The sequence below is a fragment of the Harmonia axyridis genome, chromosome 1 (genome assembly GCF_914767665.1).
Source record: "Harmonia axyridis chromosome 1, icHarAxyr1.1, whole genome shotgun sequence".
NCBI classification, from domain to species: domain Eukaryota; kingdom Metazoa; phylum Arthropoda; class Insecta; order Coleoptera; family Coccinellidae; genus Harmonia; species Harmonia axyridis.
Window position 1 is genome coordinate 57,015,261 of NC_059501.1, and position 141,992 is coordinate 57,157,252.

The 141,992-nt window shown below is 33.3% G+C and overlaps 6 protein-coding genes and 1 non-coding gene across 8 annotated transcripts; 3 read left to right on the forward strand and 4 right to left on the reverse strand.

Annotated features, from left to right (window-relative positions):
• Nucleotides 1–2,624: 2,624 nt before the first annotated feature.
• Nucleotides 2,625–40,225, forward strand: LOC123686676 (nose resistant to fluoxetine protein 6-like). Its single transcript, XM_045626893.1, has 12 exons — nt 2,625–2,844; nt 13,725–13,876; nt 14,767–14,942; nt 17,084–17,154; nt 22,297–22,493; nt 24,856–25,028; nt 32,329–32,503; nt 33,079–33,272; nt 34,556–34,703; nt 37,995–38,166; nt 39,523–39,665; nt 39,972–40,225. Exons 1-12 carry the CDS (start codon nt 2,769–2,771, stop codon nt 40,119–40,121), a joined length of 1,827 nt encoding a protein of 608 aa, XP_045482849.1. The 5' UTR covers nt 2,625–2,768; the 3' UTR covers nt 40,122–40,225.
• Nucleotides 3,105–3,176, reverse strand: Trnaq-cug. The gene has a single exon. It is a non-coding gene; the product is annotated as a tRNA-Gln (tRNA).
• A 3,394-nt stretch (nt 40,226–43,619) lies between the features above and the next one.
• On the forward strand, nt 43,620–71,861 carry LOC123682693 (tetratricopeptide repeat protein 37). Its single transcript, XM_045621460.1, has 19 exons — nt 43,620–43,829; nt 43,887–44,119; nt 44,178–44,376; nt 44,438–44,795; nt 48,075–48,313; nt 49,426–49,719; nt 49,846–50,022; nt 50,285–50,445; nt 54,009–54,144; nt 54,223–54,407; nt 54,663–54,845; nt 55,953–56,167; nt 56,912–57,099; nt 58,452–58,662; nt 65,150–65,407; nt 65,776–65,926; nt 67,345–67,519; nt 69,599–69,808; nt 71,558–71,861. The coding sequence occupies exons 1-19, from the start codon at nt 43,749–43,751 to the stop codon at nt 71,786–71,788; spliced, it is 3,885 nt and encodes a 1,294-aa protein (XP_045477416.1). The 5' UTR covers nt 43,620–43,748; the 3' UTR covers nt 71,789–71,861.
• Nucleotides 59,501–62,509, reverse strand: LOC123682703. The gene is made up of 5 exons (XM_045621464.1): nt 62,356–62,509; nt 61,336–61,470; nt 60,081–60,309; nt 59,895–60,026; nt 59,501–59,838 (listed from the first exon to the last, which is right to left on the reverse strand). Exons 1-5 carry the CDS (start codon nt 62,468–62,470, stop codon nt 59,748–59,750), a joined length of 702 nt encoding a protein of 233 aa, XP_045477420.1. The 5' UTR covers nt 62,471–62,509; the 3' UTR covers nt 59,501–59,747.
• A 1,118-nt stretch (nt 71,862–72,979) lies between the features above and the next one.
• LOC123679245 (pregnancy zone protein-like) lies at nt 72,980–117,106 on the reverse strand. 2 transcript variants are annotated; one of them, XM_045616732.1, is made up of 25 exons: nt 116,809–117,098; nt 111,680–111,861; nt 110,448–110,695; nt 107,122–107,238; nt 100,817–101,050; nt 98,395–98,823; nt 97,183–97,374; nt 96,853–97,125; nt 90,381–90,615; nt 87,656–87,765; nt 87,546–87,603; nt 87,454–87,480; nt 87,266–87,368; nt 84,399–84,621; nt 84,131–84,336; nt 83,712–83,794; nt 83,510–83,625; nt 82,318–82,468; nt 80,376–80,608; nt 79,873–80,140; nt 78,593–78,747; nt 77,624–77,836; nt 77,331–77,568; nt 75,534–75,773; nt 72,980–73,251 (listed from the first exon to the last, which is right to left on the reverse strand). In XM_045616732.1, exons 1-25 carry the CDS (start codon nt 116,883–116,885, stop codon nt 73,115–73,117), a joined length of 4,548 nt encoding a protein of 1,515 aa, XP_045472688.1. In that variant the 5' UTR covers nt 116,886–117,098; the 3' UTR covers nt 72,980–73,114. The 2 variants fall into 2 exon arrangements, with proteins under 2 accessions (XP_045472688.1, XP_045472697.1); XM_045616741.1 differs by lacking the exons at nt 72,980–73,251; nt 75,534–75,773; nt 77,331–77,568; nt 77,624–77,836 and adding an exon at nt 78,015–78,247 and having other exon boundaries at nt 116,809–117,106.
• Nucleotides 117,107–122,778: 5,672 nt separating this feature from the next.
• LOC123680680 (GPI ethanolamine phosphate transferase 3) lies at nt 122,779–138,071 on the forward strand. The gene is made up of 6 exons (XM_045618700.1): nt 122,779–123,500; nt 123,557–123,837; nt 130,938–131,008; nt 133,605–135,281; nt 136,029–136,426; nt 136,759–138,071. The coding sequence occupies exons 1-6, from the start codon at nt 122,943–122,945 to the stop codon at nt 136,954–136,956; spliced, it is 3,183 nt and encodes a 1,060-aa protein (XP_045474656.1). The 5' UTR covers nt 122,779–122,942; the 3' UTR covers nt 136,957–138,071.
• Nucleotides 124,545–127,681, reverse strand: LOC123680683. The gene is made up of 2 exons (XM_045618715.1): nt 126,378–127,681; nt 124,545–125,677 (listed from the first exon to the last, which is right to left on the reverse strand). Exons 1-2 carry the CDS (start codon nt 127,567–127,569, stop codon nt 125,100–125,102), a joined length of 1,770 nt encoding a protein of 589 aa, XP_045474671.1. The 5' UTR covers nt 127,570–127,681; the 3' UTR covers nt 124,545–125,099.
• Nucleotides 138,072–141,992: the final 3,921 nt, after the last annotated feature.

The following is a 141,992-nucleotide window of genomic DNA, read 5'->3' on the forward strand; positions in this document are numbered from 1 at the left end:
GAAATACGTGTTTATGTTTTTATTTTCAATTTTATCAATTTCAAAACGGAGACATATTTCATTGAAAAGAGAAAAAAATTAATTAATACTAGTAGAAGAAAGCCTAAGCCGCACATCCCACTAATGCACTGGCGCGAAAAATTTTTTAAAAGTGTTCACAGTTGTTGTCTCGATGTCAACACTCGGCAATCCGTTCCACTCATCGAAGACTCTGTTGCCTAAATAGTAATGTCTTTGCACCGTTCTGAATTTATCCTTGTACAGCTTCTAGAAATCGCTACCCAGATTATGAATTATGATAATGGCTTAGTGCGGAAAGTTTAGACACATCGCATCCCAACAGGTTATTTTTGCACCTGAAGGTGAAGATCATGTCAACTCTATCCTGGAAGGAAATCAAATTCATTAGTTTCATAGCAGAATCGTATTTGACCATAAAATACTAAAGCCGGCTCCAAGCAGAACTTGCAAACTCCATATGGAGTCGGATATAAGTTTTCTCTATTTCAGTATCGTAATGAGTTCATTAATGTACTAAAAATAATGCTTTAATGAGATCATTACAGCATTGTTTTCAGTTATATTCTTCGTTTTGTGGTTGTCTACACTGACTTCCGATCCTATCAAATTTCAACACACGTCAACTGTCAGTATAATATAATTTGGACATATAGTGAAATGATTTGCAACATTATTCGCAATTTCTCTTAATTCTGGTGGTATTAAATCGATTTCGTCAGACATAATTCACGAATTTAATGCGTAATTATAATTTATTTCAAAATTCGAAACATACGATTCAAATTCAAATTCCATAATCTGTCAATTTTCGTAACAGTCACACCAATTGCCAAGATACAATACAAAAGTCACTAGAATGTAAAATCTGAATTTTTCATTGAATTTCGACAATATTTCACAAATCTTGTTTGAAATAGAGAAAATATCGTCTAATACTCGTTGCAGAAGGCAATTCCAACACTCATGCGTTTGAAAAATCGCTCCTTCGTCTCTCGTATTCGAATTTCGCATTTGTGTTGGAATAGGAGCCACTCTGCAACTTGTTTTAGAATATACCATTATATAGAAGCAAACAAGTGTCAGTTCAGTACTGCAATCCTTGATTGATTTCTGGAACAGATAAATGAGCGGAGGGAACTTCGAACCAATATTCCGATTATGATCACTGATCAGACCATATTAAGTCGTGCGTGACATTAACATATCACTCCTGTTCTTTTTTCGTGCTATCAATTGAGGGTCCTATCAGGGAGTATCACATGAAGCAATGCACATTTCTTAATATTGAGGGGAATTAGCCAGAAGAAAACCAGTTCTCCAAATTTTTCAATTTACATCCAAAATTTGCATTTTAGAGAGAAACTGCATTAATGGCATAAAGAAGAAAACAAAATTTCGAACGGCCATATTTACCGAACCCTTTGCCGGATTTGTACATTAACGAACTTCATGTTATTATTTTTTGACAAGATAGCTTTGCTCATTGTGCTATAGGTAATGTCAGTTCGATAGCTGACACCTCAGCTGCTGGTCTACAAGCTTTAGAACTTGGAACCAAACTGCTTCAATTTTCAATGAACTGTCCACGAACGTTAGGTTAGACTTCTTTTGTAAGTAGAGCGATGAACATCAAGTATTCTTGCAACATATTCATAAAAACGTCCAATTTCAATAAAAACAATAGCTTTCGCGTTTTTTTTTGCATTTAAATCCATGGTTGGGGTTCTTCTAGGTGTTTCACTATCAAACTGACATTTAGGCAACAACAAGCAAAGCCACCTCTTCAAAAAATTACATTTCTCTCTTGAAAATGAACTTGATGTGCACTTCAAAACATGAACGAAAAAAATGTTGGAGTAGAATGATAATTTGAATGAATTTGACTATGATTTCATTCCACAGTAAATTTTAAAATTAAGGTTCAACAACAAAATTATAATTAACCCTAAGACTAGAAGACTAGAATATACAAGTTCAAATTAATAATTTTATCCATAGTTTACTGGAAAATTTTCGAAAATTGAACTAAAAACCTCAAACTTTACCAAATATCAAGTTGTTCCATTCTTTTTGGATGTTAGTGTAGATTTGGCAGCAGGCTACTCAAATTTTGAACAAAGAATAGGGTAAGTTCGGTTAATAAAACAAATAAGGAATTTTAGGGTAAGTCAAGAAACTAAAATAACATGGAACTAATGAATTCATCTTTTGAAATGTATTTTGTTGGTTGATGAATATCGAAACATCGAAAATTCTTATGTAAAATAAAGGGTTGATTTTGCCACCACTCTGTGATAACATTTCGAAATTTCAGAAAAAGTCACATTTGATTTGCTGTAGAGATTTCATACTTGTTTTCTTTTTTCGAATTATTCCGTAAAAGACGTACCTTTTCAATAATTTCAACTACTGCAGTAGTTGAATGAAAAATGCATGCACTTTGAATACATTAATGTTTGAATAAGTTTTAAGTTTGGTAATGCATCTAATTAAATATAGTGGAAATAAATCAAACGATATCTCAAAATATTTCAGATAACTGTATTCAGATGATTATTCTAATATTCAATAAGGGAATGTCTAGAGAACTATATTTCTTTCAGCCTTAGTCTGACCCTGAATGAAATGAGCAACCGTACGTTTTGTTGATATCACATTGTAATAATATTTATTGGATACCTACCTAGTTATAACGAAAAGAATCCACCTCTTGCCGATACAACTCAATTAACTATCAAAAACACAAGATGCGATTCACGTGCTGTATTCTGGTGATTTGTTTTGATGTTTGTTATTTTTTTCTCGGAGCAACTGCTTCAACAAGTGAGTACTTATTTATGTTTGTTGAATTTGGTATAAAAATCTAGAAATGAAAGCTTAGGAATCCAGAATAATTTAATTTCTTCTTCAATTCTTTTGAATGAAAAATTAAACGCAAAACTGCTTCAACAAGTGAGTACTTATTTATGTTTGTTGAATTTGGTATAAAAATCTAGAAATGAAAGCTTAGGAATCCAGAATAATTTAATTTCTTCTTCAATTCTTTTGAATGAAAAATTAAACGCAAAAATGATCTTCGTTAAAGGTCCCACCGAGATTTGAACTCGGATCGCTGGATTCAGAGTCCAGAGTGCTAACCATTACACCATGGGACCTTAACAGTAATAGTAGAATTTTTACAGTATCAGAAATTCCAACATGCATATCGCCCAAATACAAATAATTTTTCTGTAACTTTTAGTGCTTTCGATATTTCCTGCGGAATAATTTATAATTAAGATTAAAAATCATTCATTTGAATATAATATAAAATATAATCATAGCATCAAATTCGTTGACTAGTGAGCGGATCTCTCTCTGAATCTCTTTGAGATAGAAAAATTAGTAAATAACACATTTTCGGGTTGATTTTTGGGAGAATTAATTTGGTGAAATCGCCAACCTCTCAAATTCAACTGTTTTCAAGCTATGAAAGAAAAATGGAAAAAAGCATGAAATGAAAATTTCTTTATTCCTGGTGCTATAAACATGAAACACGAACATTCTTCTCGTCTACAAGCATTTTTCCAGTAGAATCCATGGTGTAGTAATTTGTTTTTTGTTACAATTAGTTTTGCAGTTATAATACAAATTTGTGTTTTTTCAAATGTATATTTCTGTGACCAAAAAAATCGCTCAGTTCTTCTAATTTTCGAAAATATCTATATACGAAACATGATATATAAATTTCTTATCAAATTACAAAAATCATCAAAAGTTTCAGTTTCACAGTGCATTTCACACTGCCTATCTATGATAATCTGTGAAGTAAATTAAATATTTAGTGTCCACGAAGGTCTCCGGATCCAACATCGTTAGATTTCTTCTTTTGGTCACATTAAAAGAACAACATTTATCAATTTGAAAATGTTGAAAAAATCTGACGTTGTTGAATTCGGAGAGCTTGGTTTCCACCATATATTTTAATCATCTAAAGTTCACGGATTATTATCATTAGCAGACACTTAGTTTATCTGCTGAGTGAAAGTGAAACTTTTAATGATTTTTCTATTTTGATAAGAAATTTATCATGTGATTTATTTTTCAATGCGGAGAAAAATTAAACGATTTTATGGTTTACCTACAATAAAAAAAACATAAGTTCGTATCATAACTTCAAAACTGATTCCAATAAAAAAAAATAATGATTCTACTGAAAAAACTGCCCGTAGATTGTTCTTGTTTCATGTTTATAGGATCAGTAATATCAATGAAGAAGTTATAAGAACTTTTTACTTCACGCCAGTTTCCAATTTTCTCTTATAGATTGAAAACAGTTGAATTTGTGAGGTTGCGGTTTCAACTAAATGCATTCTCTCAAAAATTGAGCCCGAAAATGTGCCATTCATGTTTTTTTAGCTCAAGGGAATTTGCGACACCTGATACATTTTTCTATCTGTGGGATTCTTCTTAAGCATGGTGTAGGAAATGAATTGGTGCTTCACATTGAAAAAGTGTATGCTGGTCATATACAGAATGTTTCCTACTTGAATTTAAATATTTGAGAGGGTGTTTAGAAAAAAAACTTCATATGAACGTATGTCCTAAACAGCTTAACTTTTGAAATAGAGTGTGATGAATTTTTAAAACAATAAAAATTTCCAAATTACGAAGTACATAAACTGTGGAGTATATTTTTGAAATCTTCAATTGTTTCTAATTTCAGGAATAATTTTAATTTTGAGAGAAAACAGTGGCATGCCATGTTCTGGCACCTTAATGAAATTCACATAAAGTAACTGCCTTCGATATCATCAGATCAATACAAATTAATTGTTGGTCATAGCGTCAATTCATCAAGATATGGATGATTTTGGTTTGTGGTAATTTTATACTATTCTATAAAACAATAGGTATACCTACCTATTTAGAATTAACATTGTTTCTTTTTTGATCGCATAATTCAATTTTCGCAGGGCAGTCGCTAGGGTAGGCGGTCGCCTAGGGCGGCAAAATTCAAGAGCGGCATTTCAAACTTGATCAACAAAAATCACATGTGTAGAAATTCAAATTAACGAATGAAATTTAATTTGGTCAGCAACAACAGGAAGGAATACCGACAAATTTTATTAACATCAAAAACTATGCATTATACTCAAAAATATCCAGATGTCTCGTAATCCCTTCATAGTGCCGTTTACGAGTTATTTACGCTAAACACAACACATTCACTGATCAGGATTGTCGGTGTTCATTTTTCTAAACTTTGCAGAATTTCATTGCCACTCGGGGCGGCTTGTGGATTATTTTTATTTTCAATTCTCCAATGGAATGCAGAATAAATATACGAGAAAGGATTCCATTTCACCATTTCCAACTTATCCTCCTTAAGAAATATAAGAAGTTTTATTATTCCATACAACATTCCATTATATTATAATATATTTCATTTTTTATATCAAATTAACTAGTGTTGCCCGTTTGCGCATTCGAATTTGAAAAAATGGTTCGTCCGCATAAACTGATTGTTTACTCGAAAATCTTAAAGAAAAAAACAAAATATTCAAGTTTTTTATAAAGTCAAAACTGAGAAGAAAAACTTCAAGCCATAGGGTCCGCCCTAGAGGGGTGGCAAATAATGGAGGATGGCATTATCTACTTTTCCCGAGAAATCTGGATTCCTGGAAGAATGAATTCAAAATATATTTTTTTATTTCGGGCATGTCTTCAACATCTATTCGAATTAAAAATAAAGGTTCATACGCATCATCTGGTTGTTTCATTTAATCATATCGAAGAAAAAATTGTTTGTTTTTTATTAGATTCCACGTTTCCTGAATCATTTATTCGATTTAAATTTGAATCCATAAAAAATAATCATACTTAAAATAATTTTTGTTTCCTTAAATACTTTTATAAAAAAGTATCCCCACTAAATTCTGAATACAAATTCACCAATCCACTCCCCCTACCCCCCACTCTTTTGCTTAGTAAAAAACCCCAAACCTGCAAGGGTGCCGGGTATTTTTGCTGGGGTGGCAGAAACCCTAGAGCGGGCCCTGGAACCTGATTATCCAATATATTAATTTTTAGCATTCCATAGAGTAAGCTTTTGTAGGGCAGCAAATTGGGTCTCTGCCAAGGGCAGCAGTTTGGCCAGCGACGGCCCTGAATTTTCGTGAGGAAAAGTATTACTTTCTACACTGGTAATACATATCGCTCTTGATATCGCTAGTTCATTAATGCCCTAATACTGATGGTGACATCAGAACTGTAGATATGTACCCTATACAGGGTGTCCCATAAGTGGCACGTCACAGTGAAACCGGAGGTAGGTCAGCTAAAGAGCTAAATTAAATAAATAATCGAAAGTTAAGTCTGTTTTTAATTAATTTACCTTTTTTTTCAATAATATTCCTTTTTCGCTTCCCCTAATCCATCTTTTTCCCTATTGTGACTTTAACAAATAATAACAAAGCCCGGTATCAAATGTAATGTCATAGCAAGCGGCAAAATTACCTGATAGCGGGGTTCCTAGTTTCAACTTAGTTAAGTAGGGCATCGGTAAAATGATGAAAATATCTTGTTTTATGGGCATAAGATTCGTGTATTGTACCATTTCTAAATCTGTCTAAAATGCCCAATTTTTTGATGTTACTTGCTCGTTTTGTTTCAAGGGTTTTTTTTTCACAGCAGGTGTCCAAAGTCGAAGTTCTCGTTTTGCTAGCAATTGAAATCAAGATTTATCCATTAATTTACGGAAATCCACATAACTTTTTGACAGAATCATACTCATGTCATCTTAAATAACTATTTAAGATTCCATTACAACAACAAAAATAAGCTTCGACAGCTTTCCAGCAGTATTCTGACCCTGACAATGTTAAAAAAGGTGAAAATTCACTAAAAAACGTAATTTGGTAATAACTCGAAAACCATGCAACTTTTACTGGGGTCATGTTAGGCTGGTTAGGTCCCTCTTTAGCTGACCTACCTCCGGTGTCACTGTGACGTGCCACTTATGGGACACCCTGTATAAGGGTGCAATTGACGCATTAATGAACAAGCATCCAAAAGTTCCAAGTCTGTGCTTTCCACATTTCTATATTCAAAAATCGGATAAAGTATGAAATTATTATTTCCTACATTCATCATTTAATTTTTGATTATCGTAGAATATTTAAAATGAGCCCGAGGTTATTTATTCTGAAAACGCAAAAACCTAATGAAATATGTATCAAATAATCCTTTTTTCTTTAGATTTTACATAATTATTTCGTTCTTATATATGCATGAAATTTTGCATATAGACTTAAAACAGTAGTTTCTACCTTAATGCACAATTTCGTAATTAAATTCATTATTGTATTGTATTGAAGAAGAAATACCTACAGGATGTTCCAACGAAAACTTAAGATCTCGATTATTCGACTTCAAAATAAAAATGTGGAAAATCGCTCGGACCCGACAATTTCTGATTCGAGGGAGAACAACTTTTCCGCTTTTTTCATCTCCGTAACTTCAACTCCCTAACGGGGGTGAGCACAACCTCGTAATTTTGAATAGGGATAAGAGGTGTTGCGATAACTAATTTTGAAGATCGAATCGAGCACTGTCTGACCCTAAAATTTCGCTTCAAAATATCCATCCATAATGAAATAACAGCGAAAAGAGTGAAAGAGTATATATAATAAATAAATATTGTGATAAATATCACAATATTTATCACGAGAATATTATTCGTATCTGACACATTTCAAATGCATTTAATAGTTATGTCATTAATTTTTTATCCGAAAAACTATTAATTTCTGGTCCAAAGAAGTAAACGGGTCATGTTTTTAGTTTATCTTAGCCTATCGTGAATTTTTAAGAACGTTACATGTGTCTCAAAGCGATTGTAAATTTGTAGTAGAATTAAAATGATGTATTCCTTGGAAGAAAGGGCAGATATGGTAAAAAAGAAATAACGACTCTGCGCGAACGGCTTCATTTAACGAACATCCGGAAAAAAATTTTCTCTAATTCTGTGGTTATTCCGTTCATTCTTCCACATCTTGTAGAACAAAATCGTGCGAGAATATATCAGAAACGCACTGTTTTCATGGTTATATTTTATTATTCTATGTTGGCACTCCGAACTTTCCGCCACGGCTTTATCTGTCAATTCATCAATTTGCTTTAAAGAAATCAGTTCTGCCAACCAACATTTTTCAATGCAAAAATCACTAAATTATATTTATGGAAAATGGAAATATTTCATTAATTTCAATGAAAATGCAATGAATTAGAGAAAATAATGTATAATACTCGTACAGAAGGCTCATTCTACCACTCGTTCATTCCAAAACTCGCCACTTCGTGGCTCGTTTTTGAATTTTGAACTCGTGGAAGAATATCAATGCCTTCTGCACTTGTATTATAAATAACTATATCCGCCGCCAAATTTGACGTTACTGCTTCAGTCGGAAACAAAAAGAGGGTGCATGAAAGAGACGAAACGTAGGACGTGGCTGGGTTAGGTCATGTAGCAATGGATCCGACCTTGACTAAGAAAGAGGAAATTGTCCGATGTATCTGAACTTCCTGAACTTCAGGAACTGAATTAGGATGATTCCGATCGTTGACTCCAGTTCTGGAAGTGTTCAGTGAAATGAATAACAGTAATCAAAACTACATGTTCGATATCTGTTTTCGTACGAGTGTTCATTTTATCTTAACGGCATTGTGAACCGGCATAACTGGCGGTATTGTTAAGATGAAAATCCAAGATTTTCTCGTGAGATCCATACTCAGCGTCCCCAAAAATTAATTGTTTGGGGGTCATTTATGGAAAACCGCATAATAAGCCTCTTTTTGATCACCGGAAAAGTTCATTCAGATCTATTAGATAATAAAGAAGACCATCCAAAGATCATTTCCCAACAAGATGGCACACCACCTCATTTCGTTCATCCGGTGCGTCAGTTCTTAGAAGAAAATTTTCCTCACGCCTGAATTGGAAGAAGGGGACATATTGAGTGGCTACCTGATCTGGCTCCACTGGACTTCATGATATGGGGTCACCTGAAATCCAAGATTTACGTTACCCAGCCTGAGTCACTAGGTGATTTGCGAATTCGGATAATTGATGAATGCCGTCAAATTACACCAGAAATCTTGAGTAACGTGCGTTCCCCACTTACATTACTGCATATAAGTGAATGGTGCCCATTTTCAACATTTATTGAACTAATCACAAAAGTACTCTTATACTATGTTACCTATCGTTTCATTATCGATAGAAATTTTGGAACGAAATTTCAGGATCAGATAGTACTCAATAAGATATTCAAAATGAGGTAGCGCAATATCCCTTTTCAAAATCAAGGGGTTGTACTCACCCCCGTAATGGGATTGCAGTTACGGGGATGCGAAGAGCGGAAAAGTTGTTTTTTTGTCCACATTTTCATTTCAAAGCCGCAAATCGAGATATTAAGTTTTCGTTGGACCATACTGTATTCGAGTATTCCAGTATTCAGTTTAGATTTATCGTATAGAAATAGCTACAGGTAATAACAATTACAATCTTTCAATATGCCGTGAATACCGTATAAAAATTGCACCATCTGATAAAAACATTGTTGTCTTAATCTTGACCGCACTTTTCTAAATTCTTTTCGAATTTAATGAGTGTTTGTTCTATTTAACGCCTTAATTGAATTTCTTAATTACGTGCCTGGAATTTTTCCACACTTCAGTGAACTGATGTTGATGAGCATTATAATAATTATGGTAATTATGATAAAATATTTTGCACATGAAATATTTTTCATTACATCGAAATTGAAGTAGATCATTATTTCACCAACGAGCAAACATCAAAATGAGTTTTTTTTAGTGAAGAATTTCTTGAATTATCAACAAAAAAAGAAAAAATATAATTATGAAAAGAGAAAAGATCATAATCACTATTTTGTATTAGTATTGTGTAATATGGGAAATAATCATAAATCTAGTGTAACGTTTTTTAGTCAATTACAGAATTACTGTGATTGTTCGAGAGTTGTTTGTTCAGTAAATTTATTTCAAATTTCTTTATTGTTTGTTTAACTACATTGTCGCGAAACCCATAAAACTTAAATACATTAGCCTTGAGAACACACGCTCTCGTTCGGTCGATCATGTCCATCATTAAGATGAGGTCACACTATCCGATCATGATCGAGTAAATATCAAAGGTTTTTTTAATTTCCCATTTATCCTCATAAAATTTTCGGATAGGTCGGAAAGAAATTGGAAAACAAAATTTTCATACGAGTATAACATCTAACATCAAATAATCGAACGATTTCTGCCTACTAGTAGGGTTTATACCACGTGGCTTTCTCGTGAGTCGTGACCTGCTAATGTTTAACTACTCCTTCCTCCTTAGCGTTTTTGAGATCTCACAGCTCAATCCAGGATGATTGAAGCAATCTCAAACGTTCCTCTGTTTCATCGTCCTTTTCTACCACATGCAAGAAATCAAAATATGTTTTTAATCTTCATTTTTATTTTTAGAAAAACTACTTCTTCAGCCTTTGACAGGACTTTTATATTATTATTTTTTGAAAATTCATAAAAGAATAAATGTTTATAACATGAATATATTTATTATTCAATGAAAAATTCATCCATGAAGCCCTTCGTCATGAATGAGAGAATATTTCATAAGAAAATATTCGAAGGCTCATCACGAGCATTCCTAGAAGTTTGGAAGCTGTAATTAGAGCTAGGGGAGGTCAAGCGTCTTACTGATTCTGAAATTTTCGAAGTAGCGATATTTTTTTCAAAAAAAGTTTATTATTTTCATACAAATTGAATAAAAAGTTTCATTTTTATTTGGACATTTTTCCTACCATTTCAGAAATTTCATTATTCTCGTAAAAATGCAAGTAAGAAAGGTATTTGAACAGTAATGACCCGTTTTTTCTGCTAGCCAGTGTATTTTACAGTGACTTAATTAAACACAGTGGCGACAATTCGTTCAAATTGAGCTTAAAAATGGTGAATGGGGACATATAACCATAGAACTTAAGAATACAATTGACTGAACTGAAACACGTCAAAATCGAAATTATTGGGCCTGATAGTATTTGATTGTATATAGAACAAATTTATGCAACTGAAGAATACATACAGTGACTTAATAAAATGGGCCTTACATTTTGAATCAATCCTAAAAACCATGTAAACGGAGGATGTAAACAAAAAACCGTCATATTTAGGCTCAGCCAATCAAGAACGAAACCATTCGTGTCGCCAATGTGGCTTATTTAAGTCAGTGTAGTGTATTTTACAGAGACTTAATAAAACACAGTGGAGACAATTCGTTCAAATTGAGCCTAAAAATGGCAAACCGTATGGCTTTACCATAGAACTTAAGAATACAATTGACTGAACTAAATTGACACTTCGTCAAAATTGAAATTATTGGGCCTGATAGTATTTGATTGCATATAGAACAAATTTATTCAACTAGAGAATACTACATTGACTTAATGAAATGGGCCTTACATTTTGGATGAATCCTAAAAATCAGGTGAACGGAAAATGTAAACAAAAAGCCGCCATATTTAGGCTCAGTCAATCAAAAACGAGACCACGCTTGTCGCCAATGTGGTTTATTAAGTCACTGTAGTGTATTTCATATTATAGCGCCTCCTATAGAAAGAAATTAAAGTTATTCGCTGTCGTCGCCAGGGCAATATTGTCATTTTCATTGAATACCGCCACCTTAAGGAAGTAAAGGGATAGAGCCAATACCGAGTTCAAGTAGCCAAAATTATCGAATAAATCGAATTTTCGACCTATGATGAGGTTATATTATATCAACAATTTTTTCACCCCATTCCAGAAGTTTATCATCAGAAATAATAACACCGTTATAGGCACGTGGAACTGATCAATCGATTCATAAATACTCGATAGCATAATACGAGTAGGTAAATGAATCTCATCGTATTTTGAGTTAAACAGAAACATTTGGGATATCCATCCTTGTATATGTATAACCATTCGCAAAATCCAAAAACGGTTTTATAACTATTTTTTAAAGTTCAGCCTAATTATATTGTTTTCGAAAATTAGTTTGAGCAGGACGGCATCACACAGAAATAACCTCGATCTTTTTTGAATTTTTTCTCGCTCATGTCATCGGTTTACTCAGAAGAATTGTTCTTGTCATAGTACAACTTAACGGTGTGATTCTGTTATCATATCTGCATTCAGCCTATCAGCGTAGTAGAGAAAACTTTACTCGCAGTCCGCAGAAGGTTTTTTCATTCTTCGCTAGAGGGAAAATTCACACATCCCTGATAATTCGATAGGATTGAGTTTGATCATGTCCGGTTCATTCTCGTCACAAAAGTTCAATACTGTAGTTATCATCAAAGAACTGAATTGAGTAATTCGCATCGAAAAATAGTCTGGGCTGTGTTATACAATCGTTATCAGTTTTGAATTGATTATATCTAAACGGTGTACCTAAATTGGAGGTTCAAATGAAAATGATAGATTTCTTGGGTAATTTTAAGAAAACAATTCCTATATCATCAGTCCGCAAACGCTTTGTTTTTGAGATACTGGTGTTGAAGTTCGAGTTCATAGCACCTTCCCTTCACAAGATATTTGACTTGAATTGGCATTCCAATCTAAAGTTTCGATCTAGTGATATGCCTATTTTGTATGTAAATCTACAGAGTGAAATTTTTCTGGAAGGATACCCGGTTCTTTCCTCCAGAACTATTTTTTGATGAAGCACTGGTACTTTAGAAAAATGTGAAAAATAGAAGTCTGGTCTAGCACTACACTTTTTGTAGTTTTGTCGTATTTGCTATTATTATATTATATCGCCTTCGAGAAAAACAATTCGAATAGCTCTGTAGTAATCCTCAGGAATATCCAAATTATTATAAACATGCAGTTGGTAAGCTGTGATGAATAAATTAATTATAACCTTTGGTACTTCTTTACCATTCTGTAGCGAAGATTGATAAAGATTCGATAAACTGATATGAGCATCACTAAAGATAACGACTATACAAAAAACGAAAAAACACCTTTTATCTCGAAAACAAAGCGTTTGCGGGCTCATGTTTATGGGAATTTTTATTCTTAAAATTATCCAAGGAATCTCTCAATTTCCTTTGTAACTCCATTTTAGGAAAACCCAGTATAAGGTGAGAACAATCGAATTGGTAGTCAAAAAATTATTTCTAGCAATTTGGTTCAAACTTCATTATTACACCTCTTTTTCTCACATTACAGATATGAGTAAACGTTGTAAATTTTTTTTTTATTTATTTTCTAATCTATAAACTGAGATGGGCTACTTCAAGCTTTAAAATTCAAGGATCGGATTCTCGATTTGGGAGCTTTGAAGTGAAGTTATTTGCACCAAATTTTATGCAAATAAATTTCACATTTCATGAAAAATTATTATTGATTAGATGTATTAATTGGGCTTTTGGATTCAATACGCTCTAAAGCGTATAATTATTTGAAAGTTTCAGGGTTTTTTTGGAAAATTCCCCCTTATGATCGAAATGGTATTGAAATTGTTCACAATTAAAAGTGATCGATAACAATGCATCAGATATTTTAAATAACTTAAATTTATCTATTTATTGAATTTTGAATAACACAAGTTTATCATAAATTATTAAACTAATTGTCGAATCTAAAGCACTATTTATTTTCAGTTTCACAAGAACTCTCCATCTTACCGAGAATATTTTATGTGAACGAGACAGAAGAATGTCCAGACGATCATTATTACTGTAAAGTTGATGTAAAACTAAAACCTAAAAATGTTGATGATCCGCCTGAGTTGTGGAAACTAATAAAAAAGGAGGTAAAGGAATAATTTTAATTTTATCAAGTCATGTTTTTCTCAAGATCAAATTCAATTTGAACATGTTTTCGGGTTTCTCCAAAACAACAATGCAAACTACTACTAAGATAGGTACCTACTAAAAATAAATCAGAATTGGGTATTTGGAGGCGAATATCAACTCAACCAAAACTGTAAAGAGGGAACACCACCTTGAGGTTGCTTAGTTCGAAACGAAATCAGGGATATTTCTTCTTACAAATCATCGATTTTTATGTAGTTTCTACACAATTTCCAAACAATAATCTAGATGGAAGAAAGTAAATATTTTCAATTTGCGAATGAAAAAAGAAAATAAAAAATGTTGGTAACTTTTCGTTTTTTGCTAAAAATTGATGATATGTAATTCGTACAAAACACTAATATATTTTTGAAATATAGGTGAAAAATACTACCAAAACTATTACAAAAGAGGTAACATTATAATTTCGCAAAAGTTGTCGTGCAGTGCTGCCTTCTACTCGTTTACTTCGAAAAAACAAAGAAGATGAAGTGAATATACGACTTCGTACACCGTACTTTGTTTGGTCAACGCAGGAGTGCCATAGGTAAAATGAATGGATACCAAAGATTGACTAATACGCTAAAAACCACGTGGTGGTAATCCCTCTTAATGGTTCAGTTCACATGCTTTTGCAAATTAACTGATCCTGTTCTAGAGGAAGTTGAAATTGGAATAACAAACATCTAAAAAAATATTTTTGAATTTAAATTTGTGAATTTCAGTTTTTAAATTTTTTTTTCATTCATTCCCGAAAAATCTGTGAGTTACAAATCATAGTTTGTGTGGAACTTTGAAATGTTGATTTTGGTTTAGATCATATGTCAATTTTATTTTATTCTTATTTCAGTCTATCTACAGAAGGGACACCATATTCAGAGCATTTTGTATTGGCGGTGAAAGTATTGAAGAAAAACTAGAGCAAGAACTACTGCAATATAATTTAACAGGAGATGTTAGTCAATTATATTGTGATCACAAACGAACTCCTAGTGATGTCCACCGACCAATTGAAACTTTTATTGGGTATGAAGATGTATATTTTTTTCTTTCTTAACCCAAAATTCTTCATTTTGCACGTGTGTATAGTTGAAATCTATAACATCCGTAAAAATGGATAAACCTGTTGTTCTTGCAAGAGTTATCAAAGTTTTGGGTCGTACTGGATCCCAGGGACAATGTACAGAAGTTAAGGTAGAGTTCCTTGGCGAACAAAATCGTCAAATCATAAGGAACGTAAAGGGGCCTGTGAGAGAAGGGGATATCCTCAGCTTGCTGGAATCTGAAAGAGAAGCTAAAAGACTCCGTTAAGAATGTATTCCTAAGCGTCTGGAGTGTGTACCTATAATACAAGGATTCTCAATGATTACAAGCAACCCCCGATATTTCTCATATTATAATGATTACAGATATATAATGAGATACGTTTATAGGGTGACACATTTTGCAGTAATCAAAACAAAAAGAATTTTGATTAGGTTTATTTTGCAGATCTTTCATTTTCCTTTTCAGGAACGTACGATGAGCTTCTTGGATCAATAGTTCCGCAAGAAAAAACGTATTTTCTTTTCTCAGTTTCAGTGTCATTCTATTTGGTACAAAAATATAAGGTGTACCACTTTGTACGTTTTACAATAGATGGCTGTAGCGGTAAGTGGTAGTCGAAATAGATAGATCGTATGTAGATGTCATACAATAAGCTTAGGCATTATTGGATTTTCGCTGCATCATAATGTAATTCTTGATAAAACATGTCGGCTTACTAGCCAAATTATCGTCATTTGCGGGAGGTTTTGATTTTCTGCTTTAATATGAAGAAATCTGCAGCTGAGGCTCATCGAATGCTCTAAAATACTATGGTGAGGCCACTATTAGTGAAAGAACATGCGGATAGGGGTTTCAACGCTTCAAGAACGGTGATTTTGACGTCGAAGACCAGCATAGCAGTGGAAGATAAAAGTTTTTCGAATATACAGAATTGGAGGCATTACTTGATCAAGGCTCGTGTCAAACGCAACAGGAATTGGCAGGATAATTGGGAGTGACGCAATAAGCATTTTCAAAACTCCTGAAAGTCTTGGGAATTATTCAGAAACGAGGAAGTTGGGTGCCGTAAGAGTTGAAGCCAAGAGATGTTGAACGGCGTTTGTTTGTTTGTGAACAGCTGCTTGCGAGGCAAAGGCGGAAGGGATTTTTGCATTGCATTTTGACTGGAGTCGGAAAATGGCTTCGTTACGATAATCCTAGGCGCAGAAAATCATGGGGATATCCCGGCCATGCTTCCACGTCGACGACCAAACCGAATATTCACGGTTTCAAGGTCATGGTCAGTATTTGGTGGGACCAGCTTGGTGTAGTGTATTATGAGTTGTTAAAACCGACTGAAACAATCACAGATGATCGTTATCGAACGCAATTAATGCGTTTGAGCCGAATATTGGAAGAGAAACGGCCGCAATACAACGAGAGACAAGATGAAATGATTTTACGGCAAGACAATGTTCGTTGAAATGGGAAGTCTATCACATTTTTCGATCAATGGTACACAGTCTGGCTGACCCGCATTTCTGGTTTTATGAAGAAGTAGAAAATTGGATTGATTCGTGGATAGCTGGATGACCAATTTTTTTCAATGCGGGATTCGTACGCTGCCGAAAGTTGGGAGAAAATAATGGCTAGCGAACGACAATAGTTTTAATCATAAATGTATAACCACTTTTTTTTAACGCCTCGAACTTCGTAAAACAACGGCGGAAGCAAAGTTGTACGCCTAGGTTGAAAAATAATTCAGATTAAATGTTCGAATTGATGATCTCCAGGTTCCCTGAATGTTTCCATCAGTAATAAATTGTGTAAGGATGATTTTGGTCGAAAATATGTATTAGCAGCAGTCTGTCACTTCTTTCATTTGAGTTGTGAAAATATAAAAATTATTTCCACGAGTTCTGATTCGCGAAAACCATTTCCACCATGATGTTTACTAATCATATCCATATTAAGGAATATTCAGAATAAACTAACCTGAAAGGAATAAAATTGGTAAAAACAAGACATCACAATGTAAAAATATGCATCAGAATATCAGATATTTATCAATAGATTGATGATGGATAGCATGAGTTGATTATATGAAAATGAATATATTTCATGAAAATTTCTGATTTCAGATTATTTATCTTCTCTTATATGGGATTTATAATCTTCTCCACCATAAAAACATCAAATCAGAAGAAAGATGGTAAGTTAAACACTTTAACTGTTAACTCCAACGTAGATTTTATCCATTTCTAATACCAAAAAAGTTCTATAGTATCTCTATGAAAGTAAAACATGAAATAGAATAAAACATAAAAGTAAAATAAAAATAACAGTTAGGTTGACTTGGGCAAGCCAGTTTGTGCAGATGTCTGAGGTGTGATCTGGCTTTTTAATATAAGCAGAATTTACTCTCCCATTTCACAGAAATCTTGAAAAGTAAATGAAAATTATGATTTTTACGTACAAAATGAGTTTTGAGTATGGGTATCTCGGAAACTAATGTAATACAACCTATTGTACTTAAATGACAGTATAAATTTACTACATTATATCCACATTAAGATGGTTATGATTCCATAAACTCGTTTGATTTGAATAATCTTTCATCATTTATATCCTAATAAACAAAAGACTTAAAGTGAAGACAAGTTTATGGCCTAATGTACGTATAGGTATTTGTATACAATAATGTACATTTAGATATAAATTATGAAATTAAAGAATTGGGAGTAAAACATAAAAATAGTCAATAGTTTATTTACTTATTTAAAGAAAATACAATATATATACAGGGTGTTTCACTTCGAAATGAACAAATGTTTGTTCATTTCTTACCTCTACTACGTATGCTCAAAAGGAGGGTACCTTACCTATATGTGATAAGGTGGAAATGATGAGGTAAGATATAGGGTTCTTATTGTTGTCATTTTAGAGCACTATTTTGTTGAATGTGGTGAATTTACCTTTTTTCAACTGCATCAACTTGATATTGCAGTTTTATTTCATCTGGAAAATGGAGTATTCGATTCTGACCAAAATATAATTGGATTTGCAATGAATTCTTGTAATATTAGGTGTAGTAAAAAGAAATCCATTATTTTTGCATTAAAAATAAGACTTTAATTTCCATATTGGGAAGTATGCGCCGTTTTGTTCGATAACTTGTTTCCATTTTGAAGGTAATATCATTTTGCCTATCTCATAGAAGCCCTCTTCTTTATTGCAAAAAATTGAGACAGTCGATTCTCTCTAGCCTATATTGAAGCGAATTTTTCACCATAAAAATTGTTCGCCATGGATAGGAACAGATAGTTGTCACTTGGTGCCCGGTCCGGACTATATGGTCTCTCAACCAACTCCTGGAGCTCCTGGCGAGTCTCTATTGATATGTGTGGACTGGCGTTGTCCTGATGGAACACAATTCCTCTTCTATTGGCCAAAGCTGGCCGCCACTGGGCGATTGCTTCTTTCAGACGGTCCAATTGTTGACAGTACAGTTCCAATTTAACAGTTGTGCCGTAGGGGAGCAGCTTATAGTAGATAATTCCCAAACAATTCTACCAAACACACAGCAAATCCTTTTTGGCTGTCAATTCTGGCCATTGTTTCCGCTAGCTAACCGCGTTTCGACCAATGCCGTTTTCGCCTGACGTTGTTGTAAGCCCCGGTGCACACATACGACTTTTGCAGTCACGACACCGTTGCTGTGTCGTACTTGCGGCCTGTGGTACAAAGAATCAAATGGGAGCATGCACACTACCCGCCGTGCAGTTGCGACGTCGTAACTGCCAGCCTACGGTCGTTTTTTGGTAGCATGTCCCTCTAGGCCGCAACTGTGCCGCAGTCGTACATGCGATCTCTCAGTACTCTATTCCAAATTGACCTGTGCACACATACGACTTTTGTCGTGAGTTCACACAATGGTAGCGAGGGAATTGGATATCGAGTTCTTCATTGAAGAAACTAAAATGAGATGATGTCATCAGAAAAATTTATTGGGTAGTAGTATGTTTTCATCAATTCTTCGAACAACAGGATTTTCAACAATTCATTTCTATTTCTCATGATCGGTCAGTCCGCTGGTAGCCTATATATTTTCTTCCGAACGATTTTATCATTGTCTATAGTTATTGCGAAAGTAATAAAGTGTCTTATTCAAACTCTTATTGATAAAAATTTAAATTCAATTTTTGAAACAGCTAGAGATTTCAAGATCATATTAGTGAAAGTTTCGTAGAAATCATGAAAAACTGAAAAAGTTTTAAATTTTTATGATCCAACAAATACTATAATCAAATAAGTCCAGAAAGTATTACATTCACGATCCTGAATGGGAAACTAGTGCGCATTGAATTGATCTGGCTCCGCAACCACGCCGGTGTAGTAGGTAGTGTGCATTGAATAGGTACGACACCGCAACGGGTGTCGTAACTGCAAAAATCGGATGTGTGCACCGGGCCTAAGTGATCCATAAGTCCCGGTGCACACATCCGACATTTACAGTTGCGACTAGGGCTGGGACTTTTTCGCCTTTTTGTATTCGAATATTCATCCATAAATTTATTCGATTATTCGAATAATTCATTCAAACAACTATTCATGCTTGATTATTCATGAGTAGTCATGAATATTCAACTATTCGTTGATTATTCAGTGATTATTCAATGATTATTCAGTGATTATTCAATGATTATTCAGTGATTATTCAGTGATTATTCAATGATTATTCAATGAATATTCAGTCAATATTCAGTGATCGAACTCATGTTTTAATGAACCAATAAAATCCGAGCGTTTTGATGAGTGAATATACCCTTTGCGACGTGGTATAATCGTTTTGGTGTTTTGCCTCTCGCCATATACGCTCTATTAGTGTGACGTCACACACCGCCATTTTTGGTTCTCCTGTCAGTGTTCGGAATCCAAACAAATAAATTGTCATTCAAATTAGTACGGTCTCGTTGAAGGAATTGGCTTATTTTCATAAATAAGAGTATTTGAGGAACGATTTCAGTATTAATTGATAGACCGAAAGAACGAGGTTAATACCAGTAACTTTGAATCCTGTATCATTCCCCAGATTTTGTGAAAAGCCGTGTTTATTAGTTGAACCTCAAGTTCGAACTTACGGCATTAATCTCGTTTCTTCTGTCTATCAATTAATAGTAAAATCGTTCCTCAAATAATCTTATTCATCAAAATTAGCCAATTTCTTCAACGACAACGTACTAATTTGAATGACAATTTGTTTGTTTGGATTCAGAACACTGACAGGAGTTTATTTATAATATTAATTCAATTGTATCTATCAATTTCAATATTATGTAATTTCCAGTAATTTCAATATTAATAAATCAATTTGTCCGTAGTGAATCACAAAACCTTGTTTTAATCATTCCTGAGTAGTGAGTCAATTGATCATTCAAACTTTCATTCGTAACTTCATAAATATCCAACTACTCACTGAATAGAAAACTACTCACTGAATAATCAGTGAATACTCAACTATTCACTGATTATTCATGAATAGAAAAGTAGTCATTGATTATTCAACTATTCAGTGAATACTCGACTATTCACTGATTATTCATGAATAGAAAAGTAGGTAGTCATTGATTATTCAACTATTCAGTGAATATTCATGATTATTCGAATAATGCAAAATGCAATTATTCGAATAATTATTCAATGATTATTCGAATATTCAAATCATTCATTCATGATTCCCAGCCCTAGTTGCGACACCGTTGCGGTGTCGTACGCTAGTGTGCATGCTCCCATTTGATTCTTTGTACTACAGCCCGCATGATGGCAGTTACGACGTCGCAACGGCACGGCGGGTAGTGTGCATGCTCCCATTTGATTCTTTGTACAACAGGCCGCAAGTACGACACAGCAACGGTGTCGTAACTGCAAAAGTCGGATGTGTGCACCGGGCCTTATTCATCACCAGTCACGAACCGCATCAAAAATGAGTCGATTTTGTTGCGATTCAGCAACGATTCGCAGATGGAAATTCAGTCCACGAGGTGTTTTTGTGATAACCCATTGGTACCCATACATCGAGCTTCTTCTTGAGACCAGCCAAATGCAAATGGTTCCAAACAGTTTTTGTGCAATCTTAAGCTCTTAGGCAAGCGAAACGTAGATTTTTGAAAGACTCAAAAAACTGATTGATATACATTTTTTTCTGATATCATAATATATTGTCTCTAATTCTGTGGTTTTTCACATCGTGCGAGAATATATCAGAAACGCACAGTTTTCATGGTTATATTTTATTATTATATGTTGGTACTCCGAACTTTCCGCCACGGCTTTATCTGTCAATTCATTTGAAATTTGCCTTGAAGAAATCAGTTCTGCCAACCAACATTTTTAAATGCAAAAATCACTAAATGATATTTATGGAAATATTTCATTGATTTTAAAAAAAATGCAATGAATTAGAGAAAATAATGTATAATCCTCGTACAGAAGGCTCATTCTATCACTCGTTCATTTAAAAACTCGCCACTTCGTGGCTCGTTTTTGAATTTTGAACTCGTGGAAGAATATCAATGCCTTCTGCACTTGTATTATAAATAACTATAAGATGCCATAGACATGTAATAAATGCACTAATAAAAAAATTACTACCAAAAAATACTAATTTGTGAATAAAAACCATTATTTTATAGATCACACATGACTCACCACTCTGAAATAGTGTTCAAAAATTATATTAAACACCTTGTATTTTATTTATGCTTCGAAACCGCGGTATATGTCATAAAGCAAAAATAAACCTGGTCTACCGATTACATATGTCTTCAAGTTTAAGATGACAAACCATGTATATAGGGTGTTAGTTAAGAAGTGCGACCTACTTCAAGGGATGGTTGACACTTTTTTCGCAAATACTTCGTATTGCGAGATACAGGGTAGGATCAGATCTCAAATGTCGCGATGAAACTGTTGATTTGATCGAGATGGAAATTTTCATTTAATTGTACAAAGACATTTGTTCACGCAATATTTCATGTTGATCGCTGAATAAGAACCATAGAAAATTCAAGGATAATTTCGAAAAAATTTAACCCAATATTTCCGTGATCACAAAATCGATGGAATTAAAATTTTAAAATTTAATTTTAAATCAAGATCCGTGCGAACTTTCAAGTTGATACACCTACACCTACAGTAGGTACCTAAAAAAAAAAAAAAAAAAAAATTGGGGAAGAATATAAAAAAAAATAAATACTAAAATTCTTCTATTTCAACAGTAATTTCAGAATTTTGAATTTTATAACCACGATCCTAAAATTTATGTTCGAAATAAAATGAAATCATTCTTTTTCAGCTAATAAATATCAGAAAATGTTTTCAACCACAAATGTATGGAGAGAAATTAATAAACCGAACAGAAATGAGGATTTCAACAAACTACTGAGTATCCAAGGAATTCGAACATTTGCCATGGTTTTTATAATAGGGGTACATTCATTCTTCACTGCGATGACCCTTAAATTTGTTCGAAATCCAGAATACTTCGAAGATGTGAGTAGTTGTTTTTTTGTGCGTCCTTGATTGTTTGGAATATTCAATATACCTACCTATCTAATTTTTCATATCAGTTTCAAAAATGGCAAATACAGAACAGAATATTATTAATTTATTAATTATATATTTCGAATGTTTGCTAGACTATGAACTAATAGGTCACCTAGAACAGGTGATAGCAAAAAGCATGATAACCAAATACTTTTTGAGTTGTATTGAGGTTGAAATAATTTTTTTAAAGAAAATAATCATGAAGATGACATCAATGGAAAATTTGGTAGATTACACTTTTTTTGTACTTATTGTTAAATATTTTTTAATTGAGATTCGATGCATCTTTTTAGTTTTCGCATGTTCAATTATTATGTTCAAATTTAAAATGAGGATTTTTCTTATTTTTAACCATTTCAAAAATTCTAGCGAAAAAATTTGATATTTCCTTATGTTTTCACTACTGCTGAAACGCGTTTCCCCCTCTATGAAATTCTAAAATGTTATTGATATTATCTATTAACATTTCCAGAATAAACAAATACACATCGTAAATATATATTTTTTTCAAATAGAACAACGAGTTTGATTATGCTATGAAGCATTCGTTGATATGAATAATACATATTTGATTATTTCCTTCTTGGGCTTTTCATTGTGTTTATAATAATTCAAAAAATTCGATAGTTCAGAAAATATTAATGAACTACCTATGGGTGATTCACCGCGATGGCCTATTACACGTTTATGGAAAACTAATCACAATTTTGAGCTGAAATTTTGCACGTTGGGTTTGAGGCAATGATCTTCCTACCGCGAATATTTTCAGATATCTTAAGCTTCCGGTCTGACTGATACGCGGAAAGCCACGTGTTAGTAATCCCTCTCAAGTTCCTGAGTCTTCGTCGCCACCATTTTATTCATAAGAATCCCTTTTACTCATGAACCGTTGAGTTTTCACCCAAAGTATCAAATATTGCTGGAATTGTCATAAAAAAAGGTATCTTATGATGCAATAATATACTGGCTGTGTCATTTGAAATAGTAGTAGTCTATTTCCGATAAAACTGGAAGTTGAAGAAATCTGGAAATATTTTGGGGAGAACGATCATTGTCTCAAACTGCAACATACTAATTTTCAGCACAAAATTATAATTAGTTGATGTCTAATGGGCCATTGCGGTGTATCTCCCTGTATTTATGTGAACTAGAGAGAAATATGGCGATTTAAGAAACAATAGTCTTTTTATTCGAAATAACGACAAAGATTCCAACAGCTGACTGAAAGAAAGAATTAAAATGTTTTATATATTATACGATATTCAATACCTACTTATTTGAACGTCAAAATTGACCTGAGCGATTCAAATTTTCATGATAACAAAAGCAGGTGAAAACTCACAAACGATGTGTCATCCTATAGCATTATTAGTCTTTATTTGGAAAGAATGAATTTTCTATGATTCTGGTGACTCGATCAACATAAGATTTTGCGTGAAGCTCGACATGATCGTTTTACATCTGAAGGCAAAATTTCATCTTGTTCTAACCTGTAGTTTTGAAATTATCAGGAACGCAAAATTTCAAACGGCCGTATTTAGAAAACCTCATGTCAGATTTTGCCCCGAACTTGAGAGGGATTACCACCACGTGGCTTTCCGCGTATCAGTCAAACATTAGGTACCCATTCCCGCATTCCCCTCTGGCGCTCCTGCTATGAACAAACTTTGTATGGTGCATGAAGTTGTAGGTACTTTATCTTACTTTATCTTCTTTCTCTTTAGGAAGCATATAAGTAGAGGGCATCACTGTACGACGGTCGATTATTTTTTTTTACAAAATTGAAGTTTTACCTCTTTTGTAATGATTTTTTTTGTGATTTTTATTAAAAAAATATAACAGTGCTTTGTATGTACATTGAACATATCGTCAATTATTTTTTTAAAAACGAAAAGTCACCACAATTTTTTTTATTCGTAAATTGAAAATATTTTCATTCTACAATGTAGATTATTGTTTAAAGAAATTGTAAAAACCCCATAAAAATAGGTGGTTGTAGGAGGAAAAATCTATAATTTCGTTTTGAACTGAGCAGTCACGTGGTGGTAATCCCTCTTAATCGCAGCATTTGAGATCCAAACATACCCTGAAATTTATCACGTTTAGCGACTGACCGAACCAGCATCACAGAATACTTTCATAGGGACGAAATGATAAAGTGATCGAGAGGTTTTTCTTCAGCTAATATATTGATAATACTAGGTATTTCGATGTTGCATATAGTTTATCGTTGATTTGAATTTTTCTGTTACTTAAAGTCGGTTATTCATTTCATGATAATATCCTAAATGATTACTTTAATTTTTAGGCTCCCAATAATTTGCTAATGTCAGTTTTCTACGGCTCTTTCGGACTTATTGTTCAAGTATACTTCATCATATCTTCTTGGCTTCTCTCTGTACAACTCAACAAAATAGTTGAAAATAATGGAGATTTCAGCTGGAAGGATTTACTTTTATTGTGGTTGAATAGATATTTGAGGTGAGTAGTAGTGCAGTTATAATATGGTTCATTTAGCTAGCTCCCCCAAATGCGAATTTTGAGCTTAAAATTTCAGGATCGTTTGACCATCGTAGATCCTAGTTTGTCCACCCCCAGAAACCAAAATAAGCTACCATTCGAAATTACGGGAAAAGTGAAGTTGGCACCCCCAAACACGAATTTTAAGGTCAAAATTCCAGGATAGTTTGTCAATCGTAGGTCCACGTTTTTTTTTCATTTGTCTTCAAAAGATATGGAAAAAAAGTTCTTTCCGAGTACTTTTTGATTACGACCCCCAGATTGCGAAAACGTGTTTCAAAAAGCAAAGGCCGTTTTTCTACCTTAAGACTAATAATTATATTTAGCCATTTATAAGCGTTTCTTCACCTACAAAACTGTAATAATCAATCATGAAAATTTTTCGAAGAAGTGAGGATCAAAAAGTATTGGAGAAAATCAAGGTATTTGTAATATGTCTAGGCCCTATTCGCAAGACGAAAAGAACGATTGATTTTTATCGAAAACCCTCGTTTGTCTATATTAGATTCAAATTTATTCAATATATGTAAATATGTAATTTTTCATGGTTTATAAGGAAACGAATCAAAAAATCGTTTTTCCACCGAATATTAGTAGTATACTAGTGGATTAAATTAAAGGATCAAAATAAAATTCGAAATTTTTAGCGGTTTTTCAAATGGCTGTATTTTCGATAACAATGGTCGTATCTCAATTTGAAAAAAAACTTTTTGAAGCTTGAAGTTTATAAAACTATAACCTTCAAGCAACGTGTACCGCTCAATCCTAATGAAAACAGTATCTAAAATTTCTGCGAAATTTTTTCAGTTTTTATTTTTGGCCCACAGACTTAGAAATTATTTTTCCAACTTAACCACTATATGGATGGGATAACTTGTTCATTCAGCTTCAATACCTTTTTTTCAAAATTTCGATACGAACATTTCTCTCTGAAATATCGAACTTTGAATTGAAAAGGACCTTTTTGTTTTTAACCATCAATATCTCACCAATCAATGTTTGCACAGAAAATTTAGGGGATATTTTGAAATCTTGAATGAATTCTCTACGAGAAGTAGCTATGGTATTTTCGGAAAAAAAATTTCTTCGTTCTCTACATTAATTTGAGAAGTTGATCAAAAAAGGGCTTTTGGAGGCTTTCTGGTTAATCAAGCGCTGAATTAAAAATATAAAAAAAAACCATCAATATTGAGTGTGCATTTCACAGTTCAATATCACCACAAGAATCCCAGAGAATTTCAATTCAATCCATGCAGCGGTTTCTCTGTTTCATTCGATCGAATTTTCAAAAAATTAAAGTATCACGATTTGCGATTCAAATGTTCATACTCTCCAACAAAATGAAGAGATTAAATTTTTAAGTTTTCTTATCTGCATTTTTATCAATAACAGAACAGAACAATAACAGAATTCATGAAACAAATTTTTTGAAAATAAAAAAAAATTTTTTTTTTCTTTTTCTATTTTTTTTTGTTGACTCCAAATAAATCAATTCAACATGTCATTATCACTTCTAATGCGATTCCGTTATTTCATTCCAAGATCTTGATGATAGAAACCAAATTGAATTCGAAATAAAGTTGATATACCCAAGGAAATTTCGAAATCAATCTACTCGCTTTTCAGAAATTGCATAATCATAATCATAATTTATTATTCTCTATATAAAGATATAGGAAGACGTCATATGAATATAACAACATATAAGGTATATAACAAGTACACATTACAAATACAATAATTACATTATAGACTTAATTAAATAGAAATCATGTGAAAATATCACTGTCTAAAAATTCCTGCACACTATAGAAAGCAGTCTTCAACAGCATCTTTTTCATCTCCAGACTGAATCGCTTTTCATCTAACCTCTTGAAAGCATTTTGAACTTTATTATAAAAAACAGGGCCCCAATGGTCAATGAACTTTTGGGATGAGGTAAGTCGATGGTAAGGTATTTCTAGAGCAGATTTATTTCTTGTGTTGAAAGCATGTCTGTTCATATTTCCTGGAAACTGTTCAATATTTTGGGAACATATTTTAAACAGACTAGGATAAACATGCTTGATATTGTAAGTATCCTCATCCTCCCTGATACAAACGAACTCCTATAGATGTCTCTGGCTTGAAGGCCGCAAACTGTTCTAATTGCCCTCTTTTGCAGCCTAAAAACTCTAAATGCTTCCGATGTTCCCCCCTAAAAACTATCCCATATGAGGCCAAAGAATGGAAATTAGCGAAATACGCTAACCTAGCTATTTCGTCTGAAGTGCACATTTTTATCCTACGTACAAGTTGTATATGGGACCGGAAGAAGAAGAATCGAAAAAACTGCCGCTGACAACTTTCGGGTTAAGACATCTATATGGGTTTTCCAACCCAACTTACTCTCCATATGTAGTCCGAGTTACTTTATAGAGGATACTTGTTGAGTTGCATGTGAAAGCGAAACTTGTTGAGTTTTTGAATCGTTCAATTTTAACCTATTTTCCTGAAACCATTCTTTTATCCTCTTCAACACAAAATTCACCCTCTCACGAATCTCTTTCGGGTTTGAACCCTTAATCAACACAGAGGTATCATCAGCATACAAGGTGATCCCATAACATTCCATACTATCTATGATATCATTGATGAAAATGAGGAATAATATCGGACCCAGGACAGAACCCTGCGGCACTCCCTTACCAATGTCTCCGACAGCCGACCTTCGATCCATCCACGCAACCTGTTGCCTTCTGTTAGCCAAATACGAAGATATCAGATCGAGTGATATCCCTCTAACACCATATATTATTCCAGCTTCTCGAATAAAATGTCATGATCGACGGTGTTAAAAGCCTTTGTGAAGTCGAGGCAGATCAATTCAACTATTTCATGACTATCCCAAGCAGTAGTAGTCTTCTCAATAACTTCCCATATTGCCGATATGACTGATCTTCCCTTCCTGAAACCATGTTGATGTTTCGAGAAAATGTTGTCCTTATCAAAGAACCCAACCAATCTTTTCTTTATTATGATCTCAAATACTTTAGATAAAGATGGCAATATTGATATGGGTCTATAATTTTGAGGTAGGTTTATATTTCCTCCTTTATAGATAGGAACCACTACACTTCAGTTTCTTAGGGAATACTCCCTGCTCCATACATTTGTTAATAACAACTGCGAGAGGGAGGGATATTTGCTTCTTCACTTCTTTCAATATTCTCGTTGAGAAGTCGTCTACATCAGGAGTCTCTTTAGATTTGAGCTGACCTATGATGTTTTCAATTTCGCAAGCCTGATGCTTGCGAAAAAACAAAGATTCATGTTTTCTTCAGCCTACTGAAGGCTGAAGAAAACATGAATCTTTGTTTTTTATCCTCACATTTCGCATATAATCATGTGCTGACCCATCGGTTGATAGCACTCCGTTATAAACCTTTTCTCCTAAACCACAGAAATACTCGTTTAGTTCCTCAGCACAGAGTTCAGAATCAGGTGATTTTTTTTTCCGCGTGTTAGTTTCTTTTCTGATTATATTCCAGATAGTTTTCTGTTTGTTTCCGGAATTTTGTATTAGTCTCGAATTTTCATCTATAGAACTTTTACAACGATAAAAGAAGGCTGTTTATTCTCAAAACGAATTTGCAAAATTTGAAATTTTTTTTTATTTCTTAACATGTTTAGAATGCGTGGTTCTTTAATTTTTTGAAAATTTTATTTTGATCCCCTAATTTTGATCCCTAGTGTGTTATGTAAGTACATTTTTAAATAATTTGTTTTGTCCTTGCATTCTTCGGACGGAATCTCGTTTTGATTCCCATATTCAAATTTTCCATCTGACTATAAGAAAACAAAATCAAATCTTGGGAATCTGTAATATTGTGGTTATCATATCATAATAATCGATGTTTGAAATATCAGACTAAAATTCTCCACTGAAATGAAAAATAGTTATCGCTCAAAAATATTTCAAAAATAAAGATTTCTGAATGATTTACACTTAATGAAAAGGGTAAGAAAATAATCAAATCATTGGTTATTATTTCTATTTACACATCATTGCATCATTCCTTACGATATTTTTTTTGAAAAAATAAATAGAATATTTCGACATGTAAATGACGATGACCCGATTTATAAAAATATTTTCCTCCACCGATTGCACTTTCCGTGACACATCATTGCATTTTGTCCAAATCCCTGTAATCCGTTTTGTGAATGCAACAAAGTGTCGAGGATAATGGAGAAACGATTCATTCCGTAAAAAAATATCAATCACTATTTCCGACTGAAAATCAATTCTTCTTTTCGTCTTGGGAATGGGGCCTAGACAAACGAAATATTTCGATGGACAAACTCAGATTTTTTCGAAAGTCCCTTTTGAGGGTGGACAAATGAAATTATTGGCTGGAAAAAAGTTGACTAACGTTGGACAAACGATCTATATGCTCTTTTAATACGTTTTCGCAATTTGAGGGTCCTGCTCAGATAATGCTAGGAAAGAACTTCTTTTTCCATATCTTTTGAATGTTGTCTGGACAAATGAAAAGAAAGTTAGATAAACGTGGACCTACGATTGAAAAACGATCCTGAAATTTTGAGCTCAAAATTCGCATTTGGGGGTGCCAAATTCACACTTCGCGTAATTTCGAATGGTCGATTTTTTGGTTTCTGGGAGTGGACAAAAGAAATTATTAGGTGAACAAACGTGGACCAACGATGGACAAACGATCCTGGAAATTTTGAGCTCAAAATTCGCATTTGGGTGTGCCAACTTCACACTTCGCGTAATTTAGAAAGGTCGATTTTTTGGTTTCTGGGAGTGGACAAATGAAATTATAGGGATGACAAACGTGAAACTACGATGGATAAACGATCTTGGAATTTTGAGCACATAATTCGCATTTGGGGGTGCCAACTTCACACTTCGCGTAATTTCGAATGGTCGATTTTTTGGTTTCTGGGGATGGACAAATGAAATTATTAGGTGAACCAACGTGGACCTACGATGGACAAACGATCCTGGAAATTTTGAGCTCAAAATTCGCATTTGGGTGTGCCAATTTCACACTTCGCGTAATTAAGAATAGTCGATTTTTTTTAATTCTGGGGGTGGACAAATAAAATTATTGGGTGGAGAAACGTGGACCTACGATGGACAAACGATCCTGGAATTTTGAGCACAAAATTCGCATTTGGGGGTGCCAACTTCACACCTCACGTAATTTCGAATAGTCGATTTATTTGGTTTTTGGGGGTGGACAAATTAGATTATAGGGTGGACAAACGAGGACCTACGATGGACAAATGATCCTGAAATATTGATCCCAAAATTCGCTTTCGGGGCTGCCAACTTCACACTTATTCCGAAATTTCGAATGATGGTTTCTGTGGTTGGACAAAAGTGAACTAACGCTGGACAAAAGATTTATGGCATTTTAAACACTTTTTTGCAATTTGGGGGTGCTGCTCAGAAAATGAACGGAAAAAATATATTTTCTTATATCTCTCGAAAGGTGCCTGGACACATGAAAAAAAGGGTGGACAAACGTGGACCTACGATGGACAAACCATCCTGAAATTTTGATCCCAAAATTCGCATTTGGGGGTGCCAGCTTCACACAGTTCATTTATTGCATTATAGATGCAAAAAATATGCAAAACCTTCAATTCTTCATTTGTTTTGAGTAAGTTGAAACGCTTGAATGAAAGATATTGAAATCAACATATTGATTGAATGTTCTAGTGGTTAGGTGAAATTGTAGATAAATCACTGTTTTTAGATACGTGGCCGTGGAGAGGGGGTGCAACTCAACAACCCTTTATTAGAAATCCTTTTACCACCAAACTTCATAGAAGCGTTGTTGATGGAAAAAATGTAAGATATCACCCACAAAATATATTTTCCGATCAGTAAAGGGTTGTTGGGGGAGGGTGAAACTCAGCAATGTTTTCTTAGAGTTCCTGCTACTACCAAACTTTGTAGGAGCGTTGCTGATGCGAAAAATAAGGGTTTATTTTTAACAATACAGCGCTACGTGCCATACAAGCATCGAAACAATCGCAATTTTTCTATTTGGTGGACAAATTTGAGCTATTGGGGCAAGTTAGATATAAAGAGAATCGAAACCGTGTATGTCGCTCAACAACAACTGGTGGTATTGGACCTTAGTCGAAAATGAAGTTGGTGCAATTGTTAAGGTGAACTATGTGTATATGATTGTTAATGGCCAGTATTGGAAGATATTCCAGTTGGCGACGTTTATTTTCAACAAGTCGGCTTTATCTACCACTCAAGCAACGAGAAATCGAAACTGGTGTCAACGAAAATCTCATATTTTTGCGAGCGATACAATTAAGCTGAATCTTTATCTTTATGGACTCATTACTCGCAACTCACAACAATATTGTGGGCTTAAAAGAATAAGTAGATAATTATAAGCAGAATTTTGAATATATTGTTCCGTTACGGCTCAAAAACCTATTTAGTACTTTTCCATACTGTGTGTCTTAATTAGAGACGTATTATGAGTGCAATGGTCTTCAATGTTCCATTGCAGCTCAGAATAGGAAAGTGTATAGCACTATTTGTCCCCAACATGGTTAGATTACGTTGTCAGATTGTGATATTTTCAAATTCACAATTTTACTATATCGTTATGAATGTATATTAGGTATATTAAATGAAATATATTTATTTGTGTGATTCCCGATTAAATATGCTAATTTGAATATTTGGAATCCGGTATTTTTTTCCTAATTTTCGACTTCATAATAAGCAGAATATTTATTAATTTCTGTATCAACCTGATGAAATCCAAGCTTCGGCAACTTTTATTCTCCTAGTGTCATCGGTTGTTTCACGTCGTTTGGCGCGCTTGAAGTTTGTTTTCTGAATTTAGGTATTTATTTGAATATATTTTAAGTTAATATGAAAGGTTGATTCACTAAGGGACATAAGAAGTGCGTTCTTTGTGGAGAAACTAGCGAATTGAGTGAAATATCGTATTATTGATATGTTTTCATTTCCGCGCGCTTCATGTCAAATTTGATAGTTCATGTTGGGGATAAAATTTGCTTACTGAAAATAACCTATGCTCTCTATATGTTTATTACTCTGAAATAAATATCGATTGCATATTGTCATCAATAATGACTGATAATTCATTTAAAATCCTCATGATCCCTATTGAATAAGTGATTGCACTCAATACGTGAAGTGGGTTAATATTATCATCTCTGAATGTTTTTTTAAGCATCGCTTTGGTTTCAGGTTATTACCTACTATAGCAGTCCTACTACTGTTGCATAGTTCGGATATTTTAGCTGTCTGCATTAGTCATCCATATTTTTATTCAATGACAAGGGCAGAGGTAAAGAGATGTGGAGCTATTTGGTGGAAAAATTTACTCTTTATGCAGAACATTAACGTTCAGGAAAATGAAATTGTGAGTATAATTGGTCAAATTATCTATAGTTCTTAGTAAAGATCTAATGAACTAGATTAAGAATTGATCTGCCTCGATCTAAGATCATGTCATAGTACATTTCATCATCATTGGTGTAGGCTAAGATGTCTATAAGACTGGTGTGCTCAATTACTCTTGAAAAACCTTAAGATTGATGTGGCGCCTTTTTAAGGGACATGCCTTCTTGGATTTTAATGGTATTGATATTTTCACTTGATTTCCGCATCATTTCTAATGGCGCTCAAGTCATATTTCTGTTACAGTTATAGTGTGACTTTATAAAACATAATGGCAACAATTCGTTCAAATTGAGCCTTAAAATAGTGAACCATATGGCTTTACCATAGAACTTAAGAATACAATTGACAAATTAGCGCCATCTACGGAAGAAGAGGGATGTACGTGCAAACCTGAGTTTGAGTCGCCGGAATAATCTCAATCAAAATTTAATCGAAGAATTAGTGGACACACCAGTATTTTCAGACATCTTAGTCAGGGTGAATCAGTTACAAAATCTCCAATCAAAATAACTCAATATAATCCATTAATTTCAGTGTTCTCCAGGAATGTGGTACCTAGCAGTTGACTTTCAGATGTACACAATAGTTTCAGCATTCTTCTTTATCAGCAGAAAATTCAAAATCTCGATGAATTACTTCTTCGGTTTGATTGCCGCAGTATCTGCACTGATGCAAACGTTTTATGTATTGACCACAGAATTCGGTGGCTTATTACGTTTCGGTCCAAGGTGAGTTGGAATGTAAGACAAAATACTCAATAGTTCTGCATACCTCTTTCATTTCATTAGTTATTAGAGATATGCATGATTTAAATTTCCGAACAAACATTTATTTTTTTATGAATTTTCATATAAAAATATTATACGGATAGCCTTGTCAAAGGCTAAAATGCGGTTCTTCTAAAATTGAAATTAAAGACTTAAAAAGGTATTTTGAATTCTTGCATTCTTAAATTCTTGGTAAAAAAGGACAGACATAGAAACGTTTGAGATTGCTTGATTCCTCCTGAAAAGTGGTGGGATCTCAAAAACGCTGAGGAGAGAGAAGTATTTAAACTTTGGAAAATCACGAGATAGGTGTCGGACAACGTCGAAAGACGTTCTAAACCGACTTATATATATATAAAATCCTTTTTAAGTTCATTTATTTGAAGGATTCTATAATGGATACCTTAGTGGGTATAGTCTTCATTTTTTTTTAATACATGTTGTCTTTAAAATAATGTTTTTTTAATGATCAGCTTTCCATGATTTGTGTGTAGTCTGGCTGGGCGGTATACGTACACGGATATAGTTTCAAAGGAATAAGAAATTATTCTCTGCACAATACCTGCTAATTATATCAATTCAGGACAAACCAAAGCAAGCGTCAACGTTTATTTTGACGAAATTAAATGGCGAACCACGAAAACGAACAAAAACATATTCTGAATTCTCTTAAAGAATTGGAGATAGTCTCCAAGACTGCAATTGAAGCATGAATGACGAGAGCTTAAATTCTCCTGATTTCAGTCAGTGCTTTCCTCATTTTTTTTCATTCTGTTTTCATATTCGTGTTTAGGATGAAAGGTAGTACTACAACAGTATGATCGTGAAACATTCCAACAATTTCGAGTAAATTTTTTTATGCTCTATAGAGATATTTCCAAGATCTCAGTATTTCACGTTTTACTAATCCGATTTCGATGCAATCCAGTTTGGATAAGAAAATAAATTATACGAATGAAAATGCGCGTTTCGCATGCGTACTTATATCAAAACTTTTAGGCAAATAATAGCCGAAAAAAAGTAGAGTATGGGGCTGATTTTACGAGAGAAGGACGAAGAAGCATATGATTAATATGATTATTGTAATCGATTTCTTCGATTTTGAATTCAAAACGAATTTATAGACTTGATGGCAAAAGAGAAAATTATTAGAAATTGGGCGTTTAGTTTTCATAAATTTCTTTCCATTTTCCTTCTAGATAAAAAAATTATACTTGAGTATAATCGTTTCAAACATTTTTCAGACTACTACCTCCAGAGACGTTTATCTCAAATCCAGAAACTCTATATTCTTATATTAAACCATATGGAAGTGCTATTACATATATTATAGGTTTCATATTTGGCACTATATATTGGCACAATAAGAATAAAAATATTTTTGGAACAATAGTAAGTACTCACTTCATTAAACATACAGGGTGGTTCAACTAAAACTTAACATCTCGATTTCACGACTTTAAAATGAATATGTGGAAAATTGCTCCGACCCGTCAATTTCTGATTTGAGGGGGAACAACTTTTCCGCTTTTCTCATCCCCGTAACTTCAACCCCATAACGAGGGGGAGCACAACCCCTTGATACTGATACTGATAATTTGAGGGAGATGATGAATTTGAGAAATAGAACTCTCAGAAGTTTCAGGAAATTCAAAAATCAAAATGATTGGATAGTTTATAAACAACTCCGTAATACAGTTTCATTGGCAGTAAAAAATGAGAAAAAATCATATTATAATCATATTTTGAACGATAAAAATCCTAAAAACCTTTGGTCTAATCTCAAATCGCTGAATTTAATTAATACACGTACGACAAGTCTTCCTGAAAAGTTGAAAGATGTCCATAAGATCAATCAACATTTTGTTGATTCCATTCCCAAAATACCCATGGACAGGGAAACTCATACATTTTATTCTGACAATATGAGGGATCCGAACATGGTGAAGATGACTTTTAATGAAGTAGACGAAACTGTGGTATCTAAAATCATTAATCGGATAAGAACTAAAGCTGTGGGATATTATGGGATTAATGTGTCCACAATTCAACTCTGCTGCCCTTTTATATTGCCCTATATTGCCCATGTTATCAATGCTTGTCTGAAACATTCGATTTTTCCGAGTTCTTGGAAAAAGGCATTAGTAATCCCACTTCCTAAGAAGCCCCATCCATCTTCCCTTGATGACATTCGTCCTATCAGTGTGCTTCCAACGTTATCCAAGATACTTGAAGAGGTGATGCAGACACAAATACGGGATCACTTAGATTCTTTTAATATAATTCCGTGTGAACAATCTGGTTTCAGACCTGGACATAGTTGCTGCACTGCATTACTTAACATCACAGATGAAATCATTGAGTCTTCTGATCGGGGTAATCTAACAATCATGACCTTGCTCGATTTTACCAAAGCGTTTGACTCAATAAATCACAAAGTCTTGTTGGCCATACTTCATTATATTGGTTTTTCTCGGGAGGCCATAAGGCTGGTTGAGAGTTATATCGGATCTCGATCCCAAGCGGTACTTATTGATGGTGTGTTGTCTTCTTTTGTGAGCCTGACTTCTGGGGTCCCGCAGGGTTCCATTCTTGGACCTCTGCTTTTCATTATTTATATTTGTTGTTTTTCTTTTATTTCCCTTTCAGCAAGGTTGTATTTTTATGCGGATGACAGCCAGCTGAAATTTTCTTTCAAACCCGATGAGGCTGAGCAAGCTATAAGTGCTCTGAACTTCGACTTGTGTAGAATACATGAAATTTCACAAAAACATTGTTTGAAGTTGAACATCAGTAAGTCAACATGTCTTCTTTTCGGTGGTAAAAATGATAGAAGAGCGTTTTTGTGGGATTTCGGCGGTACCATAGTGTTGGGGGGAGAGACGGTTGACTTTCAGGAAAATATAAGAAACCTAGGCTTAACTATGGACACGGATTTAAGATTTTCTAAGCACATTTCGATGTGCTTGAGTAAAGCCTATTTGAGTTTGAGACTTCTGTATCAGTGTCGGAAATACTTGAACGGTAATAATAAGAAAATTCTCTGTGACTCGCTGGTTCTTTCTCATCTAAACTTTTGTGATGTAGTTTATGGTCCCTGTTTGACTGTTATGGATGAGAAGCGAATCCAGGGTTTACAGAATTCATGTTTGAGGTTCATTCATGGGATCAGAAGGTATGAACCGGTAACATACAGTCTCAGATGTACTGATTGGCTGAATATGAAACATAGAAGGCAGTTACACTCTCTCACGTTATTTTTCAATATAATCAGACGTAATTCACCTTTGTTGCTTGCTAATAAAATCAGGTTTCGTTCTGAAATGCACCATGTTAATATGCGTTCAAAGGACACGATTTATGTTCCCAAACACTTCACCGCGCTATTTACTAGATCGTTTTCCTATCAAGTTCCGTATCTTATGAATGGGTTGGGATTTGTATACAAGGGCTTAACTTTAGATAAATTCAAACTACACATATTAAACAACTTTCGTAATGACCCAATGTATTTATAGTAAATCAATTTAATTATTTCAACTAACGAACTAACTGATATATTATGTTCCTTTGAACTCAACATCTTGAAAATTTATTAATTTATGTTTTTTTTTGTTGTGCTATGGCTGTATCTAGTGAATATTCTACAAAGTTTTGCTTGTTTTGCTGCATTGGTGAGCTCATTCGATTTAAGTTAGTGGCTTATGTTCAAACATATTTTTCTTTCTTTTTTTTATCTTGTTTCTAGTTCAATTACAGAGGGTTAGGTGGAAGAATAGACGTGAGGTCTCGGGACTTTTAGAAGGTTTTATTTTCAAGTTATAATACCTGAGACAGCGCGAACTAAATCTCGCCCTCAATTCTGTTGCATTTTTTGTATCATAATTTCTATAAATAAAGGCCTTTATTATTATTATTATTATTATTATTTTGAATAGGGATATACGAGGGGTATTGAGATAACTAATTTTGAAGATCATATCGAGCACTATCTGACCCTAAAATTTCGCTTCAGAATAACAGTGAAAATAGTGAAAGAGGAAATGTAGAATTTATTTCGAGAATAAGTATTATACGTATCCGACACATTTCGAAGGTATTTAGTAGAAAGTACTCTTTTTTTTGTACCCGTATTTTCGTTATTGAAAGTACTCGATAAGTTCTTCAAAATGAGGTATCGCAACACCCTTCATCCCTATTCAAAATCAAGGGCTTGTACTCACCCCCGTTAGGGGGTTGCAGTTACAGGGATGTAAAGAGCGGAGAAGTTGTTCCTCCTCGAATCAGAGGGGAGCTAACCCCCATCGATTAGAAGAAATAAAAAAAATTGTAAGTAACAATTAAAAAAAATTTTTTAAACAATTGAAAGATTTTGTTTCTTCAATGGATGCCAACAAAAGTTTTATTGCATTTGAAATGACTAGATTTCAATATTCGAGGGCATCCCTTGAATATCTCTATGAAGTTTTTGCTTGGAATTTATGTATACATATAAGCTCTAAGCTACTGAGAATTCATACAGAAGCCTATGACAATCGGGTTGAAAAATATTAAACAAAACAAAACAAAAATTTTTCTACATTGAATTTTTAATTTTCTGGCCTTATATAAGAATTTCATGATTCAATGAACTGAAAAAACATATATGTACCTACTTATATTAATATATTTTCTGTTATTCAGGAGAAGAAGTTGTTGTTTTATGGAGCTTTTATCGGATTTCCCATTTTAGCCTGTTATCTTTATGAATTGCGATCTAATAGAGCAGTAGAAGCACTTTTGACAGTCACCTTGAGACCACTTTTTTCTTTGGGAATAGCAGTTGGTATACTTGGTATGGCAACAGGAAGTGGAGGTAACAGTATAAATATTTTCTATCAATTTTATGGCAGTCAAATCAATGCGATAAATAGGAAGTAGTGTATAGTATATCCAAAGTCACTTGAACTAGTCCACAAAAACGTTTGGCCATAGATGTCCCTTTGAAGTGAATACCGCGATTCGCTAAATACCAGGGTTTATTTGAAAGTATTGTTAGGCAATAAATTTACTGGCCCCAAAGGAATTTCTGGAAACAACCCTTGCATAATTGAAATAGTCAGCTTCCTCCAAGTTACTTTAGATATATTATACCAGTATTCTAGCAGATAAAGTTTGAAATATTTTTTATTTTCAAACGTTTCATAAGATACTTTGTATAATTTTTTTAAATTTAAATGAAAACGATAATGAAAATGAAAAGGCTTTTCGACCAGGACCGTTTTCGCTTGACGTTGTTGTGAGTGATCCAATTTTCATCACCAGTCACCAACCGCTTCAAAATTGTGTTGATTTTGTTGCGATTCAGCAGCGATTCGCAGATGGAAATTCAGTCTTTGTGTTACATGATGATCGGACACGATAATTTTCATGATTTTATCGACATTTTGGACAATAGGCCTTCAAGTGCGTGGGGCATCTTTGACATCGAAATCGACGACACCGAAAGTGCTCGTGATTGAATTTTACAGTGTCAGGACCATAAACACTATTCACATTTTCAGCCACCTGGCTTGCATTTTCGCCTTTATCAAAGAAGAACTGTAAAATATAGCATATTTTCTCTTTTCTAGTGTCCATCTTTGACGCGCGCTCAAACTAAACTGTGTCAACTAATCACAAAACTGTCACAGAAGCTTTTGTAGTACGAAATCTCATATTTCTAATGCCATCTAGTAGAACCAGATCGGACTTATACAACGCGAGATACAAATAGCTAAAGCCATAAATTGGAAAAAATAATAGATTTCTGTTTACTACACCTAATATCTGGACGTAACAATTTACCAACAACAGCCCCCATATAATTTCAATATTCTGACTCTGATATGATTACAGAATACAATGGTATTTCCTTTTTCCTACTTCATTACCTTAGATGTCCATATTTTTCTAGTAAATTGTATGAAATATTGAAAATGATATGGTAACAATAATATAGTAGAATTAAAAAATAAAATGACTTAACATCATGAAATTAAAAAACGTGTTACAGTACGATGATAGTGAATACAATGCTAATTATGATTATTTTCTAAATAGTCTAAATAAACTAACGATATGTAGATAATCAAATCGTTGAAATTTGAAATAACTGCAGTAGGTTTTCAAATTAACAAAGAGTTATTTATAAAAATTAATGATTAATTTAATTAATGTAGTTTCATTTCAGGTTACATAAAGAAATTCTTCGAAAACTCTTCTATGGTGTTCTTCGGGAATTTCACTTACAGTATTTATATGTCTCACTTCCTTGTGGTTTTTGGACGAGCAGTATTTGAGGCCAAATATGTAGAAGTGGATGATTTTTATTTGGTACGTAGCTAGTCTTCGATATTCTTTTTTCAATTTAATTTTTGATTACACCAATGGATTCAACTGAAAAGTGCCTGTATGATATTTTCTTTCATTTTCACAGCACCAGTAATAAAATAAGTTCCACATCATTTTAGAATTTTCTTTTATAGCTTGTAAACAGTTGAATTTAAAAAAGATTTAATTGATTATTTATCCTTTCAATATATTCTTTTATGCAAAAAATGTGATAAATTTATATTCTTGCAATAATTAATAGAAAATACATAAGTACTTTATATTCTACAAACACTGTTCATTTTGCAGTTCAGCAACTGGATATTGGATGTTATTTTATCATATTTATTTGGAATGTATTTCTACATACTTCTGGAACATCCCTTCATCAAGCTACAGAAAAACTTGGTCCCCCAAATATCCTCTGGAAAAAAAGAGGAAAAATCCAAAACCGAATGAAGGATGAGATATGTGTTTGTTATTCTAGCTAATTGTTATTTATGTAAAATATTTTTACGGTTGTTATTTTGTTTAAATAGGAAGCAATGAATATATTAAATTAATTAATTAATTTACCATTACCACCACAGCTCGATATACAAGGTGATTCATTAGTAAATGTGCGGAAGCTAAGGGTACATAGAGGACACTGAGGCGAGTCAGAATAACCTATATTTGAAGGGTCTATCTCTCTTTATAATCAAGATACAGAGTGTTTTATTGATTTTGTCAATTTCATCAATTACCGATAACTTTCGAATCACCCTATACATTTTCATGATATTCTCTGCAACAACTAGGTACTTCATATAGACATAGCAGCTGATTTTTTCTTCAGGTCCGGAAAAATTTATTAATAAGGTTCAACAAAAAAAAACACCCTTTATATCATAATTTCTATTGAATTTGAAAGAATATTCGTATAAAGGAGAAAAAACTAAAGGGAGAAAGGTACTTCTCGAACTTTCGCATGCAATTTTAATACTCAATAAATCTAGTAATAATAGGAAAAGTGCAGAAGCTAGATTTAGGCGATTAAATCGCTCGACTAGTTTTTAGTTGGATATTGCGAAATCAAAGATTTTTTTAGAGATATTTATTCAGCGATGAAGCACAATTTACTTGATATAGTATTAATAATTTAAAAAATCACTGTCTGCGCCGAAACAAATTATTTTACTACAAAACAGGAAAACAGGCCCTTTTCCCAATACAGGTTTTTATTTAATGCTTTGGTGTGATGTTTATATTTTCATAATAATGGATTGGTTGTTCCGTACCTGTTACCACCATTTTTAACTGGAGAAGTTTATTTGGATTTCCTTCAAAATAATTTACCTTTTTTGCTTGATGCAGCTGTTGATGTCGGAGGCATGTATTTGCAACACAATGGGACTGCACTTCAATTCATTCAAAGCCATTTTGACCAATTTCTTGAACGAAAATTTTCCGATTCGTTGAATAGTTAGGGGTGGACTTCATAACTGGCGTGCAAAGAGCCCCGACTTGAATCCTATCAATTATTTTGTTTGGGTTACTTAAAATCAGAAGTTTACTCGACCCGGATAATTGATAAAATGCAACTTCTTCAGAGAATCGAGGACGCTTTCAATAAATTGAAAAATAATCAATAACTGATAAGAAAATCAATATCTAGTCTAATTAATTGAGCAGAATTGTAGCCAATTTTGGGAAATTTTTGTGATTTTTTTCCTGTTTCAAAGGCTTTCTTGAAGCATTAAGGTTTTTCATTAATATGCTATGTTTTTCAGAACTCATTTTATTGTTCATTTTCAATTTAGATATTCGATAAATAAATTTAGTTATCGAGGTTATCGTTTTCATTGAAATCATTTCAGCTTTCATCAAACAAAGACCTCTGGAAACCTCTACATTTCATTGTGTTTCAATGTTGGACCCAAAAATTCAATACAATCGGTAAAATTAATAAATACCGAATGAAATTTGTTTTTTTTTTGACATTTTGGTTACTGTGTTGTCAAAATATTCAGGTTCGACCAGATTGCAGATTAAGCCGGGCGCATATTGAGGCTCAGCCTCGATGCCAGACATTGCTAGATACTGCACTTGGGTAATAAATACCTCGCATTCGCGTGCGCATATTGGGATATCAGCATGACCGGTTTCGGTATACTTTGTAATGAAGCTCAGAGGTTGTTGTGAATCACTCAATTCGGTGTATGAGCTGAAGTAAGTAAAAAATCGATCAAAAGCAACAACGTGTTAATGATTCTGAGCAGTGTTTAAAGCTGGTTAAGTGCAATAACCTGAATTTTTTCGTCGATATGTGACAATGGATGAAACATGGCTTTATCATTTCACTCCGGAGTCCAATCGATATAATCGGAGTGGACTGCATACGATGAACCGAATCCAAAGCGAGGAAAAACACAATAGTCAGCTGGCAAGGTTATGACATCAGTATTTTGGGATGCACAAGTTATAATATTCATTGATTACTTCCAAAAGGGCCAGACCATCAACAGCGATTATCATATAAAGCATTATTGGATCGTTTAAAGGATGAAATCGTTAAGAAACGGCCCCATTTGAAGAAAAAAAAGGTGCTGTTTCATCAAGACAATGCGCCTTGTCACAAATCAATGAAAACAATGGCAAAATTGCATTAATTGGGTTTCGAATTGAATAATAAAATCGAATTTTGCCAAAAATATGTGTTTCACTATGGTAGACCAGGGACTTTTCAATTGGCCTGTTATTCCAATTTCAGTTCCATATTTTGAGTTTATATGAAACGTTGATTCACTATGGGACATAAGTGCGTTCTTTGTGGAGAAACTCGCGAATTGAGTGTTGCATGCCAAATTGCATGTTGGGGGCAATGTCATGCTTACTTAAAACATATGCTTCCTATAATCCTCTGTATATATTTATTACTCTGAGCGACTAAAGCAAGAATTTGAGGAAGGAGTGATTGATAATATCTAAGAAATAAAATGAAAACAATTTTTTTTTCGCTCCCATTTCTTTTGTAACCCGAACTGTCGGAGTTTCGGAAATATTTCAGCTGAATAGAGAATCATGAAAAATATCATGTAACATTGTAACAAGGGAAGCTTTTTTACGTATACATATATGATAGAGGAATCGATTATTTTAGGTACTGGAAAATGTGATAGAAGTCCGTTAAAAAAGTTATGGATCTCCATAAAAGAGAAAGAAGTGTATAAGTGACCCCCCAACGAATGAGAATAATAATAACATCAATAGCAGGTTCGAATTCGACACCTTGAAAAACCTTTTAATGTAATACCAATTTTTGTTTAATTGAGGTCACTATTTCGAAAGTTATTAAAAAAAACGAAAACAAAAATGAAACTGTAACACCTTGTATATACCTTGACATATATTTATTTGGGCAATTCATATAAGAATAATGTGAGGAATCAGGCTACAATGGAATACAAGTTACCAGTAGAAGTAAAGTAAAAAGAATCTTTAAAAAATTATAAAATGACACACTCATTATAGGTTTTCTTTACTTTTACTTTATACTAATTTTTGCGAAACATATTAATTCTATGGGAACATCAATGTAGATATTGATGATTTGTAAAATTATGTATTAAATGAGTGAAAAATCACCTCCTGAAGTTTGTCAAAGTACTTTTGAATCACCTTGTACTTGTTCCACAGATTACGGGTGTTATCCGTAATCTGTGACTTTTTCTTTGCAATGGCGTTCGCGGATTTCGGGGATCCCCTTTTTTTGTTATGAAATGGCAGGTGCACAGAGTAACATGTCCTAATTCTAGTGGATTTAAAATAATAATTATTAAATGTATTCGAGCCAAGTACTCCGCATAATAAAAAAATATCATAAACAAGAAGACAGAAAAATGAATTCGAAATAGGTTTAGAAATATTAATGTCAATAACATAAATGGAAAATTTAAAATAATGGAACACATCAGACACATGTCATTGCTTGTGTACTCTAGACTGTAAATATAACCAAAATAAAATTTATTTTTCTTTCAATCACCTCAATCGTAATTTTTAAATTTATTTGAATATTCTTACTTTAATTTTAAATATCAGTAAATGGATATCAAAAGTCATTTGAAAGAAGCTAGAGAAGCAATAAAAAACAGGGATTTCAGGAAATCAATTAAACTATGTAGAGTAAGTATACATACATTGTACTATTAGGAAAATATCTTGTTTCATTTATATTTATAGGACGTTCTGGATGAAGACAAAGACAATTATATAGCTCTTGTTTTTTTGGGGCTTTCAATACAAGAGACCGATCCTTCAGAAGAAAGTGAAAAAGCATTTAGAAGAGCAATTGAAATTAATCCCGAAAATCTATTAGCTTGGAATGGATTAGCTAACTACTTTGAGAAAATAGATACTACAGAAGCCAGATTAGAGCTCATTAAAATTTATACCTTTTTAATAGGGAAAGAAACGTAAGTGACATACTGTAACATAATGAAAATAATTTTCATAAATTTCATTCAATTTCAGTACTGAAAAGAAACTGATAGATTATTGCGAGAAACTATGTAGCCTTTATAAATATACCAATGTTGAAGAAATATGTAAAGTTATTTATAAAAAAGTTGAGAATGGAAATTATTCAGAATCAGCTTTGACAAACAGCAGATCATCCCTTGCAACTATTTTAAAACAGAGTAATGAACTCTCTGATGATATTCTCGAAGTGGTAAGTAAATTTTTATTATATTCTTGTCATAATGAATTTACACATCTACCTGAATTTTCAGTATGAGGATATATTGAGTAGCTTGGTGAGCAGCAATGAAACTGCAACAGTAGATTATTATTCTCAATACTTGACTGTTTTATACAAACAGAAAAAATATGAGAAGCTACTTACACATGTCATAAAAATGTATAAAATGTTTCCTGAAGATGTAATAACAATGAAATGGATTTGTCAACTTTATAATGAGCTCTATGTGGAAAACAAGCCATGTGTTATTTCAGAATATGTGAACATTGATAAGGTTCATAAAAAACTGTCTGCTCTAGAGCCTGAAAGTGTTATGGGAATTTTTACAAAGGCTATATGTGATGTAAATGCAGAAGAACATAGTGGGGCTAAGGATAAACTGCTGAAAGGTAATTTTTTTGATATATGTATATTTTTCCAATGAGATGAATGATAGCCAGATATGCCAAATGGTTTTTGTTGTTTGTACAAGTATAGGATAGACATAATTGATTTAATATGTATTTTGACATTTGCTGTTAAGCTGCAGACGTGTTCTTACCTCTACTGATAATAATTTATCTCTTATGTGTTTGATAAACAATTATGTTTCGGAAAAACTATTGACATTTCAAATACAGAAAAATATAATTGAAAGGCTGGCAATTTTGAGGACTATTCCATCTCTGAGATAAGGGGCCCAGCATTCGGTATAACCTTTAAAGGAGAGCAGAGGGAGATAACATTCTACAAAGAAAAGACGTAATAAAAAACTGCCATGGAATCCCATATCTAATAAAGAGAAAAATGAAAGTAAATCCCCAGTCTTCCAACAGCAAACATTATCAATATTTTATAGTAAAACAAACAACAGTAGAACATATAGAATTCAATAAGAGAATTGAGGAAATTTCCACTTTCTGTTGAAAACATACAAATCAACAATTCACAAAGATCAAAATCAAATAAGCAATCAGCAAGAAACATTGCACATAAGTGCAATCTCAACAAGAATGCATGAAATAATCAGAAAAACTGACTATAATAGTAATTTACGTAACAAGTCCGGAAAATAGGGTTTTTTTGGACGAATAGACAAAATTCCAGTCTGTGAGTCCAAAAAAACCATTTTCGGGCGTGTTGCGTACAATATTTTTTCGGCAACCGTGTAGAATAACACTATCGCTGCTGCTTTCCATATTTTATTACGATTGCGATCAAAAAACATACAAATTGTTGACAACTAATTTCATATGAACTGTCAGCAGTTTTCTCGGTTACTATGGTAATGATCACCTGCATTTATTAAAAATATACATATCCACAAAGACACAAACGACGTGATTCTTTTCCGGACTAGGCCGGGAAATGCTACTTTCTCAGAGAAAAAGCGTCCGGGAAGTGAGCACTTCCCGGACGGTTGCCGAAAAACTATTATTTCATCTGACAGTAGGTCTTACAAAACAGAATTGAAATGACAGAAGCAAAAAAATGTCCTTAATCTATTGAAATCACTCTCAAAACTAAAACAGGATACCTGTTAAAAACAAAGGGATGAGAAGAATTAAGTAGATGCACTAGAAGTAGAAGCATGTTAAATAAAAAATTATAACATACTTCAAGGAAACTAAATCCTAAGGTAAATCAAACAATGGAAATGAATCATAAAATCTATCTCTGTAAACATTTTATTTCTCATGAATGAACATTTGGTGTCAAGAATCTGCAACTTTTGAAACGGTCACAAAAATTTTAAACTTCCTTAACTTTTGTGGAGCAGTATATTCCACTCAATTCCATATTCCATTCTATGTGTATGGTCAATTCAAAAAACGAACTTCAACCTTGCCAAATGACATGAAACAACCGATGACAGTAGGCGCGCAATACTTGCCAAACCTTGGATTTCAGCAGGTATATTGTCGTATTCCTCTTGGACGTATTGGAATTTTTGAAAAGGTTTCTTCTGACACCAGGGCAACTTTTAGAGTAGCTCCAGAACTCGTAGAATGGCTCAATAAGAATTCTCTACTGCACTTAACTTAACTTTATTGATATAAACTCCACAAAAAGGCACTATTACTATAATACAGAACGTGAACGTTTAAAATAGATAGATATGCACGTGGTTTTTGATAGATTGGGACTTCGATGGGAACTAACTCGCAGCTTCCGTGATTCCCTCATATATTTTTCATAAAGTGCTGGTTCATCGCTACTATTTTTAGTATCATTAATTGTATTTTGGTATTACAACAATATACAGAAAATAATAAATATTCTGCTTACTAAAAATTTGACAATTAGGAAAAATATCTTTTTCCAAATATTCAAATTTGCATATTTAATCGGTAATCACTTAAATAAATATATTTCATTCATTATAATATACATTCATAACAATATAGTAAAATTGTGGATTTGAAAATATATCACAATCTGACAATGTAATCTAACCATGTTGGGAACATTCAAAAATTGCGTGTACTTCCTCTATCTATGTTCATTACTCTATGCTTCAATGTAAATAGGAAGAACACAAGAAGACTAAAAAACTTGTACAAAATGAACAAAAAGTAGAAAGGTAAATACCATTTACTCTGCTGCCAGGGTTGGGAACAAATGATGAAGAAAATACTGGAAGAACAACTTGATGATGCTATCCCGAGGTTTCAATTCGAATTTCAAAGAAGGAAATCAACACTTCACCCACTTTCTATCTTTATTCCCAACACGAAACCGAATAAAAAAGTGGCAACCGAAGTATTTTTGAACATAAATAAAAATTTTGACAGCATCTGGGATAAGGGAATGCTTTTCAAAGTGCACAAACAAACATCCTACAATATCTTATTGTGTTTATTAAAAATTTCCTACACAACAGAAAGTTAATCTTAAAAATAAACATTGACCGCTCCAACTACTTTATGCCACACTCCACTGGGTTCACCGCTATCTCCTTTTCTGTACAATACATATTGTATCGAAATTTACCCAGAAAGTGAACGAAATCGCTGCAATATACTGACGATAAACTCTTGGTCTCCTATTAAATTACTTGATAAATGTATCAAAAATTCACAAATTATTGTAGCCAATATCAACTCATGGTGTTCAACCAATTGGAGAATTGATATAATCAAACACTAAATTGCTCTAACTTTAAAAGACTGGATGAAATCAAAGAAATAGACAAATTGTTCCATACCATCCAATAAACGGTACTCCCAGAGCATTCCCATCATCAACACTAATAAAAAGCTTAAGATACTTGAACACATGAAGAACAATCGGACAATACTGCATTCTCATTCACTTCATATAACATTGCTACCAATTACTTTTTTTGAATTGTACAGAACTACGGTCAATATGCCTTTGACTCCTTCAATGGAGAATGGTTATTATTACATATTACGTATATTGAAATAACACTGATCACAACTAAAAAATCACATTTAACTTATAGAAATAAAAAGGAATTATAAAATCAAATATGCATATATAAATCATAACCAAAATATCAAAAATTATGCCAATGATAAATCATTCTATTCTCAAATTGACATTGCTGGAATGCTTTCTTTCATATCTTGGGATAGTTTAAAATTTAGTGTAGAATATTTGAGTATATAAAGATAAAATTAAGTTAACTTCATCATTGAATAATGAATGGAATGTTTTTCTAGTTGTTTCCAGGAAAGCAGATCTGTTGCATGCTTGGATTCTTCTGACAAGAGTGAATATAATGCTCCATTCTTACAATGATGCTGCGGAATCAGCAAAAGTTTCCAAAAAACTCATGCAATCTCCCAAGTATTCTTGTGAGCAGAATACAAGAAGAGAAGTTGAAATTATGCACTTGGAGGCCTTATCTAGATCATCTGAAAGTTCCCATTGGGAAAAAGCTGTAGAATTATATGAAAAGGTGAGTAATGAATTCAATTTTGGGGCTCTCCAAATACAGCATGCTATTAAATTGATGCTAAGGATTTTAGGAGTTGATAATGTCTTTTATATAACTTTTTGTGCCTGTCCAAGTTATCGTCCTTTGAAATTAGGGGAATTTCGTTATAATGTAGGATATTTTCAAATTTTGAGCTGGGGATAGTCTCAAATGATAGGGTTTGACTCGCTGATGACGAATCCGTTCTCAAAATTTGATTCTGTCCATTCAGCTGTATACACGTTAACATTTGAAAGGAAGGGCTTAGAAACTTGGAATACACAGGGTAAAATCCGAATAGAGGTTCGAAATGTTTTTTGTTTATTTCTGCAAATTCAATCAAGATGAAAATGCATGTGGATGTAGAATGACAATTTAAAATGTCATTTTGATCGCATAATCAGAACCATAAAATATTTGAGAAGAGTATCAAAAGATTTTGGTTGTTGATTTGAAATAACAATTTCAAACTCTGTGCAATCATTCAGATCACATTATCAGAACCATAGAAAATTCAAGAAGAGAATTGGAAAAGAATTTCCCAATATAACCCTGACCACAGGCAGTAACTTGGAGGGGTAGGGACATAGACCAAATAATTTTTTTAAAGGTCCTCCTATTTTTGTTGGAATATCACCTCCTACCATATTTCCCACAAATTTAAAACATCCTGTATCTTAGGTATCTTAAATACCTAAAAATTAAAACAAAGATGTAATAATACTAGAGTTATAAGTCAAATACTGTTTTTTTTCAAACTTTATTCAAAGTTATTGCTTGCACTAAAATCTGGACCACCCTGTGTATTTTATTAGTGCATCAATCAATGACCAAAAAAGTTAAGATACTATACTATCAATCAACAAATGTTTAATTGTTGAATAACATTATAGGGACACTTCAAATCCAAAATAATTTCTAAATTTTCTTATTTTGATAATTGAGATTTAATTCACACTCACTGTACAGCTGTAATGTTTCTACTAAAAATTTTCAGATCAATCTCCCTATCTGGTTGAAATGATATGGGAAATATTTGTATTTGTGAATAGAAAGAATTACTTTTAAGAAAAATTAATATTAGATCATTTCAGCTAGATGAAAAATCCAAGGACTTATGCCTTCCTCACTATACTAGAGCAAATATTAAGTTGGGTAATATGGTTGAAGCTAAGCGCTCCATAACCAAGTTGGAACAGACAAAGCCAAGTGAAAGTGCGCATTCTGGAATACTTTTAGCTCAACTGATGAGGAAAGAAAACCACCACAATTATGCCCTGGAAGTTCTAGAAAAGAAACCCATTCAGACTTCTGAGTATTTTTTGGAACTAGGAGTTACTTATTTTGAGATTGAAAAATTTGATGAATGTTTGCTGGCTTTCTTGAAAGTAATATATTAATATTCGCCTCAATATATTCCATCTGATGAAAATATTCATTGTTATTTTCTTTGATTCTTCACATAAGTTATTTGATCATTACATATAAGGTAAAATTGATGGACTTATTTTTAGGCTGCAAAAAGTGATGCAAACAATTATTATTGTTTCTATTATCTGGGTAGATGTTATTGTGAAATGAAACAATATGATAAGGCAAGGAGATGCTATGAAAGATCCTACAAGTTATGCCCTTCATTTAGTAATGCAGCAATAGAACTGAGTAAAATTTATAGGTTACTCAAAAACTGGGTGAGTATAACAAAACAAATGAAAATAATTCTTCCCATTTCAAACATACAGACTAATAGTTTAATTTATTATTACTTATTAAATCTTTTTTCAAAACAACTCCTATCATTTCTGATATTATTGGATACTTTTGATGATGAATTCAAATATTAGCACTAATAAAATTAAAATTTTAAATGGATTGATTTGAAAATAGTGAATATTAAAATGTGTGATATTACTCTGTTGGTTTATGAATATCTTATTCTTTAACTTGTTTCAGGATTCCAACGCTGCCTTATTGAAAACCATCACAAAAGATGTGATAAATAAAGGGAATACATGGGCTTGGTTGCAGATGGGTTTGAATTCAATGGAACAAGGGGATTATGATAGAGCTATTCAGTATCTGAGACTGGTGTCAAGGGTGGATGAAGATAATGGGTGAGTTTGAAATGTAAAAAAACAATATATATATATATATATATATATATATATATATATATATATATATATATATATATATATATATATATATATATAATAGATAAGGATGTTAGGAATTATATATATATATATATATATATATATATATATATATATATATATATATATATATATATATATATATATATATATATATATATATATATATATATAGGGTTTTTGGATAATATTGATACAATTCAAAATTGGACTACAATACAACAAATAGTCAGCTGATTAACTGAATAATCACCTACATAAATTCTTCTTGAATTTATCCCAGTGTTCACAAGTGAGCACTGATCTTGATAAAACAATTCAACAATTTATAAGCGTGTATCTTTCAATGATAGAATAGCATAAATTACTGAACACAGAAATATCAAAACATAATACAGTGTTCCATTTTCCTGCATCGTTGCAGTTTTGCATAAATAGCCTTGAGTTCATAACCTTCAGACAATTTTTATACAAGGTGTTTCATTGGTGAAGGGAAAACTTAAACAGTAAATAGAGGACACCGAGGTGGTTCTACATATACTCCATTTATTGGGTCTGACAGCTTGGTTACCGAGATACAGGGCGATGAATGAATTTTGCTCATTTCTTTCTGAGGTCATAACAAGCGAACCACCCAGTATATTTTCTTCATATTTGGCACACATCTTTCTTATTTAAAGCTTAAATGAATCACCTAATGATCAGTGGGAAAATCCAGGTCCGGATTAACAAAAAATTATGAAACGATTGTAACCTTGAAACAACACCCTGTATATCGAAATTTTGAAAATCCGTTCTTAGATTTGAAAAGAGCACAAAAAACTGAACGAAGTCGCAAAATTCAAATTTCCGCACAGACAATTGTGTTGCACCAATTTTCAACTTGAAAGTGAAGTTTATGAGAAATTGGATATCGAAAACTATCGATTTCCATTTTATTTTGAAATACTTACAATTATTGATTAAATACATTAGTTTTTTTCCTTCAGACAAACCCATTGTTTTAATCACCAGGAAGATATAGATATGTTCATAATTCAAAATTGATCGCTTGAATATTTTATTGACACTGTTCTAGTTTTTCCGTTTACCAATGAAACACCCTGTATAATGTTTTTCAAAATAAACTATAATATTCTATGGAATCAGGAAAATAATCAATAATACCTAGATACTACTGTAGCGATCCTGCAGTGCAGAATATTGGCTCCAACATTGAGGAGAGCCTTCATCCATTCCTCTTTTATTTTAAAAGCGATGAAGATAATTGATCAAGACATGAGAGCAGGACTAAGATGCATAGAATACCTGGTGTGTTTACTGATTCGATTTTGTTTCAGACTTTTTGAGAGACCCACCTGTTGCTTTGGTGGTCTGCTTCACCAGAGTGCTGTAAGGTGGCGCTCTTTAAAATTTTTCGAATTCCCGCATCTGCCTGTGCCGTTTAAAAAGGAAATACTGATTTTAGACACTGCAAACATTCACAATAAATTACAATTCAGTTCATATCGAATTTTTACTAAAATGAATGGAATATAATGACAGACCATAAAATATTATTGTTCTATACTCAAAGTTCACGACAAGAGCGTACAAATAAGGGGATACTGGGGGTAATTACACGGTGCTCCTAAATTGGAGATACAAATGAAAATGATAGATTTCCGGATCATTTCAAGAAAAAAAGTCCTATAACATGAGTCCCCAAACATTTTGTTTTGAGATACATGTGTTGAAGTTCAAGTTATTTTCTCGTATAACCTTTCCTTCACAAGATATTTAATATGAATTGGCCATAGATATTCCAGTTTAAAGTTTTCACTATGTGATATGCTAATTTTGAATGCAAATCTACAGGGTGATATATTTTCTGGAAGGATGCCTGCTTCCTTCCTCCAAATCTATATTTTGGTGAATGGCTGTTAGTTTAGAAAAATGTAGAAAAAAAACTCTGGTCCAGTACTACACTTTTTGGTTTGTTATAGTTTTGTCGTATCTGCTATCGATTTCGAGAAAAATCTCTAGTAATCCTCAGGAAAATCCAAATTATTTTTAAGATCCAGCTAGTAAGCTCTAATGAATGCATTAATTATAAGTTTTGGTATTTATTTACCTAATCTGTAGCGAAGATTAATAAATATTTGATAAACTGTACGACACACTAGAAACAACCTGTATATTGAGAGCAAAGCCTTTGTGGGCTCATATTCATGAAACTTTTTTTTCTTAAAATTATTCAAGTAATTTCTCATTTTCCTTCGTAACTCTTATTTGAGAACAAGGTAAGAACAACCGAATTAGTAACAACAAAAATTATTTCGAGTAATTTGGTTCAAACTTCATTATCAAACTTCTTTTTCTAACATTACAGATATGAATAAAAGTTGTCGTCAAAAATTTTTTTTTCGATTATCCCTCCCCAAGAAAAAAAATGATCTACGCCCTTGGTTCACAAGAGTCGAAAATTGAGAGAAATGTCAAATGTAAACGATGTATGCGCCATCTGAAAAGCCCGCGATCCCTCGAAATCAAGTAGGTATAAATCCGAAAAATCTCCCGTTTTGTCTGAAAGTTTTACAGGTATAAGTAGACACACCAGGTATTCTATGCATCTTAAGCAGGACTACTGCCTAAGTACCAATGTGAATATAGCAATATGTCTTCTAGGCAGGAAAATCAATGACTTCTGATGTCTATAGCCTCACCAGGATACTGGAGAAAACCTTAGAGTTTAAAAAACTGCCCTATGTGCTTTTATTGATATTGAAGGCGCGTTCTCAAATACGCCTTGACAGTCCATACACCGTGCGATATACCGTGCGATACACCGTGCGCTGGTCAGGAGGGGTGTGGACTTGTGGAGCCGGCAACGTTGGCGTGGATTATGGCATCGCCGAGAATAAAAGCGCGATCCACAACCGCGCGACTAGAAATACAGAGGAGTCATACGCGCGATTTCGCGCTACCATATGAACATTTGTATATGACGCCTCTGTATCTTTAGTCGCGCGGATTGTGGATCGCGCGTTTACGCGCGATCATCTGAACTGACCCTAACCAATATGCAATTTGGTGTAACGATCTTAACTGCAACGCCCGCAAACGGGTGCTACAGGGGGGTTATTTATCGCCACTACTGTAGTCACTAATCGTTGACGACCTACTAAATATACTCTCGAAGGCGAATTTTGAGATCTGTGGGTGTGACAATGACTTTGTGATAGTGGGTCGGGGCAAGCACGACGTCACGGTCTGCGATCGGATGCCGACTGCCTTAACCCTAGCTCACGAGTGGTGCCTACGAGAAGGTCTCAATATAAACTCCAAAAAAAAAAAATTTTAGTGCCATTTACGAGAAGGAAGAAATTTTCTCTCAAAGCACTAATAATGAATGGGATTACCCTAATCCCAGTTTCACAAAACTTGTCTGTCAGGAAATAAAAACATATATTATTATACCAATTTCTCTATAATAGCCCACTAGAAAAATAGGGCATATCAAAAATTTTTTACTCTTTCAGGCACTGTTGGGAAGCCTTGGCAGACGCTTATTTATATAAAGGAGCATATACATCTGCATTGAAAGCTTATGAAAGAGTTCTTGAAATTTCTGTTGATGCTCTTTATCCTGCTCTACAAATTGCACTGATCAAAAAGGTAGCTTAAAATCTGTTATTATTGATGATGAATGTTGCCTAAAAACTTCAATTAACTCTTATAATTTTTTACTTTCAGGACTTGGGTCATTTCCACGAAGCGATGCTAGACTTTGAAGCTCTTCTTTGTAAGAATAGAAAATGCATTTTGACCTTAACTGGTTTGGCAGAGACTTGTTTGAAAAAAGCTGCGGAATGTATTCAGGAACAGAGATTGGGAACAGCTCGAGATTGTGCTCAATATGGAGTCGAAGCTGTTTCTAGGTATTTATCTCTATCACTCTACTTTTTTTCCTCTCTTTGTTAAGAATGGTTAAAAATGTAAAAAAAATATGAAAAAACCAGCAGGTGATCCCTGAAGTAGAGCATCAAGATAGGGATTTTCAATAATTAACTCCACCTCTTTTAGAAACTATATGCCATTATATCTAGTTCGCTTCCATGAATCATCTTTTTGAAGCACCCATTACATATTGGCCATTAATCAAAATTTTTTGTCTATATCCATTCATTTCACAGAGCTATCAAACAAGGCAGCGAAATATCTGCTCTCTGGAAGATACTTGGAGACTGTTGTATACTTGTTGCAAAACTACCAGAAAAATACTGCTGCTTGATGATCATGCGAGCAATAGACGAGCCCAATCATTATGATGGTGATAAAATACTGGAGAAGGAAGATTTACTGCAACTTGCAGTAAGGTATGTTTATATTTATGAAAATTATTATATTAATATATGTAGCAGTTTTCGTTGATTTTGGGGCAATGCTGACTAATAAAGATTTAAATAGAGTCTTCTTTTCTTCACCATCAATTCAACACAAATTTTTCAATATTATGGATTGTTAACTTTCCAAGTTGCAATAGCTTAAATTCTACTAGAAAATCATTGATATCAAAAATGCAGTCACAAATAGATTTTCTCTCTAATTTGGCCCCATATTTTTCAACAAAATCCTTCAAAAATTAAATGAACCAGAAAAACAGAGAATTCAAGATTGAGATCAAACAGTATTTTCGAGAACATCCCCAGTATTTATCTAAAAATTTCAGTTAGGAACAATTACAATAACGAAAGATTTGCTGTTAATAACGAACTTCTATAATTTATTTAAAATCCAAAAGTTCCATATAGTTGATTTGTCGTTTTTAGCTTAGCCATATATATAAGGGCACATTTCTGACTGGTATGCTTCCACCTTATAAATTTACAGAAAAAATAATCCTAAAGTATTGAACAATAGTTTGCAAGTGGTTCACTGATTGGACTGTAAAAAATAAGCAATGACTCAATTGGGACCTATATTCAAATCTAAGTCAAATACATTCTTGCACCAGACTCACTAGAACACTAATTGGTTTTCTTCCTCCATGAGTGCTGCTGATCACGTTCAAGTAAATGCTCAGAAGAGTCCAAAAACTGAACACTAGAACTGATAGCTAAAACTAACTATGTACATAGTATTTATCTATGAAAATAGCGGCATATACACTTAAGAAAAAATGAGAATGATTAAATCATGTGACTGAGGCAATTTTTTTTAAGTTTACAGTAATTGTTTGTTTGGATTGTGTTTTTGGTTGAAAAAATATTCTCTTACAATTGCAGACACTTGATCAAGTGAAAATCTGTGAAAGTCGTCTATGTGGATCTTCCGAAAAGTAATCCAAACACTTACAAATACCGAACAGACCTAGTAATGCGATTTCTAGTTGATCTTTCTGCATCATCTTTATTTTAGTGCATACAATTTATAATAATTAACTGCATTCCAAAATATCTAGTTATATTCAATTAATCTTTTAGGTGTTATAGTAAAGCAATCGTTTTGACTAAAAGCAATGATCTCCTATGGCATGATCTGGCGGTAGCTTACTTTCTACAAGCTAAACATTCGGAAGATAAGGAATTGGCTAATGAAATTTCAACAAAAGCACAGGCTATTTTACAGCAATGTTCTTCTAAAAATCCAACATATTGGCAACATTGGAATTTGCTGGGTATAATTCTAATGACTAAAGGTAATCAGAGATATTATATTCTTTATCCCACAGCAAACAACAAACAATAAGAACAACAAAATATTTTAATATTCTGCCAAAGAAGTGAAATATGTATCTTGGTAATTGTGCATTTTCGAAAAGATTTTGCCGTTGAAAATTCTTTTTTTCTATTTAAAGATTCCTGTACAACCTTTTTCGTGCAGTGTTAAATAACTTTTATAGGCTTTTTTGAATCATTTCGATATAGCTTTCATTTACTAGGACTATTATATTTGGCTCAAATCATCTTCGAAGAGTAATGAAACAATTATATTAGAGTCATATATGTAGGTACTTCCAACCAGGTTTTTGAAGACATCTTATGATGTTAACACCATTTTCCTGAAATTTCTGTTCACCATATAAATGAACAATTTTCCAAACATCATAGGGAAACATTTTTTTCTGTGATCTTTTGTGATTCTGTTCATTCATTATAATATTTTCAAAATTCTTCTGAGAGTAATTCTGTTAATTTTATTTATATTTACATCTATCTCGTTGGTGTTATGGGATTATTATTAATAGCTCCTTTTTAACTTTTTATTTTTGAATTGACCTTAATATATAAAGCTTGTATCGAAAATGCTTTTCTATTCTGCTACATGTGCCACATGTTATTTTGAATTACCCAAATCAAAAATAAAAACAAATATTTTTGTATAATAAACTTGGAATTATTTGATCAAGGTAATATTGGAAAATGAATTATTCTTTTTTTAGATCATCCAAACTACGCTTTTGCCCAACATTGTTTTATAAAAGCTGTTACAGTAAATCGTAACTGTGCTGTTGCCTGGACAAATTTGGGAGTTCTCTATTTGAAACTAGAAAATATCTTGCTAGCCAATCAAGCTTTTGGACAAGCTCAAAGATCAGATCCTAATTATATTCAGAGTTGGATTGGACAAGTAGGTACTTGTAGTATTATTTTGAGATTTGATATTGAAGTCGTATCGTCTAATATTGCTTTAAAGCTTATTCCTTAATCTATATCTCCTCAAATCGTGAGTGAATTTTTTTTTTCATTATTTTTTTTATTATATTTATCCTCATTACTGAGAATAAAAATAAGGCTGTTCATTAAAAACTCTGATGTTTTTATCAGTATTCATCACCTATTGGCTGTCATAATTCCGTCAGGATATTTTTTGTATCTGTTCTTCAATTATTTGATGGAAAACTAATTTTATTCCTTCGTTTCTTTATACAACAGAATCACTCTTAGAATCTCCTGAAAAAGCTGGTGTAATTTTCAAAATATGATTTATTTTTTATGTTTATTGAAAACTATCGGATACCGGTGTTGTGTTGTGTAAATGTGAAGCAAGACTAAAAGCTATTTCAATGAAGTTCAGTTCGAAAAAGACCAAATTCCAGAAATTGTATATATGTGTTGCTACAAGGATACGGAATACAATACTTTTTACAGCAGTCATATTTTCAACACAATTCCATTTACCACTCTTTTGGAATGGTTTTCCTGAGAAAACGAAAAAGTATATAAAAATATTAAATACTTTCTTGAAAGGTTCGATTTTTATGATTGAGATATATGCCATCATCAACTGTCACCATATCATGAAAAAAGAATAGTCCTCATTCAAGTTTGTCTATTCTGGATTAAATCTATCATTTCATTGAATTATTCAAATGCTTCAAAAATAAATGGCTGCATCTTTCTTCTTGCTATAAACTCGCCACTCCACAAAAATTTGATAGTTTTTCTTCTTGTCGCTTAGCATTACTTCGACCCTCCCTAAATGTAGATTGGATTAGAGGAGGGGCGAAAAATCATCCAATCTCGCATGCACCTTCACCTAATGATCTATTTTGCATCCCCGGGCCATTTACCAGAAGTAATGTCTCAATGGACTTTATTACCTTTCTGGGAGCTACGTCCATTCACATTTCTGCTCTTAATTATCATTATCAAATAAGTAGTTGTTTCTCACTAAAAACTGGAAATAGCATTTGAATTGATGAAGTGTATTTTCGTTTTTTTTTTTCACCCCATGATCATCATATAAATTTAATTACTCAAATCACTCAAACCTTCATATAAACGCTTTAATAAGTAAAATACGCTTTAATGAAGTAAATTAAATTGGAGTTGCGATCTTACACTTTTCTGGGTTGACTGCAGTACCTTCATGTATGGGAGTTAACAACTAATAACATATTTTAGAAAATTGTGTAGTTCTATATCGTCAGGGGTTTATAAGCGAGTGATGAGCAAGTATAGAGTATAGATTCTTTTCAGGGTATTTTGGCTGAAGTGCTAGATCAAGGAGATGAGGCTATGGATCTCTTCAGACATAGCACAGATTTAGGTTTCCACCCACAAGGTGCTCTGGGCTATGGGCATTGGGTCTGTAGGAAGTTGATGCAATCACCTATGGCGTCATCCTTTGATGCCATAGATAAGTTACATGCAGTACCAGTAGCTTGCGATGCTCTGACTTGGTATACTCGTGAGTATGGCTTTTTCTCATCAATTAAGGCAACTAGATTATGAATAATATCTTACTAACAACTTATTCAGTGTTAAGAAAATAGTGATTGATCAACTCTTCGAGAAATAACAGGATCAGGAAACTTTTCATGCAAAATTGCAATTGTTTTGTTGTTTGTGTGGCGCGAAACGCTGTCTTATTGAAAATAAACGTTGTCTACATCAATATCTTTCAATTCCGGTCACAAAAAAGTCATAAACATAGCTTGGTAGCGCAATCTATTCATTGTTCAGTTCCACTAGCCTCATTATCTATTCAGTAGGGGTTTCGTCAATACTACAGGCTACAACAGCAATATTCTTAGTAGTTCTTGAGTGACGCACAGTTGCGATTCCTCACATCACCAACTTGTCCCAACAGCTTAATTGTTTTTACCGGTTCCACTATGCCGCCTAGAAAGTGCTTCACGGCGACCCAAAAGTGCTTTAGTTTTGCGAAATGTGACTGAAAAATTCTCACTATTTTTATAGTGAATTTTAACAATTTCAATGCATTGTTGAAGTGTGTATTTTCATATCCACAATTGGTGTAGTTATTAATTGTCAAATATCAAAAGATGACAGCTTCAAAATTGGCAGCAGCCAGATAGAGGGTTTTTCAAAATTAAACCTCTTATTGGAAAACCTTGTACCTATAGACAGTGAAGTGGTCTTCAAGGGTGCAATTAATGATGAGTTCTGAGTTCATTTCAGAGCTTTCTTCAATTTATGTTTGGTTATTAAAGTAGAGTTTTCTAAAAACTGTGTAACTGTCCTCCTTTCTTTTCAATACATCTTTTTTATACTGGATCTACAACCCAAATTATTCATTTAGATTGATCAAAATATCATATTTCGGTTATAATATTACATTATAACTAACGCCTTTGAGATGTGATTAGAATCAATTCCATTGAATGAATAAAAGTGGAAATAAAGCAATTAAATATAACAACCATTTTATTTGGAAGTCGTTTTTTCTATATTAACACAAAATATAAATACTTCCATCAATAAATAAATAAATAAATAATTCAATAAATATTTGATTTAAAACTTTTAAAATTATTTCACTTCACAAGTTGGATACAGGTCCCTGCATTGCTCGATAGAGGTTGTTTTGTTTTTAGGGTTATAACTCTCAAAAGTTGAATCACTGAAATAAGAATTAGTCATTATTTGTAATCAATTAAATTAAAAATACTGACATACCTCATAACCCTTAAAACAGCCCTGAACAATGAGCTGTTTTCGGCAATGAATTTCGTTTCACAAACGAATTTTTTTCGGCATTCAATCTCATCCAATTTCATCTCTTTGAATATTCTCTCTGTCAAATTCAATCTGAAATTATTTAATTTTAGAAGGTGCTCCTAATATTCTTATTGTATTTATTACCTCACGAGGAAGGAGAATATTTTTTCCATATAGTTCAAATTTCCTAAACTCCTTTTATATCCTGCAAGATTATCATCCCGTTTTCTATTGAGGTTGTTATTATAATTTATTGTAGAGAATCTTTTGAACGGTCCTTCGAATTCGTGTGGTCCAGAATATTCTGAGTGGTCGTGTATATATTCGATTCCATCAGATGGAGGATGTAGGTATACTTCTTTTGGGTGATAGTCTAATTTGAAAAAAAAATAGCATTGTTTACAAATTTTCCATAGCTTTTCAGCAGAATGGTTAGTATCAATTCAATGCAGCTGGATATGGAATACTCCATCCCTTCTTCTCATTCTTAAAAATATTTTCATTCAACACATAATGAAATTGAAACTAATTTATATAATATAATAATTATTACAATTCAAATAATGATGAAGTAGGTGTGGATTGATTTTCATTTCGAAAGAATGGAAATAATTTGTTGGATATAGTTTTCAATATACAAACAAAATTGAATGAAACTAAGTTTTAAACTTCTTAGTATAGATTTACTGTAAAAATTGAACTCATAAGAAACCAGACCATATTTAATAATTGTTAAATAGGAACACATTTATGGTTATGGTTTTTTGGCACGATGGTTGAAAGGTACACACTAATAAGTCGTTGTAAACGGTTTCGCAGTTCTATATGTTTTTAAAATTTGCTGGGATATATTTAAACTGAACCTCGACAGTCGTCTTCGTGGTCATGCTGTCGAGAAGAAAATTTTAAATCATCGCAGGGTCAAAATTTCATCTCCAACCGGGTGTTGATGCGTGAAATGGTTTGCTCTCGACAATTGTGAACTCGGTGTCTGTTATTGCCTTCAAAAAAAGGTAGGACACTGTGTGTAATTTATCTATTAATTTTTTGAGTTTTATAGGCTTCGCCTTAACTCTAAGAATGATAGCTTGTCATCTTCGGGAGATGTTGCTTGCTGGATTGTCAACCTAGTTGTTTCGATATGAATTTTCGAAATTTTTTTCTGGATTAAAGAACAAATAATTCCTAATTTAGAATACACGGCATGATATTTACTATAAGATTTGTTTTATTTGTTATATTTTAATATTATGATAGAAGGAAAAAATAGACTTTGTGGTAGAGAATTCTAACTATTCTTATTTCTATCACAAGAATCTAGCCTAGAGCCTATCGGCTCTAGGTTTCTAGTTCCTCCTCATGAAAGTAAAGTAAAGAATGAAATATCAAATACTCTCACCTTTATATCCTGCGTATTTTATGAGTGCGTAAAGTTTTCCTCCAAAAACTAGGACGGTAAAAATTACTCCAATAACAGCCACCAACTTCACTTTGATTGCTAAAAATGTCAAATATTGGAACAGTGCTGTACCGTCTGGAAAAAAAGTGCTTTGTTAGGATATATTAGGATTATTATGGATCTGCAGTTTGAGTATTTGGTATGTCTTTTTTTATTGGATATTATTTTTCATACGTGGTGTATATTGTATATCCTCGAAATTTTGATCAATTTAAATAGGTACAGTTTTTGTTTATTCTATAATTTTTAAAAATCTAAATTTATTTGAAATTGTAAAGTTTGCATCGTAACTTCAGACTTATCCGTAACCTATTGCACTACAAAAAAACATAGGCTTTTTGTTGCTACTTTGAGAACTTATAGTTATAGCAAAAAGAATAGTGTTTGATATTGTGGAAAATCGATTGGTTCTACGAATTTATTCCCATCTCGAGGATCTACAAATATCAGTTTCAAATGCTAAAAATCGGGAGCTTAAAATTGAAAGACAAAACCACTTGTATCTACTATAAAACAAAATCATAATGAAATGTTTTAATATTTGAAAACGATTCTAATTTGAATGGAAAAATAGTAATTACCTGTGTTAATTTTTTTAGCTTTCATAATTTTCAAAATGTGAACTGAAAATTTTAAGGTAGGAATTTTTGCTCTCAAGTTTAATCATCATATAATGATGTGATAATCCTAAACAGAACACACAGGTTAGATTTTTTTAGGAATCAAGAACCGATTTTTTAAATAATTGTAATGATGATGAATCTTTAACTTCAACTTCAATATTCAAAGATTATTAGTTGGAATGTGTATATTATACAAAATTGAATAGAAAAAAAAACCGTCCGCCGTTCTACGCAGTACGTGTGTGAATTACAGTGTTTTTTTCACTTCATAATGTTATGGAAATTTTAAAATTGCAACCTTTGCTTTGGAATAAAAAGTTTTCATAGAAATACTCACAATACAATCCATGTTTGATATGATGTTTTTTTCTTGCTTCAATTTCATTGTCAGCACTAGCACAATGAAAATAAATGAAAATTAAAACCAAAAGAACTGAACGCAGGTTAATCATGTTGTTGGGTAGGTTTAGACGGTTATATTTTTTACATTACGAATTGTTTCATTTATATAGACGACAATAGTGCACACATGATGAAGCAGAGGATATGGAAGATGGAAGTGATAGTTGTTGACAGAATCAATTAGAGAAAGAATTTTTGATTTCCCTTTCAGAATACGTTTCTTTCGATTAACACCTCATTAGCACCGGTTCTAGTTTTCCTTATGTAAATAAACAAAAGAGTCTTCAGATTTTTCGTAGCTGATTATTGTCTTCCCTTCATTTAATTTTCCGATTCCAATAGCCTGAAGTATTCAGAATTTCTAAATGCAAAAAATTATATACTGAAACTAATAATCATATAGTTTTTTTATTCTTTGTTTCATCTTTTAGCAAGAATTAGGATAATCCATAATCGCATCTAAGTTCACCTAAGGCGCCAAAATTCAGGGGCGGCATTTCAAGCTTGATCAGCAAAAATCCTTTGTGTATAAAATCGAAGTATCGAATGATAACACAGGCCAACACACATTTTGGTGCCTGCGATTTTTTAACTGTTCCTGATTGATTTTTGGATGCAGAATGTAAAAAAGTTCTCAGATTTTGTCTATCAGATTTAGTTTTTGAGATTTTTAAAAAAATTGTGTATATAATTTACGTTATGACTGTTATAATATATAATATTACTATTGACAGTTAAAAAAAACAAAGACACATGGATTTAAGTATTCATTGCAAAAACTTAATTAACATAATTACATTAGTCACTAATCACATAAAAATTTTCTTTTATACGATTTTCTAGAATGGAGTTTACTAGGGCAGTCTCACTGAAGGCTCCAGCAGTAGTCCGCCATCATGTGGCTATCCCATCGTCCTTGATAACGATCTTCCATTGTTTTAATATCCTGGTGGAATCTTTCCCCCTGTTCTTCACTACAATCACCTAAGTTTTCTGGAAAACGATCTAGGTGGCTGTGGAGGTAGTGAACTTTTATACTCATGTTACAGCCGAGAATATTAAAATTTGAAAGCATAGTTTCCACTAATTCTACGTAATTCTCTGCTTTATGATTGCCAAGAAAATTTTGTACTACTTGAACAAATGAACTCCAAGCGTTAGATTCAGTCTCGTTCATTGATGTGGTGAATTGTGGATCTTTAACAAGTTGCCTTATTTAAGGACCATCAAATATACCAGCTTTTAGTTTTTCCGTGCTAATGCCAGGAAATTTACGTGACAAATACCCAAAATAATTTCCATCTCGATTTAAGGCCTTCACAAATTGCTTCATTAGGCCTAGCTTGATATGCAAGGGCGAAAGTAAGATTTTTTCTCTTGAAACCAAAGGTTCGTTGATCACGTTTTGTATTCCTTGAATCATGACATCTCTTGAAGGCCAATTTTTGTTAACCCAGTGCTCATTTTTAGCTCTGCTGTCCCAAAGGCACAAAAAACAAGGATATTTTGTATAACCACTCTGCTGTCCAAGGAGGAAGTTAACCATTTTTAAATCAACACAAAATGACCACTGATGTTCTTCGTATTTAATTTTTCTCAAAACTAATGCTATTGTTTCATATTCTTCCTTCATGGTAGTAGAATGACCAATAGGAATTGAGCCATATTTGTTACCGTTATGTAAAAGAACACATTTTAAACTACGTTTTGAACTGTCAATAAAAAGGCGCCAATCATCTGGAGTGTATTCAGGCAAACCCATTTTTTCATTTAACCTGTAACGTGTATCTCAAAAACTAGAGCTGATAGAAAAAATCTGGTGGCATTTTTGGAATCAGCACATTAAAAACATCTAAAATCAGATGTTAGATTTCTGGCACCAAATATTTTTTTCATTTTGTTGGCCTGTGTAATGTAATGCAGTCAGAAACAGGAAAGATACATACTAATTTAACATCAAAAACCATCAACGGTGCCGCATCATACCCATAAATATCTCAGATGATGCGTAAGACTCCTCATAGTACTTTTTTAGTTATTGACGCTAAAACTCATCAGGCTTGTCGGCATTCTCTTCGATGAACTTAACCGGCTTTCATACCGTTTTTGCTACTTGATATTTCAGGAATAATTTTTAGTTTAAAATTCTCCTTTCAGAATGTTATTCCTCAAAGGAATTGAGGTAACTCATCATTCCAAAGAAATATAAGAAGTGTTTTAATTTCATACGACAATCAGTTATAATATTTTTTAATCTTTTAATGTATGGATATGCAAAGTGAATGTTATCACACACTCACAGATTTGTAGATATACCAAAAATAATGATGAAAAAGGAATAATGACTATATTTTGAGGATTTTGAAAAAGTTATAGTCGGCTAACTAGAAAAAATGTCTTAACATAAATGATATGAGAGTACAAAATTACGATAATACGAGTAATATGAAGGGAAAGAACAGAGCTTTATTTTTTCTTACCAATCCAAAAATGAATTAAATTTTTTTGTACAGGTTTGAAATTGTTGTTCTTTTGTTAATGAATATATCCCCTATGTTATTATCAAAAGGGATCTTTCTTTTTTTTTCATTTATCGGAAGAAGACCCCGATTACCCTATATTAATTTTTGAAGCTTTCTGGTATTTTTTAACTGACTTGTGCGAAGATATTATTAAGTTTTAAGTCCAAGATATGAAACACATTTGTAGATTCTTTCATGATCCTTCAGAATTGAACCCTTACGAATGCTGCTCCTGGAATATGCTGGGGATTTTAAAGGAGAGAATGGGACTATTGGCTGGTGCAGCAGAAGCCTTTAGGAAAGCCTTAAACATGTCATCTGAAAGGTATAGCGACTTTGCAAGAATTAACTTCGGGAGAGTTTTGAATAGGCTGGGACATTACAAGGAGGCAATTAAGATATGTAGTGACGTCCAGGAAAGTTCCTTCAACAGTGGTATATGGTATGCCTTGGCTCTCTACAAAGGTAATGGTCTTTTTGTTAAAAAAATGTATTTCGTTAGCATAATCGGAAACAATGAGTACTAATTAAATTTAAATAATTGATTCTGGTCATATTGTCATGTGAAAATCATCTTCAAAATATTCAATTGTTATTAAAGAAAATAATGGTTGATGATTCATGATTAGCCATTCACTACTTTATCAGTATTTCGAAATTTTTTATGTAGAGCATTTCCAAATTTTAGAACAGCATCATACTTGCTTTATTTATCAATAAATTACCCTTTTAAATATTTGGAATGAAAACGTGTAAAATATGATTTTGATGAATTTCCCGCATTATGCAAAATAGCTCAAGTGAAGCATGAACATTTTTGTTGTAATTTCCAGATAACCAGTTCCAAGAAGCTTCGAGTATATATTTGGCGATTGTCCAGTATTTGGCGAAAGAATTAACAATTGGTGATGTGGTTGCTTGTATGGCCATCATTACCTATGGATTGGGAGAACCAGATCTTGCTAGGAAAGCTATAGTTGAAAGGTAGGCTAAGAGAAAAAAAAATTATTTCTCAAAATTCAATTACCATAAACCCAATATAAAAAAAACTGTCTGAATGTATCATAGGTACCTTGCAGTATTACTTTAGTACTACTCACCTGAAGAAGTTATCAAAGTCGTTGTAGGAATAAAAATAGCGGAAGTAAAATATTGTTTTTATTCGTAATTCATAATCACCACTTAATAATTTATAGTGGGTACAACTTATTGTATTATGGTGTTTTTTAATAATACCACTAAATTCTAATGGTTGATAGACAAATTATCGTTTTAGTTAGCTATATCCCAGCAATATCGTTCTGATACTTAATGATGAAGAAGCTGAACTCTTTTCGATGAACAATGATGTCAACTTCAGAAAAGGTTACTAAATTCGAACAGATTGTTCAACTGGAAATATTGAGATTGTCCTTTTCTCTGGTTAGCAATATTGTATTGTGAATAGGGGTTAAATCGTAGTTGAGGGAATTTTCTTTTAAATATGTATTTCTATACCTTCTATTAAATTTGAAAACATTTTATCGAAACATTTTTTTATTCATATATGGTGAAGCAGGTGGATCTCATCAGTCAATCTAAAAGAAGTAGAGTAGTTTCAGAATGAACTGAGTAGATGGTATTTAGAATTCCCGCTTCTAATTTCATGTCACTTCCATTCATTATAAGGCTGACTGCATACGATGAACCGAATCCAAAGCGAAGAAAAACACAACAGCCGACTGACAAGGTTATGGAATCAGTTTCTAGGGCATCAGTATTCTGGGATGCGCAAGATTCATTGATTACCTCCAAAGGAGCCAGACCATCAACAGCGATTATTATATAGCGTTATTGTATCGTTTAAAAGATGAAATCGTTAAAAAACGGCTCTATTTGAAGAAAAAAAATGCTCTTCCATCAAGCGATACGCGTGTCACAAATCAATGAAAACAATGACAAAATTGCATTAATTGTGCTTCGAATTGCTTCTGTATCCACCGTATATTCGCCAGATCTGACCCCCAGCGACTTTTTCCTCTTCTCAGACCTCAAAATAATGCTCGCTAGAAAGAAATTTAGCGCCAACGAAGAAGATATCGCCGAAACTAAGGCCTATTCTGAAGCGAAAGACAAATCGTTCTACAAAAATGGTATCGAAAAGTTAGAAGTTCGCTATAATCGATGTATAGCCCTCGAAGGCAACTATGTTGATTAATTAAATCGAATTTTGCAAAAAAAAAGTGTTTTAATATGGTAGAACGGGGACTTTTCAATTGGCAACACTATAACCACGAAGTCAGCAAATGAGGTTTTTTTTATTTAACCGGATTAACTTCCGAACAATGAGATCTTAATTTTTGTGTCATGAAACTGCATCCATCCAAAATTCTATTCCATATTAATCGGAAATATTTTTATAGCTTCAATAAGAGGTTACCTACCGCTCGAGTGATGTATGCCCTTATAGCTTTGGGTGTTCTACAGAAAGACTCCCCACTAATCCCGTTGACTCTAAAGCAAGTCGAAGTCTTGGAAGATGTCCCCAAAAGTATAGAGAATTTTATTTCCTTGCTGTCGTACATCCACATTTTCCAGGTAATTATTATTTTTGAATAATTTTCATCACACCGTGAGGTAACAAATACCCCGAGAAATCATAGTTTAAACAATAATAATAGTAATAGATTAATTTTCTTGTTAATGTTGTCATAGCTGTGACTTTTTGGTTTTTAGTCTCTATTTGAAGCACTGTTGCTTTCAGACGAGATAATAAATATTCTCAAGAATGCATTGATTCAAACTAAAGTAAAGGGTCACTTGATAAGTCCTAAATATGGCACACAAATATAACACCACCAGTGTCATAGCACTTTTTTCTCTTTAGAGACAATCTTCAAAAGATGCTTCTCAAAATTTCAGAACGTAGAACAAGTCTGTATCAAGGTTAAGTGACACTATAGTTTCTTGTATTGATAGAACTTAAGAACTTTGTTTTTTGATGAAAAAATTCTTTTCAATCAAAGCAATGACTTGAAAGTGTTATTCAAACTCTCCACCTTCGACAAGAGCAGTTAAACGCTGATATGCTTACTTTATATTTGTCTTTAAAGAAGGAGTAATGTCTTAGGTTGAAGCCTATTTTGAAAGTAAAGGCGAATCTTTCTACAGAAAAGGTATTGAAAAGTTATATGAGTGTAGGAGTATATGTATCACTTTTGAAGATCGCTATGTTCACGAATAAAGTTGGATTTTTAAGAAAAAATGTGTTTACGGATTGGACCCGGGACTTATTAAGTGAAGCATAATTGTCAGGATGAAGGTTTATATTTTTCTAATATTTCTTAATTATGAGCTAAAAGGACCAGGCAGCAGCCTAATGAAAAAATTGTCACGGGTTAATTTTTCTGAATTTTGCGTATTTTGTAGAAAGCGATCTGAAATCATTACCTTATGGGTAAGCAATATTTGTTGCGCAATAGTGTTTTCGTCGAAGAAAGTAACTTTGAAGAAATGCCATTTTCCAATTTCGACGCCCTGTTTCTCGAAAACTAGTCATAGTATTGAGTTGGACCCATAGACTTTCTTGTTCTTGGAAGTCATATTCTACAGCTTACAAAAAATTCGCAAAAATTAACCGGTGACCATTTTTCCATTGGGCTACTGACTGAATTCTTTCCGCATTTTTGGATGACGCTCAAAAATCAATTTTCTGGTTTTTCTTCTCGATATATCAATGATATTTGACACAGGAACACAGTTTTTATATGGGAAATATCACTATATTTTTTGTTTTATCGGTTTAATCTCATGCATTCATCTAAAAAGTCGAATCTTGAACAATTTTCTATGAAACATTTTTTTTTGTTTTCTGTCTTTCGAACAATATATCTTTGAAAAATTAGTCTCGATCTTAAAAGATCTCAATTTATATATTAATCTTTCGATTCCTTGAACTATTTTTTTAATTATTTCATTTTAAAAGTTCCCATTTTTCTTGACAATTAACCGAGTCAATTTTTGAAAATTATTTTTTACGGGAATCTGCCAAAGAATTAACCCTTGAAGTTTGTGAAATTACCCATTAAGAGGAGCTTATACCACGTGACATTCTCGTGATCTTCCAAACTTTAACCACTCCTCTACCTTCAGCGTTTTCGAGATACCACCACTTTTCAGGATGAATGAAGCAATTTCAAACTTTCACTCAGATTTAACGTCCTTTTCTACCACATGTAAGAATTCGAATACGTTTTAACGTCTTTATTTTCAATTTTATAGAAACCAGATTATCAGCCCTTGACAAGATTTTTTGTTTAATATTTTTATGTGGAAATTCATTAAAGGAAATGTTTGTTCGGAAAGTTATATCATGCATATAGATACTCATTTAACAATAAATAAGTCATATAAATTTTTTTCATTCCAAAAAAAATTAAAAATAAGGACTTTCCGCAATGACGAACTCTTCAAAAGGAATAAAAGTGAAAACATAACTCATTTATCTTTGAACTAACTGCTGAAATGGTATAGACCTCTCCTATATAATTACATTTGAGTCTCAAGTGCCAAGGTTTCCAGTGAAATTCTAAGTAAGTTAGGCACAATTGTTCCTCAGTGACACTCATTTATAGAATAACCACGTTTTATTTATGCTACAAGTCGTATTATTTTTAGGGGAACCATGCGAAAGCCGTGAGAAAAACGAGCGAATTAGTTCATTTGCTACCAGGAAACTCGGATCTGTGGTTGACTTTATCAATAACAATATTGTATTCAATAAAACAAATGAAATCTCCTCCTTCCCATAAGGAAGCTGCTAAAAATGCAGCCAATGTTGCACTGAAATTGAGAGATTTGAAAACTACACACAAAACCGTTTCCAAGGTAAGTAGTGACGAAGTTTTATTATATACAAATATATACTCACTCCTATTGAAACTATTGAACTTTGAGTAAGGTAATTTTTAATCCATATTTGTATCATAAAATTGTTTTTTATTATATCGTAGTGTCTTGAACGAACTCAAAGAATCGAAGTAATTAGAACTAATCCAAAAAATCTCGCGCAGCAGTGATGAATATGTTCAATCATATGATATTAGTTTTATGTTTACTTTTTCAGAAAAAAAAATTCCCTTATTATACCACCACTGAACAGTCATTTTTCATGTATCTGAGAATATTATTCTCATTATTATTTTATTTCCTCCTCTGGTAGAATAACTGTCACTTTCCAACTTATACAGATTTGGAAAATTCACTCGGAAACCCAGGATTTAGCGTACAACTCTGCAAGTCACTCTGGCTCCAATGGAACAGTGGAAGAATCGAAACATGAGTGCGATGCCATATCAAATAAAAATATGGTCTTCGCGAATGGCCGCTGGCAAGCGTAGTGGGGATGTGTTGTTCTGGAGTTTTGGGCTGGTTTTAGAGACACGCTGACCGTCGGCGCTGAAGTCTACGCGCGTAGTCTCAGTGTTCGAGTTGCTGCCGAATAGTATCAATATCGCGATTCATTGTTGCGCCTGACTGTCCCCGTCAGCGCGTACGCGTACGCGCAACATAGTAACGGTAAAAGAGCTCGGTAGCGCGTCGGCGCCGCGTGGTCAGCGCTGAAGCCTACGCGCGTAGCTCTCAGCGCGTAGTAACTAGCAAGTCGTTTCAGAGTCACGCTGAACGTCGTGAGGTACAGTCAAGCCCAACCACAACTTCAATCACACGACCAGTATCAATATCGCGATTCATTGTTGCGTTGACTGTCCCCGTCAGCGCGTACGTTTTACGTAACACAGTAACGTTCCCTTAGCTCGGTAGCGCGTCAGCGCGGCGTGGTCAGCGGCGCCGACGCGTTGCGCTTACGCGCTCGATTCCTCAGCGCTGAGCCGTCGGCGTCATTCTAAAACGCTTCATAAGTAATCATACATATTGGCCTGTCAGCGCCGACGGTCAGCGTGACTCTAAAACCAGCCTTGACGGTTCACGAAACGCGTCAGTAAAAATTCGCACTCCAAACGTGGTGTGTAGGACGTCAGGCCGTATCGGTTTGATTTGAATGTTATTACGATCATTTTGTTGTGTGTATGCGAGGAATTTATTTGCCACAATAAATGCAACAAATAATTTCCCCCGTGTAAATCATATTTTTCGCCATAAATGGTTTGAAAATAAAATGAATTCTACATAATAAAAAATTGAAAAACATAAAAACAAATTCTTAAAACTAAGAGATCGACAAATTTAAATTAAATGTTCAAATTATCCACTTTGTTGAGCCAAACAGTAGCCCAATCCATTATAAAGAGATAATCTCATCTCTCTGAACAGATTCGGCATAGTTGCTATTTTGGCCATAGTTCGATTACTTTGGACCTTAATTCAACAAGATTTGTCACTCTCTGTCGATTTTTTATTTGATATGGCATTGCACTTATGTTTCGATTCTTCCACTGTTCCATTGGAGCCAGAGCGACTTGCAGATTTGTACGCTAAATCCTGGGTTTGCTAGTGAATTTTCCAAATCTGTATACGAGGTCTTTAGTTCCATTAGGATTCATACTTCCACACATAATGAGAACTTTCTAATATATTTTTGTGAAATAATAGATAAAAAGAAAATATTTTCTTTTTCAGATTCTCTGTACAATATCGGCCTCATCATTGTTGATATCAGACTACAAATCGTCTCTCATCTCAGCCCAGAAAGCAATCTTCTGCACACCAAACGCTAAGGAGAGTTGGGTTGTATTCAACGATTCGTTAGGGTATTTCACTGATAAACAAAAATACTTTGAGATGTCTAATCAAGTGCTTCATTCTTCATGTGATGATTTCAATCACATACGGGTCAACACAATATTTTAAACTTTCATTTGATTTTAAATTGAATTGTAATTAATATTTTATCTCATGAAAATTCAAAGTGATATTTTGAAAATGAAGAAGTGTTTTATTGTAAATCCTCATCCTCTCGGCATATGAATAAAATTGATCATTCAGAGAATACTATCAAACAAATAAAATAAAAACCGTTTTTTCGAAAAAAAATTTATTTCGGCTCAATGTGATGAATTATGGAACTTTTTCCTATCGTAGATGTCTGCTTATGACGTAAAATTTAAGTAAACATTCCAATAAACTGTATTTTATGCTGAACGAAGAAAATCAACAAAATATACTAGAATCTACCTATGCAGGGTGATTCACCGTGGATCACCCTGTACATAGTTTTAGGGTCCCCTAACGCCGTATGTACAACGAGCCCTCAAAAGCGCCTGCCTCCACGTCAGTGCTTTCATTTTTGTACTTATTACCATACATTCTTGAATTTGGATTTCTCTCTACTTTTAGTAGTAGTAGGTACTCAGGTAGAATATTTCAATTTTTTAATAGTGTTCCACCTAATCAGTTCATCTCAAGTGATTTGCGAAAAAAAATGAAAAATTCCGAACAAAGGATTTCTTGTCATAAACACAATGCCTTCAAGTGACCTTTTTGGTGATATAAAGGAAATGTCGACAGAAAATAGTATATTGTGCAACAAGTGTGGAAAGTCCAACTTTTCTCGCGAGTGTGGAAGTTTTTGGCACGAGCCTGAAAGCGAATGCCGCAAACAACGTTTATGACCCAGTCAAGAAGCCGTTAAAATATCTTAAATACCTCACGAATCAATTTGGTGATTGCAACAAAAGCGGGTTTTGCTTTTTTTTCATAGTTCAAACTTTTTCCAATAATAATTAACACTAAATAAACAACATTACTGTGAACTTTCGGTGGGTACTTGAGTGTGTCTTTGAAAATTAGTTTGTAAATTGTTCAGATGAACGGATATTGTCTTGGAATGAACCATAGGGTAGTAAACATAGATAGTGGCAGTATATGCAATTTTTACATGTCCCCAACATGGTTAGATTACGTTGTCGGATTGTGATATATTTTCAAATCCACAATTTGACTTTTTTACCCTGATGGTCAAACAAGTAGCAAAGCGTTTTTATGTATCAGTTTAATTGAACTTTGATTGGGGTGAGTATATTCGGAAAAAAAGGTTGCAGGTTATATTTGTGGTGAACTCAGTTTATGTATTTTAGTGAAGGTTTTTCAACAATATCTGGGAGTTATTTACAATTATGAATGTATTTGTTATGTACACGAAACATTCGAAACTATTTTTATAATACGATATTAAAATTAAACATAATCTTCTAATTTCATAGTATACGTTGTAGACTCAAAATCCGAAGATGTGGTGTCGTTATCATAACTTGTGTTATCTATGTAGTCCCAGATAGAGAGCGTTGTAGGAGATTGTGAATCACTTTCGATTTCTGAAAAAATATACAATTAAGAATACTATATATGCAATACAGAATCAAGGTTACAATAAATATTGTATAAATATATTGTATTATTGAATTTGTTAATCAAAATTTCGAAGAAAGTTTATACATATGAGTGATAAAGCTTATAATCAATTTATTCATCATAGCTTACTAACTGGATCTGGATAATAATTTGGATTTTCCTGAGGATTACTAGAGAATTGTATGATACGACAAAACACCAAGAACCTAGAAGTGTAGTACTGGAAAATGTTTCTTTTTACATTTTTCTAAATGTAAGAAAAAATGGAGGAAAGAGTCGAGCTCTTTCCAGAAAAAATAGGCATCTCTTTAAATCAACATATCGCATGATGAAATCTTTAAATTGGAATATCTATGCCCGTCTGCCCAATTTGAGTTGAATATCTTCAAAAGGGAAGGTGTTATGAAGAAATAATTTGAAACAAAATCAAACACACTGTATCTCGAAAAAAACAGGATCCGAGGAATCTGTCATTATCGTTTGTACCTCCAATTTAGGAATATAGTAACGGGTGTTTTTTTTCGAGGTATATAACTTTAAGTTGACATTTCTGTTCAAAATGGCGACCGATTTAATAGCTGTCAAGTGATTTATTCTCAGTTTGATTTGGCACTTCATCATGAATAGACTCACGCCTGAACAACGCTTGCAAATAGTGCAATTTTATTTCGAAAATAATGGTTCTGTGCGGGATACGTATCGCGCACTACGTCCATTTTATTTTGTTTAGCGATGAAGCGCACTTCTGGTTGAATGGCTTTGTTAACAAACAAAACTGCCGCATTTGGAGTGAAGCTAATCCTCAAGTGTATGTCGAAACAACGTTACATCCAGAAAAACTGACTGTTTGGTGCGCTTTATGGGCTGATGGAATCATTGGTCCGTAATTCTTCAAAAACGATGATGGCCAGAACGTTACAGTCAATGGTGATCGGTATAGAGCCATGATTACTAACTTTTTCATTCCTGAATTGAACCACCATGATGTCCAGGAGCTGTGGTTCCAACAAGACGGCGCAACATGTCACACAGCTCGTGCCACAATCGATTTATTGAAAGACACGTTTGGTGACCGCCTAATTTCACGTTTTGGACCTGTGAATTGGCCTCCAAGATCTTGTGATTTAACACCGCTAGACTACTTTCTGTGGGGCTATGTAAAGTCATTGGTCTACGCGGATAAGCCACAAACCCTTGACCATTTGGAAAACAACATTCGCCGTGTTATTGCCGATATACGGCCGCAAATGTTGGAAAAAGTCATCGAAAATTGGACGTCCAGATTGGACTACATCCAAGCCAGCCGTGGCGGTCATATGCCAGAAATCATATTTAAAATGTAATGCCACAAGATTATCTTGCGGATAAATAAAATTCATGTCAATCGAATAATCCATCGTTGTTTTATTGCAATTTAAAGTTCTATAGCTCTAACAAAAAACATTCTTTTTATCAAAAAACTCTACTTAATTCTACCTGACACTAAAGAAATGTTTCTTTCATTTCTAGAGGATATGTATGCAAGTATCTATTTCATACGCAGTGTCCGTAAAGTATGGAACAAATTCATTTTTAGCTAAACAGACCATTTTAAGAAATACTCCTGAAACACGTCGATTTTTTAATTTACCGTATTTTAAAATAATAATCTAATATACATGGTGAATTACTTTCGAGTAATGATGTCACCGTCATTTTTTTAAATGGAACACCCCCATTTTGTCTCAATTCTCCGATTTCTCTAGCTGAGCTGATTCCAAAAATGTATCACGTGTTGATTCCAATCGGTACAGGGTGGACAAAAATACAATAGTTTTGTGTGTGCTCATAAAGTAACGTAACGTAAAATTCTTCATTAGTTAAATTAACAATATTGTCAAAAATACTGTACCTAACACCCTGTAGTTTGTTACATTTTTAGATTAATAAAAATAAGCTGTTTCCAAACATGTTTGGTACTTGTGGTCTAGCAGACAGAATATGAAAGAAATTATTTCTTATTTTTATACATTTTTATCAATCTAAAAATGTAACAAACTACTTCCATTTAAAAAAAATAACGTGACGTCATTACTCGAAAGTAATTCACCCAGTATATTAGAATATTATTTTAAAATACGGTAAATTAAAATAAAAAATCGACGTATTTCAGGATTATTTCTTGAAATGGTCTGTTTAGCTAAAAATGAATTTGTTCCATACTTTACGGACACAGTGTATACATATAGGATTCCTCTCAACTCACCAGTTGTACTGAATATTGTGGTCGATTCTTCTTCAGTGGATTCACTGCAATTCTGTATTGTGTATAGTTCAACATTCTCGAATTCAGGCTTATAATAATCATAGAGTTTAACTGCACTATCAGTTCTCCTTTCGACAACAGAATTTTCGTTAATACCAAAAGTGAAACATCTTACTTCCTTGTCTAATTTAGTGAAATAGAAGACAACTCTGTCTTTCATCTCTTCAAACATTTTGACCTCTGAAAATGGGGAAAAAATAGATAATCAATGATCAAGATTTTTTCAAACTATGACAATATTATTATATATCATATATACATATGTTAATAGAGTAGAAATCGGATGTCGTATAAAATAATGTAGACGATAGAAAAAGAGCTAAAGAACACAAAAAGAAATTGTTGAAATTTTCGTCTGATACGATCAAAACTACCGAGTGGATATTGTTGCGGTTTCCAGTCAGATTTATACTAACCGACAAAGAAACTGCAACACCCTGTAGGAGCTGTTTAAATTTAAATTGTTTTTGGTAAATATCGACTTAAATATTGTAGTCGTTTTTTAAATTTTAAATAAACAAGCTGTTCGAGGAAATCCAAAGTCGATGTTCAGTTGTTGTTAAAATGCCTAGAGCACGTGTACGCTGAATTTATCGCCAGCTAAGTGAATAAGAAAGAGGTCGAATTATTGGTCTACGGGAGGCGGGGTTGTCATTTCCAGAAATCGCTAACCGTACGGACAGGAATTCAACTACTGTTATGAGATGTTGTCAAGCGTGGTTAGATAATGACCAAAATCGAAGAAAAGTAGGCCTAGGCACCGAATGTCAACTTTGGAATGTGGAATGGCATCAGGTCGTCTTTTCTGATGAATCTCAATTCTCCTTGGGTGCACATGATGGCCGAAGAAGGGTTAGATGACGTCGGGGAGAAAGTCGTGAACCTCGGTTTGATGTTGATGGTATGGGGTGCTATTGCTCATGCAAGTAGGTCACCTTTAGTATTTATTCGAGGTAACATGACAGCGCTGCGTTACCTTCAAGAAATAGTTGAGCCATATGTTAGAGTTAATTTAAACTTTTTCGAAGCGACCCATGTGAATCTTTTGCCATGGCCGCCCAGATTTCCCTGATCTTTCGCCTATAGAGCATGTTTGGGACATCATGGGTAGAAGGCTTGGAAATTTACCCCAGCCCTCACGGACATTGGCGGCTCTGAGACATGAAGTACAGGTAACTTGGGATAGTATCCCTCAAGAAGAAATGGACCATCTTATTTCATCAATGCCGAGACGTGTTGGGGAGTGTATAGATAATCGAGGTGGACAAACACATTATTAACAAATTTATTACAAAGAATTGTAAACCTTTCGTTTTTTGTCTTCAAATTTCAATCATTTCCAAACAAAAAATTAAAATATAAACAGCTCCTTCTCACTCCTGGGTATTGCAGTTTCTTTGTCAGTTAGTATTATTAAGCTTGGAGCTTGGAGCAATTTTCAGGCTTCTCTTCTTTGAAATCGAATGGATGTGAAAAAAATTATAGTCAGTTAATGACGTCTTTTATATGACCTAGAATAGAATGAATTTTACTCCAAAATGTCCGACGAATGCGCAAGATATTGAAAATATCGATACTATACACGTACTATGTTTTTGTCATCATACTTTTGAACAATGTAGATAAAAATTAGTGAAAAAAGTAGTAAAATTGGTACTTCAAACGTACTGGATTGATTTTCAACAATGTAGATAAAAATTAGTGAAAAAAGTAGTAAAATTTGTATTTCAAACGTACTGGATTGATTTTCATTTTCAGTGAGTTTGTATAGCGATGCTCTATCTGCTATGTATCCAGAAGGTAGGGTAACATCCAAAACTGCCATGTTAGAGTGAATAGATGGTCCCGAATATGAAACACATGGTGATATTGTTGCTATTGAACATTTGGCTACTGTAGACACCGGAGAAATCTCTAAAGCTATCTTGAAAGATTCACTTTTAGGAACATTCTTCAGGTAATACGTGAGAACTGACTGAAATTATAACTCTCATGACTTTTCTAGCAAATTTGTGAGATTTTCTACTCACCTGAACTAAGAGGCAACCCTCTCCCCTTATTCTCACATTGATCTCATTATCTGTCTCTTTCAAAGTTATTTTCTTGGTCTTCAGTCGATCTTCGTTTTGCATTTGATAATTTAGATTCTGTCTTTTTGCTTGAACCTGAATATCCAGGTTGATTTTCTTCGATGATATAGCTGTAGAGTATTTCGTCAAGGCATTCAATGCTACTACGGTGTCCTGAAAGAAAAAGTAATGATTTTTAAACATAAGTAATAGGTAATAACATTACTTTCAATTTTATTTTTCTATTTAAAATATAATTATTCTTCCTCATTTTCATCTTGGTCGTTAATCTGAAAGTATCTTAATTCTTTATTAGATATAAGTACAAGAAATGTACGCATAATTAAGATATTTCCAAAAACTGCTTCGGTAGGAAATTATGAAAAAAATCCATCTGAAAAAATCAATAAAAGTGGGATTTTTGAGCGAATTAACAAAGAATCCACACAAATGTTTGAGCATTCGTTCTCCAAGCATATCGATTCATCATTCCGTCACAATGTCTGTAATTTTTGAATTGTTCTCTATTTCTGTCCGAGCTTTCCTCTGGCCCACGTAGGTCTCTCCACGGCATTTCAAAGACTCCTACAAAAATTCTCGAAAATTATGAATTTCGGATTTTATGTAAAAACGGTCGTCTTCTTCTCCGAAGATAAACGCGTTCTCTAACCCTATCGCAAACTTCAAAACGATAGATGAAAACCAAAATATTGCCCGTCTAGGCAATAAGGCTGAGTATGGTGACTCTGCCATAGCACGGTTGGTTATATCACCAGCTGTGCCTATTAAGAGAGATGCGCAGCCCACGATGCCATCTTTCGAACAAACAAAGAGCCACTACATTTCGAACTCCATTTCGTGAAAATCAGTTTATTTTTTATTCGTTTTATTTTATTATCGTTCAGTCTTCAGTTCGTTGTAGAAACTTACTTGAGTCGATTTGAATCCTCCATACGGTCCTATTTGTGATGTTAACCATCTCACTATAGAATGTGCATGAGCTAAATTTTCATTCGTATTATACTCTAGTAACGTCAACAGTACGTAACTTGTTACTTCTATATCTGTCGCTGTAGTTCCACTATCTGCAAATAAAATATTATTCATGAATACTTCGTTATTGATGAACATACAAGGTCTTTATGAACGATTGTAACATTTTAGTGGCCTTAATATACTATAATGAATTATTTTCAATTCACATATCGTGGGATTGGAAACAGAAAGTTGATAAAATAAATATCTGAATAAGAATTAATAATATCATTGTATTATTGGATTATTGTATTATTTTTGCGACCTATAGGTACCTAATGGTTCAGTGCTATCTGCTATCGAGGTACTTCTTCACTCTGGCCATTGAATAGTGTTTGATATATTATATGCAACCTTCATTATCTACAGCTCAAACTACAGCAGCGACATCTAATCCTGGCTTCCATGCTGTGAAGTGATGATTGACTAGGATCTCAGTGTAATAATCATAGACAGAGGGAGCATATGTCATTTTCAGTAAGCAAACTTTGTCCCCAACATAAACTATCAAATTTGACATTAAGCGCGCAGAAATGAAAACATATCAGTGATACGATATTTCACTCAATTTGTTGTTTCTCCACAAAGAAGGCAGATTCTTATGTCCCATAGTGAATCAACGTTTCATATCAACTCAAAATATATTGAGATGAATACCTAAATATCACAGAAATTCAGAAAACAAACTTCAATCGCGCCAAACGACGTGAAGCAACTGATGACACTAGGTGAGCAAAAGTAGCCAAACCTTGGATTGCGGCAGGTAGATACAGAAAATAATAAATAATAAATATTATAAATTCGACAATTAGGAGAAATATCGGATTCCAAATATTCAAATTTGCATATTCAATCGAGAATCACTCAAATAAATATATTTCATTCAATGTAATATACATTCATAATGATATATTAAAATTGTGGATTCGAAAATATATCACAATGCGACAACGTAATTTAACCATGTTGGGGACATGTAAAAATTACGTATACTCCCTCCATCTATGTTTATCAATCTATGACTAGGATAAAGTATTATAATTTATAATAATCAATACATAATAGTCAATTTTCAAATATTATCATAAATGGTGAAAAGCGGTAAAAAACAAGCCGAAGGCCACTAATAAGTTACGATCGTTTATAAAAACCCTGTAGGCACTGTATTCCCTTACCCTTCATAGACCACCATAACATATTATTCTGTTTGGAAGCAACATTCAACAGCCTTCTTAATACTTTGTTAGCTTCATCGTACCATTTCATTTTGAATAAAGCGTAACAGCTAATAGCAAGTGTGTACTTGTCGGGATCGCTGTAGCCCCTGATGCAATATTTGGCATTTTCAATAACATTTTTTGGAATAGTAATGCCGGAATCCATTAGACTGATAATCACATAAGAGGATAAGGCAGAGGTACTATTTTCAGTACTCGTATCGCCCTGAAATGAATAATTTTTTGTCTCTAACACCAGCAGGCCAAACAAGATTTAGTGTTAAGATGTTAATATTTGTTATATTCAGTTAAGCCAAGTACATTTCGTGAATTTAGTTGCACATTAGAATTCTTATCCTTGATTCAAAGTGCTAAATGAGGAGCCTTAAACGAATGTTATTCAAACATAACTCTAAACGATCAATAAACAAATCTACATAAAAAGAAATGTATTTCCTCACCATATCTTGAAAGACGTGTAGCATTGTATCGAAGCAGCCGTTTTCCAATTGATGGGTGAAAATCCAAGAAACTGCTCTGTCGATGACCCTCTGATCAACATAAATGTATTCTTTTGCTAATTTCAACGTTTTCACGACAAAAGCCGTCAAAAACATCGAACCAAATGAATCGTGATATCCGAATGGCGAAAAAGAACCATCTTTTAGGGCATAATTTAATATCTTGTGATATCCTGCAATATTATAGTTATAGTGTTTAAGTAAACCTTGAATGTGCGGGCAACGAATTTGTAATATTGGAAGTACTTATCATACCTTCATCATAATATCTTCAATAGCAATCCTGGAAATTAATTTTAGATCAGGATTTAATCCTCCTTATTAGTTAATAAAATAAGGATTATGATGCTGGTATGAAAACATAGTATATTATTATACAATTGTAAAAACGAAACCTTTATGTTAATCACGCGTATGGAGTTTGGGGGTATTCCGCTACTAGTCGTGATCTTGAAGACCTTAATGTTTCAAGGCCTTATAAAGGCTCTTATACATGCCTATCTTTTTTTTTTATACCTGTAACATTTCTGGAAATGAACCAGATACATCAGAATAATTATGTTTCTTCAAATTGTGATACTGTGAATCGGAAAGAAACTTGCTTAAAATTAAAAGTTTATCAGGTGTAGTAAACGACATCCATTATTTTTGCATTGCATTATTTTGCATTATATATGCACCGTTTTGTTCGAAATTTGTTGCGTTGAATGTAATATCATTATGCCTCTCTCATAAAAGCCCTGGTTTTTCACCAGCAAAATTGCTCGCCATGATCAGGAACATATGGTAATCACTTTTGACGCAAGGCCCGGACTAAAATATCTGGAGCACTGATGAAACGGTCGAACACATATTATTCAACTGTGGTAACTTAACTGGGTTAAAGTTAACACACCTTGGAAATCCAACACCTACTATTCCTAAGGTGAGAGGGACCCCTCCTACCCTCGCGACATTTTTGTCTGCATTTCTGAGGATCTGAGTCTATCCAGAACGATGCGGATGAACAATGGGCAACTGGGCCTCAGTTCGGCTGAATGAGCGCCGCACTAAGAAGAAGAAAAAGGAAAATGTGGATGTATAAGAACCATTCAACCAAGCTCCCGGAGCTTCTGGCTAGTCACTATCGGCCACTATGACCTGGCGTTGTCCTGATGGAATACAATTCCCTCCTATTGGCCAAAACTTGTCGATTCTGGGCGGTCCAATTGTCGACAGTACAGTTCCAAATTAACAGTTCTGCTATATGGAAGCAGCTCATAGTAGCTAATATCCCGCCAATCACACCAAACACACAGCAAAACCTTCCTGGCCATCAACACTAGCGTGGCCCCCGTTTCGTCCGTTTCCGCCAGCTCACCGCGTTTCGACCAGGGCCGTTTTCACTTGACGTTGTCGTATGTGATCCACTTTTCATCACCAGTCACAAATCGCTTCAAAAATTGGTCGATTTTTTGTTGTTATCCAGCAGCGATTCGCAGATGGAAATTCAGCCTATGAGGTTTTTTGCGTTAACTCGTGTGGTACCCATATATCGAGTTTCTTCTTGAGACCAGCCTTATGGAAATGGTTCCAAACGTTTTTTTTTACATTTTCGGCCGCCTGGTTTGCATTTTCGCCTTTATCCAAGGATAACTGTAAAATATAGCGTATTTTCTCTTTTCTAGTGGTCATCTTCGACGCGCGCTCAAAATAAACTGAGTCAACTAATCACAATACTGTAAAAAAGAATTTTTAGCAGAAATCTCATATTTCTAACGCCATAAAGTGGATGTCTGATCATGTGATCAGACTTATACAACGCGAGATACAGATAACTAAAGCCATCTATTGAAAAAATAATGGAATTATTCTTTGTCGAATCTTATTTTTTGAAACTCACCAATTTTCATATTTTTAACTGCTTTCTGTCGAACTGGTATATCAAGCTTGTTGATCGATTTCAAATATTTCACTATGTACAGATTTGGTGCCATGGTGGCCATTACTTGTTCACCACATCCGTTTGGCATTTGGAGTAGATCTTCCATATTCTGAAATTTTGTTGAAAATAACAATCATTTGAATTTTTTCCAAATTCCGGGAGACAATAACGATTATTAAAGCAAGAATTTGAAAAAAAACATATAATCGAAAGATCCCTTGTGTAATACCATAGCAAAAGGGTTGGTACTAGCATTGTGGACAAGTAAATTCTCGGTGAGAACAACAACTCGAAAGGTATATTAACAAAAATGCTTCTCATCGAATAGTAAACACAACACTGCTTTATTAGATTTACATAGATGATACACTTGTTAAAACATATGTCTTTTATATTTACATCCATTGTAACACTGGTATGTCCATACTTGATTACTTGATCTCAAGATTCTTTTGTTACACGTCACATTAAGATCACTTTTGATTGCATAATTTAGTAGAAATTGCCTTATTGTTATCCTTTTGCTTATATGTTGTAGTATTTGAAATATAAAGATGTGCAGTAGCAGTAAGATCTCCCTTCGTAAAATTTGTTAATTAATAATGGAATCTTCAATCTTGTTAATTCAATGGTAGAATCTGGTATTATTCCGAGGTTCTTCATAAAATTAATTAAAAATAATCTTGAAATGGTTTCTAGCTTGCTTAGCTTTATATTACCATTTGGAATGAATGTTATTGTACTTGGGTTGGATAGGTAGGTATTTATCAAGCTTTCCTAGTGCTCATACTATCGTCTCGAGATTAAGTATTTTTTGTTTGTCTACGTTGAAACTCATAGTGACGGTAACTTGCAGGAGTTTAAAACAAGATATTCCTTCTGAAGCACACCTGATGCGTAACACCCAGTCAACATTCTTACATAACAGCAAAAAAGCCTCATGATCTTATCTACGAATGACCGAATACTTTTTTCATTTTTTAGTCAATTTGTGGGTAATTCAATTAGATTAATCTATGAAACGGAATAGAATATCATATTGTAGACTACGAGCAGGGAATGTAAGTTTTTGTTTTCAATCTGAGAGTTGATATTATTATCATTATTATTATGTGGATTTTGTTAGCATACTGAGTGAATTGATTATTACCTCCAATGATTGTCCAATTAAATCTGCATTCAAAGATAACTTCGCTTTGGCTGTATTTGGCACAATATTACCAGGAACTTCAATCTTCCATGAAACATTGGATGTAGTGTACACATCTTCAATCAAAATAAATTATTAAAAACATCAATGAAAAGTTAAAACTTATTGATCGATAGTTTACAGCTATATGTTTTTCAAATACCTGAATTACATAGTAATGCCGATTTTGTCACTTCAACTGGATATCCCTCAGGTTCAATGATCAAATTCCTGACTACAACATCTCTGGAAACGAATACAATATCCTAGATGAAATTATTGAAAAGTTTTTTTGTTAAAATAATTTTTTTGAAATTTTATTAAATTTTAACATGAATCTTAATTCACTAATATTCATTCAGAAAAAATTACATCAAGTCTAGATGGCTACACAGATATATACATTTTTATAATATGTATAACTCAACCAAGAACATCCTGACATACTGAGTGGTCTCACAGAGACCTTGCAAAGTTGGGGTAGATTACATTAATAATGGAGCTTTCAATCGAGTACAAGTATACTGGACCTTCCTATAGTGAGCCATAATCTGAAAAGTTCTAGAAAACTTAAACAATTACCTAGTATTTACTATGGTTTCTGGTCCACATTGGCCAGGAAAAAGAGCGTCTACTTCAGCGATCACCGTGATTGTCGCTTCCCCTACTTCATTTCCTGATAAAGGAAACACGTGAGTTAGCGTGTCGCTCGGCAAAATGCAATAGGAGGCGCTGTTTTGGGTACTCAACAACTTTAATCCGTTAGAGGTGCCGAAAGTGATTTTCATCTGAAATAGAAATAAAAATTCACAATTTCGATCGAATGAAGAAATAGAAAATGTTTTCTCACTGGAAGGCTATAGGTCATGTAATTGAAGAGTAATATTCTCAAATGTAAAATTTCACCCCGCTTAATCGAATAGGGCGTTAATATGTTCACGAAAAACGGCTGAAAACTGGATATTTTTATGGGTGGACTCATACCCACTCCCTCACTTGGTGATACACATAGAACAGTAGTTTGCCAGTTCGTTATAGAGTGTGGAATTTCCGCTGGTACTTGCTTATAACTCCTGAAACAGAAACGAAGGTGAAAAAAACTGAAATCTTCTCATTTCTTCCACGTATTTACTCATTTGTTATCGTTTTTAAAATCAAAACGCTTCAAAATGGCAAAATCCGCAGTATGACGAAATGTATACGAACTTAAGAGAAGGAATGATATCTGTTATTTTTATTTATTCCTAATGTTATTCACAACAAAATTTTTTGACAAGAAGAGAAGAAATTTAATACCAATGATTACTAGTAACAGTTGAATTTGGATATTAATACAGAAGGTGGAAATTACATAGAACTTCAACAAGAGCTGTGGCAAAGAAAATAATATATCCAAAACATTCTTTTATGATTTTGTGCTATTCCTAAGCTGCGTCTAGCTAATGCACATTTCGAGGAAGTCAATATCGATAATTTCAATTGCTGTCTTAAGTTCTTCAATGTCCTAGCGAAAAATTTGTAAACCTTAGTTTCGCAATAGCTCCACAGAAAAAAGGCACAGAAGCTCAAATCAAGATTAGAAAATTCAAGTATCGAGGGGGTATTGCACCAATCTACTTTTCACTTTAGTCAAATTTTGAAAGTAAAAAATATTGCTGTTATACAACAATGGATATATGTTGAGTAATGCTAAGGTCTGTTGCACCAAACTACTTTGTTTATTATTTCTTGAAATAATTGCAAATTGCATGGGTGCAAGTTAAGGTCAGAGTATGATATTGACCTCGCAGTTCTTTTCAAATTGTAAGAATTCCTGAATAGTGCTTGGTAACCTGCTCAATTGGATACTTGAGCGATGTTCTCAAAGTCGAGGATCCCGGTTGCTTGAGATCAAAAACTGATGATCTGATCTTTTGATCCTGAAAGTGTGATAGCTCTAAATGACCCGTCCTGTAGTGAAGATGTTGCTGGACTTGGAAATTAATTTATACAAAACTTTAACGGTGAACTGTCGAGACAAGCATTTTAACAGACAGTACGGTAATAGAAGTATAGGGCGTCCCAAATACGATGTTCTCTGAAAGCACCTCGAGAACTATAGTACTTAGAGAACACATCTCCAGAACCTCCAATCTCTTTTTTCGAAATAATAAGATATCAGAAACCAGATTATAGATATCTTGATACGTTCTCGAGTAACAGAGCGTTTCTGAAAAATTACGGTTTCGAAAATATATCTTGGTTTCTATTCAAGATATTCGAAAAATTCTAAAACGTTTTTTTTATGAAACGGATGACAACGAATATGCGGCTAAAAAACTGCTTCAAAAAATATAGGGTGTTCCATTCAAAATCCACCAACTCTCCCCTATTTGTCTAAAACGGTAATTAATTTCTATATGATCTGTTACGAGTATCATATAAGGCATAAAAATTATTGAAAAAATCGATATAGCGAAATATTTGAAAAAGTCATTTTTCAGAAACTCCCTGTAACCCAGGAACGTATCAAGATATCTATGATCTGTTTACTGATATCATGTTCTTTCACTAATACGGCCTCACTATAGGTATTTGAGAGCATTCTATGAGACTCAGCCTCATATTGAAGTAGAAAATTAAAACTTCCCGTAACTGACGAGAAGCTGAGATGTTTAATCGAGAATAATTTTATGATGGAGACAGAAATCAACTAATATTTCGATGGCCTTATGTTTACAAATACTTATTGTATGGCATCTATACGTTCTATTAATCTTAGCACTTACCGCTACAGCCATCTATTGCAAACGGCGGAAGCAACGTTGTACATCAATATTTCGAAAAAGGAGATGGGGGTCTTTGTAAATTGAAGTCTTATAGTTCTCGAGATGCTTTCAGTTTGCATCGAATTTGGGACAATCTATACAAAATTAGGTACTATTGGAACACAGAGATATGGACGCTGTGATAGTATCATTTTATGCACATCTACTGTCGTTCAGCCAATTCAATCAAAATTCGAATCGAAATTAATCCAAAAGTAGTTACCAATAATTTTGCAGTTGAAAGAGATGCTCTAAAACTTTCTGCATGAAAAATCAGCCCATGTTGTTTGAAATCAATTTTTATTCAATTCACTTTTACTTCAGTAGGTAATCTTCATCGAATTAGTAATTCAAAAATGATATGGGGTAATGCTTCTGATACATCCGATATAAGTATTTATTGTACAGAAATCGGCAATACGTATTATGAATAACATGAAATACAGAAATTCCTGCCGCGGTGTTTTTCGGAGGAATGGAATACTAACATTAACGGGGCTATACGTGAAAAAGTGCCTACTCTTCTTCCGGCAGCAAAGTTCTTATTTCGAAAAATTCAGAAATACTAATAGTACAAGGAAAATGATTCCCTTTCATTTTCCCCAACACTATTTTACTTTGACTGAGAAGAATGTCAAATATATGTGCCTGAAATTGTATAACTCTTTACCAAGAAAGATTCAACAAATCAATAATTTCAAAAATTTTAAAAGAGAAATATCAAACTTTCTAATTGAAACTGAACCTTATAATGTTCAAGAATATTTAGATCACTGTAAGTGTAAAGGATTAGTATAGCTGATTTATATTAACTTGTATTCTATTTTTTGTTATTCTGACATGTTCTTCTTCATGTATTGTACATTGATTTGGAAATAAATTATTTGATTTGATTTGAAAATATACTCACCGAACACCAGCAAGTTCCCATAACCAGGTTTCGGGAAAATAAGATCTCACAGAAACTTCCTGACCTTCACTATGTAGATTATAATGATCAGTCTGAAACGGAGCTAAAATGGACTTAATGTTTTAAAAAAATAACTAGGCATTTTCAATGATTCATTGATTTATTCAATTCATGAAATATATGGTTACCTGGACTGTATGATGAAACCTTGGGACCTGCAATCAGAAAGATGAATATGAATTGATATTTCAACCCACTTTATACATTTCTAAATTCTCACCTGTATAGCATGGTTTAGTCACTACTCTGAGATTGGTTATGACTACTGTACCAAATTTCTAGAAATGAAGGTTCTTTCATTCAAAATTCTAAATATTTGATAATACTCACTGTGAATGTGTCGTATGCATCAAAATCTTCTGAAAAGGAGTAAACATATCGTTTCCTTCGGGTCTTTCCCATGTCTGCATCAGACGTTGGATCAGTATAAAAGGACGGTACTAAAAAATTAAATTTCTTAGCAAAACACAGAATTTTGATCAATTGGGTGTTCTATCAACTCAAAAAACATTCACCTCACGTATACTACAGTAACTATTTTGATGATCAATCTTAAGGAATTTGCACCTAGGTTCCCTTCAGAGTTAGAATTAAATTATATATAATATTCATATTTCAATAAGGAAGAATATTAAAAGCTACTAACGATACGAGTATGTGAGGAAAAATCAAGGTTTAAAAGTCTTCTACATGTGAAAAAAACTAAATGCAAGTAGATATTAGTACAAGCAGAATATATAAATTGCTACTTTAGTGACTCTTATTTAAAAACTACATGTGAAAATAAATCGCAGGGTGTCGCAAATTCGATGCTCATTGAAAGCATCTCGAGAACTATTAGAGAAAAAATGTTCAAGGACCCCAAGTTTTTTTTTTCGAAATAATCAGATACTGAAAAGCAGATCTCAGATATCTTCATTCGTTCTCAAATTACAGGACATTTCTAAAAATATGACGGTTTCAAATATCTCGCTATATCTTGGTTTCTGTTCGAGATATTCAAATATTCATTTTTCATATGCGTCATTTTACTCGAGAACGAATCGAGATATCTATTATATGCTTTCTGATATCTTATTTTTTCGAAAAAAGAGCACGGAGGTTATAGCGCTAGTGATATAAGTCCAACCATTCTACGGCAAAATCATCACTGACTGCCAAACTGATGATTCCATCAGTGATTCCAGGACGAATCACCGCGAACCTCCAAAAGAGGGGCACTTTCGAAATAGGCTGAGAAGGCCACGGCAAAATGGAAAAAACTGTGACCACACTGCACAGCGTTGTAGAGACTCAACGATACTGCTCCTAGCTTGTGGATCGGACACCAGCGACTATCATATGCAGCTCATAGCATAATTCACAGCACGCCACATATTGCAGCTTCGCATCCTAGTGTGCACATCTCTCGGAAGATCAGAACCGTTTGGGATATAAGCCCAAGCCCAATCATTTTAATGCAAAGTCACCATGCGCTGCTATGTAGATGCAACGTGTATTTGGCAGGGATCACCGAGTTCCAAACTGATGATTCCGTCAGTGCTCCCGGGAGGAAACACCGTAATTCTCTGAGAGAAGACGCACCTTCGAAATTGGCTAAGAACGCCGCACCAAACAACCAATAATACTCAATTTTAAGTGAGTGCATGTATATTAACTGACAAAGAAACTGCAACACCAAAAGGAGCTTTTTAAATTTTGATTTTTTTTTGTAAAACATAGATGGTATAGCAAGGAGTAAGTGATTGAATTTGAAGAAAAAAATCGTGAAAAACAATTTTTGTTACTTAAATTTTGTAGTCGTTTTTTGCAAGTTTTTTATATTTTACAACAAACAAACTGTTCGAGGAGATCCAAAGTCAATGTTTAGTTGTTGTTCAAATGTCTAGAGCATGTTTACGCGGAATATATCGCCAACAAACTAATTTGAAAGAGGTCGAATTACTGGTCTACGGGAGGCGGGGTTGTCATTTCGAGAAATCGCTACCCGTAGGAACAGAAATCCAACTACTCTTATGAGATGTTGTCGAGCGTGGTTTGATTATGACCAAAATCGAAGAAGAGTAGGCACCGGACGTCGAAGGGCATAAATGAAGTTCAAGATCGACGTCTAAGACTTATGGCCATTAGAGACCGATTTGCGACAATTCGATCTTTGGCTGAGGAGTGGTTAGGAGAACAAGGCCATCCTGTAACTGTTCGAACGGTTTACCACCGGATAAGGTCTTTTGGACTGCAGTATTATCGACCCCATCTTGTGTCACCCCTGACGGTTGAGCATCACCGGCAACGATTACAGTAGTGTCCCGAATTTCTGATCTGGTGACTTTGTAATAGGCCTTTCATGATCTCCATTGGTTCACAATTTGCGAAGCCAATGGCCTAAGAATTAAGAATGGAATCTTGGTTTGGGACCGTTCTTATTACACACCCTGTACCTCTAGCTCTTCGTGTACGGCCTTCCTGTTTCACACCTGACTAAAAACCATCATCGTATTTATAGTTCTGCTGGTACTTCGTAGTAGCTTTTTATCTAGACGATAAGCCAAATATCGCTTTTTATATAACTCGCTAAGCTGTTCAAAATATTCTCGTCTCCTCACTCATCCTAAATGAACAAAAGGCAGCTCCTCACACATATTGTACGATGATTAAATTTTAATTGTGGCTACAAAACACAAGTATGGCTCACTGACTTATTGAGCATAGAATATTTCGTCACAAGGTCTATTTTTCGAATTTTGAAAGGAGAATGGTCTCAAAGGATAAGGTTCGGTACACATATATGATTGATCGGCATCAGTCGAAATGTAACCTGAAGAAACCACATTAAACTTTAAAAATTTTTTTTTGGTAATTACTAAGTTTTATTTTATCACAGCTAATAAATGTGTGTTCAATAGTCTTACACTCTTAACTAAATCATTTGGAAGGTTTGTAAGAACTTGTGTATATTATAGATAATACTAGTAGGTATACTAACAACACATATGAAGAATACTTAAATATTCACTTTAGTCTAATGATGTAGCATGTTCTCTCAATATATACTGACCTTGAATATTCTTCCTATGCTGTGTAATGCAGGACTTCCTGTTCGACGTCGGAGGTGGTGGTTCTTGATAAAGGTTTCTCAAAAGGGAATGAGCGTTCAAATTATCGGAAGAGCCCATGAATTCTACTGAAGCATCTACTGCTGAGATGGCACAGAATGAAGGAGTCGTTGTTTTTATATTCAACATTGTTTTTCCTCCAGGATAGACCTTAGAATCTGACCAGAAGGCTTCAACCTGGTAATTTTGAATGGCAAGTGTTATGTATTGAACGAGCGTGTGATAATGATAGGTATTGTCTTATTGAGTCTAAGCAATTGCTCAGACGCACAGTGGGGCAAGATACCTACCCAGAAAGTTGGCAAAAAATAAAAATCAGTATCGAGGATTTTTTTTGTATAGAATACGTAGTAAACCATCCTACGGATTATATAATACCCTTATTTATCCCACAGAACCTTTAATGACTTGTACGTTGGCTATGATTGTCACTGTATCAAAATATTTTGATAAGCTGTCAACTTTACTTCATTGTTTGCTCAACTTTTGGATAGTTAGTTTGTTATTATTTCGTAATAATTCTAGAAAAACAAATATGGAGGCTTCAACCTCAGGTAAGTGACGATAATTGCACTATTTGAATGTGATAATATTTTTAAATATAGTTGGTCAATAAGGCAATAATTGAAATTTTTGCATGTCACGTATATATTTTGGATTTTTTGTTATAGAGCTCCACCAGATACCGCTTTCATTTTATATTCAATCGAAAGCTTGAGGAGTTCTCTTTCAAATACACTTGTCCTTGTTTACCTTTTGTAACCTTTTAACTCAATAGGACATTAATTTTATGAGTAGTTTTGATACATAATGGTAATGCAACGTAACCCGCCCCGGTGTTCATACAACTAGCTTGTTTATATTTATTTGTTCAATTCATTTGTATGTTGAGAAAGCTGAATGGAATAAAAAATCAAGTCTTATATACTAATAATAATAATAATCATTAGCAGCCCAAAATGTGGCCCGAAAAATATTTTAATTTAAGAAAGGTCTCGATCCATGATTTAAAATATGTTTTCAATTGAAGTAACTGAGTGAAGTCTACACAGTTCGAAGAACTAATAAGTGTCATTTCCTTTCTTTTATAGATCTTCCAACCACTGGTCTTGATCTTGTAAAAATAATGAGGAGATGTGGGAGTAGAATTCTACACCAGTTTCAATATTTAGCAACGGAATTACCTCAATTATTAAGTAATGAAAACAATAGAAAAACATTCACATTATTTAAATCCAAATACAAATCCCGATGGATCAAGGCTTCCCGTACATATGATGTTTTAATCGCGAGAAACAAGAAATGGCTAGAGACAAATTACTTTTTCCATCCAAAAGTCCATCTTCGAGGTAGGCCAGAAGAGGATTTTGAATCTAGTTCTGAAAGATCAAAAAGCCAAGTATTGCGAGAGTCTACATCGGGAACTGTACTGAGCTTTTCCGCGCAAATGAATTCAAGATCTGAAGCTTCACAAGTGATAAAAGAAATCACAACAACTACCCCAACAAGAGCAGCAAAATATAAGGCTGCATACCAAAAATCAATAAGCTTCAAGTCAGAATGTGCTGTCAGGAAAAGATGCTCTTGCCGTTTTAATTAGTGGAAAATTGTCGCGGCACCAATATGACGTAGTGAGGACAAGTGCTCCGAATAGATTCCCATCTTACAAGATAGTACAAGGTGCAAAAAGAAATTGTTACCCTGAAAATTTCCAAGCGACAGAAACATCAGTAGAAGTGCCTTTACAAGACCAGTACTGGACCACACTGTTCGAAGATTACTGCAAAGTATCAGGGAAGTCGTTGCTACTCATGTTGCAGACTCGGAGTTAGATCAACTTTGTTTGTTAACAAAATGGGGTTTTGATGGTTCATCAGGACATAGTTCCTACAAGCAAGCCTTCCATGGTTCTGAAGCCAGCGATTCTGCTGTATTCATAACATGTATGGTTCCAGTCCGGTTGATATGTTAAAAAAAGTTGATATGGCAAAATCAAAAAATGTTCAATAACATTGAAGACATGATTAGTATAAGTGTAAACACTGAGAACTAGGAAATTGGATTTTCAGTATTGCATGGATGGATTCGCATGTTTGAGTGTCTGCTTCACATTGCGTACAAATTGCCAATAAAAAAATGACAGGCTCGAGGAAAAGAAAAAGATATAGTTGCTGAAAATAAAGCCAGAATTCAGAAAGAGTTTAAAGGTCGCTGTGGTCTAATTGTCGATACTCCTAAGCCTGGTTTTGGGAACACTAATGATGGCAATACGGCAAGGAGATTCTTTCAAAATGCGGAATTGTCAGCAGATATAACAAAAATTGACCTGGTGTTAATAAAAAAAAATCATATCGTAATGATAGCTGTCGCAAGTGGTTTTGAAATTGATGTTGATAAATTTCGATCCTATGCTCATGAAACGGCTAAATATTTCATCTCTTTGTATCCTTCATACAATATGTCACCAACCATGCATAAATATTCAATACATGGACCTGAAATCATATCTTCTGCACTTTTACCTATTGGACAGTTGAGTGAGTAAGCTCAGGAAGCACGGAATAAGGATTTCAAAAGATACAGAGAACATAATTCCAGAAAGTGTAGTAGATCCAAAAGTAATTAGGATATCTTTAACTTATTTTTGATCAGTAGCGATCCAGTAATTACAAGCAAAAGGAAAATAAAAAAAAGGAAACAAGAAAAAATTCCAAGGGAAGCTTTGCAATTGTTGAAAGTTTCATCTCCATTTGATTCATCATCAGAAGAAAAAGAGGAAGAAGAAGATATTTAAAATGATACCGATTCTGATTTCTAAATAATCAAAATATGTATCGAAGTTGTTTTTTTGTTTTTCATTGGAGATAATTATTCATTAAAATTCTTAATTTTTTAGTAGCCCCGAATTCTTTTCTGTCGGAATGCGAACCCCTACCCGTGTTTTTTTTACACTTTAATTTTTAATGGGCTTTGTACCTTATAAATGAATAAATAAATCATTTCTTAAGTTAGAAACAATTTTTTGATTTTTTGCCAACATTCTGGGTATCTTGCCCCACTATGAGACGGAATGAAAATTGTTAGGTTATGACAACCATCAAGAGTCGAAAACTTGAATACATACATCTTATGAGAGGAGAAAAGTAAACATTGCTGAGAAACATCATTCAGGGAAAAAGATAAAAGCAAAACGAAGTGTCCTGGTTAATAAACCTATGCGAGTGGTTCAACTGCAGTTTTGCGAATTATTCAGAAACACAAAAATTTAAAATTGTCAGTATGACCCATTCAGAACCGGATCCTGAAGAAGAAGATAGATTAGGTCTAAATTCATAATGATCAAGTTTAATGTCCTACAAACCTGGGTGAATATAATTACGGTTAAGTCTAATGATAAAACTTTTAATATTATTGATAACAATAGGAAAAATTCTTTTTTGGTGAATTGGATTTCAGAGCTGATTTCTACCATATTTGGGACGCATAATCTTCTCATGCAATCCGTTTTTCTCTAACAGCTCTACTTTTTTAAATACATCAACTTATCTACCAATGTGGGTTTCATTCGGTATATTCATTTATGAGAGTTCTAAACATATTTATATCTTCATTAATGCATCAGGTAGAAGAGAGTGGGGCAAGTGAGCCATACGGGGCAAGTGCGTCTTTCGCAATATATTTCTTGACCGGCAATATATCCAGCAAAAATGAATACAGTTCATGAGTGATACAATTACCTCACAGTATCAATGAAAAACTTTATGAAAAATAGTGTAACTTAAGTAAATGTGGAGATTTATCGGGATACAACTTTTGTCTTGTTATATTCCAGGTGAATTAAACAAGGATTTTTCCTAATTTATAGGGAAATTCTAAATATTTCATAGAATACATCATATAACATCAAACTCATGTTATTAGGCTTGATATTTAGAACGTTGTCAAACATAAGCGTACTTTGCAAAACATTAATTTCACTTCTTATGACACATTGGGGCAAGTGAGTCTCGAGTACTAAAATAATCACAAATTCGTCCTATAAAGACCAACTCAAAGAAAAATCAAAAACAGCGAGAACCAAAGCAATCATAAGGACTTTGAGAATGCTGGACCAAGTTCTTTGAATAAGAAAGAGGAAAAGAGAATAAACTCTGAGGACAAAAAAAAAATTCCGGAAAACCACCAACAATATCAGATGAAGAAAAAAACACAATATAACGAAACAAATTGATACAATTTTCATGAAGAATGAATAATGTGTATTAATATAGCGCGTAGCGCCTCGATGAACGAAGAGTAGAATTGTTAATTTTGTGTGTTGGTGTATTGAATAAGTATCAAAAGTTGTGTCTCAATCAACAAACATTGTTTCATTCGCATTTTTGAGCAAGTTATACCTCGTTAAACCTTGAGTTGTCCCACCCTCCCCTATGGTTTTATTATCAGTCTGCAATTGAGAAAATTCATGTAAATCTAAAAATAATGGAACCATTACCTATCAGGTACCTGAACTGACCCTTTCAATTCCCTAACTCGGGTAAGTAAGAGAAAAAAATCATACTTCTTCCGTTTCATATAAATTTGGGCTTAATGAAGTTATTTGTAAAGGCTTTTGATAAGAATGGGTCATGTTTTGCATATACTCATATAAAAATGCATTATTGAGCACAGAAAAACTCAAAGCAGGGATATTTGACGGCCAACAAATAAGATAATTAATTAAGGATCCTGCCTTTATAAATTCAATGAATGAAGTTGAACGAGAAGCTTGAACATCATTTGTTGCAGTTATAGAAAATTTTCTAGGCAAACATAAAACTCAAAACTATGTTGAAAGGGTTAACAAGATGCTTAATAGTTTAAAATACTAAGGGTGCAATATGAGTATTAAAATACACTATTTACACAGCCACTTGGACCGTTTCCCAGAAAATTTAGGAGACATGAGTGATGAACAAGGTAATATATTTCACCAAGATATTAAAAGTATGGAGTACCGCTACCAAGGGAGATGGGACATGCACATGATGGCAGATTACTGGCTGGAGTTTAAAAAGGGACTGTTTAAGAAAACATTCAAGAATGTCACGGAAAAGAAGCTTTCGAAGTGTTGAGTGACTATTTGATTTATCCAGTGTTTTTTTTTTTGTTTGTAAGTACGACATAATATTGTATTTTGTATAACTAAAATGAAAATTCCGTATCGTAAATTTTGTTAACAACACTTTTGGATTTGAGTTAAAATGATGTAACTTATATTTCTCTAAAATTGTATATTTTAAAAGTTTGAGCTTCTAGGTAAAAATGAATCCGTTATTTGAATTCAGGACATCTAATGGACTAGTTTTCATTTTATTTGTTAAGGATTAATTCTAAAAATTTACCTATAAGTAAAATGAAACAAAAATGTGGAAGAATCATTGAAATATCTCTAGAAATGAAAAAGTTATGGGACTTTGAAGTTGCGCTTGGAAGAATAATTTCATAATACGCAGCGTCTAGTGTGTGACGTCACGCCACTTACACGAGGCGACTGGTATTCGCAGAGTGCTTACGAATTCATTGATGTACAATCACTTGTGCCGTTCGTGTCGTGTTTTGTTCGTTACACGATGGCTGAAATAAAAAAAAATCCTACAAATATTGTATTGTGCCTTAAAAACCCCAATAAATTGTTTTTTCATGTACCAAATGACATTAATCAAAGGAAGAAGTCGTGCAAATTAATGAGGCGTGACTTAATTGGATCTAAAACTACTTCATATGTGTGTGAAGATCATTTTGATGTAAGTACCTATCAGTACTAGCTGTCTATTTCTGATAATAAAAATACTAAGGTGTAAGTTGGTTTGAAATAAATTATTGAGTAAAAATAACTTTGTCCTTTCACGAAGCCCTATTCCATTATGGTGATAAAAACAAAACTCGAGTTAAAACTACACTGTACAACTACAAACGGCGCGAGAGCCTTGGCGCGGCTAAGTATTGAAACGTAATTCATGGTGTAGCGATCACAGGCAAGTGGCGTGACGTCACAGACGAGTCGGAGACCAAAGACGTTCCGCGCTAAAATACGTAAATTTAAATAATCTATTTCTCATTCATTTATTGATGGATTTTCAAAATGTTTTCACTGATTTATCAGTTTTGCTCTATATTTTAATTCTATCGTGTCAAATATAGTATTATAAACATCACTAAACTAGTCCATTGATATAGAATCAGCTCAAAAAACCTCGACACCAAAACAGCTGTTCCCCTGAGTTGAATAACCTTGTATAGACGACGGATTTGAAATAGAAAATTTTAATCTTATTTAGTCAACAAATATTGTCGATGTTTTTTTATTCAATATGATCAATAGCACTATTCAAAAAAAAGTAAATTTGTTAAAAATAAAAATATTCCACATACCTTATTCCGAAAGCACGGTCCCCTATCGATTTCTCTAGTAGCGGATATCGTTTCTCCATTGCTTGCAATATAGAACAATAAAATCTGATATTTTCCAATAATCCTACTATCCAAATTGAATCTTAGTACGAATTTATCAATGGTTGAACCCTCTGTGTTGTACTTATGGGGTGTACCTATAATATTTTTCAACTCGTTTTTATAGTTCAGCGTTTTAGGTTGAATTTTTTTATTGATTTTGTTAACTGAATATAGTACTCCTTTGCTCTTTATCTGAAAAATTGTATCCAAATGTAGCTAATTCGTAGAAATAATTGCGAAAATACTTACGATAGAATAAAAAGTAACATTTTCCGATTCTCTTAGTTTGTCAGTAGTATATATAACCAGTATTTGTTGAATTGGTCTACATATTTTATTCATAACAATATTTGGCCTCAACAGAATGTAATCATTGAGAGAGGAATATATTCTCACAACGAGCAAACTATCCCCAATCAACGTATGATTCAAAGACCTGGCCTGAAAATAATTTATTTACTTTTGAGCGCTCATTTCGAAATTGACAGTTAAGCTGCTGTAATATTGAGGAGAAGATGAATATGCTTGACAATGGGTGAAATCATATAACATACATACTGATTTTTCTCATTTATTTATAATAATCGACTGGCTGCACCAGTTCGAATAAATTCGAACTAATTATGTCATTCAGCACCACAAAAATTCGAAATAATTCGCATTGGTGCGGCTAGTCGAATACGCTATAAGTTACCGCTGTTTGGCAATAGATGACTCCAGACAAGTGTAAGTGCTGGTCGATTTTGACATATCCAAAACGTCATTAAACAAGCATAAATATATGGTAAACAGACTGTTCATACTTCTTTATGTATGTTAGCAATTCATAATTTAATATTAAGCCCATGTAATACTGAGACCATAGAATCCTGAAGCCATAATTGTTAGAATCAATCACGCGCATAAGTCTCTATATATGATCAAACCCAATCTACAGGGTTGGTACCAAGATACTGTCGCTCTAACACACGCTTTCGATATGTCCCTCACTGGTTTCACTTTGACTTGTATAGTTAGTTTTACTATGTTTGTTATAATAAACTCTGCATCCTGGTTGATGGTGATGGGTATCATTTCTAACATTAGAAAATTTAGATAATTTAACATGTATAATTTTGGTTGTGTGAATATTTCTGATTTTATACCAAATAATCCTCATTTGCTGGAATTGTTGATTTTCTTCTTTTATTGAAGAAATCGCCGGCTGCAGCGCATCTAGAGCTCCAAAAGTTCAGAGATGCTGCTTTGAGTGAAATAACGCGCCTTGATTGATTCTGATTGATCACCATCTTTGAAGCGATGGTGATACTTTAAATGATTGATTTGTAAACATTTGTCATAATAAAGTTGCATTTTCATCAAAGAAACAGCAGGAGCTAAGTTGCGCACCTTATATTTTTGAGTTATTGTAACGAAATTTTAAAAAATTTCATTAATATTTGTAATCCTAAAATTACTTACAGTTATCGTCATATGAACCACAGAACTCTTCAAAGGCAATATACTAAAATATGTACTATTATCACTGTCCAGAGTGAAATTTCTACATTTTTCGTTGTTCAAATAGTTCCAACTCTTCTTGATAGCAACATTGTAGCAAATCTCAACAACATGATTTCTAAGATCCGTGTGAACATTGCTGTATTGAACTTTACCATGATATGGCAATCCTGGCTGAAATACATTCTCGGAAACGATCTTCATATTATATTCTTTCAAATCTATAGGGATTTTAACGTTATCTATGACTATTTTATCGCTACCATATTCTATCACAGTAGCAGTAATAGAAAGTAATAATTTTGGATCGTACATTGGGTATTTCCTCTTAATATCCATTAGATTCAACTGGCTATTCCGAAGTTTGAATTTGGCACACCCATTGGTCATCTGCAAGCAGGAAATTATAGCTATATATGGGTATTTGAGCAATATGCTACAGATGAATCACTCTATTTCTATTAAGTCGGTGTCCATAAGTCGACGGTCAGTTATCTTAGATTTTAGTGCCACAACAGTACAAAGTAGCAATAGTAGGCCAAAACGGAGTCTAATGCTAAAGATGTCTGAAAATACTACAACTTTTCCAATTATAGTTCAGAAAATCAAAGCTCAATTTCAGAAAAGTGAACATGTATTCCAGAATAGGAAAGTATAATTCGGAAAAAAAATGGGATTTCAGAATAGTTCCATAAAAACGAAATTTAATATTAAATGATATTGAAATTCATATTAGGAAGTTGTAATTCAGAAAAACACAGATATAATTCAGAATAATAAATTGGATTTCAGAAATAGCAAATAATATTTCAGAAAAGGAAAATTGTATTTCTATTCTATTTGTGGTTATTATTATCAATTCAATTTCAGATAATGTAATGTGTAAATGTAATTCAGAGCAGCACCAAATATGAGGTACCAGTCCAACCATAGGTAGTATTCAGATATGGGTACCAGTACAGTAATATAATAAACCACAGTGGCGACACAAGTGGTCTCGTTTTTGATTGACTGCTGGTTTCTGAACCTAAATATTGCGGCTTTTTGATTACATTTTCTGTTTACCTGATTTTTTGAATTTATTCGAAATGTAAAGCCCATTTTATTAATGTACTGTAATAGGTATACTTCAGTTGAATACATTTTTCCTATATACAAATCAATCAAGCTCAATAATTTTTATTTTTATTTTGTCAGTTCAGTTCAGTCAATGGTATTCTTAAGCTTTATGGTTAAGCCCCGCCCCATTCGCCATTTTTAGGCTCAATTTGAACGTATTGTCGCCACTGTGTTTTATTAACTCATTGTAGCTACCGGGACATTGTGGTATTGAAGGAAACTAAAAGCCAATGAACTTGCGAAACAATCATGATGGTTAGCACCTTTTGGTCCTGGGCCTTTTTGTGGACTTGGAAAAGATCAATATAGGCAGCAGTCCAACAATGAGAGTGTGACAATAAAATAACCCTTTTGAAGAACACTCGACTGGTCTTGATCAGGATAGGAAATTTATGGTGCTTTAACCGACCTATACCAGGAAGCTCTTGAAGTTACCATGAGCTGAGCTTCGGGTAATGGTAGAGCTGCTGACAGGACACTGTCGGTGCAGATACCTTTTGTACCGCATGGGTAAGTCAGCAGATGAGATTTGCAGGCTCATGAAAAGGAGGTAGAAGCACATAGTGTGCAAATGTCAAGGGTTGACTAGCCTAAGAACCACTCATCTGGGAAAGTCAGTCCTGGATACTCACAAAGTAACATCCAAGACTCCTAAGGATGTAGTCGGCTTCGTTAACAGTATTGACGGCCTCCTTGGGTTTGTATGAATAGGAAGGGTTCAAGAACAAAAGATCAAATTGGTCGCAGTTCCCGACAGGCTAACAGATCCGCAACGATCCTGATTCAGTAATAATTGTATATGTATATGGCTAATCATTTTTATTAATTCTGAAGTACATTCTGAATTACATTTCCTATTTCTGAATTGCAAATTATATTTTCTGAAATCAAATTTCCCTTTTCTGAATTACATATTGCTAATCTGAAATACAAATTACCGTTTCTGAATTTCAAATTCCCTATTCTATTCCCAATTACAATTTCCATCTTCTGAAATTCAATTTGCTTTTCTGAATTACATTTTACGCTTTCTGAATTACAATTGGAAAAGGTGTAGAATGTCCACTAATTTTATTTTGTTTAAAGTTAGTCCATGAAAAATGTATGAAAGGTGATTCACGTCAGTCTTTTCAACAACTTTTTCCGTCAGGGGAAAATCTTCAAGCAGACGACTTTCAATATCAGTATTCAAAAATATGGTGACCATGAATTTAAGCTTCATCACAAATTATGAGAATGTTTATGTTATGTATATCAAAATTACCTGATGAATTTCATAAAGGGGTTTCATGTTTCCACCAGTATCAGTCACTTTGACAAACGCTTTACCCTTGACTTCCTGGTCGAAGTTGTACTTGGAACAAACTTTCAATTCCAAATACCTGCTGGCATAGTATATAACCTTCGGGTGAGAAATGTCGATGTTGAATCTGGGAAGTACATATTTGTTTACTTCAAAATGTTTCGTTTTTCCGTTAGCTTCCACCCTCCATTTTCCCTGTAAATTTTGTTCGAAAACTAATTACATCGTATTTTATTAGGAAATATTTAAATTAATTTTAATAATTAATAATAATTATAATATAATAATTTAATAATAATTATAACCTTACCCATAATTCGTTAAAAAGCATCGTAGAAGCAGCTATGTTAAGCTCAAATCTTTTCCGGGAGTCGAAAATAGTCTAGAATCTTTTTAATCGTTTTTGAATGGTTGAAAACGTAAGTGGCCAGCGGAAGCAAATAAAATCTTCCACCATATTTTAACCGCTTATGAATTCACTATTTCGATAAAGTCGGCTCAATATTAGTTTTTTTTTTTAATTTTTAGCGTTTCGCCTTATGAAAATTATGTACAGGGTGGCAAATTTCGATGTTTTAGCACTACATCTTCTAAATCAGAGGAGATAGACAAAATCTGATTCCCCATTCCCGTTATCTTCTTCTGGGGAACTAACAAGAGTACTACTCATGTTTGGCCACCTTCTTTTGTTTTCGAGTTATTCGCAAAAATTGGGAAAATGGCGATATCGAAAAAAATGTACATCTCCGCTAATACCCACTGATGATAGAGCTCTGAAATTAAATAGCTATTATTACAACTAGGGAAATATGAATAGTATATTTCCCGAGGTTGTCAAAGTTACATCCCGAGGGCGGAGCCCGAGGGATGTATAGACAACCGAGGGAAATGTATTCATATTTCCCGTGGTGTAATCAATAGTTTTTTTCTGATTGAAACAATCTGATAAGGAAAAATTATTATTAGATTGTATATTTTTGTAATAATTAAATTTTTAACGTTGCTATGGGCCATGTTTCTGAGAATCTTGGTTGACTGGTTTCATTTTGACGTCTTGTCAAAAATAAAATTAATGAAAAAATGTCGAACTACGTCGAAACTCAAGCGGCAAAGGCCCGTGAATCTTTGGTTCCAGCCAAATCTCAAGCTGCCTACAGTAAAGAGTACGAATGCTTTCAGGAGTGGAAAAGAAAAAAATTGGTGGACGGTGTGAGCGATAGTATTTTGTTAGCATATTTCCAAGATTTGGTATGTTGCTCTGATTCTTGTTATTCTTGATGTATGATTAATTCATTCGATCCCCAGTCCCAGAAATATTCTCCAAACACGTTATGGCCGAAACTATCGATGTTAAGATCAATGCTACATTTGAAGGAAAAAACTGATGTCAAATTATTCGATGAAGTCGAAGCATTTGTTAAGAACAAAAATAAAGGATACGTTCCTAAAAAATCATCAGTGTTGTCCCGGGAGCAGCTCAAGACATTCTTGAGTGAAGCTCCTAATGACGTTTTTTTGATGTATAAGGTAAAAGTTTCATTTTGATTTCCTCTGTTGATAAGATTTTTACATTCATAATTTTGAAGGTTGTTTTAATAATGGAAATCTTTGGCGCCTGCAGAACACGAGAGTTGGTGAATATGCTATCTTCAGATATCGAAGATCGTGGTTCGGTAATCATAATCAAAGTCTCAAAGACTAAGAATGATATAAACAGAATATTCACTATAATTGATGAAGAAGATCTGGGTGCTGCTCGTTTGGTGAGGGAGTATTCAGCGTTGCGCCCGCAAGGCGTTCTTAGGTTCTTCGTAGCTTATAGGAATAAGAAGTGTACTCTTCAGCCTGTCGGCAAAAATACCTTCGGAAAAATTCCGAGTAAGGTTGCTGAATGGTTGGGTTTAGATAATCCGAAAACCTATACAGGTCATTGTGGAAGACGAACATCCGCGACATTGGTTGCCGATGCGGGAGCCTCAATGACAACACTCAAGAGACATGGTGGTTGGAAAAGTTCGTCTGTTGCAGAAGGCTATCTGGCGGACAGTATGCTGCACAAAAATAAGGTAGCGAAGATGATAGCAGGTGTGGAGGGTGAGCCATCTGCAGCATCACAATCTTTGAAGACCGTTTTGGGAGAATCGTCCGAGACTGCTGCTGCAAGGAATGTTCTCAAGAAAACTGTAGTCTCGTCGTCGAATAATTATGAACAAGATATTTCTTCTTCCTTTGTATCTGGTGGAAATACTTTTAGTGGAAATTTCAACAATTGCAGTTTCCATTTTGTTACTAAATAAAGAAATAGTTTCATATTTCCCTTGGGAAATATGAGTGTGTTATGACACATGGTAACTAAGGCGATATAGCTCAATATTGGTTCGATCAGAAAAAAACATTATACAGGCACTTTTTGACATAGAATCCATTGGCGTGCTCGTCTTTTTAACATAGTTGTAAATTAAACGAAGCTATAGCCCAAAGTTATGTTTTTTCAAATGGGAACACTAGATTTCTGTGTCATTCTTTGAAAGCTCAATTTTTCCTGATATCAAAAATATATAACATCGTATAGTTTGTTATATATAAATAATGGAAAATGGTCAAAAACCCTTTTTTTGTCTATATATATCCTCTGGTTTAAAAGTTGTTGTGCCGAAACATCGAAATTTGCCCAGCCTGTATAGGATGACCCAAATTCGATGCTCAATGAAAGCATCTCGAAAACTATAAGATTTAGAGATAAAATCTTCAAGAACCCCCGAGCTTTTTTCCGTAATAATAAGATATCAGAAAGCAGACCATAGATATATTGATTCGATCTCGAGTTACAGGGCGTTTCTGAAAAATATCTCTTTGATTTCTTATCTTGGTTTCTGTTCGAGATATTTCAAAAATTCTAAAATGTTTTTTTCATTAATTTTTATGGTCTATATGATACCCATAACAGATCATAGAAATTAATTACCGTTTTAGAGATATAGAGCAAACTTTGTGTTTCTTAAATGGGACACCCTATATTTTTCAACGCAGTTTTTAAGCCACAGATTTGTCGAGAAGTATTCCGTTATCGGTTTTTCAAATACAGGGTGTTTCCTAAACATGCGGCAAAAATTCAGGGGGTTGTTCCTTGGACTATTTTAAGCATGTTTTGTCCTTGGATGATTTTTGAAAAACCTCTTTGTTTCGAAGATACAGGGCGAACAACATTTTTCATATTTTTAAAATTAATAATAGTTTAAATATTTGTTTAAATTAACATACGGAGATCGCTGGATTGGAAGAGGTGGACCTCATTTATGGCCTGCTCGTTCCCCGGACTTAAGTCCCTTAGATTATTTCCTATGGGGCCATCTAAAATCATTAGTTTATACCACTCCAGTAGAAAATGTGGAAGACTTGCGAAATCGGATCATTGCTGGGTGTAACTTAATAAGAAATGATCCTGGTGTTTTTGAAAGGGTTCGGCAGTCAATGAGGAGAAGATTGGATGCTTGTATGCTGGCTAGAGGTGGTCATTTTCAACAGTTTTTGTAGGTTGAGTTGAATTTTCATGTAATTTTTCATAATAAAATGTTATTATCTGAAATTTTGTTTCCCCTATATCTTCGAAACAAATAGGTTTTTCAAAAATCATCAAAGGACAAAATATTCTTAGAATAGTCCAAGGAACAACCCCCTGAATTTTTGCCGCATGTTTAGGAAACACCCTGTATAAATATTCGAAGATATTGAGTATTTCGACTCAATTTTTGAAGGGGCACCATATATATAAATATTTTTCATTTATTTTGAGAAAACCTGCAACGTCCGAAGTTTTTTCCCAGTTGCCGAATTGAATTTCATGTTCTGAATGAACTCAGTTCTCTTAGAATTTCTGGGAAAAAAATTTCCCATGAATCGAACCCAATTTTTTTACATGTCTTAGTACAGCGAAAAAAAATGTAACCCGAAATTGTTGCAATTTTTCACGATTGTCCTTTTTTTCTACTTTAGGAGATTCATTGAAATTACAGTGATTTTTTTTGTGATAAATTTATATTACCACCTGGATTGTTTCGGCAGTCCAATTTCAAAATTTCGGGTTTCATACCCTGCCAAAAATATTATATGAAATCTCATGAAAAATTATTGACCATTTATGGGAATTTAAAAGTCACTATGTGAACACTTTGGAACCTATAAGTACGTTATCCATGACATATAATTGTTTTATGTTTTTTATGAGAATTTATAAGTAGATGTTATTTATCTGCAAATCCGAATACACAGTACACAAGTTTGTAGCAAGGAGTGTTTCTCAAAGGCTATAGCCCAACAAGTTGTTTTTTTTTTCAATTATGTTATAGAACCGATTAACCGAAGGACCGAAGGAGAAATTTGGATGGCCGTAAAGAAGAAACCGTATCATATACAGGGTGACCACTTTTTTAATGGGATTGTATTGGTAACTTTTAAACCACGGTATACCACGGACACGACGCCCCTTAGGAAGACCCCCAAAGAGATGGATGGATTCGTGGTCATCAATATCTCAAGAGAGCTGAGAGTTGGAAAACACAGGCCTAAGGCCTATGATATGTGGAAGAAGAAGAAGAACTTTTAAACCATAAGAGTTAGAAGGTCGGTCAAATGGAGAGAAAGTTGCATGCATAGAAGCATTTTCAAGCAGTTCAAACAAATCTAGATTATCAGGGCCGGTTATTGAGATATCATAAGAAAAGTAAATTTTGTCATTTTGATTTTTCTTTTTTTCCCAATTTATTTCAAATATTATCGAAAAATGTTAAAGGAATTTTTTATTCGACAGTAAATTATCCTCAATTTGACGTAATCAGATTTCGTACCCAACGTTTCGTACTCTCTGGGCCACCCTCAACCTCATTCTTTTCAATACGGACCTGCATATTTTATGACACTTTTCGAAATAACTTCTAACGCTGAATTCAACGATATATAATACAATGTCATTCAAAGTTGATTTTCAGGTGATTTTGACCCTTATCCAATTTTCTTTGGGTCGGATCTGTATAACATTTAGGTACCTTCAGTTCTAATAAACAACATGCATATATTTCGATGAGAAAATCAACTTACCCAACTTGAACTAAATGGAACATATCAGAATCAAAGCAAAAAACCAGTAATAATTATTTACATATTTCAATTCATAATAAAAGTATCATTTAATGAAAGAAAAATCAAATGATTATTCGAAAGTAAATGAAAATTAATGAAGTAAGTGTTCGAAAAGTCCACTATTTGGTAAAATGCACTTCACGGTTCTGAAACCCATACTTCTTATACATTTGCTTGTTTCGTCTCCTTGAATACCTTCCAATACATTCTCAATCTTCTCGCGAGGAATCACTATTGTTGGATTTGTCATTTGTTCCGTTGAAACAAATTACTGAATCGAACTTTGTTTTGAGATCATTACGATATAATTTTTGCAAGGCTTGGTATTCAAATTTAAAATCACTGTATTCGCGACTCTTGACTATTTTATTAACAGTAGTTTTTGATAAATTCCATTGACTGGCCACAGTTCTCGATTTTTTTTTCTGGGTTCAATTGAATTTGGTTCAGAACATTGATATCGTTGATAGATTTGTTTTTTCTTACATACACACCAGTAAATTTGGATAACAGTCAAAATCACCTGAAAATCAATTTTGGATGACATTGTATGATATATCGTTGAATTCAGCGTTAAAAGTTATTTCGAAAAGTGTCATAAAATATGCAGGTCCTTATTGAAAAAAAAAAGGTTGAGGATGGCCCAGAGAGTACGAAACGTTGGATACGAAATCTGATTACGTCAAATTGAGGATAATTTACTGTCGAATAAAAAATTCCAGTAACATTTTTTGATAATATTCGAAATAAAGTGGGAAAAAAAGAAAAATCAAAATGACAGAATTTACTTTTCCTATGATATCTCAATAACCGGCCCTGATAATCTCGATTTGTGTGAACTGCTTGACAATGCTCCTATGAATGCAACTTTTTCTCCATTTGACCGACCTTCTAACTCTTATGGTTTAAAAGTTACCAAAACAATCCCATTAAAAAAGTGGCCATCCTGTATTTCGAATCTGTTTTTCTATTCGTGTTAGGTATGAAGAAAAGTACAATCGTTGAACATTTCATTCATTATTTTCATTGGAATTGAATAGGTGATTATTATAGATGGTATTCATACTTTCGAAATCAATTGTGCTATGAAAACTGCTGCACAAGTTTCAAATAGAAAATTAAATGCTCACCGGCTTAGCATCTTTATAAATGTTGTGTTCCAATTGTACAAGGCCTGCTGTAGTCGAAATATTTTCCCAAACAGCAACAGAAATGTCCAATGGGTTTCTAATTCTCACTTCATCAATCTGAAAATGTTCTAAAAATTATTTCTTAAAGAAGTTTTTGATGAACATATAAAATTGTTATTGAATATTAAAAAAAAAAGATTTCCTCGAATCATTTCTAAGATTTAGCGTCAAATACCTAGTATAAGTCCCATTCTTTAAAATGATTATTACAACAAAGAAGTCATATGATACGATGAACGTGTGAAAATTGTGAAAAGTTACTACAAGAATAATGATTCTGTAGTAAGTACGTTTAGAGCATTTCGGGCAGATTATATTCGACATAATCGAACATCTGAGGATATAATTGGTGAAATAATGAAAAAATTCTAAGAGATTGGATCTGACACTGATTTCTTACGGCTCATACATAGTCTAAATGCTCGATCTAACGAAAATATTGCGGCTGTGAGTGAAAGTTTTGAAAAAGATCCAAATTTATCCATTCATCGGCGCGCACAACATTTGGGCCTCCCTTATGGCACGCTATGTCGTATTTTGCATATGGATTTGCATCTACACCCTTATAAGGTTCAGTTTACACAAATACTAAAGCCAGCTTATCATGGAATACATATTATAGAACCATAGTATAAGGAAAAGATAGTAAGCCAGTGTAGTGCTTTTTTCGATTTTGTTGATGTTGAGCGCCATCTAGTTGTACTCACGTTTAACTCGAATTTTACTGTCAAAAATTGGTCCGCAAAGTGGAGCCCTCTGAAAAAATGGGTGTTATTTTGAAGAACTAAAATATTTGAAATAGAGTGGTCAGAATATTTCTATATTTTGAAATTTTTTCTGCTCTGTAATAAGCATTTACGCCAGTGGCGTGTATTTGTGATAACTTAATAATAACATAAAAATTGTTGGCAATGTCATGCGACCCCTTTTCAACCACGACACTCATAGACCTATAATAACATTATTATTATAGGTTATGTTATTATAGGTCTATGACGCCAATGAATGAATTATCGTATGATTTCTGCGCCAACTATAGCTCATGATTCAGTGCCATCTATTATCGAGTTACTTCTCCAAATCCAAATCCAACTACAGTAGCGACCCCTGGCGACTATTTCCTTGCCGTCAAACGGCGGTTGGCTTACTATCCTTTCCTTATACGATGGTAGAACATATGCCGATTGTATGCTTGAACAACAATGTTTCGATGACGATTTTTAGCATAGAATTTTCTACAGCGACGAAACACATTCGTTGGTAAACAAACAGAAATGTTGCATAAGAAGAGGTGAAAATCCTCATATAACTACTGAGAGACCATTACATCCACAAAAAATAGCTGTAGGTGTGCAATTTGATCTGGTGGATTGGCCCGTATTTCTTTAGAAATAAAGACGGTGTCACTCAAACCGTCAATTATTATCGCTAAAACCAAATGATTGGGAGAGATATGGATCCAGCAAGATGGTACAATAATCCACAAAAACATGATCAGTTTTGGCTTCATTACAAGAAAAATTTCCAGGACGCGTAGTTTTTCGTTTCGATGATGTGAATTGGCCACCAAGATCTTGTGATTTATCGTCTTTAGATTTTTTGTTGGTTTATGCGAAGAATCGTGTTTATTCTGATGAACATCTGACTATTGACGATCTGCAAACCAGCATCAGTCAAGTTATTGGCAAAATCTGCAGGCGAGTCACCGAAAATACCTCACAAGGATCTGGTCCTGTAAAAGATCACGCGGAGAACATTTAAATGATGTTGTTTTCCGCTCGTAATGGCGAGGTTCAAGCATTATATTGAAATAACAATTTGATCGATATTCTAAAATCTAAATGAATGTTTCATTCACGTTTATTTTCAAAACCAGGTAAGTATATCAGCATGATATACCAGCATATTGTGCAACAGACTCATGGGTCACTAAAAATTCAAAATTCACCTGGCAGAATTCGGAAAAAGTGATGGATGTGACTGCAATTAGGACTCTAAGTAATAAAAACTTATTGTCACCATAGGATAGAAATAATTTCACCTTTGGAACTGAAGTTTTAGCCAGAGATTTTTTCATTCCATTTCACTCCAAAGAAGAAAGCCCTGGAGATCAGAAGGTAGAAACTATTTATTTTAAATAAAGTATTTACATATTCCATCCAGATATGCCTCATATTTCGCTCGAATACACCAATAGTATATAACATTACTAGCAAGGTAAGAGGGTTTTTACTGGCGAATGGAGGATATAATTGACGAGCCGCAGGCGAGTCAGTTACCTCCTTGAGCCAGTAAAACCCGTTACCTTGCGTGTATTGTTTTATATTTTATTTGTTTCTCATTTGTAAAAAGGTTAGATAAATTCCAAAAAAATCTCAATAATTTGTCTCAAATGTCGTAAGCTATCATAGACATATATTTATATATAAGTCTATGTAAGCTTTGGAAGCGTTACCATGAACATATCTGTTTATTTTTCTTTACATTTGTTTTGGCGAAAGCGAGAATGAATGTACCAAAAGAAATTATTGAGGCAGCCAGTAGTGCAGCTTCAAGTTTATTACCTGCAAAATCAGCTTCAAGGTACGAGCGAGAATACGACGACTTCAAAAAGTGGCAAAACAAAAATAGTGTAATTGGGGTAACTGAAGATGTTTTGTTGGTCTACTTGAATCAACTATCAGCTAGATTCCCCCTAATACTTTATGTTCTATGCTGAAAAGCTGCTTGGAAATGAAAGAAAATGCCCCTGTTCGCAGGTTTGTTTTCCTTAAAAAATTTATTGAAAAATATGACGTTTAGTTGTCATTTGTAGATTTCAAAATGTAATAGCGTTTCTGAAACGAAAAAATGATCGTAATACGCCAAAAAAGGCGTATCAACTCTTTCATCATCAAAAATCTGTGTTACTGGAAATAATAATTGTACCATGATTTTCAACAAATGTGACGATAAAACAAAATTTTCTGATGTAAATAATACTACTAACTTGTAAAAATTTTACAAGTTAACTGTCAGTTTTACAAGTTAGTGACTTGATAAAATAAACTTTCTTGATTAATATTGTGTTTTTGGAAACTGACGTTTACAAATGAGAAACAAATAAAACCATTTAACAATTACTAACATTCATGACTTTTTTCTGTTCATAGCAGCTAGCTACCGATTATCTTTCATTGGTGGCGAATGGCGATACATCATAATAATATCCTCTTCTTATAAATCGATTGATATGTGAACGAATTTAATTTTTTTGATTTATTTACCTTGTACTGATCAGGTGGAAGTAAATCATCATCAAGAATCAGAATCCTCAGTCTAATTTTATCCCCTGGCTTGTACATTGTACGATCGAGGCCGATGATCGTATGCTTTTCATCAGGATAAACCAGGACAGGGTCCTGATTGTGCGACCCATAAATAATGCCATCCAACTGAACTTGAACTTTGACACTGACATATTGCGGCGAATTTTTATTATGTGTTGGTGATGTCAGATTGAAGCATGTATATTCTACAAAAATTGAAAATAATTAGTATAAAACTGGAATATTTTATTCATTAATTGTACAGGGTGATTCACAGGAACCTGACGTGTTTAGGAAAGGGTAATATGGGGAGGTTGGTGGAAGGAAAAAGAGAAAAGAGATGGAATACATTTTCGCTCAATGGACCGTGTAACATAGCATTGTAGGTAAGATGCATAGAAAACCTGGTGTACCTACTTATACCTGTAAAACTTTCATACAAAACGGGAGATTTTTCAGATTTATACCTACTTGATTTCGAGAGATCGCGGTCTGTTTCAGATGGCGCATACATCGTTTACATTTGACATTTCTCTCAATTCTCGACTCTTGTGAACCAAGGGCGTAGATCTTTTTTTCTTGGGGATAGATAATCGAAAAAAAAATTTTGACGACAACTTTTATTCATATCTGTAATGTTAGAAAAAGAAGTTTGATAATGAAGTTTGAACCAAATTACTCGAAATAATTTTTGTTGTTACTAATTCCGTTGTTCTTACCTTATACTGGGTGTTCTCAAATAAGAGTTACGAAGGAAAATGAGAAATTAATAAGTCCAACCGGGTTCCACTGCATGGCGTTAGAAAAAGATTTCGTACTACAAGAACGTTTCTGACAGTTTTGTGATTAGTTTACTCAGTTTAGTTTGAGCGCGCGTCAAAGATGGACTCTATCAAAGAGAAAATACACTATATTTTAAAGTTTTTCTTCGATGAAGGCGAAAATGCAAGCAAAGCGTCTGAAAATGTAAGAGAATTTGTGATCCTGATAATGTAACAACCAATCACTAGCAATTTCGGTAGAGGACGCAGAAATATAATACTGAAAGACAACAAATTGATAATAAATAATTCAAATCATTAATTAATTGGCCCATTTTCATTGTAAGGGGGTAAAAAACTCGCAATAGGTCATATAGGTATCCATGGCATTCCCGAAATCCATAACGAATATAATAATAATACACTTACCAAGTTCTATTATCTTATCGGTATAGTAATGTGTTTCTTTGTACTTGATGTCAACTTTTATCCTTGAAGGAGGAGAAGCCCCATGAATTGTGAGACATACCAACTGTTTTCTTCCAGAAATCATTCTCTGGGGCATGGTGAATAAAAATCCGGGTTCTCCATACTTTAGTTCCATAGCGTCCCTGAAATTAATAATAATAAGAGTTTAATAATAAGAGTTAATGATAATGAATTTCTTTGGAAAGGTAGAATAAGGCCATATCAGCATCTAATGTATCGGAATCTTCCGTTCAAGAATATTTCATACGCAGTTATTTAATTGTATTTGTTTGTGTAAGAGAGAATTATGGAAAAAGTACGATCGCGCAATATCATAAGCTTGCGCGTAAACAAAGTCAACACTGATGGCTCATTCCATAACGCAAGATACATATCACAGTATAGGAACTATATAGTATAAATATAGTTCCTATACTGTGTACATATTATGGATTCAATATAGATTTGATGATTGATTCGAACCTAGTTCTCTAAAATTGTTTTTGACTTTTCCTAGTATTCTTTTGACTTTCCACTTCATAATCTGGAATTTAATTGATAATGATATGAGTAATATACAGAGTGTTCCAAACTGAGTCGGCACCATTGCCAACTCCGTTATTATTGATGCTACGATGTCAGTTAAATGGGCAAACTGGTTGTCATAATATTTCATAAAATGATATTTTTTTTAAATGGAACCCCCTTAATTTTTTCATGCATTTCGATTCGTAATGAACATTCTCAACAACAAAGCTCATTTGACTTTTTTTCGTAAAGGTAAAAATAAGACAGTTATAAGACATTTATAACAAACGGATTTGATAAAGCGCTATAAAATATCGAGTAAATGTTCACAAACACCGCCTTCTTGTTGAAAACATATTTAGGCCCTTCTATCGACACTATTGATTCACAAAAAGAATGCGGCTAGCCAAATGGCTTTAAGATGGAAATTATCGTTTTGTATTTTAATACGAAATAGCTTAGTGGTGTCAATTGAGAGGTGCGATATGATGATCACGGGTTTCAGGAGTTCACATCCCAGCGCCGAAACGAATAAATTTTTTGTACTAGTGAAAGGAATAAATATTTCAAAATAAGTCGCTCATTTTCCACTTTAGGAAGAAAGGTGATATGAACTTTGTTGTTGAGAATCTTATAACAAATCGAAAAGCATGAAAAAATATAAGGTATATTGAAAAAAAAAATAATTTTATGAAATATTATGACAACGCGACTGTCAATTTTTTGTTGGCATCGAGAAGGCCACTAAAAATGCTTCCAGTTTGCCCATTTAACCGACATCGTGGCTAAGATGTCTAAAAACCAGGTGTATGAACTGATTAGCTTTTGTTTTGCCAATTTTGAGAATATTAGTTAAGCTTCGTTATGTCAACTGTAGGTAGCGCTATCAACAAATTAAGATTCTTGTTATTTATTATTTATCTCCATCCTTATAAAGTTCAGTTGGCACAAGAATAAGGCCAATCATAGAACGCATAAAAGATATTCCGGTTGGATGCTTAACATCAACTTTTGGATGACGATTTTCCGCATCGATTTTTCTGGCGAAGCACATTTTCACTCAGTGGCTACGTGAACAAACAAAATTGTCGCATATGGGGGAGTGAAAATCCCCATGTAACAACTTAGAGACCATGGTAGCCACAAAATTCACTATATGGTGTGCAATTTGGTCCAGTGGAATGATTGGCCTGTACTTTTCTGAAAACGTAGAAGGTGTCACTCAAACCGTCAATTCTCATCGCGATTACCGATTTTTTGTCCAGAAATTAATTATATGAAATTGGAAGAGATTCTTTTTCACCAAAATAGTGCAACAAGTCACACAACGCGACCCGTTTTAGCTTTATTGTAAGAAAATTTCTCAGAACGCGTAATTTCACTTTTCGGCAATGGGAATTGGCCATCAAGATCTTGTGATTTATGGCTTTCGGAATTATTTGTGTGATTATTTTTATACTTATAATTATTATTAGACTATTTTGTTGATCTGAAAAACCAACCTTCTTCAAGTTATTGGTGACATGAGAAATTGGATAGGTTTCTGGGGTAAGTTCAAAAAGATCCAAGAAGATGACGAAATTGAATTGGAGGACGAGGTTCAATATTTAATTCAAGCTACTGAAGAAGGTAGGTCCTGTAGCCGTTGATTTAATTGAGAACATTCCACCCCCGGATCAAACTATTTGAAAGCCATTGACCAGATGAAGTTACGTTTCGCTAAGGATGAATTCCTAATTGAGGTTTATGTGCGGGAATGACATTGATTTCGCTCTGCAGCAGGCAACCAAAACAAGGATAAGTATACCTATAATTAGCTTGTAAGATAAAGTAGAAACTCAACTGAGAGCCTTAGACTCGCTGGTAGTAACCAGTGTGAATAAGGGGCAACGTTTTTTCCTCCAATTAAGTCTATACTCTACCAGATGAGCTACTAAGATTTTGAAAAAGATACAGTAGTACGTATGGTGCTCAGGTCAAAATGCAGATAGTTAGTATCAAAAATACTAATATTTTATCAATGTTGTTAGATTTCATGAGAAGAGAAGTGGAATCGGAAGAAAGAATCAATCTCGGAAGATCTTCACCGCAGAAAAAGGACAAAATCGAAGCACAAATAATGTCAAATGAAAACAGCAGAAGCAAAGAAGAATTTAAATTGGATACGGCATCTGCACTTCATTCGGCCAGTGGAAAAAAATTATCATTCGAAACCAGCTATATGATATAGATATATATATATATATATATATATATATATATATATATATATATATATATATATATATTTTTTTTTTTTTTGTGATCAACCACATCCCAGCCAAAATTGTTTGAAGGCACAGGCTTTCACCTGATAAAAAGGGGATCAAAGGTAGCTGTTAAAAGGGCTTGCTTCTCTTGCTTGAAAATTATCACACTAGTAGAAATTGTGGAGCTAAGATTGAGTGTTTGATTTGAAAAAGAAAATTTCCTATCATATGCGCAAATTTACCAGATGAAGAAATTGACGACAACAGAATGGATGATGTATTGACAACCAATCTTCATAGATACTTAGTTACAAACCATTTTAGTTAGACTTGTTAACGCTAGTAAAAGAAGGATTGGGAGAGCATTATTAGATTATGCTCGACAAAAGTCATATATATGTATATGGTGAAAATGTGTCAAACATTTAGAATTTGTCAAGAAGTCTGAATGAACAATTATACAGGCTGTTTTTGGGAGTATGCGTATAGCTCGACAAAATTACGATATTAATAATAATGTTTATATTTCAGTATAAAATAAAAACAAAACTTCTAAATTGATTTGCTAATCCTAGAACAGAATATAACGTATAGGCAAAATTTGAAAGAGAAAAATATATTTTTGAAATCAGTTTGAAGCCAAATCGAAATATTGTTGGAAGCTGATTTCTTTGGAATTCTGGTCACAGGAAATATCGAAAATTTAGATGACAAATTAATTCCTATAGAAACGGACGGACAATAATTCGAATAGAGCATTTTTTCTGCTTTCACGAATTGTAATTCGGTGGGTTTATGGGTTTTGGATATTTTGGTATTGGGGGTCCAGTTGAAGTTAAATAAAAAGACGCAACTATAAGTTTCCATTTAACATACACGCCAGAAAAATTACAGAAGACAGCTGATAAACCAATAAAAGATTCATTTTATGTAGACAGTTGTGTCACAAATGTGAATACTCAACAAGAAGAATTAGATATATTTATTCAAGAATTCAAGGAATTGATGAATTGATGAAACTCTCAGAGAATGGGTTTTCAGTTCAGACAATTGTCGCGAAAAAATCATACTCTTCTGTATAAGGAATAATCTGGAAGTTGAAGAAGATATAATTTTTCACTTTTGGAAATTATTTCCAGATAAGACGCAATAGTATAAGTGGCCCAGGTGGAGCTACACCAGAAATTTATCCTTCGTTGATTTCAGAGACTATAACCCTTGGAGATTTGGACGCAGAAGACAAAAATCGGAAAATGACTTCCAAGGACTCCATGGAAGTTGAACACAGTCAATTGAAAAAAAAATTTAATGAAATGAAAAAGATGACCTACAGTAAGAAAAAGATGACCTACAGTAAGAAAAAGATGACCAACAGAAGGAAGAAATGAAGAAAGTCGAGAACCAAAGACAGAAAGTGGTCACAGAAAGTGGACGCATCGTCAAAACACCAAAGCTAAATGTTTTCAGAGGAACATATATTTTTAATCCCATTTAGTTTTCGAAGCTTGCCTTACCGCCCTTTGTATCGTGGGATAGGTAATCTTGCATCGATTGTATGTGATCGATTGTGAATGTGAGAATCAGATATATTACTTATGCATTGTTCATCGGCGTCGAAGAAATCCAAGAATTTATTGTAGGTAAAAATGTCCGAAAAAAAAAGAAACCCAGTGGAAACGACTTTAGAAAAGAAACGATTAGCAAAATCGCTAGGGAAATCAAAAATAATCAAAAAAAATAATCAAAAAATAATAAATTATTGTTTGGTGTGATTTTTCAGTCGCAGAAAGGGGGAGAATGTATGGAATATCTTGTTATCAAGAATATCCAAAAAAATTCCCTAGTATTTTATTGTTTTCCGTCCCAACCCAAATACAAAATGAAAACTTTAGTAACCCAAGGCAAACCGATATTTTATTGAAAAATTATTGCAAGTTTCTTGACTATCCTCAGACTTCATTGCATATGCCCTCGTTTTTGGGTGCAAACTAAGTCCTCGTCGCTTACCTCCTTATAAATTAAAGAACCCTTTTGTTGTTAATTACGCAAGGTGTTTTTATTTTATCTCGTGAAATACTCTGTAATATCATTTGGTTTTATCCAAGTTTCTTGCAATTTTCAGATAAATGTACCAATTTTCAGACAATATAATATTATTTCGAAATATCGATCCATGCCTTAAATTTTCTGCCATTAACGGTGTAAGGCGACATTTTTTCTCGAATGATATCGCAAGTTTATTTTTGGAAAAAATAAACAATGAAAGATATCTACTATAATGTAGGACACACATCAACAGAATTGATAACTCACTTGGATATCGTAACATTGCTGGCCCCAAATCCCAATAAGAATCCAATTATTACAATGATCACTTCCGAAACAACCATATTCGCACTAATCACTCATCAATAACATTTGAGTTCGTGCTTCTCTTCGAGAATGAATGAGTTTTAGGATAACATAAACACATCCGTTGCATTCTGCCTCTTATCGTTAACTGCACGTTTAAAAAATTAACTGTGACCTTTGCCAGATAAATGATTTTTTCGTAATAAAGGATGCCTTATTATACCAGAAGATAAGAGGCTGCATACAGGAAATTGTCGATGGACGGTTTAGAAATGCACTCAGTGTTCACGATATTTCTGAAGCGTCATTCTTGTTCGGGTACGCAAAGGATAAGGATTGCAACATCGAGCAAATACAATGTGTCCTTTCATTGAATCAATTACTCCTTGACTCAAAAAGCATACCGCTTTAATGAAAGTTTACTTGAGATTCTACAGACTACACGATTTGCATCAATTTTTTGTAGTTTATCTTCTTCTGAAATTACAGGAAGTAGGCGAGTTTGAACAGGGTCGGTGCGAGCAGGGCCGGCGTTAGGGATGAAACAGTGAAGCGACCTCTTTCCGAGGGGCGACAATTCAGCCCAGTTTGTGACCGCCCTTTCATATTTCTGAGAAAATATAGTTTTGATTCTTCAAAACAACATGAGCTTGGTCCGCTTTGCTGCGTTTATCAACATTCCCTGCAATAAAAATCTCCAAACCGTCTTTACTAAGCCGCCTTTTCAATAAGTGTCACATGGCAACCCAACCAATATAAGCAGCATTGCCTATTACCCTAATTGAATGAGGGATGGAATGTATTTCACAAAGACGAAAAACAACACTTCGAATTACGTGGAAGTTGTTTACACATTCAACATATGGAAAAATCCTACGATTCTGAATTCAAAACTAGTTACTGATAAATGCTAAGGCCCAGTTTCACCAAATGCTTTAATCTTGACTTAGCTCTTAAGTGAGGCCTTAGATCACGATTAATGTAATGTAGCGTTTCACCACACTCCAAAGCGCCAATTAATCGACCAATCGCGATTTAGCACTAATCGGCCATTTTTGGAGGATTATAACCTTTCAAGTTGAGATTAATAATTATTTATCAGTATGGAACTCTTGTCTACGTAATTATTTTTCCGGAAATTTCTAATTTTTGGGTCAATTTTATCAAAATATGACTATATGTATAGGCTCAATATTTCCCATTTAAAATACACGTAAACTTTGTTTTTGTGTTTTATTAAATTCATTGCGAAGAATAATTTATTGATATGTTTGATTGAAATATTATTTAAGAAGCAGTTAAACTTGTTAATAAAAATAAATAAGTTAATAAAATTACTTATATAGTTTTTTTCCAGAATGTGTGGTTTTGTGAAATGGGATAATTTCTTTTTAACTTCTGCGAGTTTCCGACATTTCGAAGCACATCACTCGACATTTTCGGCAAAAATTAACTTTGTTTTTTGTTTACAAGATGACAAATGATTTGAAATGTTATGAGTTATGAATGAATGACACCTGACACCTAGCGCCAATGGTGGTCATCACTGCTTATACGATAAAGAACACTATATAACTGTTTGTTCACAACGTTGCCAAATGGTTTGACTATTTAATCGCGATCATCTTCGGACGGGTTGATGCATGGTGAAACAGAAAACACTGTTAAACCTGCTTTAGTAACAAGCGGAGTTTAATCAATCAGGGATCAAGTGCTGTTTGGTGAAACTGGGCCTAAATGTTTTCAGAGGAACATATATTTTTAATCCCATTTAGTTTTCGAAGCTTGCCTTACCGCCCTTTGTATCGTGGGATAGGTAATCTTGCATCGATTGTATGTGATCGATTGTGAATGTGAGAATCAGATATATTACTTACGCATTGTTCATCGGCGTCGAAGAAATCCAAGAATTTATTATAGGTAAAAATGTCCGAAAAAAAAAGAAACCCAGTGGAAACGACTTTAGAAAAGAAACGATTAGCAAATAGCAAAATCGCTAGGGAAATCAAAAATGGCGATTCATCATCGAGGCAGGTGATGTTTTTTGTTGTGGGGGGGGGGTGGTGTTTATTGATACTTTTTCAGCAGGGGCACCGAAAAATTCTATGCTTCAGGCGCCAAAATTGCTTGCGCCGGCCCTGGGTGCGAGTAATTTTGGAGCCTGAAGCAAAGAATTTTCGGCGCCCCTGCTGAAAAAGTATCAATAAACAGATCTGCCAGATCTGGTCCCCAGCGACTTTTTCCTTTTCTCAGACCTCAAAACAATGATCGCTGGAAGAAAATTTAGCGTCAATGAAGAAGTAATCGCCGAAACTGAGGCCTATTTTGAAGCGAAAGACGAATCGTACAACAAAAATGGTTTCGTAAAGTTGAAAGATCGTTTTAATCACTGTATCGCCCTTGAAGACAACTATGTTTAATAATAAAATCAAATTTTGACAAAAAAATGTGTTCTACTATAGTAGACCAGGAACTTTTCAATTGGCCTGTTACATAACATTCTTCTTCCTATGAAGAATCTTGCCATCATGAATGAATTCTAATGAATGAAGAACATCAAAATGTTTCAATATAAGTATAATATTACACCAAGCGGATCCAAGGTTTTTGGTTAAAACAGCAAAACAGAACAAATGCATATACATAAGTCAAACATATCGAAAAACACATTGTATATCGTAAATATAAAAATCCAACTTCCACATAACACTACGTACGATCTAAGAATGGTTACATATCACAACACAAGATACAATGGACGGTATATGGCCTGCAAAATTGCTCCGAAAACATTTCATTACATGGGATTACAAAAATTTGTTCCGCTGAAAATATTTGGCATTCAATAGTTACTATAGTTTCTAATTCAAAAGCGCAGGAATTTTTCATATGTTGAATGTGTAAGCATCTGTTTCCAAATATTTCGAAAGCGAAGATAGTGTACTTTTTCGTCTTTGTGAAATATATAAGGCCCAGTTTCACCAAATGCTTTAATCTTGACTTAGCTCTTAAGTGAGGCCTTAGATCACGATTAATGTAATGTAGCGTTTCACCACACTCCAAAGCGCCATTTAATCGACCAATCGCGATTTAGCACTAATCGGCCATTTTTGGAGGATTATAACCTTTCAAGTTGAGATTAATAATTATTAATAATAATAAATCTCATTAAATCTTCATCACATTATTTTTCCGGAAATTTCTAATTTTTGGGTCAATTTTATCAAAATATATGACTATATGTATAGGCTCAATATTTCCCATTTAAAATACACGTAAACTTTGTTTTTGTGTTTTATGAAATTTATTGCAAAGAATATATTATTGATATGTTTGATTGAAATATTATTTAAGAAGCAGTTAAATTTGTTAATAAAAATAAATAAGTTAATAAAATTACTTATATAGTTTTTTTTCAGAATGTGTGGTTTTGTGAAATGGGATAATTTCTTTTTAACTTCTGCAAGTTTCCGACATTTCGAAGCACATCACTCGACATTTTCGGCAAAAATTAACTTTGTTTTTTGTTTACAAGATGACAAATGTTTTGAAATGTTATGAGTTATGAATGAATGACACCTGACACCTAGCGCCAATGGTGGTCATCAGTGCTAATACGATAAAGAACACTATATAACTCTTTGTTCACAACGTTGCCAAATGGTCTGACTATTTAATCGCGATTTGGTTAATCGCGATCATCTTCGGACGGGTTGATGCATGGTGAAACAGAAAACACTGTTAAGCCTGCTTTAGTAACAAGCGGAATTTAATCAATCTGGGATCAAGTGCTGTTTGGTGAAACTGGGCCTAATAATTTTATCCCTCTTCCAATGAGGGTAATAGAAAATTCTGTTTATATTGTTGGTCTGCCTTTTGTTAGTCATTATTCTTGGCTCAGTGAAGGCGGTTTGGAAATTTTTATTGCGATTAATGTTGACAAACGCAGCGGAGCGGAACAACCTCATTTTGTTTTTTAAGAATCAAGGATGGAAGGCGGCCAGCAAACTGGGCCGAATTGCTACCCCTCAAATTGAGGCGGCTGATACGGTTCAAGGGCTGCATTTCAAGCTTGATCAACAAAAATAACATGTGTAGAAATTCAAAGTATGAAATGAGATTTTATTCGTTCAGCAACAACAGGAAGGCATACCGACAAATTTAATTGACATCAAAAACCATCAAAGATGTCGCATTATACATTATATTCATAAATATTCAGAGTCCTCTCATAGTGCTGTTTACGAGTTATTGTCGCTAAAAAAACACATGCGCTCAAACTTGTCGCCGTTAAGTTTGCTGAACGTTGCCGAATTTTATTGCAACTTGGTGCGGCTTCTGGATTATTTTTCTTTTTCAATTCTCCAATCAGAATGTTGATTCTTTAGAATGTAATGCACAATATACGAAAAACGATTCCATTTTATCATTTCCAACTCATCCTTCTTAAGAAATAGAAGAAGTTTTTTCTTTCAGACCACATTGCATTATATTATAATATTTTTCATTTTTTATATCGAATTATTTAGTGTTGGGCGTGGGCGCATTCGAATTTAATATAATGCTTCATCTACATTATCCGAATGTTTTACTCGATAATCTTGAAGACAAAAAGAACAAAATGTCGTCGAAAACTGAGCAGAATAACCTGAAACCGAAAGGCCAGCTTTAAAGAGGCGGCAAATAATGGAGAGCGACATTATCTACTTTTTTCCGAATATTCCTAAAAAAATGTATCAAATATATTTTCCAACGAATTTCACAGATGATTTTTCAAATAAGATTCACTAATCTTAAACATCTTTGGGAGAATGTCTGCAACTTCTATTCGAATCAAAAATAATGGTTCATCCGCATCATCCGGTTGTTATATTTAATCATATTTAAGAAAAAAAGCATTTCATGAACTCAGCAGAAAGATCTTAAACCAGAATTCAGTTGATATATACGTATGGAATAAATTAAAGGATCAAAATAAAATTCGACATTTTTATCGGTTTTTCAAATGGCTGTATTTTCGATAACAATGGTCCTATATCAATTTGAAAAAAAACTTTTTGAAGCTTGAAGTTTACAGTTTAGACATCTTATGATGGAAAAATTTTTCAAGCAACGTGTACCGCTCAATCTTAATGAATACAGTATCTAAAATTTCTGCGAAATTTTTTCAGTTTTTACTTTTGGCATACAGACTTGGACATTTTTTTTTTCTAATTAACCACTATATGGATGAGATAACTTTTTCATTCAGCATCAATATCCATTTTTCAAAATTTTTATGCGAGCACATCTCGCTGAAATAACGAACTTTGTATTGAAAAAGACCTTTTTGTGTTTTTACCATCAATATCTCACCAATCATTGATTGCACAGAAAATTCAAGGGATGTTTTGAAATCTTGAATGAATGCTCTACAAGAAGTAGCTATTGGATTTTCGGAAAAAAAATTGTTACCGTTCTCTACATCAATTCGAAAAGTCGATAAAAATAGGGTTTTCGGAGGCTTTTTGGATAATGAAAATATCGAAAAAAACCATCAATGTTAAGTATGCGTTTTACAGTTCAATATCACCACAAGAATCCCAGAGAATTTCAATTCAATCCATGGGAGCGGTTTTTTTTGTTTCATTCGATCAAATTTTCAAAATAAATAAGTTCAGTATTTAGCACTTTGTAACTTGGAAACAAAGCGTTTCCGGACATATATTTATTTCAAAATTCATATTAGAATATTGCAAGGTATCACCTCCTGAAATTTATTAAAATACTTCTGAATCACCTGGTATATTAGTGTTTTGTGGTAACGAACACCTAACAACCGCGTTACAGCAGGTGGCGCCACAATACTACAGCGCCATGTATTTTATTGCTCTGAGGTTTAAAAAGTTTTCTACTTGGTACTCTATGTTCCAATATTAAATTAACCTCAATTCGATTCCGCTGTTCTATGGTCTGTCAATATTCATTTTGGGTTAATTCTCGAAAGATAAACAGGAAATATGAGCAAATAAGATAATTGATCAAGCTCAAGCACTTCTCTTTTTTCAATAATGAGGAGGTTAACTTTATAGTGACCGTATACTGGCATCTTCATCATGGTTTGGAGTTACTTTTTCTTTCTAATTTGGATTGCATATCTGATAGCATCGTCTATTCTTCTATTCACAAGAGGATTCTTGTTGACTAGGGAAAGCTTTGACTTTAATTCAACATGTTTAACCCGCGTAGAAACCCAATGTACAACACCAAATTCATTACATACTGAAATTAAAACATTCGATGAAAAGAACCATTCTTGCTCTGATGCTGAGTTTTTAGACAGTGTTGTGGCTAATATACAATCTTCTTCATTATTTTGTTTGCCTGCTAGAGCTAGAGTTGTTCTAATAATAATTGATGCTTTACGCTATGATTTTACAATCTTCAATCCAAAAAATAAGCGACCATTGCCATATCAGAATAGGCTTCCTATTATTCATGAAACTCTCAAATTTTCTCCTGATAAGTCAAGATTATTCAAATTCATTGCTGATCCCCCTACAACGACAATGCAAAGATTAAAAGCCTTAACAACAGGCAGTTTACCAACTTTTATTGATGCAGGTTCTAACTTTGCTTCTTCTGAAATTAAAGAAGATAATATTATAGATCAGGTAAAGCTTTTGGTTGACAAAATATATTTTTTTTTTACATATTTATTATCATTCAGTTGATTCGAAACCATAAGAGTGCAATATTCATGGGTGATGATACATGGGATGCTTTATATCCAGGAAGATTCAAAAGAAATTATCCTTTTCCTTCTTTCGATGTCAAAGACTTGGATACTGTGGATAGAGGAGTCACTGATAATATATATCATGAACTCAAGAGAAAAGATTGGAGTCTTCTTATTGGTCACTTTTTGGGAGTAGATCATGCAGGACATAGATATGGCCCTAACCATTCTGAAATGAAGAGGAAATTAGAAGAAATGAATATTGCTATTGAGTAAGTAATAATTTCTTATAATTTTACTTCTTAACTTCCTGAAGAGAGGATATAACAACAAATAGATATTTTTTTCATAAATTGAAGAAAGCTATAGTTGACAATATAGCAGGGCAAAAGAAATTGTTATTTTTTCCTGAATATTAATGTGAAAAAATAATGATAATCACTGGTTCTTTTGAGAGCGCTTGTTCTCTAACAGAAAGCTCTATCATTTCATCACAATATCTGTAATTTTCGAATTTTGTGTTGGGTCTGGTCTCAAACGATAAGGTTTATCCTACTGATACAAATCCGTGGACAAACTCAATTTTGTCTATCCAACCAGCTAGTCCATAAAAAAGAACTTTTGAACAGGAAAAATGAGTTAATCCCTTGATGCTAAGTTGTTGCGTTTCTCAAATTTTCACTATTAAAAATCGAGTTTTATCAGAAAGATTAAATTTTTGGGCCATACAAATTTTGTTGTCAGAGAACAAAATTATCCCAAAATAGTAAAACAGCAAAAAATTTTACTAATGATGAATTTTAATAATGCAATTCAATATAGGAATGGAGTATTTGTTTTATATTATAAAAATTTGTTACTACTTCTTGATGAAAATATATCAATTATTCTACAGTGATAACTATTGCAATTTTTTTGTATCTTATTTATACCCAAAACCAGCAAGCTTTATCAACATTCAGGGATGATAAAGCTTAAGGAGAGATTTCTCCTATATCAAGGAACATTTTGTTGTAATGAGTAATTGCAGGTAACGCCAATAATGGTATTTATTTATTCAAACAAATCACTAAACATAATATCGAATGTCAGTGGAAATAACTTAAAACTGGTCTCTATTTACATAGTATCAAATAAAAGATATTCAACAATTTGTAAATGATAAAAAGCTTCATACATTACATCCCTCACAAGTAACTGAAAAATAATTGGGAAACCTTTATAAACTTTATATAAATATTCTTGTTTAACAACTAAATAAACTGAAGGGTTACTTCCAAAAAATCACTGCTTTACCAGTAATTTGCGAGTTAATACATTAATTACACAACTACATGACTGAACGTAATTCACCTAAATTAATAGCATTCAACAAAGGTAGGATCGAGTTTCTGCACTTAATTCAATTTAAATTTTCATAATAATTGTAGTTGTGATAAAATTTACCATAACAGTATGAACGATAAACAAAAAAGTGAATTAATAAATATTCCCTTATTATTAGAAGGAATTAGAAGTAATTCAAAAACCAACTCTACTTCTGTTTTGAAATGACATGCATAACAACTCTGAATTTTATTTCATTGCTATCTTTAATAAGCCAGCTCAGCATTTGAGAAGGAATAGAAAGTAATAAAAATGAGTTTTTATTGAAATTATATCCTATAGGTTGGCAAACATCCCTCACGATCATTTTGTTTGTTTCTATAGATGGATCTAAGAATTCTATTTCATAATCATATTGTAAATGTTTTCCCCCCAAACAATGTAGACTATAATTAATTGATTTTTTTTCTACTGAAAATAGATTCATTAAAAATATCTTATCGTCAAAAAAGAACATATGTTGTTCAGGCTTCTGATCTAATTTGAATGAATAAGCCTTTGAAATATCTTTGAACATATGCTTTTCTTCCAAATGTTCTGGTAGTTCTAGAGTTCTTCCATTCCATTCACAACTATTTATAATACAGCTCCTCATAGCAATATAACAAAATGGTTCATGCTCCTTTACTTTGAAAATAGTTCCAATGAAAGAACAGCCATCTTTTCTATAGATACAAGGACCAGTAACGATGGAACACAGTTTTTCGAGAGTGAAATTTCTTCCTCCTAAAAGTGGAAGAATTTATGAAGAAAAAGCCTAAACATGATTCAAATTTTACAATATTCATGATCATGCTGGCGCATAATGTTGATTGCAATTCAAAATTGACGTTTTCCTTTCATTCTTTTAAAATTAGTTTGTTTCGATTTTTCATCTTTAACCATTAAAAATGATGAGTTCTTGCAATCAATTATTTTCAGAATAACCAAATCTTCATAAATTCAAAGCTGTATTAAAGAATTCCACCTTAAAAGTTGTTGATCTTGAAGGAATTGCCTTGGATATGAACTGAAGATATGTAGGATTCAGTTTATAAGCAAATGTATTAAAGCCAGTTTTATCTATTCCTTCAGATGTCATTGAACTTTGGAAATTTATCAATTGCAGCCTGAAGAAGGGTCCATAGACAATCCAAAACTATAGCGAAATAAATTGCATTTGAAGTCAATACATTTGCCCATATACTGAAATACTTTCACAACCAATTGAAAATATTGAATTTACAGTAAAACCAGGAAAAAATCCAGTCTGACAATGGATCAATATCCTAGTAAACATTTCAGTTCATAATTAAGAGCAACAATGAGTAATGAATTTAAGATTATCGGGGATGTCTTATACTATAGAAAAATAGAAAACATTTCAATATTAATTGATTAGGTGTTATCAAATTTTATATTTTGTTTTTTACAATAAATTTCTTACCTATTATTTCTCCTCTGCAAACAGGACACTCTAAAATCTTTTTTCTACACTTAAAACACATATTGTGACCTTCCATACATGTATAAATTGGTGGACCCATTAATTCTGTGCATATAGGACATTCCAACTCATGGAAAATTCTAGTTGTCAATTCAGCCACTTCAGATGGCTTATTTTGGGTTGCACTGCTTTCCAAAATATTGTCAAGGGTCAGTTTTAATTTTTCTTTGGGTATAATGGAAATTGATACAGTTATTTCATTATATTTCTCAAATAAATTATTGAAAGCAGATAATGGAATAACCAAATTATATTCAGGTGATATTCTAGTACTAGGTGAAATATACTCAAGTTTATCGCCTTCAAAAATATGCTCTTCATCCCCTGCACAAAAAGAAATCTGAAACTTATTTTCTAAGCATTTTTTAAAATGCATATCACTCATTATCCAGCATCTAAGACTGTTAGTGTCAGTTTTTTTATCTAATATTACTATTATTAAATTCTCATTAATCTCGGAGAATAATACTTCAATTCCTAACTCTGGAGTTAAAGTGAATGTTAAACTATCAGTGAAATATTTTTTATGTTCATTCCGTATATGGTCGGATAATTTGTTATAATCGCCAATCCAAGTACACCATTCATAAAATTTCTCATGGAATAATGGACACAAAACTGTGACTACCCTGAAAATACAAGTTTGTTCGTGAAGACGAGCATCGTCCTCGCTTATTTCTACTAGACAACCCTGGCCTTTGAAGGCACATGGAAAAATCAAATGCTTCATTATAATTTCAAACATGACTTGCCGCTCGAAAATCTCTTCACTATACTGTTCTCTGATACTCGCACATCTTCCACATATAGTTCCCAATGTTGAATTATAGTATATGGGTATTACAGATAATGGAAAACTACATATACTACACTTTAGAAAATAGTTATCCATATTTAATTTAATGGTATTCATTGTTTCTACGATTGTAACTCTCAATAGAAATATCCTGATTTCACGAGTATATGACATAAGCGGCGGAAAATTATTTTTGGCGGTATTTTCAGATTCACCGTTCTTTGGCCAGACCACAGATCCAAATGTGACATTATAATATACACAGAAACACCCATCGACTTGACAGGTCAACGCGAAAATCAAATTTACTAGATTCTTCTGTCTAAAGTTCATCATCAAAAATTCAACCTAAAAAAACTCATGTTTGATAGGAAAAGCTAATCCTAACCCATCTTAGAGCCTGGTTTGGTTCAAATTTTGTTAGGTTATTTTATCCAGCTGTCCATTTACTTATTTAAGCTGAGAGAAATAATTTTTTTTATTACAAATTCGATTGTTCTTACCTTATACATAATGTTCCTAAATTGGCGGTACGAAGGAAAATGTGAGATTCTTTGGATAATTTTGAGAATAAAAAGTCCTATAAACATGGTCTCGCAAACGCTGTTTTCGAGATACAGGGTGTTTCTTGTAGTCCTATTATTTTGTGAAGCTTATACCAATTTTCGAATCTTTATTGATCTTTGCTATTGATTGGGTAAATAAGAACCAAAACTTATAATTAATTGATTTATCATAGCTTACTAATTGAATCTTTATAATAATTTGGATTTGCCTGAGGATAACTCGAGAGATTTTATTTTCCAGTTCATTTCAAGCCTTGTCGAAAATTTCTTATTTAGTTTATTTGAAATTATTTGGCCGAAATTCAGCAGTACCATTAAGAGTATACATACACAGGGTTAGAACTATTTAGAGGTGCACTACAGGGATATCGAAAATCGTTAGAAATACAGGATGGCTTGAATTACAAAAAAGTTGCGTTATTTAGGGATCAGTGTGTTGGTGTAAACAGATCCAGAATATCTCCAATGGTTTCCGATGTATAACTCATTTTTTGTTGATAACTTCACGAAATATGGTTTGTAGTCATTATCCAATTAAGAGATTCTAATGGAGTAGTCTGATTTTTTCTGTTTTTCATTTTTTTAAAGACGTGATAGTCAATTTTTTTCTTATGGACGCTATATTGGTTCTCTTTGGGGTGATAGAGAAAAAATTACGAATTGAACAATGTATCACACTCCACAAAAATATCGAGTCTAGCTACGCAAATTTCAACTTCGTTTTTATTTTTTGTTTAAGTATTAGGCTGGTGCCAGAATTGTCAAATTACTTGTTACTTTGTTCATTTTTTATGTGAAATCATCACTTGAGTTTTGTAAAAACCTGAATTCTGTTATATAATAAAGTCCTATCAATAACCATGCTGATACCAATACTCTAAATAGCGTACAACTGGCAATGTCTGTAGAAATTATTCTACATAATTTGAAAAACTCAAGTGATGGTTTTACCTAACAATTGTCAACAAAATTATTTAACAATTCTGGCTCCAGCCTACCACTTTTAAACAAAAAATTAGAGGAAGTTCAAATTTGCGTAGCTAGACTCAATTTTTTTCAGTGTGTAAGTATTAGGCTGGAGCCAGAATTGTCAAATAACTTTGTTGACAGTTGTTATGTGAAACCATCACTTGAGTTTTTTTTTTAATTATGTGGAACTATTTCTACAGACATTGTCAGTTGTATACGCTATGTAGAGTGATTATGGTATCAGCATGATTATGTAATTGACAGGACGTTACTTATCAAACAGGATTCAAGTTTTTACAAAACTCAAGTGATGATTTCACATAACAACTGAACAAAGAAACAAGTTATTTGACAATTCATGCAGAGCCTACTACTTAAACAAAAAAATAAAAATGAAGTGTGATACATTGTTGAATTCGTATTTTTCTTCTTTATCAGCCCTTAAGGAGAACCAATATGGTTCATATAAGAAAAAAATTGACTACCGTGTCTTTGAAACAATGGAAAACAGAAAAATTCTGAAAACGCCATTAGATGAACCTCTATATTTTCGTATTTATAATTTCGTGAAAAGTTCTCTCCAAAAACCAATGAGTTATACAGATAAAGAGAAAATCTCGATTTTTAGTTTTTTCGAGATATCTTGGGAACCATTGGAGATATTTTGGATCTGGCCACACCAACACACTCATCCCTAAATAACGCAACTTTTTTGTAATTTAAGCTACCCTCTGTATCTCTAACGGTTTTCGATATCCCTGTAGTGCCCTTCTTAATAGCTCTAAGCCTGTATACTCTGAATGCTACTGCTGGCTTTCAATTAATTGTTCTTTGTTTTAATTTTGATTTTTTCAGATCTTAACCAAAATTTCTACCAGTCCGATATACTTATAAGTCGACGATTTCCTTTCCTTTGAGCATTGGTATATATTATTTTTGAATTACTTTTTACCTATGAGATGTATGTGGCAATATAAAGGGTGTTTTTTTTTCGAGGTATATAACTTTAAGTTGGCATTACTGTTCAAGTTGGCGACCGATTTAACAGCTGTCAAGTGATTTATTCTCAGTTTGGTTTGGCAATTCATCATGAATAGACTCACGATCATCAAGTAAGGCGTAGATTCGTCGAATGGGCCCAAAATGAGATTGCCGTTGTTCCCGATTTTCATAAGCGAATTTTGTTTAGCGATGAAGCGCACTTCTGGTTTAATGGCTACGTCAACAAACAAAACTGCCGCATTTGGAGTGAAGCTAATCCTCAAGTGTATGTCGAAACACCGTTACATCCAGAAAAACTGACTGTTTGGTGCGCTTTATGGGCTGGTGGATCATTGGTCCGTACTTCTTCAAAAACGATGATGGCCAGAACGTTAAAGTCAATGGTGATCGGTATAGATTACTAACTTTTTCATTCCTGAATTGAACAACCATGATGTCCAGGAGTTGTGGTTCCAACAAGACGGCTCAACATCTCACACAGCTCGTGCCACAATCGATTTATTGAAAGACACGTTTGGTGACCGCCTAATTTCACGTTTTGGACCTGTGAATTGGCCTCCAAGATCTTGTGATTTAACACCGCTAGACTACTTTCTGTGGGGCTATGTAAAGTCATTGGTCTATGCGGATAAGCCACAAACCCTTGATCATTTGGAAGACAACATTCGCCGTGTTATTGCCGATATACTGCCACAAATGTTGGAAAAAGTAATCGAAAATTGGACGTCCAGATTGGACTACATCCGAGCCAGCCGTGGCGGTCATATACCAGAAATCATATCTAAAATGTAATGCTACAAGATTATCTTGCGGATAAATAAAATTCATGTCAATCGAATAATCCATCGTTGTTTTATTGCAATTTAAAGTTCTATAGCTCTAAAAAAAACACCCTTTACATAATATGCGCGACATGGTGGTGGAGGAAGAGAATACATCCATCATCCATCGTTTTCGAAACATCCTTAATTACAGTTACCTCAACCTCAAGAGTGTATTCGAAATATTTATTTCATAACACCTCCATATTGCCAAAAATCAACTAATTGTTCCTTTTGAGTAAATCTTCAAATCAAGTTGAAAAATCTTTGTTATATGTCAATTGTTTTTTTCATTTATCAAATTTTTATCTAATTTATGTTTTTAAAGCCTATATTTTTTTTGCAGAAAAATCATGAATAACTTGGGCGATGATATGATTCTTTATGTATTAGGAGACCATGGAATGACAGTAACAGGTAAGGATAGTTATTTTCATAACAAGCGCCCTAGTAGTAGAACGTAGGAATTATTGTATCCCTTTTGTGATTTACCCAATGTTGAAATTTCATTCTGAGTAAATCTGCTTAATTAAGGTAAAATCTAGAAGGAAAAAGTAGTACAGCAAAATGCTGTTTATGGAAAGGAGGCTGTTAAAAGTCCTAAAAATATGAGATATGAGATGTGATTCAGAAAAGCAAATTGAAACGCACTATAAAACTTTCTAATTGCACTATGAATACACTAGAAAATATTTTAAGGATATTTCAATTAGATGTTGAAGCCACAACATCTAGGACATGGTGCATAATCCTTAAAATCTATTTAGGCAAAAGATTTCTATTGCTTCATTATATGCATAAGAAATCAAAAGAAATAGTAAATAAATTTAACAACCATGTCATTAATATTGCTGCGAATATAAACAACTAACCCCAAATGAGCAATTAACAACTATGATCAGGCAATTAGATAAATCCTTTTTTGTTTCTGAAATAGAAAAAAATGAAATTTTCAAAGCAGTCAAACAATTAAAGAATACCTTTTCTTCCGGATATGATGAAATACCTAGTGCTGTCATTAAAGAGGTAATACATCTGATTGAAGAACCCTTGAGGTACATAATATATCCTTTGTTGCTGGAATTTTTCCATGTAGTTTGAAAGTTTCAATGGTAACCACCCTTGTTTAAATCTGGTAATATTGAAGATATCTCAAACTAAAGACCGATAAATCTGCTGACAAAATTCTTGTCATGCGTTTAATCACTTTTCTCAGAAAACATCAAGTATTCTCCTTCTGTCAACATGGATTTATGCACAAAAAAAATACGACTACTGCAATTTTTGAACTCACTAATACTATCCTGGATGCAATAGAAAAGGGTAAAATACCTGTTGGTCTCTTTTTAGATTTGTCGAAGGCCTTTAATTGTGTTAATCATGAAAAACTACTGAAAAAATTGGAAACCTACGAAATGAGAGGTAAACAACATGATCTTATAAAAAGCTATTTGAAAGAAAGAAAACAGAAGGTTCGAATAGTAATAGACTCTGAAACATTTATTTCGGATGAGGGAGATATAATTTGTGGAGTACCGCAGGGCAGTGTTTTAGGCCCTCTGTTATTTTTGATCTATATAAATGATCTTCCATACTATATTGATAAATCACTTGATGTAATAATAATTGTTGATGATACAAATATAATCAAAATTTTTGAAGATTTGAGTAGAGTGACAATTGAATTGAATGAGGTCTTTAGGCGTTAAGGATTGGTGCTACAGAAATTATTTGAGTTTGAATGCAAGTTAAACAGAGTGTGTTATTTTTCATACAGATAGAACTAACTATGAATTACCATGTGAAATAATGCTGGATGGTGTATGTGTTTCGGTAGGTAACTCTACCAAATTTCTTGGGGTTCATGTGGACTGTAATGTGAAATGGAAAGTTCAGGTTGAGTCACTGGAAAAAAGACTTAACCCTGCTATCTAGTCCATTAATATACTACGAAAGTCAGTTGATGTATCCACTTTGAGGATAGTATATTTTGCTAATATTCAATCAATATTATCGTATGGTATTGTCTGCTGGGGAAATAGTTCATTTTCTGATTCTTTATTTATTAAACAAAAGATTGCATTAAGAACTATGCTAGGTATGAAATACAGACAGACTTGTAGAGGTGTTTTCTCGAGAAATAATATTCTTACTCTTCCAGGTCTCTACAGTTATAATTATGTATAATAGCATTAAATTTCTCATACAGCATCCAGAATTATTTGAAGAATTTAGAAGTAGGAATGCTAGTATCAGACAAATTATAAGATATATATACCCAATACATAATCTAACACTGACACAGAACAATGCAAGGTATATGTGTATCAGGTTGATTAATTCCTTGCCTGTAAAATTTCATAAAATAGATGTTGAAAAGATTTTTTAAGGAAGTTGTATCAGTTTGTGATTAATTGTGAACCATAATGTAAATGAATTTTCAGAGTATTGTAGGGTTAACAAACACATGGTTGTTTAGGTTTTATATTTATTTTTTTTTACATTATTTCTTGTATTTGTGATAATTTGAAATGAATAAATTCTATCTATATCTATAATTTAATCTGGTATTTTAAGTGAAGAGATCTTCAGATAAAGATATGGATGGTAATATTTTTTCACCTAAGATCTTTATCTAGAGATCTTAGAATACCAGATGAAATTATAGATACATAATGGAGTAATAGAAATCGTTTGTCTAAACTGTAAATGGATTTGTAAAGAAATGAGTGTGGGGATAAAAAAAAGCATAACAAAAAAAATGTTTGGCAGTATTTGTAGGTACATATTAATCTTAAAAACTATTGAACAAATTTTGTTGTGAGTGCCAGTTGTATTCAGCTCATCTTGAGCAATTTTTGGGATTTGTTTCAATGAAACCAGGTGAAAATAAGTTATAAGAAAAAAACCTCATTTCAAGATATTCTTTCACATGAGCAAATTGTCCCAAGTTAAATCTAATCAATCAATAAATAAATGGTCGATTGAAAATTAAATCAAAATATTTTTACAGGAGATCATGGAGGAGAAACTGAAAATGAAGTTGGTTCAGCTCTCTACATCTTCTCCAAAATACCTTTTGCATCCCCCCAAAATATTGAAATAACCAAGCAAGTGAATATAGTGCCTACATTAGCTACTGCACTTGGTATATCTATACCTTTTCCAAACTTGGGCTCAATACTCCATGAAGCTCTACCTATATTGAATCACTCTTCAATACCTCAATGGAAATTTTCACTTCTCTCAACTTGGACCAATGTTGAGCAAGTCGTTGAATATGTTCGTCAATACTCGAAAAGTTCTGAAATATTTGAAGAAAGCAAACTGGAAAACATTTTCGAAAAGTACTATGAACTGAAGAAGAATATTCTGAGTATCGATAATGAAGATTCTTTCGAAGATTTTCATTCGAAATGCGTTCAGTTGATTACAGAAATTCGAAATATGTGTGAAGAAATTTGGATTCAATTTGATTCATTCTCTATTACAAGGGGATTATTATTACTTTTTTTGACTTTATTTTTTATGTTTATCATTGTTGATGGTGTTCCTGCCAATTATTTGCAGGAACTGTTTGTTAGTTCATTTTTAATGTGCTCTTATATTGTTTGTATAGTGGCTGCTTGCATATCTACAATATTATATTATTTTGATATTGTATCATCTTTAGAGTCTTCTATATTTTTCTCAACCGGCGTCATTTCTCAATTTATGTTAGCTATGTTGATCGTACAAAATTGGGATACTATCAGTTTAACTTGGCACTCAAAAGCTAAATACAACAAATTAGTTTCATTCACTGGTCGATTAGTCTTAGCCTTTACCCTAATTAGTTTATTTTCGAATAGCTATATTGAAGAAGAATCTACTTGTCTTCTGTTTTTATTAACAACTTTTTGTTTTCTTGGCTTGATGATTTTTTCTAAGAACGTAGCTAAAGAGAAACATTGTTCGAAATGGGTAAAATATAAATTCGTCCTATTCTCAATCGTTGTAATTTTTCTTTTGCGATTATCTGTTCATTTTTGGAAATGTAGAGAAGAACAAGGATCTTGTTTTGTGAGAAATAGTGCTGTAAGCAAGGTATCTACCAAATCGGAATGGGCTGTGACGTTAGCTTCTTTAGTTGTATTTGTCACAATCACTAAGACTTGGCTGAAAAACTGTGGTAGCTTAAATGACTATTCATTATCTGTAACTCTGGCAAAGTACGCACCTACTGTTATGGTAGTATGTACTGGTGGATATTGGGTTCTCCATCGGTTTCCTATAGATTCCAGACATCGCACAAATCTCACATGGAAAGTGGATCATTTAGCATGGGTGGTGTATGCCACATCATTAATTGGAATTATAAGTACAATCTTGCAACCGCTCCTGATATATATACTACCACGAAAGTCAAATCTACCCGTTTGGAATGAATCTAATATCATACCGCAACTCTTCAAAAATATGAAGGTGTTAATAGAGGACAAAGAAAAGGCCAAAAACGAAATACCAATTATTTATGGATTAGGAACAATTTACAGTACAGCTTTTATTGCAATTGCTGTTTATTTGACAATACTAATAGGACTTATTTTGGGAGACACGACAGCACCATCTGCTGTTATCATGTTTCTGACAGCCATGTTTTTGTTGATTGTTATGTCCTTGTTGAGAATTGATGAAGCGACAAGTATTAGTGAGTATGAATATCTTATAATATCTATGATAAATTTTAAACTTCCAATTGAATTATTAGTGATTGATTTCATATAAATAATTATTTATTGAATATTTGGGCTTTTCTTATTTAGTAATTCTAGTATATTCTAACAGACAATATTTACAATGTTTCCTTTGGACAATAATTTTCAAGTGCATAACACTAAGATAATCAGAAAAACTATCAACTTTACTCAACTAAATCTAAGAGGGTTTAGACTCAAGTGAAGGCACCTTTCCAAGGCTTGTTGAATGATTTGCATATCTTTAGAGACCTAAGTTGATCTGTTCTAAGCATTTCATTCCCAATGCAACATTTGAGACATATTCTTTGTTCTTTATTCGATCAATTGTAAAGATTGCTTAACATTCTCTAAATAAACTGCCAAAATGGAGCACTATAAACAAACCAAATAATAAGTTTTAAAAAATATGATTAGGCTCAAATTACGCGTGAGTATAGAGGACAGTTCTGTTAACTCAGCTACAAAAATAATTTCAACAATCATATCAAGGCAACTTTTTAACTGATGTATTCTTGATACTGTCTTCATAGAATACATTTATTGTATCAATATTCACACGAAAACGATTTTTTTACTGTAAATTACACTAAAAGAGCAGAAAATAAATATTAAGTCCAAATTTCATATCTAATTAGTTTGAATCTCTATTTTGAATAAGTAATTAATTTCACAATTCTCATTCACCACTTTTATTTCAGATGAACTATTTGAGGTACCTAATATATCAATATTGATATGGGTTATAACATGTCATTACTTCTTTTATGCAACTGGTCACCAACCAGCATGGTCTAACATTGATTGGAATGCAGCATTCATTGGCACATCTGGGATTCTATCCAATAAATTAATTCAAGGAACACTAATGATTATCAACATTTTCTGCCCATATATAATTTTAGGATTCCTTTTGCCAATGTTAGTCATTGCACCTTTCACATTGTTCATTATGATGCCCTCAGTTTTGAGTGGAAACAAATATCTTAGCAAAGATATTCTCAGTCAGGGAGAGTTGTTCCTGTTTGAGAAGAATGAAAATATGTTCGCTTCAGTATTTGTGATCAGTTGTAAATATCTGGCTTGCCATGGAATAAGGGTAATAATTTTCACTTAACTACAGACTTGTCTTGTAATTTTTGGATGAAAATAATGTGAATATTCTAGTTGATTTGAGATAGTACAATTACACTGTCATTACCTTTGTTTGAAGAGTAAAGTTAAAATTATGCAAAAAGCACTCAATTTTTCTAATCCACAGCAAGTTTTTCTTAGGTCAACCAGTATATTTTTAATAATGTACACTCATATTCAAAAAGGCTAAAAATAAAGCATCTTCTTAATTTATTGAAGTCATTATGAAAATTTCTTAATAATATGTTGTATGTTTATTTTTCAAATTTTGTGCTCATAATAGATTTTATGTTTTAGGTTTTTGGCACCATGCTAGCCAGTACAATTCACTGTCGTCATCTGATGGTTTGGAAGCTTTTTGCCCCAAAATTCATATTTGAAGGAGTTGCAATGTTTGTTACTTTAACTTCAGTGATTATCGGTTATTTAGTGTTAGTACGAACAAACTTGTTGCTTGAAAAACTTATTGACAAATTGAATAGACATAAAAGCTGATGAACGGTACTAAAGTAAATCTACCTCCTTAAAATTAAACGTTTAATTAAAGTAATATAAAATAAAAGCCTTGATTTAATGATGACAAAATATATTCCACAAAATTTCATACCTGCCAGTAGAATGTAGTAAACATAAATAAAATAGTCCATACTATGAAATCAATACAACGTAATAATAATATGTCTGAGTATAATTCAAAAAATTTTGAATATTTGTCGAAAACTTCACTGTTCTATTCATATATTCACATGCTCAACAAAGTATTTTTATGAGTAAGTTCAATGAAGTTACATTAGAACTACTGTATTGTGAGCATAACTCCCAGATAGTTCTTGATTATTTTCAATAGTTATCGTTATTTTTAATACCATGAATGTATAAAGACCCAAAGAAAGGTAGAACTGTTGAATGAAAAATTTTAAAATATTGTGGAACTAATCTCAAGTTCTTCTCATTTTATTAATTAATTTTGGAAGTTTCTTGTATACTCAGTTGTAAAAAAAAAAAACTCTTTTCACTTAGCAGGTTAACTGTGTTAGAGTTCTAATGGATTACTGAAATGTAAGTAGCCTCTACTTCGATCCCAATAGCATGACATTCTAAACAAGAATTTCATTCTCCAGACAAATCTGTATGAGCCAATTCATGGTATTCTTATTTTATAACTTCAGAATGTCATCAATGTATTAATGGTAACAGATTTTGCTTGAATTGCTCAAAAAATGTCATCAATACTCAGCTGTCAAAACTTTCAATGAGATAGAAACAGACAAGAAAAAGACATTGATCCACTTTAGAAAAAGTTGCTCCTTGGTGCTTGTTGATGCTTTTTACAATTGAAGGATTTTAAATGAATCCTAATGATGAATTTGTTCAATAAATTGTATGTTTAAACGTAATCTAGTCACCATTATCATGATAAACTGTTTGTATGTAACTAGGTAGTTAAATTAAGATTTCAGACCCAAAAGATGTTTTTCTAAATATTATTCAAGGAACCTAAAAACTATATAATATAATAGTTTCCTTGGTTCATAGATATTTTAATTATCCTATTATGGGTATTGTGTATTTGTGATTTAGAAATAAACAAATAAACATTTGAAACTGAATCTCTTGTCATTTTATAGTTAATTTTCCGTGGAATCTTATTCCCTGTAAATCATTAAGAATATAAAAAGTATCAGAACTATGGCTGCATATCAGTGACGGCTCGTCAGGGTCGGCAGGGTCGGCCGGGCCGACCCAAAAATTATCAGGAAATAGAAAATAGTTCTAGATATTCAATTCATTCAAACTCAATCGGAGTTATCGATTTCGATATCCAAATTCCCTCGGTAATGAATATTTCCACTCAGAACAGGAAAATATAACTTATTTTCAATATTTTCTTTCGGACCCACCTAATATTCGATTTCCAAAGCATCCAGCGTTGTTATTCCCTTTCATAAATTGTAACAAACCACAATCGTAAATGGTTACTTTTCGTAACATCACCCCAAACAAGTTATTCCAGAATTGTACGTAACACCGTAACATTAGGTCTGAAATGTAACACAAATGTTACAATTATACAATTGCAACTCCTGGAATATCACTGAAAGCATCTCATCACGTTAGGTCGGCCGAGAGCCGATGGCGGAACCAGCGCTACCGAGAGCGCTACGTAAAGGAAAAGATACTACGACATACGCCCAGAATACGACCACTCAGTAGAACGGCACAACAACTCGATGTAAGGTTGATTCCCAATACACAGGGTCGGCTGGCCGGTTATCCTATTGCAGAGCGTCAAGCAGCAACTTTTTACAGTTTATTTCAAATATTTGATAATTAAATGAATGGTTAATTATGAGACATTAAGTCCTAATCAGAAAAGAACTTATTTATGCCGTTCGATAGTAGCTATTGATTTTCAGATCATGAAAATATAATAAATATATTCAAATGAATGGTTGATTATGGGATATAACGTCTTAATCAGAAAAAAACTTATTTATGCCGTTCGATAGTAGTTAGGTATTGATTTTCTGATCATGTACTGGGACAATGCTATCTTCGGCAATTCAAATATGCTGAATGGTATTACGGAATTCATTTTCTCAAATAATATTGTTTCCGATGTTCCTGAATTATATAAGTTATTTTGTATGATTTTCTCCCTGCCACCAACATCCGCGTCAATAGAAAGAAGTTTTTCAGCGCTCAAAAGAATAAAATCTTTCAGTAGGAACATGATGTCTCAAGACCGTTTAAATAACCTGGCACTGATATCAATCGAAAGAGGTTTAGTTAAAGAACTAGCCAGAGGAAACATTTTTTTCGAGAAAATAATTGATGACTTCGCGACAAAGAAAGATCGTCGAATTGATTTGATCTATAAAAATGAATAAAGGGTAAGCAAGCTCATACATTTTCGACCAGAATACATGCGGTCATTTCCACAATATTTTTTGTGGTCTTTATAAGATTTTTTTATATTTTATACATTTATTTATATGTTTTCGTGAGAGGTTTTCTCTATGTTTATTCAAATATATATTTTATGTTGATAATTGAATATTTTATTATTTCTGTTTTTTCAAGAGTTTCATTTTATTTCAGTTTTCATTGATTTGAGAACTACATTTTTATATTGGGTTATAATAGGGCTATTCTAGGTGAGGTTTCCCATTAAAAACAAAAAACCAACCCGTCCTCTTGGGTGACGTGGAAATCTATTTGTTTATATACAGTCCATTCAGGAATTATTGACATCCCGGGTGGCTTTGGAAAATCGAAATTAAGTTGGTACTGGCTCATTCAGTAACATTTTGAATTGCAGATTTCGGGTTGGCATTGGAAATGTCATTGACAGGAGGTTAGATTTCAGTTTTGATCGAAGGAATTTTGAAACTTAAAAGTTGTATCAATTTCAAACACACATTGATTAGTTTATTTGAGTATTTCTCACAGTACTGTTTGAAAAAAGAAGAAGGCAAGTCATTACAACCTGGATTATTAGTGGAAGAAAACCTGTGCAATACGATTTCACCTTCAAAGAATCATTGAATGATTTGATTGTTACCAAAAGCCGAGCCAAAAGCATAGACCATTAGGTCTATGGCCAAAAGCAATCAATATATCAGCCTGGATGAAATTTGACCAAAAAGCATCTGGATTTTAATCAATCAAAGACAACATTTCATAAACTTTATTGGTTACAAGTTCAAAACAGTTAATAAAAGGAAAATTCTTATTGATAAACAGAAAAATATAATAATCAGTTGAGAACGATTTTATGGTGAATACAGAGAATATTTGCAACAAAATGTGAAATTCATTTATCTGGAGGAAACTTGGTTATTTGAAAATGCCAGCATTATTCAACAGTGGACTCTAGAAAGTAAACAAAATGTTTTTCAAGTATATTAAAGGGTAAAAGTAGAAGGAGCACTATTTTGATTACTGGATATTTGGATTTTTACCTGGATGTTTTGTTTTGACAGTGGTGATCACGAGGATTATATAAATCTTATAGAGAGAATTATTTTATTATTGGATTGCTAAACAAAGTCTTGGCATTGCATCTATAGTTCACTTATATTCTATATTGAAATTAAGTATTGTTATATCTGTTTTTTGTTCTTCAATGAGTAATCCAAAAATCTAATAAATTCCAATTGCTTTATAGAATTTTTACTGAGTATTTAATCGAAAAATATATTCAGAAGAGTAACTTGAAGAATTTCTTCACCTCTTACCCACTTGAAGTGCAATAAAATTTCAAAATTCACAAATTAAAAATAATTTCATGCAAAAATGCTTTTAGTGAGTGAGTTAAAGCTGTTAGGGGCAAAATAATTTATGTAATTTAATAGAAACTAGTATAAAAGCATTTCAATAAAAAACAGAAAACTCGAGTACAAATAGTATCTGTATTTTTCATACAAGTTAAATCAATCATTCATGTCATGAACAGTTTCAATAAATAGTGACTTTATAGAGTAATTTACACATCGGCTGATAAATTGGTTCCAACTTTGAAAGTTACAGTACAACTGTGATGTCAAAATTTTTCATATACTAAATGGATTCTTTGAATTTTATTTCTGTCTTATTATGATATGGCTCTTCCATTCACTAAGCTACACTATTTAAATTTATCAACCAGTTTTTTCTGTTTTCTTCACCAGTTTAGACACCACAGTTAAAATGATCCATAAGAGTTATTTGATAAGAATTTTGCAAGCAGGTTGGTATCCAGTGTCCATCAGTAATGCAACAATTTTTAAAGAGCCTTTGGTGAAAAGGAATATGCATATTTTAATGATCTTCAATGGGATCTTTCATGGGCGACTCTTAAATGAATAGATATCTCTTCGTTGGATTTCCTTGAAATGAGATAGCATTTCACCATATTTTTACGTTATATAATCTGAATTTCAATTTATGAAATCATGACTGTATGCGTCCCTTCGTAATAATCGTAATTTCGAAAATTCAGGATCTTTCGGATACAAAAATGATGAAAATAATTTAAACTGGTTATTTCTATGATGAACCATAGCAATTTTTAGTGATATTTTTGTAACCAGAAATAAAGCCTCGACTGGACGTTCATGGCCTACTTCGATGTCAATAATTCCTGAATGGACTGTATATTTATTTATATAGTTATAAGTATGATAAGGGGTGTGGGAAAATTTATATATATATATATATATATATATATATATAACCACGCTAGTGTGAATTTAAAAAAAAAAAAAATATATATATATATATACATATATGTGTGTGTGTGTGGCCGACCCACATCTCGAGGGCACGAGCCGTCACTGCTGCATATGTATGTCAGAGAAAAATCTACTCTATATTCACTCAATGAGATTAATGCTTTATAATCTTCATTATATATGAGCAGGGTGTCCCAAATTCGATGCTATAAGACTTGGGGAAAAAGTCTACAAGAACCCTCAATCTCTTTTTTCGATATAATAAGATATCAGAAAGCACACCATAGATATCTTGAGTTAAAGGGTGTTTCTGAC

Bases quoted from the DNA above. Each gene is read 5' to 3' on its own strand.
- LOC123686676 (XM_045626893.1), top strand. From the start codon at position 2,769: ATGCGATTCACGTGCTGTATTCTGGTGATTTGTTTTGATGTTTGTTAT. The intron at 2,845-13,724 runs GTGAGTACTTAT...ATTTATTTTCAG, and splicing joins CGGAGCAACTGCTTCAACAA to TTTCACAAGAACTCTCCATC. The intron at 25,029-32,328 runs GTGAGTAGTAGT...CTTTGGTTTCAG, and splicing joins TGGTTGAATAGATATTTGAG to GTTATTACCTACTATAGCAG.
- LOC123682693 (XM_045621460.1), top strand. From the start codon at position 43,749: ATGGATATCAAAAGTCATTTGAAAGAAGCTAGAGAAGCAATAAAAAAC. The intron at 43,830-43,886 runs GTAAGTATACAT...TTATATTTATAG, and splicing joins AATCAATTAAACTATGTAGA to GACGTTCTGGATGAAGACAA. The intron at 44,377-44,437 runs GTAAGTAAATTT...CTGAATTTTCAG, and splicing joins CTGATGATATTCTCGAAGTG to TATGAGGATATATTGAGTAG.
- LOC123682703 (XM_045621464.1), bottom strand. From the start codon at position 62,470: ATGATTAACCTGCGTTCAGTTCTTTTGGTTTTAATTTTCATTTATTTT. The intron at 61,471-62,355 runs GTGAGTATTTCT...CTTTTTTTCCAG, and splicing joins TATCAAACATGGATTGTATT to ACGGTACAGCACTGTTCCAA. The intron at 60,027-60,080 runs GTAATAAATACA...AAATAATTTCAG, and splicing joins ATATTCTCCTTCCTCGTGAG to ATTGAATTTGACAGAGAGAA.
- LOC123679245 (XM_045616732.1), bottom strand. From the start codon at position 116,885: ATGGTTGTTTCGGAAGTGATCATTGTAATAATTGGATTCTTATTGGGA. The intron at 90,616-96,852 runs GTATGTGGAATA...CAAAATTACCAG, and splicing joins GACCGTGCTTTCGGAATAAG to GTTGAAGCCTTCTGGTCAGA. The intron at 80,141-80,375 runs GTGAGGAAATAC...TATTCATTTCAG, and splicing joins TACACGTCTTTCAAGATATG to GGCGATACGAGTACTGAAAA.
- LOC123680680 (XM_045618700.1), top strand. From the start codon at position 122,943: ATGGTTTGGAGTTACTTTTTCTTTCTAATTTGGATTGCATATCTGATA. The intron at 131,009-133,604 runs GTAAGGATAGTT...ATATTTTTACAG, and splicing joins CCATGGAATGACAGTAACAG to GAGATCATGGAGGAGAAACT. The intron at 135,282-136,028 runs GTGAGTATGAAT...CTTTTATTTCAG, and splicing joins TGATGAAGCGACAAGTATTA to ATGAACTATTTGAGGTACCT.
- LOC123680683 (XM_045618715.1), bottom strand. From the start codon at position 127,569: ATGATGAACTTTAGACAGAAGAATCTAGTAAATTTGATTTTCGCGTTG. The intron at 125,678-126,377 runs GTAAGAAATTTA...TTCCACTTTTAG, and splicing joins TTGCAGAGGAGAAATAATAG to GAGGAAGAAATTTCACTCTC.